At 39.5% G+C, this 111,146-nt stretch overlaps 2 protein-coding genes across 2 annotated transcripts; one reads left to right on the top strand and one right to left on the bottom strand.

Moving 5' to 3' along the window:
- Positions 1-393: 393 nt before the first annotated feature.
- DLD (dihydrolipoamide dehydrogenase) lies at positions 394-24,563 on the top strand. Its single transcript, XM_063099294.1, has 14 exons — positions 394-532; positions 2,119-2,197; positions 8,813-8,892; positions 9,432-9,500; positions 10,258-10,327; positions 11,806-11,906; positions 12,211-12,354; positions 12,792-12,893; positions 20,902-21,092; positions 21,825-21,995; positions 22,321-22,510; positions 22,952-23,089; positions 23,804-23,893; positions 23,987-24,563. Exons 1-14 carry the CDS (start codon positions 494-496, stop codon positions 24,050-24,052), a joined length of 1,530 nt encoding a protein of 509 aa, XP_062955364.1. The 5' UTR covers positions 394-493; the 3' UTR covers positions 24,053-24,563.
- A 4,939-nt stretch (positions 24,564-29,502) lies between these two features.
- Positions 29,503-98,790, bottom strand: LAMB1 (laminin subunit beta 1). Its single transcript, XM_063098978.1, has 34 exons — positions 98,735-98,790; positions 98,485-98,606; positions 97,227-97,402; positions 94,595-94,730; positions 91,492-91,565; positions 85,321-85,509; positions 85,172-85,235; positions 81,297-81,499; positions 79,151-79,271; positions 77,216-77,404; positions 76,754-76,933; positions 76,387-76,499; positions 74,308-74,387; positions 66,696-66,831; positions 65,275-65,433; positions 64,245-64,372; positions 63,900-64,023; positions 63,267-63,471; positions 62,494-62,637; positions 62,094-62,325; positions 59,194-59,357; positions 57,714-57,938; positions 56,478-56,692; positions 55,702-55,798; positions 46,005-46,374; positions 42,846-43,030; positions 41,627-41,868; positions 38,619-38,822; positions 37,805-37,949; positions 35,692-35,899; positions 35,337-35,478; positions 31,818-31,994; positions 29,959-30,118; positions 29,503-29,760 (listed from the first exon to the last, which is right to left on the bottom strand). The coding sequence occupies exons 2-34, from the start codon at positions 98,519-98,521 to the stop codon at positions 29,624-29,626; spliced, it is 5,361 nt and encodes a 1,786-aa protein (XP_062955048.1). The 5' UTR covers positions 98,522-98,606; positions 98,735-98,790; the 3' UTR covers positions 29,503-29,623.
- Positions 98,791-111,146: the final 12,356 nt, after the last annotated feature.

Below are 111,146 nucleotides of genomic sequence, written 5' to 3'. Positions count from 1 at the left end.
GACGTTGGAGGTATTGTTTAACCTCTCTCGGTCTCATCCAAGAAGTGGAAGTACTAGTAATACTAGTTGTTGTAATATATAGTTGTTGTAAGGCTGAAGTGAGATAATGCCTGTGGAAAGTGTCGAGGAACGCCTAGCACAGCCAAGAGTTTACCGAGCTTGTCAAGCCTTTCTTCTGTGGCGTGCATTAAGCAAACGATAGTTTTATTTATCTTCAGAAGGTTACATTTCAACTGTGGACACTTTCACTGCACTCCCCAAGACAGTTCCTCAACCCCCGCTGCCACAAACCTCTGCACTCTTTACGACAGTGTACGACGCCGAGCCTGACAGGAACGCCTCATCCTGTGGGACGGCGCGGGCCAATCGCGCTGCTCCCGGGAGGTGACGTAAGCCGCGCTTGTGCATGCGCAGGGCGGGGAGACCTTGGCGTAGCGGCGGAGGCGCTTAGCGTAGGTGAAAGCATTGGCCGAAAGGAAAGCACCGGGGGAAAATGCAGAGTTGGAGTCGGGTATACAGCTCCTTGGCCAAGGTGAGAGCCGACTGGGTGAGGGCGTGCTGAGCCAGAGGTACGGAGAGACCAGCTCAGCGGGTCCGGGACGCGGCCTAACTCTGGTGGTGGCAGAGGCCGGCGGCCTCGGTGGGACCACTCCTGGCCCTGCCTCTGCACCGGCTCAGCCCAGGCCGCTGCTCCGAGATAACAGCTTGTTCTCCGGCAGCGGCAGCCGACCGGCGGGCCTGGGCTGTGGAGCGTCCCCACTCATTGTGTGACAGCCAGCAGTCACATACACCACACCCCTAAACGTGGGCCGAGGGGATATGCAGGTCACACACAGGCTTTTACCTTGGCGGAGAAAGTACAAGCCAACCCTTGTCTCGTATGGCCTGGCCCTTCATACCTTCTACTTTTCCCAATCCCGACCCCTGAGTGGCCTAATTTTTGCAGTTCGTAAGTAACCTTGGGACCACTGCTTCAATGGCCCAGACCTAGTCAACTGCAACAGATAGCCGTAGGACTTTCTATAAGGTCCCATCAGTGTTCGCAGCTTTAAACTAGTGTCCGTTGCTATCCCTCAGGTCCTCCTAGAGTCTTGTATTTTTCTTTGCAGCGGGTTATCGTTAAGACAAGTTTACCTTTTCATCTACCTACAAGTACAAGTTGTATATATGTAGGATCGTGGCTAGGTACTATGTTGATGGAGACCTCAAAGATAATATAGCGATCAAACCCCTTTGTTTCAAAGATGAGGAGCCTGTTTTCCCAAAAGTTAATGTAACATGTTAAAAGTCATGCTTTGAGGGAGAGGCATTGATGGGACTAAAACTCAGGATTGACAGTCTGCTGCTCTTTGCTGTCCTGACCTCAAGTGCAAGAGTTGCCTTGGAATGAAGAACATTACTGCATCAGTGTAGGTTTTGTCACTGCCTCCTACTTGCCTTCTGTGATAGGAGCAGGAGCTATTTTCTTTCTTTGTGCCACATTGTTCTTAGGAAATGTTAGCCATCCATATTTAGAGATTGTGGAGATTATGATGCAATTTGTAAAACTGTAGTAGTTCCAGAATATATTTCTTAGTGTATTTTCCTAAGTTAGCTTGTCTAATTTTCTGTTCCTAGTTGATAGCTCAGGAACATCTTTAGAGATTGTTCCATGTAAATATGGACTATCCATACATGGTAGTTTAGAGTTAGGAAACAGTAATACAAGTCAAAGGATTGTCATGTAGGTTATTCAAGTACTTCTGTTAGAACTTTCAGAGCTTTAATTATGACATTAAAAAGATTCCTGGCACTAAAAATTAGCCATGCTTTCTGAAAATTTAATAAAACTCAGTATCATGAATACATTTTTATTAGGTTAAATATGAGATAGTTTGTTGACTGTTCATAATAAAAAAGATAAATGTGGCAAGCTGAGACTGTGAAAAGTTTACATGATTGTTATTGTCACAGAGGAGAAATTGATATGTAACCTCTGTGTGGCAATGGAAGATACATTAATAATTAGTGCTTGATACATTTGCCTTAAATTGTTATGTTTGCATCAGCCTTCAGTAGTTCTGTGTTTTGAATTTATATTTTACATAATAGGAACATTTTCTTTCTCTCGTTTTCTAGAGAGGCCATTTTAGTCGAATATCTCATGGCCTACAGGGAGTTTCTGCAGTGCCTCTGAGGACTTACGCAGATCAGTCCAGTAAGTACTTAGTAAAACAGTTTTTCCTCAGTTAAGCTGGCAGTTCCTTTGTGCTTCAGTGTGCAAGTAACTGAATATTAGAATACCATAATAATAAGTAATGTGTCATAGAATTTGTTTGTTCATATATTGGCAGTGAACTAGGCAAAGCCCTGTCCTTTTGAAACTTATAGTCCGGTGATAAAAGACAAACAATACATAAGTATCAGATTAATATTTTGGGAAGTAATTGAAAATTAAAGCAGGTAACCAGGAGGAAGAGAGACTGTTTTAGATAGGGTGTCAGGGAAGCCCTTTCTGAAGAGATGATGTCTGAACAGGGGACTGAGTGAAGTGAGAGAGTGAGAACAGTATTTCAGGTGGAGGGAAACAGCAGTGAGAAAAATCTGTGGTAGGAATTAGTTTGTGCGGTTTAAGGAATAGCAAGAAGGCGCTGTGGCTGGAGCAGAGACCCATAGAATGTAAAATCAGAGAGGTAAGCAGGAGACAGATTGTGGAGTGCTTTGTAAGCCAGGCCAAATAGTTTGGATTTTATTTCAAGTATTATGGGAAACCACTGAAGGATTTTGAGCAGGGGAGCAATTTCATATGTTTACATTTTCAAAAGTTAGTTTGTCCACTGGGTAAAATTGTGTTGGTTGTTTTAACACCATTTAGAATGGTGAGATGATTTTTTTGATATCCTAATGAAAATCTTGATGGGTTTATCAAGAGCATGTTTTTTTTTTTTTTTTTTTTTTTTTTAAAGATGACTGGTAAGGGGATCTTAACCCTTGACTTGGTGTTGTCAGCACCACGCTCACCCAGTGAGCAAACCGGCCATCCCTATATGGGATCCGAACCCGTGGCCTTGGTGTTATCAGCACCACACTCTCCTGAGTGAGCCACAGGCCGGCCCTATCAAGAGCATGTTTTAAAGATTAGTGGGATTACCCTAAAAGGAAGCTACAGATCATGGAATTTTCTTCTTTATACTTTTTTATATTTTTGAAGTTTCTATAAGGGATATAAATTTTATATTTAAAGTATTTAAAACAGGATGTTAATGGACTTATATTGAGGTATTTTTACCTCCCAGTACCAAGAATATTGATTATTTGAAATTTTTTGACATTTATTAGACTCATCCATATGGATTATAAACAAAATTGCATGTCTTAAAGCTTTATTGTAGAAACCATTAGCTGGGGGAGCATCCGTCTCGCTGCATTCTGTTAAATAATTTTATTCTGTATCCTTAACTTTTGTCAAACTGTTATCATTTTGGATATTTTGGGGTGAGGATTTTGGATAAGGGTGGGGGGAGGATTCTGGTCACCAGTGATCAACAGTGAGTAATTTATCCTTAGCTTTGAACAAGTCAAGACGTTCTTTAAAGAAATACTAATTTGATGGTGGCGGAGGGGGTGGGGCGGGAGTTGGACCTGTTATGCCCTTTGTCTCTGTTGTTAAATAGGGCTATTACTTACTCATCTCAACTCACACAACAGGGGAAATATTAGATTTTCATTTCCAAAGCATACCCTTGATGTGTAACTCTATACTGTTGGAATCATTCAACAGAGATTTATTCAGTGCCTTCTATTTGCCAGGCAGTGCCTGACCAGAAACTTAGAATTTAATGGATTTAGGCTGAGCATTCCTTAATCAGTTTAGTGATCCCTTGACATTGAGTAAATCGTAAATCCCTTAGTACCCATGTATACAAAATGTGTAAAGTCTTCGTGTGATGAAGTAACAAGCATTTTACATACATATTTGTATTCATCTGAGGTATTTGTGTAATGACTATCTTTTCCTCAAGAATGTAGACTTCATCAGGGAAGGACTGTGACGGTGTAGAATCTAAAATGATATAGTAGGTATTCAATGTATATTTATTGAATAAATGAATCCCAGGGCCGTGTCTGTTTTAGTTACTGCTCTATCCCAGTGTCCAGTAAAGAATTGTTGTACAAAGTAAGTGCCCAGCTATAATGACAGTAATATTAACTGATGCATTGAGGGCTTAATCCTTTCTCAGGCAGTTTTAATCCTTGTGGTCATTCTACATATGTGCTGCTTTTCCCCCCATTTTAAAGATGGAGGAACTGAGGCTTAGGTTTCCCAGCTTGGAAATGACAGAGGTAGGAGAATCCTGTTTGACCCTAGAGTCTACAGTCTTAATCACTGTCCTGTTCAATCTGTTTCCTCATATGAAGGTTGACCAGTTTGAGGAGTTCAAAGCTTATTATGATACAGTCACTGTTAAATCACGTGGGAGATGTTTGAATATCTTTATGAACCAAGTTCATCAAGGTTTGCAAAGTTTTGTCTATTATTGTTGATATGACCTTCCATTTTGTGACAGGATCAAACTTGTAGCACTTAATCACTCTCATTCACTAATTAATTCATTCACTTATTCTTTTTTTTTTTTTTAATTCATTCATTATTTCAACAAATTTTGACCATCTACCATGTGCTAGTTATCTGGGTTAGCTCCTGGGATACAGCAGTGAACAAGACAGACAAGAACCCACTTTTATTGAGCTTATAGTCCAGATGGGGAAGACAGACATCCAACAGATAATTATAATTGTGATAAGGGGTCCACAGGCTAAATGTATATATGGATTGGGAATCGTCACAGAATTCTTTCCTAAGGAATTACGTTGATATCTGAAAAGGGTCAGGGTGTGAATGGGTGATGGGAGGAGGCGTTCAGGTAGAAGGAACAACATGGAATATTTTGATGTGGGAAGGAACAATAGTGCTTTTGAGGAGCTGAAAAAGGACCATTGTGACTGCAGTGTGTTAAAGACTGAGAGTTGAATTCCTCCTGAGTGATAGACCTTTACTCTTCATTCGAAGAGCAGTTGGAAATTATTGAAGTGTTTTAAGCAGGGACATGATACAGTCAGATTTGTTTTTAAAGATCAGTCTGGTTACAGATTGGACTTTTTTTTTTTTTTGGCAGCTGGCTGGTAAGGGATATGAAACCTTGACCTTGGTGTTATAACACTGCAGTCTAGCCAACCAAGCTAACTGGCTAGCCCAGATTGGACTTTTTATTGTAATTCTTTTTCTTTCTCTAATTAGACTACAAGAACCAAGGTTATGTCGTTTATGTAAATCTCAAGAGTACAGAGTAGTGTTTGTAATGTGAAATGCATTATTTATATAAATCTCAAGAGTGTAGAGTAGTGTTTGTAATGTGAAGTGCATGCTGTCAGTATTTATTTCTAGGTAGATTGATTTATCTCACACCTTTATTTCAGTGGTAGCCTTGATAATGTGGTGTCTTGTTTGCCCCATAATTATATAATAAGTAACATTTGCAGAGCACTTCTTGCTTATTCTCTTTCAGTTAATTTTAATGGCGTTAATTGCCATGTTGGTTTAAGTCGGTTGCCTCTCATTGTGCCCCAATATTTTTATAGTATTAACCTGATAGCTTCTATACTGATATTTCACTGCCACCTGAAATACTGATTGTGATTCTGCTCTCTGCCATTTTTTGCTAACGTGGTCATCTTTCTCCCATGTTATCAGTTTTTATATCTTTTTCAATTTTTCTTTTTCACTTTTAAATGCTTATGCTAATTTTGTAAAATTTTGCATCAGTATTCTTTACGTAAATGTATTTCATTTAACTACTTTTCTATGTCCTGATTTTTAAACTTTATGTATGGTAACCACCCTGTGAAATGCTTCTTCAGACTTATGTGTTGTAAGCTTTCACTTGCAGGCATCCTTTGATACAGGTGAGAGTTAGATGGTTTGTTTTTCTGTCATTTATTATGAAAAATTGCAAACATTTAGAAAAGTTGTAAGAATTTTATAGTGAACTCCTGTAGGTTCTATCATTAGCATTTTACTGTAATTACATTATCACCTGTGAGTATCTGTCCATCCATTTTATCTATCCATCAATCCATCCTGTTTTTTGATCCATTTCAACATAAATTGCAGACATCCATATTCTTCTCCTAAATACCAGCTTGTTTTTGAAGGTTTGTCACTGGTTTGCACCTTCCTGTACTCAGCTGACAAATCTTTAAATAAAGATCTGCTTTTTCCCTTTATTTTTGTGCTTCCTAGCATTTTAGTGGTATTAGTGATGGAGTGATGGAATGTTACATCTAGTATCTTCAGTGAGAGGTGAACTGCTTTGAGTTTTTGGTATTTCCTATAGTTAAAAAAAACCCAACAAACTAAAGTGACATAGTAAATTGGGAAATAAAACCCAAGTTTTTTTGCTATTATCTTTTATCTCTTGTTTAATTCTTCTGGCTTTGCTTACTGAAACAAGTTCTTTTCCAAACCAAATGTATTTCTCATTTTTGTACCATGGATTTACTATATGTGTTGTTACATATCAATGATTAAAAATAAAATGTATACTCACAAGCTCAAAATTTAAAATATGTAATTCAGTTATGTAGTCATTAAAAAGTTTTTTGAAGAACTAGAGCAATAATATATAAATTAGGTGCTCATATAAAAATGAGAAAAATATAAAATTTTATAAGGCAATATCTGAATTTTATAAAAACTTTCATGGAAGAAGGATTGTGAGGAGCCTATAAACATGGTTTTCTTTGGGTTGTATGGCAGTGTGAATGGGTTTCTTTCCCCCTTTTTTTTCTTTTCTGTGTTTAAATTTATTCAATAAACCTATATTTTAATTTAGAAAGATATTAAAAATTCAACAAAGAAACCCATTTTGTAGCTTGTATTTATATTACTATGAAATTAAAAATGACGACCCACTTAAGGGATATTGTGTAGATCTTCATTTGATTCAAGATTTGAAAATAGAAAAATACATGTTATTATGTACTTAAATTCTGAACACAAATCAGTGAACCAAGCAGGGTGGCCAGAAAGCACAAATGGATCAGTACAAAAAAAAAAAAAAAAAATCAAAGCAATCTTTTTATTTACTGGCTCTATATTTTTTCATGTATTGAGTAATCCTAATTATTATCTGATATAACCAAGGAGAATCAGTACTTTCATTTATTAAGTAGAAAGTATTCTTAGATTTTGTGGATAAGTTGTGTTGGATAATGTCTTATTTATCCACCAACGCAAAGGATCTATAGTTCTGTTCGGGCCAGCAAAAGTTTTTAAAATTATACTAGCATTCCCATCCCCCAAGGATATGTGCTTTTGCAGGAAGAGGACAGTGCAAATTAAAATTGCCATCTTTATAGGTCAGAATATAGCAACTATATATCTAATACTTACAATGTATTTTACAGGTACTATGCTAAACTATTTATATACATTATTTTATTCTGTTGTTACGACCCAATCAGGTAGATATTTTTGTAGTCTTCGTTTTGCAGATGAGGAAATGAAGATGAAGCAGGTTAAATTGCTCACCTGAGGTCACATAACTAGTAATTATAAAGCTTGATTATTGCTCTCTGGGATTCTAGTTTATTATGATGGTTGAAATTGAGGAATGGAATAGTACTGAATAATGGAAAGACCACTAGAAGTAGAATTGGAAAGCTTAGTTTTATCTCGCCATTCGTTTACTAGATGACCTTGGACAAGTTAATTGACCTCTCTGAGTTTCTTGTTTCTTCGGTGAAATGCCATATGTATGCCATCCTTACCTTTCTTATAGGAAATTCTGATGATCAAACAATATAATACATGTGAATGTGTTATAAACTGCTAAATGCTAGACTAATTAGTGTTGTAAGGACAGTGAAAGAGGAGGAGAAGGGATACTGTCTCCTAACTCTTGAAAACTCATTGTTGCTTTAATTGAAGTTGGATTGAGGAGAATGAGAGTAATTGGACTTATTTGTACATTTGTGTTACAGTTATATTCCTAAGGCTGCTGATCAAAGTTAATTTTCAATTTTTTATCTTTATATGATAAATATCCAGAATGGTTAATTGAATGTTCTCATTAACCTATTATCTTAAGCTATATAAAATTTATCAATATACAAATAAAGTTCAGAACATATTTGCCATGTATTATAAGGAAGCTGATTTTTTCCCTGATATTTCAGAAGTGAAAGACCTGAAAGGGGTAATTGGTCTTAAATTGATTGGAAGTACTAAGGCATTATGCAAAATTATCTTATTTAATCCTAACAGCAATCATGGAAGGCAGTGTTATCATTCCCATATTACAGAAAGGTTAAGTCAGTTGGCCAAGGTCACATAACCAGTAAGTGAGAGAGCTAAGATTTGAAGCCTGGTTTGTCAGATTCCAAAGCTTAGGCTCTTACCTTCGTACGGACTTGTCTTCCAGTGTACTAAATTCTTGTCTGTTATCATTAAATAAAACTACAGAATTTAGCAAGATCAGTGGATACAAGGTTAATATTACAGAACCCAGTTGTATATCCATGTGCCATAATGAATAGGAAATGAAAATGGAATTTAAAATAATAGAAAATGAAATTTAAAAATTTGTGCCATTTTTGGTAGCATTAAAGAACATTGAGTACCTAGGAATAAAATAGTATTATTAGAAAATGCTGGTTATTTGCACTTTCTTGGAGTTTTAAATATTGGGGTTTTTTGTTTGTTTTTCTAAAGAGCTGTTTTTGGTAAATATCAAGCAATTCATTATTTTATATCAATTTGCTTTTATTGTAGTTGATGCTGATGTAACCGTGATAGGTTCTGGTCCTGGAGGATATGTTGCTGCTATTAAAGCTGCCCAGTTAGGCTTCAAGGTAAGGTTTAACCTCGAATTAGATGTTGATTCATTTTTATTTGGGAAGAGTTGATCTTATTTGCAAATTACTTTGCAGGTAAAAACATGGTAAATAATTTTTTAACTCTATAAATTATTTGTGAACCTGAGACTGATGAAGATTGGGTTCATTTGGTATTAGTATGCTCGGGAAATGGAAAGTTTGTTATTTTTCCCCTCAGTACTTTTTATTTTGGCTTCTAATCACACTTCGGAAGATACAGTGATAGAACTAAGAGCTTTTATTTGGTAAGGTTAAACAAAAATATCATTTAGAATAATTCATTTTTGGGTTAGCCTGAATGACTATTATTCAAGTGATAAATTATACAGGACTCTATATTTTAGTTTCTGTTAAACACAGTTTGAGTAGCTTGTTTTGTAGAATTAAGACAGATATATTTGGAATTTTAGTGAACTGAAACATTGCAGGTTATGTGCTGTTAAATATGTTTTCTTTGGTTGTAGACATGCATTGCAGGCTATGTGCTGTTAAGTAACAGTTTTTTTTGGTTGTAGACAGTCTGCGTTGAGAAAAATGAAACACTTGGTGGAACATGCTTGAATGTTGGTTGTATTCCTTCTAAGGTGAGCATATGTTTCGTACAATGCAGAGATTTTTTTCATAGCCACCAACTAGAAGGATGTATTGAGACTAGATTAGACTAATACAGTTGTTAAAAAATAACCCAAGGATGATTTTTTAAAAACCCACTTTTTCCATTGTAAAACCACACATTCCCAGAATAGCATCTTTGTCTCAGAATGCCTAACCTTTCCATTCAAACAGACTGATATTCCTTTTTTTCTCTTTTGCTTTCCTTTACCAGTGAAACGGATAATAGCAAATTCTTCTTTTAGATCCTTTGTGTATGTAAACATGACCGCCTTTTTCACCTGCCACTCTGAAGTGTGTACTTATACCTTTGCTTTAAAGAAAGTGAAGATGCTTTTGATTTTCATTCATGTTAGTTTTTTATGTCATTATGGTCTTAGATTAAATACATAGGGAGAGAAACTGAATTGATGTAGTCCTATGTACTATTCCATGTAGAGAATGTTATTTCTTTTTCTTTTTTCTTTTTTTACTTCTTTTTAAAATTTTCATTTTTATTGTAAATTGAAAAATTACAGGTGTATATATTTATGGTATACAAAGTAATATTATGATTTATGAAGACAATGTGGAATAATTAAATCAAGCTAATTAACATATCCATTACCTCAAATACTTATCTTTTTTTTGGTGAAAACATTGAAAGAGAATGTCATTTCATAAGTGCTTTTTGATTATATGTAGTCTGTTGATGAATATTTGATTATTTCATCTTTGTATTTCCTTTAGGCTTTATTGAATAACTCTCATTATTACCATATGGCCCATGGAAAAGATTTTGCATCTAGGGGAATTGAAAGTAAGTATACTTTTCATACTTAGCAGTATTACCAGACATGCTTGACTTGACTCTTCTTGCTAAAGACTTATGTGTATCTAATGTGTGAGTAATAGATGTTTAGTGAAGAAGAGTAAGATAAAGAATCTTGAAAGTGTAGAGAGACTTACTTAAGAAAGAAAGCTTAGTGCTGGCGGGTTTGCTCAGGTGACTAGAGTGTGGTCAAAGGTTTGGATCCCTGTACTGGCCAGCCACCAAAAAAGAAAGCAAGTTAGCTTAAATCGAGATTTCTACCATGATATCTTCTGTTCCTTTGCCAACTTTTGCCTGGAGTCTACTTTGTGAGTATGTTTGAAGAGTCAGTTTTCATTTCTCTGAAACTGGAAGATCAGTGGGGAGGCTAGATTCCTGAGTGCTATGGGCAGTTAAAGATAGAGGAAAGACTTACCTAAGTTGTTGGTAGCAGAAAGAGGGAGAGAAGTGTGATGCATAGTGGAAAAGAAGGAGAACATTTCATAACATTTGGATTTAGTATGTCTTGTCTCCTGCCGTACTTTTTTTGGGATTGTTTTCATCTTTTCTCTCCAATTATTGTTATTGACAGATACTTGCAGGGGGTTAGTCTGTTCTAGGAAGGGCCTAAACATACCTTGGGATATGACTTTTCCTTCATTTGTTTCTTTACAGCAGCAGACACTGCTGTATGTAGGCAATTCAGTGGGTATAGAGGTGATGTATATACACTAAAGCAAATAGCATACTAAACTAAATAAAAGCAGAATGATACAAAGAAAGAAGAGATGGGGAAGTGAAGCCACCTGCAGTGTAGGAAAGGCTTTAAGTTGTAGCTCAGTGACCTTGGGTGAATTAGCAATCCCTCAGGGTCTTTTGTTTACTTATCTCTAAGGTAAGTGTGTTGTTCGTATGAGCTGATTTCTATGATCCTTCTTATCTCTGAAGTTTTATTGAATTGAGCTTATTTATCTTGTATTGTTGCTTCAGAGTTTTCTTTTGAGTAAAATGAGTGATTAAAATCTAGATGATAAAGCTAAACTTTTATATTAAGTTTTTGTATTTGAGGTTTTCAAATGTGTATTTTTAATTAGTTTTTGTTTCATGATATTTAGCATTTTCCTTTATTTAAAACTTCAGATGATGTTTTACTTTGCTATTCCAATACTTAAGTATCTTCCAGACTTATAACCACCGTAAGGTATTTGGAGACTGTGTTGTCACAGTGGGATACAATATTTTATTTTGGACTGCATTTTTACCCAAGGTGGACATTTTATGGTGTTTGATGGATTGCATTATTGTAATATGATGTTGTTGACCTTTTGTCAGGTATGATTATTATGTTATTAAACTTTAAAATTTTAATACTGTCTTTTATACAGTTCTATAAACATTAGGCTGAAATTTTCTAGACCTTGGTTAGTGAAAAATACATTGCTTTAAGAATTTAGTTAAGGACTAAAGATTTCTTTAATAAATTACAGTGTCTGAAGTTCGCTTGAATTTAGAGAAGATGATGGAGCAGAAGAGTACTGCAGTAAAAGCTTTAACAGGTGGCATTGCCCACTTATTCAAACAGAATAAGGTTGGTGTTTAATGTTCAGATTTCTGCTTTATTTTGTACATTCATTAAACATTGCTTTATCCTAATAGAGTGATGCTATTTGACGTGGCTACTGGGGGATATTTATTTAATTGAAAACAGTTTGCTAACCTGAAATAGATTTCCCTGATATATAACAAATTTTTTTCTGCTCCGTGCATAGCATTACTGAGGAAGCATTTTATATTATATAAATTATTTACAGGGTATTTTTTCTTATTAATCTGTTTGTTTATCAAAAAAATTATTTTAAACTTTGTGAATTTCTAAACATTATTTTATAAAGGTTGTTCATGTCAATGGATATGGAAAGATAACTGGCAAAAATCAGGTTACTGCTACAAAAGCCGATGGCAGCATTCAGGTTATTGATACAAAGAACATTCTTATAGCTACGGGTTCAGAAGTTACTCCTTTTCCTGGAATCACGGTATTTATGCTTTAAAATTTACAACTGTTAGAACCTTTCTTTAGAAATATGTTTTGTAAATTACTTTATTTATGCTATTTATGTACTTTGAGAGATTTCTGACTGAAGTACTATGTTTTGATAGTCTTCAGCTTTGGGAAATTACCTGTCTTTATTCTGCAGTGATTTTGTCCAGATATAGAACACTATATTAAGATATATTTGAATTCAGTCTGAAGTTAAAGATGACCATTTTGTTTTGGAAGGGTGAATAATAATATTTCAAGTTAGTATTTTGAATGGGATTTGATAAAATTGGTTATCCAGATAGATGAAAATACCTGAAACAAATAAATGACTTAGTATTTATTGTGATTTTACTGTGTCATATCACAGTTTATAAATTACTAGGTTTTTCCAAATAATTTTTATTGTATCTTTCATTTTGCTTACGATAGATTGATGAAGATACAATAGTGTCATCTACAGGTGCTTTATCGTTAAAAAAAGTTCCAGAAAAGATGGTTGTTATTGGTGCAGGAGTAATAGGCGTAGAATTGGTAAGTGATGTCTTCCTTCTCTTATTACCTCTATGGAGTTGGTAGGGACTTAGGTCCCCTGTTTGATTCTTTATATAACACTGTAGGCTGGTCAGTATTGAGTTTTGCTTAAACACTTCTAGTAATAAAGAGTTCACTTTTTTTTTTTTAAGACAACCTATTTATGTAATCACTAATCGTTAGAACATTCTCCTTTATTTTACAATCTGCTTCCCTGTATCTTCCATAATTCTTGTTCCCTGAAACTGGCCGAATTCTTTTTTAATGTGACAACCCTTCAGATATTTGAAGACAGTTCTCATTTTGAGGAAATTGCATTCCAGATAAAAACCATACTCTTTACCATGATGTATATGACCTGGCTCTTCCCTTCCTCTTCATCCTCATCTCAATCCCTCTTAACTTTGGTTTTAGAAATGTCAAACTAGCACGGTGTTGAAGCACTGTGCTATTTCATACCTTCTGCCTTGTTCTCCCTTCTTGTCCATCCCGCAATTTTCCACATATTCAAAAGTTCTTTACCCTGCACTTTAGGTATCCTTTCCTACTATACCTTGTAATCACCAATGACTGTTCTACTTCTGAAATCATAAATTCAGACATTTTATTCTCTGTCTACAACCCCCTTTCCTCTCTTACTCAGTTATTTCTAGTATACTTTTATACTCTTTAACTTTACTAGGTTTTTCTAGTCCGTAGATTCCTCTTTTTTGCTATCTGCCCTTTCCTGTCTTTACTGCTTTCCTGATCAACTTAGATTTCACAGTCTACCACTTTAACTACTCTCTTACAGGTGTCCTTGAGTTGCTTGCCTCAGTGTTCTGTTGTATGTGCCTGGCAAAACTCTAGTCTTGGTTGAATACAGCTGTCTGCCTTTTTAATGCTATTTCCAGGCTATTGAGAAAAACGCATATGGCAGATTGGTGCCTATATAAATTCTAAGTTACATATCTCAACAGGAACCTCAGCCTTGCTGATGGTCCATTATTTCCCTAGCTGGTACACTGTCCTGGTCTCTGCAATGGCTGTTTTATTTCCCACTCTTCTGAAACATCTGCCAATACACTGTCTTTCCCTGCCTGCAGATGACTTTGTCTCCTAAATATCACATAAAAGAGAATCTATGAGATGAGAATTCCCTCAACTTGATGCCCCAGATTTGAGAATGCTTTTACCTGCTGTCACACCTATCCCTTTGATATTCCCTCCTGTTACTGTGGAAATGCTGTTTTTCCCTAAGACTAATACCTTTATCTGTGCTTGGTAGCACATCATCTTCTGCCTTCTCAGGGACTTGCTTTTGTGATTTTTATTCTTGTATTTTTCAGTCTTCAAACTCTTCCCTAGTTCTCATTTACAGTTAAACGTGCCTCTTTGTGTATACTATGTGCTGTACACACATGCTCAGATGCATTTGCACTCATAGACACAGACTTGTGTACACATAAGTAATCCTTCTCTTGATCCCATGTACTTCACTTTCTAATTTCCCTCTCTGTATTTGTACTTTTCTGTTGCTTATAACAAAATACTGGAAACTGGGTGATTTAAAAAGACAATGAGATTTATTGAATAGCTTACAATTTCTGAACCTGGAAAGTCCAAAGTCCAGGAAACAGAGCTGGTAAAGGCCTTGTTCATGACAACAGTGACATCAGAGTATCACATTGCGAAAATGGTGAAGCAGGGAGAGAGATTAACCTCCTCATTCACTCTCCTTTTAAAGCCCTCAGAACCATGCCCCTGGCCACCATTATTAATCCATTCACCATGGCATGGTCCTAGAATCTAATCACTACTTCAGGACCCCACCTTTTAATTACTATAATAGGATTTCCCACCCTCTTGACAGTCATAGTTAGTGGGGGCCATGTTTCCAATACATAATACTTGGACGACACTATTCTAGCTTTAATGAGTTTGGGGGGACATTCAGTCCACTACACTCTCACCACCTCTGTACAACTGTATTAGTCCATTTCTGTTGCTTATAATAGAATACCTGAAACTGAATTTATTTCTTACAGTTTCAGAGACTGGGAAGTCCACAGTCTAGGGGGCACATCTGGAGAGGGCCTTCTTGGTGGTGGCTCTACAGTGACAGAAGGCATCACATGGCAAGAATGGCAGGAGCAAGAGAGACTAACTTCCTCACTCACTCTCCTTTTAAAGCCATCAGAACCATTTCTGTTATTCTATGAATGCAGCAGTCCATTCATAAGGGTACCGTCCTCACAAACTAAACACATCTTAAAGGCCCCACCTTTTAATTACCATAATAAGATTTCCTATCCTCTTAACACTGTTACAGTGGAGATTAATACATGAACCTTTGGAGGACACAATTCAACCCATAGTAACTACCAAACTTCTTGAAAGAGTTGTCCATACTCTGTTTCATCAACTTCCACTCTCTCCTCAGTCCATGGCTCCTTGTGCCAATAAATTGCTCTTAACAAGGACATGAATGGATTTATTTCTCAATCAAGTGGACTGTTTTCTTTGCTACTTAATTTGGTAGCAGTCAGATTCATGCTGATTTTCTTGCCTTTGAAACTTTCCCTAATTCTCTGATTCCATACTCTGCTGGTTTTACATCTACCCTTTTGGTTGACTTCTCCATCTTCTATTCAAGTTCTCCTTTCTTAGCCTTCCCTTTGTTAGTATAAGTCTAGGTTCTATCTCAGAGTTCCTAGACCCATTTTGTCTTTTTCACAGAATATTCTCTTTATTCCCACCTCGGTTACTCAAGGACTTACAAGTATCTGCAGCCTCATCTTTATTCCTTGCCTCTGGACTTTTATATCTGGATGTCTGCTGGTATCTCTACTTGTGTATCTCACAGGCACTTTATTCAGTAAATGTATAGCCTAACCTTTCTATACCCATCCTCCCTCTTGTGCCACCAAACAAACCAAACCAAACCTGTTTCTCTTCTATCATTTTCCACCTCATACAGAGGCTTAAGCAAGAAGTGTAGGATTTATATGTGATTTCTCCCGTGCCCTCATGCCCTATATTTAATTAGCCACTTAGTCCTAATGTGATTCTACCTGATGTATATCTCTGGAATATATTCACTCCATTCATCTACTTAGATCCTAGTTCAGCCAGCATCATGTCTTGTCCTACATCTTCCTGGCTTCTTTCATTTTTTCCTATCTATTCTTCTCAGAGTGGCTAGAGCAATCTTTCCATAATACATATTTAATCATGTCCCCTTTCTGCTTAAAACCTTTCAATGGCTTACTATTGCTGTTAGTATAAATTCAAGCTCTTTAATGTTGTTTAAAGACCAGCATGTCATGTGATGCTGGTTTGTATCTCTAGCCTCATTTCCAGCCCCTCTCCCTCTCAACGTGTATTCTAGATATATCATAATATCAGTCCCTGAACAAGCCTTGCTCCTTCTCATATATCTGGATGTCTACTGGCATCTCTACTTGTGTATCTCAAAGGCCTTGTGTATCTCACTGGCATCTCTACTTGTGTATCTGCAGACCTTCCTCCTGTTTGGTGCATTTTTTCCTTTTACCAGTCCTTTCACTCTTGCGAGCCCTTCCCCAACTACCCTAGGTGTCCTTAGGTGTTCTTGCTGCGTGTTTTATTATACTCTGTACTTCTGTTTCTTACAGTATTTATTTCTCTTTCTTGATATTATTTGTTCTTTTGTCTCTCTTTCATTAAATCATAAACACCATGAGGGCAGAGATCATAGCTATTTCATTTAGTCTGTCTTTAGCGTCTAGCACAGTGGTTGATATATATAATCAGTATTCACATATTAGCTTTTATTATTATTATTATTATTGCTCAATAAACATTTTTTGATACAATAAACACCTTTCAAAAGTCAGCCAAGAAGTTACCTTTTTAATGAAGACTTCTTTCTTCTAAGAAAGATCAAGTCTTCTCTTCCTTAAGTCCTTAGTGTAATGTATCTACATCTTTTAGCACCTACTAGTAACAGTCATTGCATTTATTTGTTTAAGTCTGACTTTCCTACAAGGCCATGAGCTCCTTAAAGGCAGGCACTGAGTTTTATTCATATTTGAATCTCTGTTGCTTTTCTTAATGCATAGTACTTAGGTCTCATAGATACCAGATTCATTATTTTGTCACCATTCTTTTGATCCAGTACAGTCTATCAAGAACACTTGTAATGCTGTTCAGATCTAAACATAATATTCTAGACTGTGGAGAGTATTTCTTTGGATATGCATAATGTACTTCTTTTAATGTAACCCCTTAAAATCAGTTTAGTATTTTTTTTTTCTTTTCTTTTTTTAAGCAGACACATCGAGCTTGTGGTTAGTTAAAAACTTCATGCCTTTTGCATGTGGAATCTAATTTTTTAAAATCTAAATAAGGGAGTTTGAACCTTTATTCTTGCTTTAGTTTAATCTTGTTCTCTTGTACCTGTTATTCCCATCTATTTTGTGGTTTTGATTCGGTCATTTTTACACTTAACTGTTTTTTCTTGCTTTGTGTAATTCACAACTTGGAATAACCAAGGCATGTGGTCCCATCATCTGATCTCATCTAATCTTGGTTAAGCAAGCCTTCACTGGTGTTATTAAATGTTGCAGTACACATTTTGACTAGGATAAAGTATTGAAAGCCATCTGACACCACAGCCTTTAAACATCTTTGCATCTCCATTGATCCATCTCCATTTCTCTACCACATCTACAAGAATATTATGAGATTTTCTTTTCTTTTTTTTAAACGCCTTGCTAATATCAAAATATACTACATTCACCCATCCAGAAAGCCTTCAGAAAATAATAGTAGTTTACATTACCTCTTTGGAATACTTGTGGTAGTGTCTAATGATTGCTGAGCCATCTGTTTAATAATTTCTTCTATTAGGAGGGATTGGCCTCTCTTCCATATTCCAGAATCTATTCTTTCCCATTTTTGAAGATTTAGGCAATATTTGTCTATTTGCCACCTTTTGGCAGTTCTCGTATGCTAATTAAATTCCCAGAGTTCACTGACAGTGTCTCTATTATTAAACTCTGTGATCTAATTGGTTTGATTGGAGAGTTAACTCAATAAAAATGACTAGTAGGTTCTTATCTTGGACTTCACTTCTTGGTTGATGATATTTCTTCTGTTCATTCCACTTTGAAAATTGTTCTTATAAGTGGATACAACAAGCAAGAAAAAAGGAATATAAATTTACTTTCTTTTGTTGGTCATTATAATTATATCCCCAAGCAGTAATTCTCTTTCTTCCATCTCAACACTTTTGCTTTAGGTTTTTTACAAGTCTTGGATCATCACAAGTATTTTGGCACAATGATTTTTGGCACAAGGTGTCCTTTACTATTTTGAATTAGTTTTTACATGTCTTTTTAAAAATTTAAACTTTTTAGAGAACTTACTGTGAAGTCATACTTATCTCTTTACTTTCCTATAAAGATTATTCACATGACTTATTTTTATTTTTCATAGTTTGCCTTCTTCCTTCCATTCTGGTTTAGTGTAGTGGTAAAGAACATATGTTTTGGAATTGGACGGATTTAAATTTGAATTTCAGCTCTGCTTCTTACTGACTTTATGTCCTTGTTAAATTATTGAGCCTCTCTGAACTAGGTGATTTGTCATAAAGAAGGGATAAGAATAACTAACTTATAGGGTTATTGTTGGGATTTAATAAAATAATACATTTAATACACTTAACTCAGTGCCTGGAATCTAATAAGCTCTAAATAAGTGGTAGATATTACTGGAGTTTTCCTATCTCTAAGGATTTTGAAATCAGATTTCTTAAAGAGTAAGGTACATGTCTAGCTATGATTATCATTCCCTACTTTGAATTATAGGCTCCAAGACAATGATTCTTATTATTTTCACACTCTTGTTATTTCTTACTATTTCAAGTTTGGTTCAGAAAAGTGGTTCTTTTTTTAAACAGCTCTGTTGAGATATAATTCACATATACAGTTCACCCATTTAAAGTATGCAATTCAGTGGTTTTTAGTACATTCAGAGAGTTAAACAGCTGTCACCACTAATTCTAGAACATTTTTATCAGCCCAAAAAGAAACCCAGTATCTATTAGCATACATATCCATTTCTCCCTAGCCCGTGGAAACCACTAATCTGCATGCTGTGTCTGTGGATTTGTCTTTTCTGGACATTTCGTATAAATGGAATCATACAATATGTATTATTTTGTGTCTGGCTTCTTGCATTTAGCATGGTGTTCTTAACATTCATCCAAATCAAAGCATGTATCTATACTTATTTCTTTTTAGGGCCAAATAATATCCAATTCTTTGGATATAGCACATTTTGTTTATATACTCATCAGCTGGACATTTGGCTTGTTTCTACTTTGGGACTATTATGGATAACACTGCTATGAATATTTGTACAAGTTTTTGCATGGATATCTGTTTTCATTTCTCTTGGGTATATATCTAGGAATGTAATTGTTAGGTCATATGATAATTCTGTTTCACTTTTTGAGGAACACTGTTTTCCAAAGTGACTGCACTATTTTTACAATCTCACCAGCAATATAAGTTTCAGTTGCTCCACTTCCTCACCAGTATTTACCAGTATTTAGTATTGTCAGGTGTTTTTTTATTTGAGCCATTCTAATGGGTGTGTAGTGGTATCTCATTGTGGTTTTAATTTGTTTCTCCAGTGACTTACAGTGTTGAACATGTTTTTATGTACTTATTTGCCATCTCTGTATCTTTATTGAAGTGTCCAAATATTTTGTCTGCTTTTTGCTGGGTTTGGAGAGTTCTTTATATATTCTGGATATAAATCCTTTATAGATAGTTGTTTTGCAAATATTTTTCCTAGTCCATGGCTTCTATTTTCATGTCCTTAATGTTATCTCTAAGAGTTTTTAATTTTGATGAAGTCCAATTTACCATTTTTGTTTTGTTTTATGGATTGTACTTTTGGTGTTGTATCTAAGAAATTTTTGCCTAACTCAAAGTCATAAAGATACTCTTCTGTGTTTTCTTCTAGAAGCTTTGTGGTCTTGGGTTTTACATTTAGGTTCATGATTCATTTTGAGTTAATTTTTGTATGTGCTTATTATTGGAGTTTTAATGTCACTATATTGCTTCTAGTTAGCTCTCTTCTCAAAAATTCATGAAATTTTAAAAATGAATTCATAAACCTAATTTAATTGGAAAGGTAAATTCATGTAGTTAATTTTAAATCACTAGATGATATAATTTTTGCAAAGGATATGTTCATAGTTTTTAGTGTTTAATTCAGTGCTATAAAATTATGTTCATCTTGCCTGTTATGTGGTTTCATATATATTTGTTCAGAAATTATAATTGTTAATATATTGTTAAAATAAATCAGTATTCAGTTTAAATTGTAATTTGAACGAAAAAGTAAACATTTCTCTTTTGTTGAGAAGGTAGAATATGAAGCCAGTTTAATGTTTTGCAAACATCAGTGATAAGTAGCAATAAGAGCCTACTTCCTTTCCCTCAGGACCTTTGCACTTGCTGTTTTCCTCTGCCTGGAACACTCTTCCCACAGTTACCTCTATAGTTTATTCCCTCACTCCTTCAAGTCTTTGTACAAATGTCACTCCCAGTGAGACCTTCCCCAATCACACTATTTAAAATCGCAATCCCTTTAATAGCCCTGGTTCTACTTCCTGCTTTTCTTTTAGAACTTTCCTATCCTCTGACATGAATTCTACTTGTCTGTTTCCCCTACCAGAATATAGGGTCCCTGAAGGTAGGGATTTTTGTTTTGTTCACTAATGTATGCCTACCCGCTAAAATAGTGCCTAGCATGTAGGAGGTGCTCAGTAAATGTTGAATGAATAAATTTATGAAGTTATACATGTTTGCCAAAGGATTAATTTTAAACCTTAGAGTTTCTAATAGAAATATATTAGCAGCAGAAGAAAATATCTTACAATAAATTATTTAAGATGATTTAGTAAACATTTGCTATACAAACTTTTATTTTTATGATTATTGGTTTTTTAAAAAATTATTGTTATTTGCAGGGTTCAGTTTGGCAAAGACTTGGTGCAGATGTGACAGCAGTTGAATTTTTGGGTCATGTAGGTGGAGTTGGAATTGATATGGAGATATCTAAAAGCTTTCAACGCATCCTTCAAAAACAGGGGTTTAAATTTAAATTGAATACAAAGGTTACTGGTGCTACCAAGAAGCCAGATGGAAAAATTGATGTTTCGTAAGTATGCTACATTTGTTTTTGATATGATATTATCCTTGTCTGTATGTGTGTTTCTTTAAGAAAAACATTCAAGTTTCAAAATCAGATTAGCAAACACAGGGTTTTTTGTACCTTAAGACCATTTTATTGCTTAATATAACAATATTGCTTATCAAATTAGTGCATTGAAATTCATGATTAAGTTGATGCTAGAAAAATTAATCCAGTGTTCTCATTATTGTATTGTACTTTTTCATAGTATATATTCAGAAAATTTTAAACTCCTTACATTCAGTAAAATTAATTCAATATTTTTAAACATATGAGAAACCAATAATAATAATAATAATAATAATAATAATAATAACAATAATAATAATTAGATTGGCTTATGATGTGTCTGGCACTCTACTTATTAAATACTTATGTAATTAAATGAAATAACTTGCCTAAGATCACACAGCTAGTGTGGCAGAGCCAATCCTTGAACTTGCATCTTTCTGACTATAAGATCTAAAACTGCTGTATTATACTGCCTGTTTTTGGGAGATTTTAATGATAGACCTCTGAAGGATGTGTGCATTTTTTCATTGCCTGATCCTTATGTTTATGTTTGTAATCAAATAAGCTTACATTGTTAGAAAGGTCATCAACATTTGAGAAATCTCTGGTCTTAAATTTCTCAGTCTATTGGCTATCTATTTATGTAGATGTGTGTTTTTTAACAGTTATACACTGTTCATTGTCTAGTATTGAAGCTGCTTCTGGTGGTAAAGCCGAAGTCATCACTTGTGATGTACTCTTGGTTTGCATTGGCCGAAGACCGTTTACTCAGAATTTGGGACTAGAAGAGCTTGGAATTGAACTAGATCCCAAAGGTAGAATTCCAGTCAATACCAGATTCCAAACTAAAATTCCAAAGTAAGTTAGATAATTATCTGCATTTTCAATAATTTTAAAATTTATTTCAAACACTATTTTGACTTAAGATTTTTGTCATGCTTAAGAAATATATTGACTTTAGAGAGGAATAATAAACTTTATAAGATGTAAAATCAAAAATAACTAATTGAATTTTTTTATTAATCAAAGATTAAAACCCAAACTTATAGATTTTTGAAGAACTACATTTGATATATGTTTTGGTGACTTATTAACTAGAAACATTTTTTTATTACTGTGGTGTAACTGAATATGAGTATCTGTGATTTCAGTAGTTCACTGTTTCTTTTGATCTCTGTGGTAGTATTTATGCTATTGGTGATGTTGTTGCTGGTCCAATGCTGGCTCATAAAGCAGAGGATGAAGGCATTATCTGTGTTGAAGGAATGGCCGGTGGTGCTGTGCACATTGACTACAATTGTGTGCCGTCAGTGATTTACACACACCCTGAAGTTGCTTGGGTTGGCAAATCAGAAGAACAGTTGAAGGAAGAGGTAATCCTGATGTGGGCGGTTTTAATCCAGTGTGTCAGTTGAGCTAATGGCACTGGTGCCTGAGAAAAAGCATTTTATCACTGCATTAATTTTAATAACTATGTACATTAAACTTTAGTTTATATATTTTTCCCTTTGTTAGCATCGTAGACAGATCGTTTACTCCTTAGATTTATTAGCAGTAATAGAGAAGGTGCTTCTGTTAAAAAACTAGTAATATTGTAGCTATTACATTTGGCTTTAAAATATAACCAAATGGACAGACATTTCTATTTGTTTGAATTTGTACCCCAAATATATTTCATTAACCAGCCTTTTGTTCTTTCTGTATGCTATGTGAATAATTGCTGCCTTAGGATTTATTTTCTGAACAGATGATTTCACTAATGAGAATGAACTTTTTTTCAGTGTTTATGTAAGTTCTCATTTTCTGTTTCACAGGGTGTTGAGTACAAAGTTGGGAAATTCCCATTTGCTGCTAACAGCAGAGCTAAGACAAATGCTGACACAGATGGCATGGTGAAAATTATTGGGCAGAAATCAACAGATAGAGTACTGGGAGCACATATTCTAGGACCAGTGAGTATTGTAAAACCGGAGAAATCATATTAAAATGTCTGGAAAGTGTTGCTATTTAGTAGATTAATTAATTATAAACCACCCGATGTTTACATTCTGAGGTTACTCATTTCCAGCAAAAGCTTGAATATGGCCTTTCAGTGCATCATTTCTAGCAGAGTTCCAATAGCATTTTCACTGTTTTGCCCACCATAGCATCTTTTCTGTGCTGTGGCTAAGGTTATTCCTTTAGGACGTACACCAGGCCATGTCTCTGCTTAAAACCCTGCAGTGGTGCTTTCCAACTTCAGACTGTTATGGACAAGGTCTTAATTAATCTGGTCCTGCTTACCTTTCTCACCTCATCTCTCTCTGCTCTCATCCTTTGCTCATTAATTCCCTGCCTTGTGGGCCTTCTCACATTTTCATAACAGGACAAGCTTGTTTGAATTGTAGTGTCTTTGTACGTGTAGTACCCTCTGCCTACAGATCTTTTCATGGCTGGCTCCTTATTTTTCAAGTCTAAAGTGGCACCCACCTGGTGCCCAAGCCTAAGCTCTTCTGTTTCACCTTTTCTGTTAAGCTTTTCCTGACTGGAGGACTTTTTCCTTACTTTTCCTCAACTGCTATAGTAACAAAGATTTAAGACAACCATTGCTGTCCTATTAGTGTGTAATTTTTTTTTTTTTTTTTTGTCATGGAAGCAAAATTACTTCTTGGCTTATTATTTTAAAGGGTGCTGGAGAAATGGTAAATGAAGCTGCTCTTGCTTTGGAATATGGAGCATCCTGTGAAGATATAGCTAGAGTCTGTCATGCACATCCGGTAATTATTTACAACATACAAAATTAGTGGCTGCTTAAATTTTCTTCTGACTTACAAATACTTAGTTTTTAATTTAAAATTTTTCCCTTGCAGACCCTATCAGAAGCTTTTAGAGAAGCAAATCTGGCTGCATCATTTGGCAAATCAATCAACTTTTAAATAAGAAGATTATATATATTTTTTGTGAAATTTCCTGGAAGCTTTTGTAGAAGTCACATTTCTGAACAGGATATGCTCATGGCTCCCAAGAATTTCTAGGACTGAATTATGAAACTTTTGGAAGGTATTTAATAGATTTGGACAGAGCGAATTAATCTTGTATCTATATTTTAAATAAATTTAATATTTTGTTTCAGTACATTAATATGCAAGACAAAAAGCTCCTTATAGTAACACCTTGGAAAATTTCATCCACCCATGTTTTCATGCTGTTTGGGAAAGGTTCAACTTCATTGAATTTATATTTAGTAGCTTTTATCCCTGATGTAGTGAAGTCGAATTTACTTTTACATGGATGGAACTGGAGTATGGTATGTGAACAGTTGTGTTTGAAACAAGGTGGTCAAGTTATTTTAAATTTGGTTTTCATATTGGAAACAAGTGAGTCATTAGAACAATATTCAAATATGTATAAACAAAACTGGTGTAAATAAAAAATGGTAGTCTCTCAGTTGTTTTATTTAACCCCTGAGTTTTTGCAGTTTAGAGGTAGAATTTATGTGTTTAAGAAGTTTTTAAGATTCCATTGAGATCTACAAATCTTAAGGGTAGTTATATAGTTACCTCAATTAAAAGTGTCTATCTACAAAATTCAAATATTAAATAGAGACTCTAATGTATTACAGGAGTGAATGAAGATATTGAAATAAACGTGTCTTAAATATTCATTTACTGGTTATTTAGAGTGCATGTTGAGATTGTCCCAGTTCTTTTATGACTACCTCTAGTGTGTATTCTTATTTTTTGTTATTGCTTTTATAGGCCTGAAGGTATCTTTTTTACCATGTTGTAAAACAATGTTAAGGCATTTAAAAGGTTATTATCTGTTTCAGAGATATCTACTAAAAGTTTAGCATATACTTTTGAAGAAATACAACATAAGGGAATCTTTTTTTTTTTTTTTTTTGTCTTTTTCGTGACCGGCACTCAGCCAGTGAGTGCACCGAGCGTCGCCGTGCTCCCAGCGCCGCACTCTCCCGAGTGTGCCACGGGCTCGGCCCATAAGGGAATCTTTAATCTGTCTTTTCCTATATGGATTTCCTTGGCTGGGTAAAGACCCTTTCTTTAAAGAGTGCTATAAAATTTCATTTATTGATAAATGTTTAAAATAGCCACTTCTTGAGACACCTAGATAATAAAATACTAAATGCTAAATAGACTTTCGCATATTATAACTAAATTTAAGAAACATTTTAGATTCATTAGGTAGTTTTCAAATTTGGTATAGATAGCATGAGTTTCTAAAAAGGAAAATTAAGTACTTTAAAATTTAAAGTACTAGAAATATGCATCTTCACTTGGTTACAGTTTAAAAGTTATAGTCTTAAGGAAAGGTTGGAGATTGTAATCTGTATGAGTAAGATATCATCGGTTGATCATAGCTAAAAGAAAAAATGTTTAGTAGTCTTCAGGTTTTAATTGCATTGTATATGTGTCACATTTTCCTTTTTCTTTGTATGTCCAGTGGTCTTATATATTGTATCATGGTCATTATGAGTGATACATTGTAAAGACTGGATGCTGTTACATACTGTGAAGAAAACTGAATTTTAGTTTTAGCCGTTAACTTGGCTGAAATCCAGCTCCAAACTATCTTCTTTGTGTGGGGTAGAAGCTGAAATCTCTTTGTGTTACCTTTACCTGTGCTGTCTGAAGTCTGCCCTGTGTATGTATAGTTCAAGGGTCAACCAGAGATTGGGCAGAGTATCTGCAGAATGTGGGGGCTCCTCTCTTCTGTGCCTCCCTCCTTTCTGGAATTTTCCCCTTCACATTCCAACTGTTGTGCTTGTTTCCATCTCTGTCCTTTGATTCCTTAACCAATTGATTTAACTAATTCCTTAACCTCCCTGCAATTGAAAACCTGTTAAAATTGGGACCTTCAGTCAGTGCTGTTCCATTCTTAAGTGTCTACTCCCCTCCACTTTCTCCCTGCTTGTGGTTGCTCTCCAGTGCCTTAAAATGTATTTTAGAAGTATATTTTATTCAGATAGGAGGGTTGGTCTGATATATGCTACTTTGCCATTATTGGAAGTGAACTCTGCATCTTTTTAAAATCTGAAATCCCAATATTATGTGAACTACTAGATTCTTTTCCTTTTTTCCTTTTTTAATTGAATCATAATTGATTATATTTTTGGGGTTCGATGTTGACATATGTTGATCAAATCAATATTATTAGCATATATATTATTACAAATCGTACTTATTCTTTATGCCCTTTATCCAATCTCTCCTCATCCCCCTCTCCCTCCCCACTCTGATAACCCTAGATTTCTTCTCTCCTTCTGAAAGAGTAATGGCTACTCTGTTGATTTGTTGCCTAGATGATCTGTCCAGTTCTGAGAGAGATGTGTTCAGGTCCCCCACTATTATTGTGGAGTATGTGCTGCTTCTGTCACTCTGGAATGGGGTTTGTGGAGAGAGACATCCTCTTTTTATCTTTGGTGTCCGCTAGTGACTCTTCTTGTGTTAGTGCTCTAGAGTGGCTGGCGGGCCATCTGCACAGTGGTTGTGGAGTCTAGCCGCTTTTGTGGCAGCCATGACTATTGTGGTGGCTGTTGTCAGCCATCCACATGGAAGTGGTGTTTTTGGCATGCTCCTTGCCTGGTTGCAGGAGGAGGGGTTGGTCCCTGCTGCTGTGCCTCAGGACCCCAGGTGGGCCCTGTGGCAGTGATGGCAGCAGCAACATGCCTGGTTGCAAGAGGAGGGGCTGGCCCCATGGCAGTGGCAGTGTGCCTGGTTGTGGGAGCAGGGGTCAGTCCCCAGCTCCATCTCCTTTTAAATTCTAAGATGGGTGGGATGGGTGGGAGGGGGAGAGGGGAAGGGGGAAGGAAATGGGGGGAAGGAGGAGGAAGGAGGGGCACAATTGAGGCCCATGGCACCCCCCTCATTCCTGCAGGGGAGACCAAGGGGCTTCCAGTGGTGGCTTGGTCATTGTTGGGCTGAATGCAGATGATGGGGGTGTGACCAAGGCCCTCAGTCCCTTACCGTCCCAGTTTGGGGGCCTGGTGGTTGTTGCTGGGCTGTTTGTGGGTATCGGGGGGCATGGCTGAGGCCCTCCCCCTTCCCTGGCTTGGGGGCCCAGGGGGCTTCTGGTCCTTCTAGGTTTTATAAGTATTCTTTGGTGAAGTGAGACCATTACTAGTTAATCAAACTTTGTCTCTGGTCTGTGGGTATTTTGTTTTTCCAGTTCTGTGTTGGATCATTTGCTGTTTCTACTGCTTAAACTCTTCACTGGAACTAATTTCTTGTCCTTTGGTTACTTCTAAAATGGGGGAACTTCCTGAGGTGACCAGCACTTGAGCCCTGTAGTTGAGCTAAATTGCTGCTTTGTTGCTCATTCCCTGGGGAAGGCTTTTTGTGCAGCTCAGATTTTAATGGTTGACTTTGTAGGTACTTCCCGGCTTGTGAGGTTGTAGAAACTGGTCAGGATCTGAGTCTTTTCAGCAAACTGCTTGTCCTGCGGTTCTATATTCCTGATGTCTACACAGAGTGGGCCTGTGCTGACTGGGGGGCAGATCAACTGTCCTTGCTGTACCCCAGTGTTCCCCTGGTGGGCCCATCTCCACCACCCCCTGCACTCCAAACACTTCCCATGGGATGGGCTGTGCACTAGTCCCTTATGATGACTCACCAGCCTCTGAGTGGCTCCTTTCTTCAGTTGTGGCTCCTCACTCCTATGAGGGTCCACAGGAACCCTGTTAGTGGTCTAGCTGGTTTGAGGACCACCAAGGCCCTCTTCTCTGCTGCCTCCAAGCAAATTCATACGAAGGGCACAGCTGCGGCTTTTGCCAGCTCCTGCTCCCTGCACTCACCCACTCCAGCCTTGAAGTGGTTGGGATTTGAAATGGTAGGAACAATCCTTTCTTTCTCTCATCGTGGCCTCCTGCCTTCATGCACTTTGTAGGTCTCTCCTCCTCTTCCCCTGAGCTCTAGCAGCCCCAGCTTGGCTATTGTTGCTTTTTTAATAGTTGTAAATTGGTTGATTTGTGGGATGCTGGAGACTGTCTAATCCGCCATCTTGACCGGAAGTCAGCTGCTAGAATATTTAAACCTCAAGCATGTCCCCTACTCTCAGGAAAAAAGTTTCTAGTTAGGGAATAGTGAAAGATAATATGAAACCCTAGCTATAGAGACATAGAATAATAGTTAAATCTACCTTTAAGGGTTCCTATTCAGTATGAGAATGCAAATATATCTGTGTGGAGAATAAAGTCCTAGTTATAAAATAAGTTTTAAATGTTCACTAACTGTTATCTACTAAATTCTCAATGTTTTTATGGCTTGTGAAGATGGGGTTGAGTTAATCATCCAATTCACTGAGCTGATTAAAATTCGCAATTGCCAAGTGAGCTCTTTCTTTAGTTGCTTAATTGAAAAGGCATAGAGTGCAGAGAGGGTTTCTGCTATTTTAAGTAAAATACTTATGAAAAAATAGTTGATTTAGTAGATGATGTGGTATGGCCATTTTGGTACTTATTAGTATTCTTACCTAAATAGAAGTGACAAATAATTGGCTTGGACCAGAGAGAAGTTGCCTTATTGTTTAAATTACAGCTGTTTACATAACTTTTATCCAGACCCTGCTTCAAACGCAGCTGTGTTGGATGTGTGGGTGGTTGTTAAGTGGCCCACAGAATAGTCTTGCTCTAAGAAGAATGTGTGAAAAAAACACTTCGGGGCTGGGCTGTTATTCAGCTAGTTCAGCTAGTTCAGCTATAAAGTTGACATAGGCTTGGTAGTTACATTCCAGCAATTTTCTTTATCCCATGGACTGATTGATTGTTACATGATTGTTTTGTCTCACCTACAGATTGTAGCAGAGACTCTTTAGTTGTGAAATCACACAAAATACAGTATAAAAGCTGAGAAATTAGAGCATCCTTCTGTACTTTTAATAGCATTGCTCAATTGGCAGGAGCAGTGTCCATAAACTCTGGCCTGATTTAATTGAAACCTTCTCCACAGCAACCCTGACCCTATTCTAGATGATACAAGCCACCATTTACCCTCTTGATTTTCTAGAAATTTTTGCCTTTGTTCTCTTTCCTAGAACAAGGAATTACTTACTCACAGGAGTTTTGGAGATTAGAGTAACTAAGTTCCTTAACCCTCAACCTGGGAATCTTAGTGGGAGGTGATGTTGTGGGGGTGGATTTTTGGAGGATGCTGACCTCTCAAACTGATGAGTAATGCCTTGTTTGTTTATAGATATAACGAATATTAGGGTCTTCATGGAGGCAGTAAACTTGTTTATAAAGCCATATTTACAGTAAAAATAACATTCTTTGTTGAAGAGATTCATGAACATTAAATCAGGAAAAGTAACAATTTAAAAATTATACTAAATATATATTTATACAAAAGCAATGTACTTTATTTAACTCCATACAAAATTTGGTGATTAAAAACATTAAATAGGTAATGAGTTTTATTTTGAAGATCATTAAGTCAGTTTTTAAAATGTAGCTTTTACTTTGGTCACCTCAGCCATCTTATAGCTCTCCTTTGTTACAAGCAGGTGCTATAAACGGCAACTTTCTGGCTTATATCCTTCAGGAGTGAACGGACCTCTCCTTCCAATCTCACTAATTCTTGAGCTTTATCTTCTAAATATTTTTGATTGTCCTCATATTTTCTTTCTAAATCTGTGGAAGATGAAAAGAAAAAGTCAGCCAGCAATTTATGATGAACTCAAAACCTAATCTAATATTTGCCTGTAAGGCTCTATATAAATACTTAATGCAAAGTGAGTAGATTTTCCCCTTTTAAGTAAAAACAAACTCTATGGGTGCTTTAGCTTTAAATTATTTTATAAAAACATAAGCCTACATGAAAAGACCCACCTTTCAGCAGTTGCAGCTTGCTGTTTGCTTGAGCCAAAAGTGTTTTTGCTTCATTTTGTAGCATTTCAGCTTTCCTTCTGGCATCAGCTGACTCTTCGGTTTTTTTGGCAATTAAATTTTCTACTTTCTTATACTTTTCATCAAGTTCACCATCCAAAGTCTGCAGTTCCACATTCAGACACAAAGAAGTGGTAATATTAGTATTAGTAATTACATTTAAGGACAGTAGTGTAACCGTGGGAATCTTGGATCACAAAGATATCAACTTGCACAGCAAGCATTCTGGATTAAAGGCCACCAAGGGTACAAAGGCTTCATCGAGTTATTTACTGGTAAGTTGTCATGTGCCGCATAATGATTTGTAGGTCAATGACAGACTGCATATATAACCAGACAGCATATACGATGGTGGTTCCATAAGATTATAATGGCTACTATACCCCATAGCTTAGATTTGAAGTAAGCTATACCATCTCGGTTTGTGTAAGTACACCCTAGGATGTTCTCAGAATGTATCCCCAGTATAAGGAAGTATGAGACATTATTATCTTGAGACAATAATGCAAAACTGACATGATTTTTAAAACCATTTCAAAGAAATTTTGGAGTTACAGTAAGTCCTTAGGACTAAGCCCTCATTCTCTTTTGATTAGAACTTTTTTATTGATAAGTTGTAGCATAATTGTATGGAGAGTTGTGTAGAGAAGTAAAGTAGATTAGACATCAAAGAAAGCCCAGTTTGGAGAAATGGACCATCTGTATCTTGAACTAATTTAGGGTTAATGAAGACTTGAAATCCGAGGGAGGGAAAAGGCATATTTAACAAGATTTAAGAAGGGAGGGTGAGATTGTAGCATCTACAAAAAGGAGAGACGAAATGGGATGTGTTTGGAAAGATAGTTGCAATGATTCACTCCGGATATATTTTTATGGAAAATTTCAAGGGATTTTGTTATTTATTGTAATAAAGTGTCATTTATTTTAAAAATGCTCTGTAAATAGACTGGTTGGAAGACTTACATCCTCAGAACTGCATGGAACTACACAATCTACACCAGAAGAGATAGCTGTCTCATAATATGGCAGTGAACTTTTCTCATTTTTTTCTCTTCCCCAATGCACAGGTGTAGGGAAGTTACTTTTATGTAATGCCTAAAAAGCTACAGTGGCTTCCAGGAAAATTTTTGAATAGTAGAGAGTTATAAACTAAATTAAGTCATTTTCAACACCCGCCCCCCACCAACTTAAAGGTCTTTTTTGAGATAAACATTTGTCCACACAAATTTAGAAACTGGATGTACATTTCAATTATTACTTGGCTTCTAGCTAAAAATTTGGGTGGAGTGAGCTTTTCTTTGCAAAATATAGTACCTTCCAATGAGAAGTGAGGGGTGGTTAATTCAAAATGACTCTGAAGCAGGTGAGATTTGGCTTTCTATTAGCTAATCTCTGTAATACACTATTTAAGCTTTTTCCACTCTGCTTTTAAAGTAATTCTCAAATGGCCAGGTAATAACTAAATGCCATAAAGATCTTCCTAGCTGAAATAAAGTAAAGAAATACAAATTCAGTGGGCTTGTTTTAAGACTTCCACCCCTACGTTAAATTAACTTCATTCTTCTAAACTCTTATGCAAGTTTGGATTTGAGGCCCTAAGTCATACTTATTGGACAGTTCTATATCCACTCCCATTCTTTTCCATCTACATCTCTAAAGACTGCTATTTCAAAACATGTCATTTTGGATCATTCTGATGAGTAACCATGTTAGGTTCATGTCCCTTATTAATTCCAAGGAAGGCAAGGAGACTGGTTTGCTCCTTTGTCAACACAGCTGTGAAGTTACAAAGATTTACTTACCTTCTTAACATCTTCTGCACTTTGTTTCACAGTATATACTACTTTTTCAATATATTCTGCTTCCCCAGAGTTCTGGGCAGCCTTCCGCTTAAGTGCTTCCACATTCCTCTCTAGCTCGCTGATGCGCTGGGAGGCATTGAACAAAGTTTCTTCAGAAGCTGCTGTTTCAGACTCAATCTAGAAGTATAATGTCAATCATCCAGCAAACTGTTAGTTTAAGAAATGGTAGGAAGTACTAGGAGTACAAGTTTAGAGGAAGATTTAAGAGGCTTCTGTGCCATTTTGCTTTAAACCAAAAAAGTAATTACTAAAAATAATTTCAAGAAAGCTTATATGAAGTGCACAACTTTAGTCTTTGCTACATCACTTATATTCACTTTATTCTTTTGCTACTTCTGATGATCTAAGCTGATCACTGATCAATTCTACACTGATGTAGAATTTTTCCTTAATGAGAGTAAAAACCACCCCAGGCATCTCAATGTGTTGAGAAAGCATTTTAAGGACACCTGCAAACTTTAGCTAAATAATGTTCACAAATAAGCAGCTGTGAGAAGAGGGATTTCCACATAAATTTCCAAATTAATGTGACTGAAAATTATAACTTCCAGTCAACTTTTGAGTTTTTCTTGTCAACTCTAGTAGAGGAGATTTCAGCTAATTACTGAAGACATAGGAATGTTCTTTGAAACTATGAAAAGTTTCTATATGATTGTGAGATGGCATAAAGTGTGGAAAAGTTAGAGCTAGAAACTGTAAATATTCAAAGTTATTTAGGAAAAAATATCTGAGCAACAGATGAGGATCCACATTTGATCTCTTTTCAAAGTAGAATCAATAAACATTGATTTTTAAAAGCTAGCCAAAGTAAACAAGCAGTCTGGCTCATGACAGAAGAACCAATTTCCCTGAGCAATTTTTCTTAAAAATGATCTTCAAAAATGGGTCTATTCAATAGAATTAACTCTGAATAACAATACTGTCATAATGAAACTAATGGATCAGTATAAACGTATGCTAAAGTTTGTAAATATTTCAAGCCAAAGGATTCTTGACCTCAAAGTTTACCCATTAATTAATAAAAAATTCTTAGAGAATAATTGTAATTCTTAGAAAATAAGCTTTATAGTTTTATTCTTAAATCAGTGAATAGTTTCTCACAAGCTTTCATAAGCATGGTTTAGTTGGAGGTTTTCTGTGTATCTTATTGTTACTAACCTAAAATACTTCCTGCCCCCAAGGTCCCTGAAAAACAAAACCACCATATTAACTTGCATCATTAAGCCAAATATCTCACCTATAATTTAATATTTTCCAATATGCTTTTCAAAACAGTAATTTTTAAAAAGTTATTGAAATAAAGTTCACTAAACTGTCATAAGCACACTGAGAAATTTGAAAAAATTAGAGATAGAAAAAATATTTAAAGAGTTACAGGAGTCTAGTGGGAAAACATAATTTTTAAAAACTTAAATAGTAGCCTGTAAAAAGGGTATTATGCTCAAAATTTGAGAAGGAAAAATGGCTTTGGAACTGTTGGGCTTCATTTCACTGATAGCAACAGAGTAGGGGAAGACAGGTTTGTATCAATTAATGGTAGGAAAAGCATCTTGAGAAACCATATCCCAGGTTTTCAACATAAGGAGGATTGGCCTGATAGTGAGTACTGGGTGCATCTAATATCAAAGTATATTCTGAGAACATGCATAGGGATTGGATGTCATCAGTTGTCTTCATCCATTTTTAAAAATCAAACTTTACTGAAATTGGAAGGAAAAAAATTACTTAGAGAACTGGTTTTTGAAAAATGAAAGAATAACATTGAATTATGTTTGCATTGTAAGTACGAAGGTACTTCAAAAAGTTCATGGAAAAACAAAATTGAAAGATAATACGAATCTTTCTGTGAACTTTTTTGAAGTACCTGGTATTTTACTTAAGTTTTCCATGCTTCTGAACAGAACAGATTTGTTAGTTATAACATCTCTGTTAGGTTCCTCTAGAATTTGGCATTGGAAACAGACATTTTGAACTTTGTTGTTTAGTGGTGGTTTTCGAAAGTGTAGTAAAATTTTTGTGAATGACCACCAAAATCATGAGACCCTGGGCCTAAACATGTAGGTTGCTTTTGGGCTGCTTTATAACAGCAGAACAGTTTTCTAAAACTGGATTTTGAAATTAATACTATGCTTTATAATACTAAATGGAGTATAAGCTATTGGAGTATAAGCTATTTCGTGAAAGAACAGTTTTTATCTTTCTTAGACTTTTTGTGGGGGAAGTCTGAGGGATCTTCGAAAAGTTCATGGAGAATGCATATTATGAAAAAACTATTCATGGATTGCAAAATTTTTTTGCACCAAAATAACCTTGTACTAACTTGGTACAATATGTCTGAGCAGGATCTAGTTTGAGGCACTGAGAAGGATAAGACAGTTTGAGCAGAACCCCTATCAGAGCAACATGAATTCTGTTAGAATGGAAGCAAGAACAAACATCAAATTTATGGTGAAGCTGGGGTGGAAGATTGGTGAAATCACTGGTGCTTTACAAAAAGTTTATGGGGAAAATGCCTCAAAGAAATCAGTAGTTTACAAATGGATAATTTGTTTTAAGGGACAAGACAATGTTGAAGAGATGAAGCCTGCAGTGGTAGAGGACCAAGGATTAACAGCAGAAACAATAACGAACACCAAAGACATCTCAACTGGTTTAGATTACACAATTCTGACTGAAAAATTAAAGTTGAGCAAACTTTCTGCTGGATGGGTATCAAAACCATTGCACCCAGATCAGCTGCAGGCAACAGCAGAGCTATCAGTGGAAATTTCAAACAAATGGGATCGAGATTCTGAAGCATTTCTTTGAAGAACTGTAACAGGAGATGAAACATGATCCTTTAATAATATGATCCTGAAGTTGAAGCACAGTCAAAGCAATGGCTACCAAGAGGTGGAGGTGGTCCAGTCAAAGCAGAAGTGGACCAGTCATGGCAAAGGTCATGGCAACAGTTTTGGGGGGGATGCTCAAGGCATTTTGCTTATGGACTTTCTGGAGGGCCAAAGAATGGTAACATCTGCTTTTCAGGAGTGTTTTGAGAAAATTAGCCAAAGCTTTAGCAGAAAAATACCTGGGAAAGCTTCACCAGTAAGTCTTTCTCCACCATGACAATGCTTCTGCTCATTCCTCTAATCAAACAAGGACAATTTTGTAAGAGTTTTGATGAAACATCATTAAGTGTCCCACAACCCTCAGTTCCATTTTTCCATGAACTTTCTGATGTCCCCTCATAATGAAGGGGACTTAATGGTCCAACATCTTCATAATCCTTTTTTTTTCCCCTTGAAAACATATCTCCACTCATTTTTAGTATCCATGCTAAAAGAGTAGTTCAGATTTATTTAAAGAAATCCTCTAAGAATTTTTTTAAATATGTAACTATAAAATGAACTTAGTTTTCTAATAAACAGTATATGTGGGTGTTTTCTCCCATATATAATACTGATTATAGTGTCTTACCGAAGTTAGCAGATTCTGGGTTCCTTGGATGTCTTCATCTGCTTGTTTAATTGCCTTCTCTGCTGCAATCTGGGCCTTTTCTGCTTCTTCCAGAGCTTCCTTTACCATATCTGCAGTGACTTTAACATCTGTTGCACTTTTGCTGCGTAAAAAAATGAGACAATATATTGTTGGTGAACATGAAAAAAGTACTTCCTCTTAGAAAAGAACACTTCTTTTAAAGGATAGTCTTCCTGAAATGATCCAGAGACTCACACAGGTCATTTTAAGAAATTTCACTGATTAATAAATACTTTTCTACTCCATGCTAGATACACAAAATAAGCCCCTTGGAGGCCATCATGTCTTTAGATACCTGGCTCTTTTAGCTTCTTCTAACAACATCTCAGCTCTGGCAATGTCGGCAGCACTTTGCTGTAGAATGACCTCTACTTGAGAAAGGCTTTCAACTCGTTCACGTATGTCTTCTGTCAAGTTCTGTAACTGCTGTGGGGTGCTAGGCATTTCCATCTTCAATACCTCGTTAGCAACTGCTTCAATGCTGTCCAAATCAGCACTATCCTCTGTGAAAAGCAAAGATGGCCCCATACAGAGGTGAAAAATCATGGATGATTCACTGATTCAACCACTTATCTCCTATACGATTAGCACTGTGGGGTTACACCACGAGAAACACACTTCCTGTTTAAGAGTTTATAATCTAATTGGGTACAGAGATGAGACTCACCCACCCACACACAAAAGTAACTACAGACCGAGTACTACTAGAATTTGTTGTAGGCTGGGGTAGTGAGGGAAGACTTCATGGAGGATGAGGAACTGATTAGGTTTTGAAAGATAACAGGATTTGAAAAAAAGAAAAGACATTTCTGGAAGGAGAGGTGGTATGGGCAGAGAATGTTATGTGAAAGTCTAGCAGAGTGAATGGTTTAGATTGTGGAAAACCACAGAGGCCGGAGTTTAAAGCTGGGACTTGAAGACGATGAAATGTATTAATTGAGGTTGGAAGAATAGCTAGGAAACAATTGTTAATGCAGATACAGAGTTGATATCCCTTATAAATTATCTGGATTTAGGAAACTGTAGGAAGGGAGAAAATTATAGAAGCAAGAGAACCAGGATAGTGTATTATCAGCAAAGCCAAGGAGTTTCAAATGTCAAATGTGAAAGGTGGTTAAAAAACAAAACAAAAAAAAAATGACAGAGGTTAAGCCTCAGATATGTCAGATCCTCATTCAGTTTTAAGCTGTGTGTGTGTTTTAAACTGTTAAAGGACATAAAAATAGATCCCAAAGGATTTATTCACAGGAAAATATGTGCTTGAATGACAGTTTCCACAGGATATTCCCTAAGATATCCTTAGCAAATATTGTTGACTCCTTACTTATTAGCCATTCCCTTTTTCCTTGCTAACAGAATTCTGATTTTTTTCAGGCACCTACCTTTAAGGTCAGGTAAAATAATCAGCTTAGCGTTAAATCTTGATTAGTCTGCCAAGTACTGTAGTCACATTTCACTTTTCAGTGACACTTATGCACGGGCATGTGACTCACTTTTGGACAATGAGATTTATGGGCATGACTACATAAAGGTTTCGGGGGAAGGTTTCCTCCTTTTAAAAAAGATACAGCAAGAGAACAGGTGTGGTCTCTTCTTCTATTAGATACTATTGTATCTTTATGTTAAGTCCGGAACTTTGGCAGCCGCCTTGTAGCCATGAGGAGAGCTAGCTTGAGAACAAAGCCAATATGCTTAAACTAGTAGTGTAGAAAGATGAAAAGTGTGTGGGTCCCTGACCCATGAAGCTATCCTACTACTGGACTTATTTTGTGAGATAATAAACATCCTTTTTTGATTAAGTGTATTTCAGTTGAGAGTTTTCTGCAACTTAGAGCCAAAACCATCCTTATTGATAACACTTGAACTGTGCCAGTAACACTTGTGATCTGTACCACAAATTCTAGAGATTTTCTTGTTCTCACAGAACACTTAAGTTACAGAGCTGTTTAACTGTGGGCTTAATATCCTGTAAATAATAGAATTACAAAGCTTTGGGGGCAATGCCAAAATAAACTCCACTTTGTTAAGGTTCTAATGACATTATATGTATTCTCTAACAAATTCTGAATTCAATTCTCACAGTAAATGTTTGACTTCTAGGTAAATGTAGTAGTAGTTTGACTTCTAGTAGTAAATGTTTGATTTGCTACTAGGGTATCCCATCGGGTGTGTCTGCATCTACATAACACTGGAAAAGTTTATTTAAGATTATTTAATACACATATATAGGCTTAAGAAATGTTCCCATTTCTTAACATGGACATTTTTCTTATTTGGGAATGTCACCTGATATCCTGCCAGAAATGGATTTTATCTAAAATGCAGATTTGAGTTATGGACTCTCAAAACAGAGACTCTTATATAGGAACAAATGTCTAAAGTAAAATGAAAATGAAAAAATGCCTTACGGGTCAAAAAGTTTCTGATTTGCTTGATCAGATTTCTCAGATCCTCATTACTCTTGTCCACTTTTTCTTTGGTAGCATTTGTTTTCAACAGAACATCTTGAGCATTCTGTTTTGCCTCATCTGCCCTCAGTTTTGCTTCAGAGACCTAAATATGAAGAATAAATTACCCATGGAACAATTTTGCTCTTTCTGAAGGAGACCAGAATATTAGAAATGGCCAAAAAATGATGCTGAAAAACTAAACATTTAGAATCATGTCTCTAGGAAAAAGTATAATATTCCTAAACGAACTGAAATTATTCTTATATAGGTAGAGCTAGCATTTAAAATGTTTTCAAGTTGTTTTTAACTCCTCCAAATCATTTGGTGACCTATCAAATATTCCCTAGTTTTTTTCTCAGGTACCCACATAAATACTTCAGTTAAGAGTATGTGTCACTTTAGAAGACTAAATGCTCAATTACTAGTGTAGAATTTTTGTAGTACAGCTGGATGTACTCGTAATCCTGGACCCATGATAGTAACACGGTTGTCTCAAATTGTCATCAGTTTAAAATTTGCACCTCTTGCTCTAAAGCACGTGCTATTTCCCTGTTAGAAAGTAGAAAGGAAATTCTTTATCTTTGAATAAAATCTCCTCTCTTCTCTGACCTCACAGAAACATGAACTTTTCATACTTGATTGTTCATACAGACTGTGAAATGCTCTTTTCGTTTTAGTCAGTGTTTAGATTGATTTCTCCCTTTCAGATCCTCTTGTCCACAAGAAAAGCAAATAAACAAACAACAAAAACTCTGGCTGTCCACTCAATTACCATCTTGGAGAGCTGTTCCACTTCAGCCAGGGCACTCAGGACATCTCGATCAAAGTCCATGGCTTTCTGCCAGGCACTGTGTGCAACAGTGACCAGACCACCACAGCCAGGCCCCCCACACTTCTTCTGTCCTTCATCAGTTCTGCAGTTTGGGCCGCCACATTCGGTCTCAGAACAGGAGGCCCCTGGAGGTGTTCCACAGGTCTGCAAGAAGCCAAGGAGCAGGCACAAGGGTTCACATAGTGAGTCTGCTGCAACATAACAGCTGTGCAGGGCCTGGGTGGCCCCAGAGAACATGTAGGTGGTCCTCAGCAAGGGTGCTTGAAAACACAGTGTTCAGAAGACAGAATGGAGAGAGGAGCAATGAGTTTAGGAATAAGCTAACCTGTTTATTTCCAAGGAAACAACAGAAGTTTACAACTCATCAATACTTTCTGCCCGAATTAATTAGAATACCATATGGGCTCTGCCCAGGATGCAAACGTTATCTGCAGTATCAAGCTGAATTCTGCCAATGTGAAGGCCAAAGAATGCTTCCCTTTTTTTTCTATCCAGGTAGATTTTAAAAATAGGTATTGCAAATGTTCTTTGGGCCTAGTACCACATTAACTGCTCTGGTGAATACAGAGACCTAAAAGGCCTATTATCCACCCTTTTAGTAACCTGCCCTCTAGTTAGGAAGACAGGATCGTGCCACATAAAATAGCTAAGCAGAGGTCAGATGCAGCAAGTATAAAGGAAAGTAGACACAGGAGAGACTGCTGAGGATTGCAGTAGTTGTAGCTGGGGAAGGATTTGCTGGCTGGTGGGATTTGAGCAGAGGAAGTGGGAGAACATTCCAGGTATGAAAGGAAGAGAGAAAACAGTACAAAGGAAGAAAGGTGGATGTAGCTTTTACAGATTACCCCCCCCCACACACACACCCTTTTCTTATCTACCAGAAAGATCATCACTTGGTCATGGCATATAAATGCAAATTGTGATATTCTAAGTGTGCTATACGATGGAAAAGTCTGAGGAGGAAGAATACTGTATTTAGAGCTATTCTTTTGTGGAAAATGCTCATACTGAAAAGAGGCCAAAGATATACTGCAATGAAAAGCAGTTAACAGAATATTCCCAAACGAGAATAGTACTGTTTTTAAGAAGTTACAAAAAAAAAAAAAGTTTTTGAATAGATATGTAATCAGCTCTTTGGCCTAATAATTTTAAGATAATTAAGATAATTATAGTCAACATTGCATTCGAATTATAACTAAAATAATCATCTTTCATGTGTCTGGTTTACAGTACATAAAAAGCTTCAGAAAATAAAGTTTATTCTGTATGCTGTAGAAGAACACAAGTCTTAAGACAAGAAATGTAAAACTTTCAGGATGCTTTCTAAAAACAATCTGACAGCATACTAGAAGATCTGGTTTGTTTCAACAGAGGCAGACATGAAAAAAAAGCATGGTTCAAGCTAAATACCCATAAAGATAAAGGCCTGGAGATACTTGAAAAACACAAAGTGTAAATTTCTCTCTACAAAAGATAATGGCAGTATGAAATCTATAGAGTCCTCATAGGATAACTAACAGAGGCAAATAGACAGAGAACTGAAGAAGCTGGCTAATGCCCAGGTAGCTTACCAGGTGGAAAAGCAAGCACAGAGAAGGGCACACATTTGTGAGGCCAGAGGAAACCCCTCCCACCTGCCACCCATTCCCAAGATGCCTTGTTACAAAGCAGAAATCCTTTTAGCATGGTTAGCTGCTTCTCATTGTAGTTTGCTGAGATTTTGTGATGACTGCTTTTTTTTATTAGAATTTGTAAGGAAGGAATCAATACTGCAAGGAAAGATTGAGAGGATTGGCATTTCATGTATGTATAACAATGTTGTCTACTGTTAGGTGTAATTCACACATCGCCCTGGGATTTCATTTTTCCTTTTTTTTCCCCCCTCTCTCGGTAGGAGTTTATACTACTTCAAGTAATAAAACCTATGAAGGGCCTTCATTTCTCTTTTTTTCTTCTTAATTTTTCTTTCACTTTTCACTTAAAAAAAGGTGACAGGAGATCTCCTTACTTCCTATTTCCACTAGATGCTATAAAGTTTCACAAGATAATGAATATAAAACCTTGCAGGCATTGATTAAGTTGTTCACCATACAGTACAAACAATGTGTTCTGGTCTATTTCAGAGAAACTGAGGGTGGGAAAGGAGGGAATACTATTACTAAGACAAAGCTGTAATGAGGTTTGATCTCTTCACAGTCTTCTGTGTCCCTCCCCTCTATGTTTACTGTTCCTGTGTATTTCTAGGCTGAGAGAACACAAGCCTTAGTCTATAAAAAATACCCTCCAAATCCTCTCAGAAGGTATCTTTCCATGAAAAACAAGGAGGAAACAGGAGGAAGAATAAGGGTCAGTTTGGCTTTTTTTGGCTTTCTGCCTGATTTTCATTACACTCACTACTCAATTTCATTTGGCTCCGGAGTTACTTTTTAAAACGTTCTGGGAAATGAATCTACTTTCTAGTCTGGTTTCAGGGTTAATCTTCACCAGGTAAAGTTACTAGAACAAAGGAACATTTTACCTAACACCCATGGAAAAAATTCTTTTGCTCCCTTTACTTTTTTTAGGAAGTTCCTCCCAGAATGATTGTGAATACTTCCACTGAGATAGATTTTGCACTTTCAAATCTTAACAAAGTGAAAAAGAAATGTCCACAGTATAAAAAGAATCAAGTTTAAATAAGAAGTCCCTGAGTCAGTACAACAGTATGGGAAAGTAGTCACGATTTTTTGGTTGTACAACAGAGAAACAGAGGAGAAGGCTAGAAACCCACACGCTGTTTTTAATCTGGCTTGGTCACGGATACCCCATACTGTGGTCCGTCCACAGACTGGAGCCTGGGAGTTTCACTCCTGCTGATTCATTTGCAAACTGAACAGTATTAAAGACAAAGTAGGGTGTTTTTTTCTCCTAGAGCACCACAACAGTGAGGTCAAACCCCCAAACCTTACCATTTCAGCAGCAGCTGACAGGTCTAGACTTTGCAGTTTGCCTGCCAGTTCATCAAGAAGGCGAGACTGTTCCTCTTGTTTTTCCCTGAACTGGGACTCTCGCTCCAACATCAAGTCTTCTACTCTGTCTCGCGTGAGAGCCGACTGCTCCACAGTGCTGTTGGGATCTGTGGTGGAGGCATTTACCCTCTCTTCTGCCTCAAGAGACATCTGGAAATACTTGGTAATGCTATCCAAGGCGCCTAGGGCAGGAAATGGAATTGCCCACAGTTAATCTCATTGTACCCAATTTCCTCACCAAGCAATATCCATATTTGGTGTCCTCTGGCCCTAAATTTAATGTAAAGTTTTAAAATTCAAGAAAAAAAATCTCTATGAAGAAGTACAGTCTTCCCCTCATAACCAATGAATATGTTTTGTCCCATTAGCACCTAGTCTAGCTCTGGAGGATGCCAAAATTCTGGGTGAAAAAGGGAAAATTAAGTCAATCATGCAGATATTTCTAGACACAGGCAAACATCCAGTTTTTTCTAAATAGCTGGTGTCAGGCAGCCTGTAGATTATACGTCCTGATGATTTTTCCCTTTTCTCAGTCATTTAACTATTCAGATCCACTCAAACGACTAGTATTATGTGTATAAAAACTGAGATGTTCTGGCTTTAGTGACCTAGTCCAAAAAAAAAAAAGAAAAAGGCAATTATACATTAAATAGGATGGATAGTATAATCTAACATATTTCTACTTTCTTTCACTTTTGGGGGAGGGTCTTATATAGCGTAGGATATCAGTAAATGAAGAATTTGCAAAAATTATTTCCTTACCATTTTTGAATGTAAAAGGATTTACAGAAGTATCAACTTATTATTTCAATTATTCAAAAGATTCCCTTTCCAAGAACGGCCAGTGGGTTAAACCACTAACTGGAAAAATTAGGAAATGGACATCTAGAATGGTGTCCATTACACTGTATTAGAATATACAACTACTGTCACTCACTCTGTGGGACCTTTGCTATGTCTCTCAGGCTCTCTGTGCCCCAAGTCGTCCCATATTTGTAAAATGGGGATTTTAATCCTCATTTGTGCTGGAAGACTCAATGGGCAAAAGCTTTAAAATTATTAGAAAGCACTTTTTTTTTCTGAAAGGGCTATATTAAAAGATTAGACAGATGATTAAATCCACTGTCAAGAATTGAGTATTTGTACAACATCTGCTCACCCCGAATATCTGAGTTTTTGATAAATTCAAGTTGTTCAGCAAGTTCTTTTACAGTGTTGTCTAGGTTCTCTGCTTCTGTCTGTAGAGAATCCAGTTCTTTGGCTGTGCTGTTGCTTTGTGAAGCTGTATCAGATAATTTCCCTTCTACTTGAGCCATCTTTTCTGTAACATCTTTGGTTAGTTTCCTGTAAGGAGAAAGGTAAGCTTACCTATGTAAAATAAACCAAAGGGGATTTTTTCTTTTTCATTTCTTATTTTACCAATGTATAATACAGTTACTTTTCATGTCCCTTTATCAATTCCTCCTTTTCCACCCTCCCTCTCCCCACCAAAGGGGATTTTTAGTTTTATTTTTACATTTTTCTACTAATACTGTATCTATTACTCTGTAATTTCAAGCCAATTCAGTAATTTGTAACAATTTTTCCCTTTCTAAGTACTAGTGCTATTCTCCTTATCATAAAAGACTATATTAAGATTGTATTAAATCTAACAATTTGTCTTTCTTCAAAGACTTTGGAAAAAAACACAAGGTAACATGCAGCTATGTTGTCGAAGAGGGGCCACTTGTAGGATTCCAAATCTCTGCTGTAATATCAGCACAGGTGAGTGTGGAGTTGCAGCTTCATATGTAAGCAGCTTAAGTCCACATCAGCACAAAAACTCAAAAGACAGGCAACTCCAATGTAGAATAATGCCTCCCCACCCGCCAAAAAAACGTTCTTCTCTGAGCCTCAGGGGATCTCCTTCCAGTTGAAAAGGCAGAGAGGAAGCCCTACAGCCCACCACGAAGACAACAGGAGCCACCAAAATCAGCTTTTTATAAAGTCTCCCCTTCAAGCAAGGTTCCATCAAAGGACCTTCCCTTTTTCCACGAAGAAAAAACCCTTTTATTTTTCATAAGAAAGAAGTTAGTATCTCCTGGGAATGAAGTATTAAACATTTAGCTTTCACAATATTTCTTTGGAATCTAAACTCAACTCCATTTTGTTTTATATCTTCAAATCTCCAAAGCTATATTTTTGGCATCTATTTTATATTACTGTGTATATACAGTATGTGTGTGGGAGTGTGTGTGTATCACAAAGAAAGTAATATTTGAGAAGGCCTTTCCTCTGGGTATTACTGGTTCACTTAATTGAATACAATTGTCTTCCCTATAAAAAATTGGGAAAATGTGAAGATGTTGAAAGGTTGAGGGCCATAGAAAAATTATGCTTAAGGCTTGGATAACTAACTAAAAAACAAGCACTTAAAGGGATCATCTGATTTGGTAGATTAAATTACATTTTGTTAAACCCAGTGACATTTTCCTGAGGAAAATATAGTTTCTTTTTTCCATGCTTTCTTTTATTAATCTGTTGATTCACAATAGACTTTCATTTCCTCTCAGGTCTCATAAAAAGCTACAGTTAGAAAAATCAAATCTAACATTACATATTTTTAAATAAGGCCACTCTGAATCCTAAAACATGCATCCTTGGATATTATGTTGAAAAAGGATTAATGAAACTAGTTCTCCTAAAATGATTACAATCTATCTCATTAAATGAATAGTGAGAGTGTAGAAACAGCTTTTTCGGGAATGTAATCTCTCTTTTGGCAGGCTCTCAAAGGACACCAGACCTTTTCCTTCTCCCAGAGATTACAAGAGACTCAGGCCAAGAATCATTTCCTAAATGGGCTTGCACTCGATTGCAGCCTTCCAAAACTTGTGATCAGTGTATTTTAAGAGGCAAAGTCTTTTTAATAAAGTAAAATGCCTCATTAAATGCATTATCACCCCTCATCAGACATTTCCTAATACCCTGGTCAAGCACATGGTTTGGGCACAAAACCTGAGGCATTAAATCAAGGGACCAGTTACTTTAAATCTATAGGATCTTAGGAAGAACCCTCTACAAAGTACTTGAGCTAATAATGTCGGCTGTTCTCATACATAAGGGGAAATGAAAAGTCCATGCGGCTTCTTAGAGATGCTGATTAAAGTCCCATCATACACAAAAAATGTTACTGTAATTCTGTTATAATGTAAAATCACCTTCTCAATCTATAGGATCTAGCTGTGAAACAGTCCTCTCGCTCATGCCTAGATGGTGAGTCTGCAATAAAAAACCATAGCATCTGAGGAAACACAAATGCTTCATACCCTTTCCTGTTTTGTCCTTCAGCTGCTAGGGCTTACTGTACTGTTTTTTTGGGTGTCCTTTTTGGCAAAGGCAGTTGGAATATTTGAGGGCAGAGAAGAAGCTAGGAGAAAGGTAGAAAAGTCCTTGAGAAGAAGTTCAGCATCTCAGCTCAATTCTCAATTTATTTTGACAAAACGAACACTATTAAATTGGAGAGATAATTACCCAGAGAAGGGCTAGGAAGAGGATTTTTCATTGGAGAGAAGTTGTTATAACTGGATGAGTGAAGCACTAGTCTAGTGGACCAATAGCTGAGCTGCAGAAATAACTTGGAAATGAGTCTTATTTGTGGTAATAGAATAACAACAATTTATATTTACAGTTTTTTTTTTTTTTTTTTTTGTCTTTTTCGTGACCGGCACTCAGCCAGTGAGTGCACCGGCCATACCTATACAGGATCCGAACCCGCAGCGGGAGCGTCGCTGCGCTCCCAGCGCTGCACTCTCCCGAGTGCGCCACAGGCTCGGCCCTATATTTACAGTTTTTTGCAATTATATTTTCATTTCATAGATCAATCCTTTTGTTGCTCTGTAAGGTAAAGGCAAATAATTATTCTCCCCCTCCTCCACAAGAGAGAAAATAGAGGCTTAGAACTTAAGTGAATTATCCAGTTCATAAGCCTCGCACGTATCAGAGCTGCAACTCAATTACGGATCTTTTGTCTCCAAATCCAGTGTTCCTTCCATTCTACTGCCTTACTGCACTATTTGCAAAGAGGAGTGCTAAATATGATGAGCTCACATTCTGTACTGCAACCTGCAGAATTCTGGTCCCCAGTGATGTGTCAACATTCATTCACCCAAATGCCCAGAGTCATGACTGCTGAAAAATAATTGGCCTAGAATCTGTTTTCACTCACAGGACTAACCAGATCTTTTGATGGAAGCACTATGGCACAAAACCTTTGGTGTTTGTTCAAAAAGGTGGAAAAAACGTTGTGAATTGTTACTCTGGCTCATTAACGACTTACTCTGCTTCCTCAAAGAGATTCCCAATGTTTTTTAGCGGCTCTGCTGCTGGGCTGTGGGCCAGGATGTCTTTTATCTCATTGACTTTCTTCTCCACCGAGTCCACAGTCTCCCGGTAAGGCCCGATCACACCACTGATCTTCAAGGCCTTGGCTTTCTCCAGGAATTTGTGGGTCCTGTTGGTCAACTCAGCGATGATCACATCCCAGAGAGCAAAGCACTGGTGACAGGGTGTACAGTCAGGGAAGAGCCCCGAGTACCCTCGCGTGCACTTGTCACAACGTGGACCCTCGACGCCCTCCACGCAGACACACTGGCCCGTGGACTGGTCACACTGTGGCGTCTCAATACCCCTGGGGTCACAGTCACAGGCTAGAAGGGAAACAGCAATGCAAGCTGGTCTACTTGATCACAATCCTCAGTGACAAGATTTGGCATTTAGAATCCCCAGTCACTGTTAAAACGCAAAGGTGTCAACTACCAATAATAATTTATCAACAGCTCATGTAGAGACTGCAGCACCTTCCCCTAAAACATGCATGAGCCCAATCCATGCTGTCCCCTTCTAATAACAGTAATAATTAGAAATTAACAGCTAACACTGAACGCTTACTATGTGCCAGGCATTACAGAAATGTTTTACATGAATCATCTCATTTAACCCTGACAATAACCCTAGGAGAGTGGTGGTATAATAATCACTTTCTCATAGATGTGGAAACCGAGGTTATGTGACTTGCCCCAAGTCTCACAGCAAGCAAAAGGCTGCGCCAGGATTCTGGTTCACCACTCTGCAAGTCTGGAGTCTGTGCTTTTAACGTCTGTCCTGCCTCTGCCTCCCCACTAGAAGACCACGTCACTACAGGCAATTCAGGGTATACCCTGATTATGTGAGCCATCTAGCATGAGGTACATCACAAACGAGCAGCTCCTAACATAACTGACCCTTATCTGGTCACAAAGTGGAATAGTGAATACTTGGTGAATGCAATAAAGTCGATCAAAAGACAACTAAATCGGAAAGAAGTTATAGGAATTCTAAGTATCTAGTTTAAAGGCTGTCAAGTAAGTATACAGTCTAATTTGTGGGTGTCTGCCATTGTGATAAGCACACCCAGAGCTATAAGAACGGTGTCGTAAAATGTCAGAAGTGATAAAAGGGCTCTTGGGAACCATTTTGTCCCATCTGCTCACTGGCCCAATAGGGTTAGCAACTTATGCAGAGACAAATCGCACAGGGTAAAATCATGCATGGTACAGCGTAAAAATCAGTGTTCTTGGTCAGTGGCTGTGGCTGAGATTACTTATCACAATGCCTGTGCCATTGAACCCTGGCCTAGAGTCCCAAATCTCAGGTGACCAATTCATTTTTATATCAACACTTGATATTTCACAGTATACAGTGTTTGAATAACAGAAGGCCTGTACACACATCTCTAGCCTTAAATCTTTTCTGGGAAAAGGTGAAGATAAGTAAGTTAACAAAACAAAACAAAACAAACCCCACAATATACTATTTTATTTCCTTAACTAGGCTGTGGACTCCAAAGGAAGGGACACACCTTAAACCATTTTTCCATTCTCAGCATTGAGCACAGGGTTAACTTGGAATTAGAGTTCAACAGCCTTTGCTGAATAAGGACCTAACCTCATGTCAGTATAGAGATGCAAGAGACATTTACATACCTCTAAAAAAGAAAGCAATCCTCCTAAAAATTGCAAAGCACAACAGATTCATACTCTCAGATATCTTTATAAAATCTCCATGGGTCAATAGCTGTAATTTGCCTCTGAAAGACTTTCTAATGGAACATCTTCCAGACCAGTTCTACTGATGGTTCTGAGAGCTGCTCACTGAAAACCTCTATCCTCTCCACCCAGAGATGTGTTTGTGGTCTGTTCCATTCATTTGAGCCAGACCACATTCTGCCTTGTATTGCTAGTTCATATTTTTATTTCCTTTGTTCGCCAGCTACATTCCAAGTGCTCCAAGTGTCAAGTTTAAAGAGTAGAGCATTGTGGTGAAGAGCACCAGCTGTGGACTGAGGTTGTAAATCCTGCCTCCTCCCACCCCAGCCATGTGACCCTGAGCAGTTAGGAAACTGAGTCAAGGCTTCCACATCTGTAAAAAGGGGGAATGATCACACCTACCTCCTAGGACTGCTTTCAGGATAGAATAATTCTGAAGTGCTTAGAAGAACATCTGGTCTATAGTAAGCATTCAATTAATGTTAGTTTTTATTATCACCTTCTGTGTCCCTACAAGTATCTAGTTGTCTCTTCCCCAGTGTTGCTTATCACATTTCCATTGGGTAATGGAGAAAAAGTGGCCAGGGTCTTATGTTTGTTTTTGTACTTTGCCAATAATAAAATTTTTAATTATTCACATTTAAAGTTTATAGTATCCCTGTCCTCAACCTTTAGGATTTTAAAACATATAGTTTCCTTGGTGCCTTGGGGTTTCAAAACGAAAACCTGGATTTGTTTTTTTAAACAGATTATTTCTTTCTAGGCACTTCAGGCATGCTTCATTTTTCCTGTTTTTGAGGGCATTCTCATATGAATCAGGAAGCAGCTTAGACAAACTGTGGGTAATTTTAATTGTAATCCCTAAACCATTAGTTCTACAATATGTTCCTTTAAAAAAGATTCCACAATCAAGGTAAATTTGGGAGATTCTATATCCTTCTCTTGAAGATTAAAAACGAATATCAGCATATTAAAGATTTAGAAGAGTTCTACAGGAATAATCTTGTTTCATGTTGTTTTTACCCAGCTGCATCCCAAACATACTTGACAATGGGATCTTTTTTTTAGTGAAATACCTAGTGACACCCCAGAGGAATAATGGGAAAGGCTTGGGAAAACCACTACTCTCATCAATTTCTGAGATCAGGAAAATGGAAAGAACTTAGTTAATGCTGTACCTGAAGAGTTTATGTTGCTTAGATTTTAGGAATAGATTCTATTTCATTTGGTAAAAATACAGTCACCTTCCAGACAGCTGAAGTTTATCTGGGTCACCTACATCCTAGCCTCTCAAACTTGGGCGTGCTTTGGAATCACCTGCAGGGTTCATGAATACAGATTGCTGCCCCACTCCCAACCTCCACATTCTGATTCTGTAGATGCCTTGGGTTGAATGTCCACCCAAAACTTGATCCCCCTGTAACTGTTGAGGGTAGGAAATCTATTATCTTAATTGAAAGGTGGAGCCTTGAAGAGATGATTAGATTGTAGGACCATGCCATAGTGAATGGATTAAAAATGGTGGTCATGGGTGTGGTTTTGAGGGCTTTAAAATGAGAGTGAATGAGGTTAGTCTCTGCTCCACCATTTTTCTGCCATGTGAGACCCTTGCACTGCTGTAAAGCCATCAGAGAAGACTCACCAGATGTGTCCCCTGGTCTTTGGACTTCCTAGCTTCTGAAACTGTAAGCAATAAATTGTTTTCTCACAAAGTACCCAGTTCTGTGTATTTTATTAAAAGCAACAGAAATGGACTAATAAAGTCGGTCTGGGTGGGGCCCAGGAATCTACATTTCTAACTAGTTCAAGAGATGCTCACAGTCACTAGACTCCATTTTCCCAGCTGTTTCTACCTTCCTTTCGTATGCTAGTGTGTGTGCTTACACACTTCAAAGGGTAGAGCTGGAGCAGAAACATAACTTTGGAAGTTCACCAATGTAGACTGATGTACAAACCTAAGGACCTGTTTAAGTATGAGGAACAAATGCTGCCAAGGATAATAAACGAGGCTACTTTGTCCACACTTGCCTCGCAAGCCTCATAGTGGTGAGGGTGGGCAGCACTACAGGGCCTCTTAGAAGGTGGACCAATAAACTATCTTCTGGGGCCTACTTACCCCACATCTCCTTAGGCTGCAAACAACTGAGGCAGATGTTGCATATGCATTTAGTTTGCTTAGAAAATTACTTATTTTCCACAGATGATGCAAAGGTACACTTTAGTTCAGGCTGAAATAAGTTTTTACTGGATTCATGTAAAGGTATGTCTTACTCTCATTCTGTCAGAGGCATCTTTGAGGAGAAAACACTGGCCCAACACTAGGATTTAAAAGGCAGATAAGGCTTCCCTCCTTACTTGGCCGTGGGAGTTTAATCTGGGTGAGAATTCCAAAGGGCCGGCAGAGCTTTGGCTGACTCCAGAAGGCAAAAAACAGTTCATCTAACTGACCAATGTTCCTTTTCCCTGACTAAAAAGTAAACTGTCAGATTTCACAGGTGGCTAGATTGCAGTTTTATCATTGAAAAAACTGAATTCTCTCTGGAAGGGGACCAAATGACCATTCTAAAATGCATCAGGTTTTAATTTCAAACTGATGCTGGCAACTGCTAAAGCTTCTCTGGACATGTGATTCCTTCCCTGTTAAATTTCCAGAATTGCTTCTCTTGGGGTCACCTGGGAGGCAAGCACCAGAAAGCCCACATTTACGACCTTATAAAAAGGCACCCCCTACCCCCAAGAATATTTTCATGGAAATTACGGAAATTCCCACACTCGTGTGGCTGAAGCAGAAAGATCAGTAGACAATTTAATATCTCATGGAACTAACATTACGGGGGAGATTCTCCAGTCATCTCTCATACCTACCAGGATCTAAAAAACTATAAACCCACTGTGTAGGCAGGCTATAGCTGATGAGGCCAAATGCGTTTTCTCCCCTCTTAACAAGAAAGGAATCGGAGTCCAGGTAGCCTTGAGCACAACTGAGATCTGTCAACTATGAAATGGAAATTATATTTACCTCCACAGGTTGTTGCGAGGATAAAATGAAGAATATGTATATAATATGCCTAAAGGTGCTCCCCACTTAACAGATTCTCTGTAAATGGCCACTAGAACTGATCTTTTCCATGAAATCTTCCCTAATGACTCCAGTTGCTACTGATCTTGCCCTCTTCTGACAACTGAAAAGGTCTGCACTAATTGTTTCCTGCTTTCTGCTGTCCTGTTACTTTCTTTGTACCCCATTTCCCCAAATAGCCTGCAAGAGCCTGCCATTCGGTATCTGCTATCCTCCACTATGCCTACTCGCCACTATGCACCCACAGGCTCTCAAAGTTGGGTTGACTATCCACCTTTCTGTTGGAAACTGAATTTGCCTTGGGACAGAGAAAGTGCTGCACCGTAAGAATCAGGTTCTCTTCTGCCATGGACCTTGCCTCAAAGCAATATGGGACTCCAGGATTTGCTACAATGCCGAAAGGTTTGCTGTTACTATACCTAGACATTTCTGTTTTACCAAAAGCAAGGGAAATCTAAATACTTTTTATCTCTTACATGTGATGTTCTTTTATCTGACATTCTCACCTATCCTTTCTGGTTTTGGCCTCAGTAGTATAACTTCAATTTTGGAACGAAAGTTGGAGGATAGAAATGAACTTCCCATCTAGCCCAGGACTCAAACTTTTTATGCAAAGGTCCAAATAGTAAATATTTTAGGCTTTGCAATTCTGTCTCTGTCCTGACTACTAAACTCTGGTGCTGCAGCACAGAAGCAGCCACAGATAATACGTAGACAGAGGGTGTGAAACGTCCTTTACCAACATGGGCAGTGGGCTGGATCTGGCCCCATATATAGTTTGCTCACCTCTAGTCTAGCCCACCACTTCTGGGGACACACATTCTGTTATCAGGATTATATAAGAAAATACATCCCTCTACTGAAAACAGTAATAATGGTTCCCTAAAGAATCAAAGAAGTCTGATTTCCTGAGTCACAATGGAAATAAAGAATAAAGTGGGTGATTATGACAGAAATCCCAACCTGAGACAAGAATACAGGCAATCTAACGATTAATATCTGGGCAAGGGAACACACTGTGTTTTTCTACTAAAGAAATTTGAAATGGGAAACAAGCATGGTGAGAAAATGGCCCATCCCCAGAGCTTCTCACCTATGCCCCCACATTTCCAGTTTGCCTGAGTTTAGAGACAGTGACCTTTTCCAAGAGTCAGAGGCCCAAAGTGGAAACTTTACCCTCCCTTTGCTATCATTAATCAACAGAAAGATTCCTCAAGTGACCCTTTGACTCCAGAGGGGCATGATGCAGAGCTCCAGGCTGAGGTTTTCTCTAGCATGTTCAGTGGTGGGTGGATTAGATTCTCTCTCCATCGCAGCACAGTGGTGAGCTTGTTTAGACTTGGCATGATCGGCTGAAAGCCTCAATCTATTTGGACAATAGGAACATTCAACGATTTGAAAGTTGGAGGCTCAACTCAATTGTCTTTTACATAACTACATTTTTTTTTTTCCATAAAGAGAATACTTAGCCATAACCTAAATCTTTCTATAAGCACATTGTTAGCTAGGTGGCACCAGAAAGTCTGAATTTGTGCCCTCTAACAAACCATTTCAACTAAAAATATATTTAGCAATTAATTACATAATTTGAGAAAAGGATATTTCAGCTGACACCTCTTCTTGTTTTTGCTGGGCTTTGGCCCTGGTCCCTTCAAGTTCTGGTCTTTCCATCTCCATATGTGATGTACAAATAGAACCCTGAACTTAGTCTGCTTCTGCATTTCTGTCCCTGCCCTCACCAGACCACACCGGTCCTATTGCCATCCAGTGTGCACAAAGCCCTGTGGCTGGTGATGAATCCCCTACTGTTGACTCAAATCAATGCTCACTCTCTGTGGGTGCTCTGCAGGTTATGAGTTTTCTCCACAAGGTGTCCAAAACACCTGGGACCAACACAGTCTCTGTCTTAAGCACTGTGACTCCTGGACACCAAGTACATACAGCAACTGCCCCATCATGGTGATAACCCAGAATGCTGCCCCCTTCCCTCAAATTTCCAAATGCCCCCACCCCAGCTCAGCCAGTGTGAACACAAAGGAGAGACAGTGTAGATATTAATACTCCAGAAAATATGACAATATTTTAACTCTGAATTGCCAAAGTTAGAACTAGGTCAGATACCTCTATCCTAGATTTTAACACTTTGGGGAAAGGGGTTTTCTAGTCTCCATTTAAAAAAAGCCTAAAGATGAGCCTGGAGAGATGATACAATTTTGCAGGAAAGCAAGGGGAGAATGGAACCCCTAGATCTAAAACCTGACAATCTCTCGGGGTATTTTCACTGGAGCTCACATCCTTGGAGAAGCTTATAAACCCTCCAGAGGGCTTGAAACCAATATTTTACTTGCTGGGAGTGGGCTGAATGGATTTAAAGACTCAAATTATAATATCTGGGTCATGAATATAGAAAGATCTAAAAGAGATTAAAAAAACAAATTCTGCCTGTGCGTATTAAAAAAAATTTGTGTATAGAGTATGCATATAAATGCACAGAAAGAAAACTGGAAAGATTCATATCAAACCAAGAAAAGAGAGGAGTGTGCTGGGGTCGGGGGAGATGAGCAGCGACTTTGTCTCCTTCTAATACAGAAATATTACTTGAAGTGAACGCAGGCAGCCTGGCTCCAGGATCTCTTCCTTTGCCTACATCCCTGCTGCCCTCTAGATGTGGGGATCCAGCCAGCACAATGGGAAAACCATAAAGCCAGATGATCTTTGTAGTTTCTCCATTTGCTAAATAGAAAATGGAAATACCAAAAAGAGGAGCAGAAATGAACATACTTGTCTGTTTTCAATGTGTTCTCCTTATACAAACCGTTTGCTTAAAGAATACTTAGCTTTTGTTTTGTATTGCTTGTTTGTTTTTCTTGATTATCAGTTGCTGATGTAATAGGCTGACCTTTCTTCTGGACAAAATGAGCAAAGAACTTGGCAAACACTGATGCCATGCATCTCACTCTTTGCAGTTTCTAAAACAGGATCTCACTTTTGACCCAAACAAGCTGACACTGGCCCTATAAGGCACAATGTCTCTGGAAGATTCAGAGGTACATTTTAAAGAAAAGATAAAAGGGTGTGAGGGGTAAAGTTCTGAGTACTACATGAACAATTCTCTGATTGACTCTGGCTTCAGGTAGCAGGCTTTTCATGCTAACAAAACTAAGAGCAAAAGGTCAGAAAGCTTTGGCAGCCAAAGCTATTTTACTAGTGAGACATGCTGATAGATTCAGGGTTTGAGCAATGATAGAGCCATTGTCTGGAGAAAAATCAAGCCCTTGGGGTATGACAAGATTGAGGAATTTAACAGAATAGACATTACAGTCCTGGAGAAACCAGATTTCATGCAGAGTTTTACTTTCAGAAGACATCTTGGAGCAACTGATCCAGTAGATGTCAGCCCTTTCTAACGGAAGTGAAAAAGTCGGATCTTATCAAGAACCAGCACCTGGACTGTAGAATGATGAATGAAAAAGTACTTGTTTATTAACACAGCGAACATCATCCCTTCTGTGCAAGAAACCTGAATCTAATCTCAGATGCCCATATAAACTCTTCTGGCTAATCCACAACCTAAAAAACAAATCATATGCAACTTGTTCTGGTCTTGTCCACAGTTTGAACTTTTCCTGCTATTGAGGAAGAGATGGGTATATATTCTGAAGGAACATAAAGATTCTAGGTTTTTGACCTTTTGTAGGAGATAATGAATGAATTGCTAACTTGGAGATCTGTATTTCTTGCTATAGCTGTATCCAAAAGAGAAAAAGGTCATTTTAAAATCTAGAGTCCAATAGAGACCTATAATTTTAGATGTGCAAAGAAAATATACCAAAAAGCACAGAAGAAACTACTGAAAATACTTATTCATAGTTGTAAATTAAAAACATAGGAAAGAAAACCAAGTAGGAAAGAAAGAATAGGAAAACACAGTTAAAACAGCCTATTAAATCTTTTCCAGAAGTGCTTTTACTTTAAGACCTAACAGACAATTTGCCAGATCAAGAAAAATTGCAACAGCATAAAAATTAAGCAATCTTTATAATTCACATGATTTTAACAAGTTTTTTTTTTTTTTTTTTTTTTTGTCTTTTTCGTGACCGGCACTCAGCCAGTGAGTGCACCGGCCATTCCTATATAGGATCCGAATCCACGGCTGGAGCGTTGCTGCGCTCCCAGTGCCGCACTCTCCCGAGTGCAACACAGGCTCGGCCCAAGTATTTTGTTTTTAAGAAAACAACTTCCCCTCACAGTCCTTTTTTTTCTTTTTTATCGTAAGCCTAAGGTGACAATCTGGGTTTTATTTACATTTAACAGACTTGGAGCTCCTACCATATACACAACTGCTTTATGACGTCACCCTCCAATTCTCACTGGTGTGGACGTTATATTTACACAAATATACTAAGAGCTGTGACAGTCAGCAGAGTCTACTTGATCCACCAGAATCAAATGATCTTTCTAGAATACCCATTTATCTCTGCATGTGCAGTCAAGGAAGCTGGCCATAAAACACTGTTCAGACGGCGAAAAAATCAGTTTGCAGAAATATACGGTCATACAGTCCCATTTTGATTAAAACCATTTAAAAAGCGACTGTGTATGTATTTGTGGTGTATGTGCATGTGCGCATGTGGAAACAAACAAGGGTTACCCCTGGGAGTGTGGTCGGAGGAGGAACCACATCCACTTTTTACGACCTACGCTTACCTACAGAGCTAGATTTGTTAGATTATTTTTTCAACAATGAACATGAATTTCTTTTGTAATTAAATATAGGGTTTTTATAGACAATTTGTACTGCGCTTTAAAGTCTATGGAGAGCTCTTGTAGACCCTGGTTCCCCCTGCTCTGATCAAACGCCCATGCCTCACCTCGGCACTCCACGTCGGGGTCTCCCCAGAAGAGCTCCTGGCACTCGCTGCAGGTGCGGCCTCCGAACCCAGGCATGCACTGGCACTGCCCCGTGAACTGCAGCCAGAACACAGACCTTGCTCAAGCGGGCTGCAGGCAGAAGCCAGCTATCATTTTTTTTTCCCCCAGATGATAGGAGAAGTGGGACTGAACTTTTGGCCTGAGGACGTCTCCACAGGCTGGACTAGGAAAAGAGACTCTTACCTCGACCTTAGGTGCCAAGGGCCCCACGCCAGCATCTCCTAACTCCTCTTCCACAACTGGGCTTGGAAAGGTCCACATGGCACCTTACACTTCACTTATATGTTTCCTTACTTTTATCCTCACAGTGCAGTAACGATCCTAGGCCACCTTTGACTCACTTGCCTTAGGGAACATGTCATTCTTTTAACAATGCTGGCTATGGCTCTTTGCTTCCTTTCAAGCTGAGTAGCTAAGAAAAAAGTCTGATTCAGGGGCAGGTACTGAAGAGAAACAGCACAGCCTTATGCATTCTGATGTGAATCTGCGTCCGCAGCTGGGGCAGTGTATTGAAATGCTATAGATGAATCAGACGGGGGACTGGATGGTTATGTAGTCCCAGCCACAGTGGACAAGTGAGGGCTCATATCCAGCCTATGCTGTGTGTCTCAGGCTGTGTGTTCTGATGCCTTTCTCTAATTGGGGCAAAGCCACTGAATAGGCTAGCTGTCACCTGGGCTTATGTTGCCTCATTCCCCCGGCCACAGCTCCTCACCTCATTACAAGATGGCCCGAAGGAATGAGCAGCATTGCAGTTGCATGGGTCACACCCAGTCCCACTGGCCAGCTGCCAGCTATTGGGTGCACAGCGGTCACAGTTCTGCCCAATCACATTAGGAAGACATAAGCACTGACCAGTGGCTTTGTCACACTGGCAGTCAGTGCTGTTACAGTGCTCCTGCACTGTGCCCAGGTAATTGCACACACACTCTGAAAAAGAACAATGTCATTGGATTTACATTATTATCATATTCACAAATATATAGGGCATGCAGAAATTAGCTACATCTAATCAGCTAAGATTTCCCCTCTCCAGATCTTGACCTTAGAACACAAAGAAATAAGGACAAGAAAGGGGGGTGACTTAAAAAATTTTAAAATTCTTCTTTAGAAGTTCTTATGATGTACTACATAGTTCTGACATTTCCCAGGAAGATGACACATTTGCACAATGTACAATGATGCATTTTGCCTAGGAGTGTTTTCAAAATACACAGATTTAACAAGCTGCTAGTGAATCATTTTAACATTAAGGATTTAACTGGAAATAATAAAAAATATGCCAGTGGGAACTGAGATATCTAATGATTTCAAACTCTTAGCAGGAAACAGCAGTAATACATGTGTCAGACATAGCAGGTAGAGACCTTTAAGCTAGAGAGGCTTTAAGGAATCCAGTCCTGCTGGTCCCCAACATGCCATTCATGTTTGTATAAACAAAGCTGGGGGCCTGGGGGCTTCGTAGCAGCAGCAGCAGCAGGAAGTGCTGGCTGATCTCTTGATAGAGAGAAATCATGAGGTCAGAAAGAGATTCTAGAGATGTTACTTCCTTCTTTTTCTTAAGCTGGAAGGTTCTACTCCACCACCGAGGTTAGAATACCACTAGAGTGGGTATTTAGCATCTCTTAGTCCCATCCAAACAGCAAGTTCGTGGGCAGAACATAACATCAATACAATCTATTAATGGCATTTATCATGGTGACAGCTACGTAGCTTTCCCTTTTGGTTCTCTCTCCCTGACACTGAGACACAACTTGAGACTTCAGTGCTGCCGGAAAATGAGGATGTAAAGAAAAAAAGTTTAGTCTCATCTCTCTTTTGTGGAAGGTGAAAATCTACCTCTCTAAACAAGTGTTTTCCCAAGTGAAATGAATACACAAAGAATAAAACCCAGATAAAGGAGAAGGGGAATATCACTCTAACGAGGGGGCAAAATGAACGTGCATCGTACTTCTACAGTCCTGCTGGAGGGCATCTCCGTAGTACCCCAAGCGGCACAGCTGGCAATGCTCCCCTTCCGTGTGGTACAGGCACTTGAGGCATCTTCCGGTCTCTTTGTCACAGGCTTCTGGGTCTGTCGTGTCAATGTTGTGGTGACACTGGCAAGGCTGACATGACCCCCCCACGTCTGATGGATTGCCAAAGAATCCTGAGGCACAGTCATCACATCTGGAGCCTATTGTCCAATAAAACCAAGCAGAGGACTGTCAGCTTGCTGACTGAAAGGCTCACCGGTCCACCGCGTTCCTGCCCAGAGAGAGCCAACCATGGATATGCTATTTACAGAGCCCAGGACAATCGCAGCTAAGGGGAAAGAATGGGCTTCCAGCTGTGAGGGCGAAGAAGTAGTTTTAGTCTCTGAGACTGCTACAGCAGCCTTGGGGTCCACAGTGGGCCATGGACAGTTACGGGACTAAAGCTCCTAATGACAGAGATGAGCAGGTTAGGAGCTCAGTAATGATCCAACAATGTAAAGCGTAGCTTGATGTTAAAATCCTAATCCGAGAGCTACATAAACTGAAAAATCACTGCTCCTTAATGAGTGGCCAGAAAAACGGGATGTTTAATGATGACCAATTTCCCTAAGAGATCTTGAAATCAGATGCAAAAAATATTTATTGAGCTACGTGTAAAAATATCTAGTATTTGAAACAATGGCTTCAAAGATGAAATAAAAGGGGGGTTATTTTCACAACTAGTTAAATTCATTGAGTCTTGACAGATAACGTGAGTATAGCCCACAGTGAAGAATAGGAGGGGTCTTCAAAAAGTTCGTGGAAAAATTTGTCTTGTCTCCTAATTCTATTTTTCCACGAGCTTTTTGAAGTACACTCGTGTATTCAGCTTTGACCGATTCAGGCGTCTGATTCCCTGGTGATACTCTTTTCTTTCTTCTGCCCATTTGGCCACTTCACTGCTTTGAGACACTTCTGGTAATAGTCGGATAAGGAAAGGGAGAAGTAAAATGTAAATTAATATTTCTACTGTTTAATACGAAAAAGTGTTTCATGGGGTTTTGTTCACGAAGTTAAATGAGCTTACTATCCTTACTAATTACATTATCACAGACTTAAGAACTGACTCTACCCTACATGCCAAATAGAAAAAGAGCATCTTTTCTATTTCAGATTCTCTTAACTTTTAAGTTAGGATTGTAAAAGTAAACTTAATTGGCTCAACCTTCATCTTTTTTCTCAAACAATGAACTCATAAGAGGCTGGCCTGCTAACTTAGCTGGTTAAAGCGCAGCCTTCTAACACCAAGGTTTGGATTCCCATACTGGCCAGCCACCAAAATAAGCAAATAAATAATATAAAAATAAACAAATAAAAACCACTGAATTGTATGCTTTAAAACAAACAAAAACAACAAACTTATAAAGACACATCTTTCCCTCTCTTTTTGCCTCCCAAAGTCTGCACATGACTTACCAACGTATCCAGCATCACAAACACACACAAGTTGTAGGGTAACAGGATCTTGATAACAGCTTTTGGCAAACTGGCGTCCACTCTCGGGACCATCTGGGCAAGGGCAAGGGCGGCAGTGATCTCCTGACCCAATGATGGGGTCGCCATAGTAACCAGCCAAGCACCTGCATAGGTTGCAGGAGAGAGCAAGCCATGAACCACAGCTGTAAGAAGCCTATTCCAAGAAAAGTCTGAGGAACTGTGCTCTTTGTGGGAACAGTCTTCCCTGTTGCTCATGTTTCCATGTGGTGGATTTTCCAATGGAGCAGTGGTTCTCAAACTTTAGCTGCAATCAGAGGACTTGTGAAAACACAGATTGCTGGACTCATCCCCCTGAGTTTCTGATTTGGTAGGTCCCAGGTGATGATGCTGATGCTGCTGATCTGGGGATCACACCTAGAGGACCACTGCATTAGAGTGACACCCCTGGCCTAACCTGGCCCCTCATTCACTGCTCCCCAGAGGAAGAGCCATGTCTCACCCATGTGCACTCTACTGTCCCATCAGCTGCCTGCCTGCCCTGAGCATTCTGGGATCTGCTCCCTCCTGACATTAAGGAGTCTGTCCTTGTGGGGATGGCTTGCACTTGTCTGCCTCTGCCTGTGCCTATGATAGCCACAGGTCTAAAGCCATGCCCTGCAATCCAGCTTTTACCAGTCCTGAAGTTAACACGGATGCTCTCCAGCTGTGTGACTCCTGCGTCTCTCTCTCTCAGGTGGTTCCAAACTTGGGCAGGGATGAGGAAGGTTGTTTCTTAACTCCTAAGTCCAGCAGGTTCAATCCCTCCCCTTTACAGACCTGGGATCCACAGAAGTTACGTGGATTGCAAGTCTCACACAACTAGTTAAATAATAAGCCAGGATTTGAATTTAGCTTCCTGACTTCCAGCAAGGAATTCTTTTACTATGTCATGCTGCTCTCCTCAAGATGAATGGTAATTAGGTTAGTTTTTTATTTCCTATAACAAAAGAGCCTAAAGGAACTCTGGAGATCATCAATCCAACCCAGTCATTTTACTTACAAAAAGTTGGATATTCCAACTCATCCAAGGTTATAAAGCAAGTTAGGAACATATTTGAGCCTGGAATTCAGGTCTAAGGATTTCCAATCTAGTTTGTTTTTCATGGTTTTTTTTGAGGCAGAGTAATTTTTTTTTAATGTGGGGGAGGATATATAGAAGAGGAAAGCTGTTTAGAGGAAATTAACAATCTATTTAATTAGTCACAGAAATAATACAGGAACATATTCCTTAATTATGTGCGGAAGGATTCTATAGTGATGAAGCAATTTTGTACAATGGTTTCTGAGAAAGTTTCTGTGAGACTTTTCTAGGCAAAATAAACCCAAACACATCATGATAGAAACTGAGTGTTCATTTCCCGCCTTCCCCCATACTTCCTCCCCCTGGCAACAATCTGAGCATAGAGTTTCTTTCTAAATTCATGGTATTAAAACTCTGATTACATTGGAATGGGGAAAAGAATGATAAGAAATTGGCCAAAACTAGATAGTAGAATTCCAAATACTAAAATAAAGTGTTGCCATCCATCTAGGGCTAACGAAAAATCTTTCCTTCTCCCACACCCTTTCTCATTCTCCTGTAAAAAATCAAAATGCTTTACAAATAAAAATCCAGTCGCAAATATCAACCAAGACATTCTCACAGGATGTTCTGTAAACGCATTCCACAGTGTGCCTGATTCTGAATCAGCATCGCGGACAGCCATCTTTGTTGTTTACCTGGGTGTCCCCTCCCCTCCACTTCTTGTTAATCGGATTTTCTCATCTATCTCATACTTTTCTCCACTCTTTGAAAGAATAATGAAAAACATGGCATAAAAGATGACACCGATATATTAATTTCCTCCTTCCACTCTCATATGACTGGTTTCCTTGTACCTTTTCACAACACAATCTTGCAGTTGGAAGGGATAACTTTTTACTCAAAGGAGTAGTCGCTAGGGCCTCCAAATCCTTGAATCCCACTCTAGCACTGAGCCAAGAGCATGTGTTTGCTTACACGAACACTTTCCTGCCTGAGTTAAGCACACATTTAGTTTTCACTAACAATTTCTCTTTCATCTGATGAGCAACTTTGGCACTGACTAAAGTGCTCACTCAAATGTTTCAGAAGTGGCTTTTTAAAAAAAAATCCCATAGATATAGGAAGAGAAAATTTATTGGCATAGAAAAGCAGACTATTACCCCCCCCAAAAGCAAGTTCTAACAGTACGTCTGCACTCCTTAATTAGTAATGAAAGTGTAAGTCATCACGTAATTTTTTCATATGGACTATTTTTAATCTACTAAGCTAGACTATTAATGTTACTGGAGGCACACTCTGTGTCCTGTTCTTACTGTATACCTAGTGCAGTGCTTTGCATCCAATATAATTATTCAATTGCCATTTGCTAATCGGAGAACAGATCTACTTATGCGCATTTTATATAGTCTCCTGGAGACTCTAGTTGCATAAAGTATTTTGAAAAACAAAGCTACTCAAAATGACTCATCCAATTTCGATTTGGTTTCTCCTTTGACCTAAAATAGGCTTTAACATTTCACAACTCTCATCCTAGGCCAGAATCTCCTGAGACAGAGATAGGATTTCTACACAGAACAATGGTGAATTTAGGATGACTCTCCAAGAGGACAGATTCATGTTAGTCTTGTTCTTTGCTGTATCTCCAGTACTGTTACAGTGCCTGGCCCACAGAAGGTATAAACTAAATATTTACCAGATAAATGAACAAGTTCCTATAAATTAATGAGGTGGACAGAAATGAACAAGCCATCTGGAGGCTGGGACCAAGATGCCGTTTGCTCATTCTCTTTACTTTCAAGAGGTAGCATCCACGTACCTTTCACAGTTGTGACCTGTGGTATAGTCCTGGCAGCTCAAGCACTCCCCTGTCACTGAGTCACAGTCATCAGCATGGCCATTGCACTGGCAGGGCTGGCAACTCGGAAAGCCCCAGTACCCAGGTAAACACCGGTCACACTGCCGAGCATACACCCCCTGGAAACAGTGACACTGGCCAGTGATAGGATCGCAGAAGGCATTGACAGCTCCTTGCAGATTGCACTCACAAGCTGAAGAAACAGGCAACCAAGGAACCACCTTGAGAAAGTCATTAGATGGAAACACACCCCTTTTATAAGTCCCATTGTCCCCAGTTCAGAATGATCACAGGCTACAGAACCCCACCACTATCTCTGTTAATCTGAATGAACACACGCCAGTGCTTCTGATGAACCTACGTTTGCATCCACCGGGGCCAAAGCCGAAGGTTCCAGGTGCACACCTGTTGCAGGTTCTTCCAATCACGTTCGGCCGGCACTGGCACTGGCCTCCGTTGGGGTCACACACAGAACTTAACGAACCCTGAGGGTCACATTCACAAGCTGCAGGGTAAAGAGAGGCCAGAACCTGTGACACAGAGCAGCATATCACACCTGTCTCCGAAATGATCCATTTCCTTTCCTCTGATCCTTTCTCCTTTACTACTCTGGCTTATTCAGAATTCTGGCTTAAAACAATATCATCCCTGTGATGAGTGGGAGGGAAGGAGGAGGAGGCAGAGTTGGCAGATCAAAGCAGTTTTTCTAGTCAGGAGGTCATTAGGTTTTCTCCCTTTGCCTTCAAAGCTCAAATATCACAGGACATTAGACCAAAGCCCAGTGACCTTTGGGGGTTGGTCTAACCTTTCAAAAAGAAAAACATAAATTTCAGTTATTTGCTGCTCCTCTGATTCCATTCCATCTCCCCACCCTGCCTATGGAAATTCTATATCCTCATGGAATTTTTCTCTAGTCACCTGCTACTTATTTATTTCTTGAAAATCGATTCCATCTTCAGTGGTGCCTTATCACTAAAATAGTATTTAAAAAATAAAGACAAACTATAGTAGAGACATTATTTCCTTTTGGCTCACACAGAACTACCGGGCATGTACTCCCCTGCTCCTTGTGTGCCAAGCGTACTCTTGGCTCTCAAGAAAGACGAGCCACCGCAGCTGCTAGGCAATACCTACCCAGGCCTGTCTGGTGTAACAGGGCAGAAATGCTAAAGATTATATTTCTGCAAACATCTGTCATTGGCGTTTTCACAACGCTTCTGCTGTTCTCCAGACATCGGTATCTCTGAAAGGTTTCCCAGGCACTGTTGGTGACCACCCCATCTCCTGAGCCTCCCACGGTGAAGATGTCCAGTGATTTACAGTACGGCATGAGAACGAGCTGCAGAGAGACAGAACCAGCAACACGTCCTTGTGGTGGTGCCCATGTCATCAGTTAAAGCAAGTGAACACATAAAACTCCCAAAGGCTTCTTTGATTCTTGAACAGAAAGAACTAGACTCATTAAATAAAGCGAAAACCTTCCCATTCTGAAATACTTTTGCCAGAAAAAAGTTTAGATATACACTACATAGCTTAATGATTTCTGAAATGCTACTTTTTAAGGCACTTCATATGTTCAGAAGGAAGCAGCTTGAATAAATCCTTTTCACAAGGTGGAGTTTTACAAGCAAAGTAACCTCAGAGGCAAGAGAAGATGATTCTGCTTAACAGCTTGGCACCGGGACCCCTCAGCACAACACTGTGGGGAAGCAGGTAGCCACTCTGCCCAGTCTTTCCTGCACATGTCAGAAGTGATCTCGCCCTTACCGAGTCAATGAGCGTGTAGGGGTTCTCCACGTCACTATCAGAGGAGGTGTACTGGGGCAGCTCTAACCTCACCGTGTAGTTCATGCCCTTCTCAAAGCACACCGGGCGAGGAAGTACGACATACCTGCCCCCAAACAAAAGACAAAAACAACAACAAAAAATCAATCTTTAAGCATCCGTAAAATTAAAAATTAAAAATAAAACCTCTATAGAGATAATTCCAAAGGAAGAAAGTCAATAGTCAATGTCTGGCTTTGATATGGTAACTCAACAACTCTTGAGATACTAGAAAAAAATTAATTCGCCTATTAGTTCTGCTGAGCTGCAAACCACTGCCACACTGACCTCGAGCCTGGTGATAAGGACACCACCTGGTTGTCATCATCAGGAACAGTATTACCACATCGGCTGCTGGTTGGAATCTTTCCAGGTCGCTGCACCATGATGACAGCTTTTTCCCAGTGGTCAGGTAGCTGGAATAATAAACAGTCAAAAGGTCCATCTGCATTACCCACTGTCACCTGTTTGTTTACAAAGATCTCTCCAAATTGACCACGTGCCAAGTTCAAATGGGAAACACACAGCTGCTTTTCCTTTCCTCTTTACTGTTTCCTCTGCTAGTGTCCCAGTCCCAGCCCTCATCCCTTGTCCCCTGGACACTGAGACACCTCCCAGCTATTCTCCTGCCTGCCTCTGCCCAATGTCCCTCTCTGTCCACTTTTGAGCAGCTCAGATAATGACAATCCTCCGCTCAAAATCCTTCCATAGCATCCTATGAATATAGTCCAAACTCCTTTACTGGATCTTCACATTTTCACTAACAACATTTCCAACCATATCTCTTATCTAGCTATGTGGAATAATTCTCGAAAAAAACCTCCAAAACACCCATCTTCTCTGTTCACACTATTCCTCATCTCCTTTTGTGTCAGTTTATCAAAATTCCTTCGACGCTTTAAGGCCTAGGTCTGCTTCTTTGTGAAACACTCTGGGAGGCCCTAGCTCAGCTCTCCATCTTCTAGCTCCATGTCTATTCCTGCTGTGACACTGTCACCTTCGGCCTCTCACTGCACTTAGTGGTACGTGTCTGTCACTGGGCAGCCAGGCCGGCAGGGGAGGAGAGGCTTTGACACATTCTCATCACCACCTCGATCCTCAGCAAGGTTAAGTGCCTAACAAGAGATCATCACACGTTTGAGAAACAGATTCAAGAAGAATGTACATGTTAACTTCTACAGAGGTTAGAAAGTCATAGGCTGATCTGTTCCAATGAAACCTCTAAATTTCACAAAAACATACGGTACCCATCAGAAGTACTATTTTTCCACCAATACTCCCCTCCCTTCCCCAACAGTCCAGTGAGGGGTTTCTTTACCTGTGGCTCATAGCGAATTAGAATGTCGTACTCCATGGAATATGGTATGTTGTCAATGAAAAACTCCAAATAAGCCCCTTCGGGCACTCGGACAAACCCGGCTCCCGTCCAGGAGGGAATCCGGTCCTGGATGTACTGCCGCTCCACTATGCTGACCCCCTACGGACAAGGCAACAGCACTTACACTTGATTTGAAATGGCATTCAATCACATTTAACAGTCAAAGAAATCCAGAGTCACCCAAAGACCCAAAACTGTGGCTATCTCATATCTATTTTTTATAGTCACGTTTTCCCCAGTAGATTGTAAAAAGTTTTGATATATAAACAGGAAATTGGTTTCTTTTTAGTTTTGTGGTTGGGGTAGTCGGGGCATTGAAGATGGGACTCAAAGGCTTGGAATATACCTTATATGATATAACTGGGGGAATAAGCATAATGGAAGAAAACAGGACAACCCAAGGGCTCTCATAAGCCAGCCTAAGAGTGACGAGGCAATTCCCAGATGTTCTACAAGGTTACTGTATTTAATAAATCATAAACATTTAGTCTATTTATTTCTGTCTGGTTCTCTCATTGGCATTAGTTTCAGACTCTAAGTACAAGTGAAGAAACTTGACATGATAACAAATGTTCACTACTGATGAGCTAATTCTGATTAATTATTCATAAGATTATTATGTGATACCTATGGCTGGTCGCCTCCAAAGACAGCTGCCATCAGTTTCTTCATTCGCTGCATGGGTCTGTGTGTGGTTTTACTCATCAAGAGGTACAACCTACGTTTTCCCCCTGTGGATCTTGGCTGTCCCTGTGACTTATGACCAACAGAATTTGAGGAAATGATATTCTGGGACTTCTGAGCCCAAGCTTTAAGAGACCTGGCAGCTTCTGTTTCCTCCTTCTTAGAAGCCAGAAGCCATATAAGAAATCTCGCTATCCCAACTCCACCATGCTGTGAGGAAGCTCAAGAGAGCTGCTCAAAGAGGTCACGCAGAGAGAATTGCCAAGCCTGCCTCTAGCTGCTTCAGTCATCCTAGCTAATGTGCCATACATTTTTAAGTCACTAAATTTTAGGATAATTAGTGAAACAAGCCTGAGTATTTATGAAGTTAGATCAACAAGAACTAACAAGAGCACAAGTAGAGAGAAGAATGGAAGAAAACTTTTTCTCTTAGAGACCAATCTCTTAAACCAACTACAAACCTTATTAGTGAATGCTCCAAAGTCTATTAGTGAGTTATAGATTTTCTCAGCTTTAAATATGACTGTTCTCAAGAAGGCATGATTCTGATCCTTATTTTGTGCTCACTGACCAAAGCTACAAAAACACTTCTAAAATGGCCTCTTTACAAAGTATGTATATGCCATTACTACCCCCAAAATGCTGCTTTACCAACCTGCTAAGCATCCCCTACTTACAGGCCCCAAATTGGCTTCTTCTGCTTCATAGATGTAGTGATCCAGGGTGGTGAAGTAGTAACCAGACTCCACTTCATTGCACTGACGTCCGATCATGTGAGGCCGACACGAGCACTGGCCTGACTCTGCAGAGCAACTGCAGGGGAAGAGGTGCCAGGTCAGCAGCCATCACCGTCTAGTCATGTGTCACTTAACGATGGAGATGTGCTCTGAGAAATGCGGCGTTAGGCGATTGTGTCATCACATGAACATCACAGAGTGTACTTACACAAACCTAAATGGTGTAATCTGCTACACACCCAGGCTATGTAGCATAGCCACTGCTGTATATGCAGTCCACCGTTGACCGAAACAGCTTCATGCAGTGCATGACTGTACATAAATTAACTCACTGGAAGCAGTTCTACATTGGCTGTTAAACATTAAATGGGGCGAGATATTTATGTAGAATTTCCTTATTTCCTTCAGAAGATAAATATGTGGAGGAAATGGTGCCTGTGAATGAATCCCAGAATCCTAAGAATGACACTGAACCTCCCCGTGACTTGTCTTTTGAGTTTTACCTCTCCTGCCCTCTCTTCACTTATGCTCCACCCCCACTATGTGGAGGTTTTCCGTAGACATCACGAACTTTCTTGCTATGGTGTTTTACATCTGACTACAATTGCTGTCACCTCTTTGCCCCTTGTGCCTCTCTCCCCCCGTCTCACTCACAGGACAAGCAGTAACAGTCTTCTAACTGAGATCCTTGCTGACAGATGTGGAACTTCCCGACCCAAACTGTGACCCTCTACACAGCTGCCCAAGTGACCTTTCTAAGACGCATCAACCATGTCACTTCCTGGCAAAATGGCCTCAGAGAGGTGCACCTGGCCTTCCACACCTGGCCCTTCTCCACCTCTCCTGTCCATCTCCCTGGACCTCTCCAACCATACTGAACTGCTTGCAGTTTTTCAAACGCACTCGTGATTCTTGACTCTTTGCCTTTGCTTATGTTGTTCCTGCGGCCCTTCTCCTCCAGCAAAGATTCACCGTTCTTCTTTCAAGATTGAGCCCACACATGACCCCTGCTGTGGTGGCATTTCCTGACCACCACCCCCATCCCATAAAATGAACCACATTCTCCTTCATGCCACCACTTCCTTAAGGGAGAAATGTGGTCTCTTTTACTCTTGTATTCACAACATCTACAACAAAGCTTGTCATATACTAGGTCATTAAAGTTGAGGCACTGAGTCTTCAAATGCTACTTTGTTTTCAAAGCCTAGCTCAACTTCCAGCCCTGTTGTTTTCAAAGCCTAGCTCAAAGTCTTGTTTGGTTCCCTCCCTCTACCATCTGCAAGAGGCACTTTCTGAGGCCTCAACTGTTCCTCATCTGCATTGTTCTTAAAGACATCTATTGCTTTCTTCCTTGTAGCAAGATTATTGATAGACCTACCTAAGCCCTACTAGACTGCAATCTCCTTGAGGGCCTGGACTGTGCCTCACCCACCACAGCCACCCCACCCCACCCTGAGCCTAGTGCTCTGCCCACTGGGGACCCTCAGTCAACACTGGTTGAACAAATAAATGAAGGATATGCCTTAAGAACAAAAAATGGAAAAAATAAAAATAGATTTAATATAAATAATAAGCTCTTTTCTTAAAATTAGCCATTACTGTTTAAGGTAATAAAGACTTCTGGATAAACTATAATGCATTCATTTGTTCTCAGGCTATGTTTCTCTTTGTCTTTTTTCTTAGTATCATAATTTGTACACAAGGTAAAACCCAAATTATGTGCATCTATTTTTACTTTATTAAACACCAAGCTATGGTTTGGAACTGTTACTTTAAAACCATTCTCAAAATTCTTTTTTTTTTTCCCCTCATCCCAAAGTTCATCATAAACCAAGTACCTAAGACAAGTTGCATTTCACAGGAAGACAACACTCAGAGGTTTATTAACATGTCCCAAACAGCCCTGGCAGTTCAGCTGAAGTGCTCTTCCTGTACATCATGTTGTTATCCTACAGGAATATGAATTCTTAACATCCCGGAGCCAATTCCCAGGAGAGGAAAGCTTGTTCCAATTAGGACCTAGCCCTTTTTTGGCACAGTCCACCAACAAAAGCCATTTTCAGAAATTCGAGCACCAAAAATTACTTCATATGGACCAAAAAAAAAATCCTTCTTGCCTCCCCAGTAGACGTTTACTAAGAGAACAAATGCCCACTGAAGGAGAAAGCCAGATGCTTCACATGCCATCAGAGAACAGCAAGTAAAGGTGAGGATAGAAACATTGGGTAGACTCCTGATGCTGCCTTTTCCCTGCAGCCTGATTCCAAATGAGGAACAACCCCCTGAGAACCCAATCATGTGCAAGGAGTTCCCCTCACCTCAGCCCTGCCAGTCACAAGTCTTTGAGTCCACAGACTTGAACTGTCCTCACCGACGGGCATGGCCCGGACTCGCCCCTGACTCCTCGGTGCGCTCACTCCTGGGGCTCCACCTGCCCCTCTGCAGCTGGCTCGCCCCCAGCTCTCAGTGCTCATTATTCAGCTCCACTCTGGTTCTGTATTTCCAGCTACCAGTGGGACAACATTTCCATCACTTACCCAACTGTCGTTTCCGATTCATCTTGTCCTAAACTGCTTGTCACTTCTCACGCTGACTTCTTGCCCTCAGCTCGAGCTCTGCCAGTGGACTGAAAATTCTTCTCATGGTGTAGGTGAGATATAACCTTCTCTTTCCTTGATCCCAATATTTTAAGTCTTACTTCAGAAAGTTTCTTGACTTAGCTGCTTCCTCTCATTGTCATTGCCACTATCCTAGTCCAGGATGCCACCATCCCGTACCTGTTACTCTAGCAACTTCCTGCCCTGTCCTCTCAAACTCTTCTCCCTCCCCTGCCCAGTCAGTCCTGCCTACCACAGCCCAACCAGCCTTCCCACGACACTGCTTTCATTTCACAAACCCACGATTGTTTCTTCTCATCTTACTACACCAAGTCATGGTGCCTCTGCTGGCTTCCTGCAGCCTCCACGACTCATCCTCTGAAAGCAACTGTGCTCTTTCTGGTGCCCGCCACCCTCTGTGTTCATATGAGCCACGCTCCTCACACTCTTGAACAAATGTTTACTGAGCAAATACTGCCCTGGAAGCTGTGTTTCCTAGCACGTTATGCTATGGCACAGAGGAAATCACAGCTCCTCTGTTGAGGAGACTGAGGGAGGCTTCCTAAAACAGGTGGCCCTGATGCTTGGAGAGGATTTTGATGGGCAGAGAGGACAGGAATGACAGAAGCAAAAAGGGGGCTGGAGGAACGTGAGCAGAGATGGGCAAGATCAGACCAGATCTTGACCACGCCACATCCACTCCCGTCTCCGCACCTTTACCCATCCTGTCCCTCCACTGACCACTGGCCACGCCTTTCAAATCTCACTCAGCTTTCACAGATCAAGCTCAAGTCCCACCTCCGCCACAGTGAGATAAAAAATTTATTACACGTAATTACTCTTTTCTGTGTTCAAGTAAAAATCACACCTAATAGAAAAGGTACACTTCACAATTTCTATGTTCCCTCCACAAATTTCTCTGTAATCTAGATACAGATTCAATTCAGTGAATCAGTAAGGTAGAATAATGACATATGACAAAATAAATGTGGTCCTGTGGTAGGCAGAATAACCACCCCTGAAGATGTCCGTGTCCTTATCCATGGAATGTGTGGATACGTGGATACATAGGGACTTTGCAGATGTGTTTAAGGTTAAGGACCTTGAGATGGGGAGATTAGCCTACATTATCCAGGTGAGTCCAATCTAACCACGAGTTCTTAAAAGTGGGAGAGGCAAGCAGAGAAGTGAGCCAGAGAGCTGTGGCATGAGAGACTTTGACCTACCCTTGCTGGCTTTGAAGAGGGAGGGGCCATGTCTCAAGGAACGTGCGCAGCCTCTAGAGGCCAGGAACGGCCCTTAGATGACAGTCAGCAAGAAAATGGGCACATCATCCCACAAGCACAAGGAACTGAATTCTGCCAACAACCCAGACGAGCTGGAAACAGATTCTCTGCCAAAGCCTTCAGAAAGCAACACAGCCCTACCAATATCTTAATTTTAGTCCAGAGAGACTAAGTCTGACATCCAGAACTGTAAAATAATAAATTTATGTTGTTTTAAGCCACTAAATTATGGTAATTTGTTATGGCAGCAATAGAAAATGAATACAGGCCCTATGTTTTCTCAATGGGTAAAGGCCAAGATTATTTCTTAAAAACACAGATTTCTCATAAATATAGAAATTTGCAATGTTTAAAATTTACATTGGAAGAAAAATTCTATTTCATTTAAATAGTGATGAGCAGGGAAAATACCTTAGAGTTTCAACTTTTCTGTTTCTGAGGAATTAGGCAGAAAAAAACATTAAAGGATAAAAGGCATTATTCATCATAAGCGACCACTCTGTTCAACACTGACATCTCCTCCATAATTCTGATTACAAATAAGAGTTGATTCCACATTGGTTAGTAATCAGCACCATTCACTTCCTCCCACTATCAGATAAACCATAAGCATTCAATATGCTAATGAAAATTAACTTCTGCTCTGGTTTCAAAGTCTAATAAATTTCAGTGCTTCATTTATTGAGCACCTACAAGGCTCACTGGGCTGGATGTCAAGGGAGATACAAAAACAAATAAGACACAATCCCTGTCCAGAGAGACCTTTTTAATACAAACAACTGTCATACAAGGCAGAATAAAGAAAGTGCTAAAAGAGATGCAGAAGTAATGTGTTGTTGAAACATCAAGAGGGGGTTGGAGGGCTGGGCTTCAAGCCAGATATGAAAGCCCAAAATTTAATTGATGAAATAACTTTGAAGGATGCTGTTAAGATGTTTATATTTTTCAATGGTTTTAAACATTTACAAGTACCATTTACCTAGTAACCACTGCCACAAATTCTTATTTGTACATTAAAGCAGATAACCTATTAGGCAAAACCTTGTTAACTTGGCTTCAGTTACATTCATTAAATTAATTAGGTCTTACTTCTTTAGATATTCAAAAGTTCAGATTAGCTGTCAACATAATAAACACGAATTACTACGCTTTTGTTGTACTACCAAAAATCCACTCAGCTCATTATACAAAACATTTCAAACTTTTTCCACCTCAAGTGATTTTTACACTTAATTCTGTCCTTGGTCAAAGTAACTAAAGAGTGTCTGGGATCACATTTAGAGATTGCCCCTCCTAAGGAGTGCATATTCAGCTTTTAACATCTTAAAAATCTTTTGTTTCTCAAATTCTTTTACTCAATCAACATTTACTCAGTGGGCCCAAGGAGAATACTATCAGGTAAAAGATATTTATGAGCACTTGCAACAAATCAATCACCCAGCAAATATTTCCCGAGTGCCGTCTATACACCGAGCGTTCTCCTAGTAGAGTCAGTGCTTCAGGAGACCCAGCCCAATGGACTGCTAGAGAAATTCCTCTTGAGGGAAAACAACTTTGAAAAGTATCACTATAAAACACTGTAGAGTTGCAGGACTAGAAGGCATCATTAAAGATTCTTTTTTCCCCTAGCCAATGATTCCCAAAGACAGGGCATCTCATCAGTCATGCAGGAAAGATCAGATGATTACCTGCTACAAAATCTTTAAAAATTTTTGCTTTACTAACTCTCTTGATGAACACATTCTGGTTTTTATAAATTTTGCAGGAGAGATTAGAAGACAGGCCAGGGGTCGTGTGTGGGTGGAGAGGCAGGAAGTGTACGTGGAACAGAGAGAAAAAGAGGAAGGGAGTGTAAGAAACAGAAACCACTAGAGTAAAGGAACATATGACATTCCTGAATTTGTGACATAAGTCAGAGAATTATGTATGCTACTTTCATTTAATCAAGAAGGACTCTGGGAGTGATGACAGCTTTGAATTGAGGAATCAATTATTAAAGGACTCAACGTGTGTTCTGGGAGTCACAAAGGAAAGTCAGAAAAGTGATTCCATAAGCAGACAGCAGTTTCTCTTTCTTCCCTGCTTTTATGAAGTTATCCTAGCTTTCTCCCCTCTGGAGGTTTTCTAAGAACAGAAATTCACGCTGGAGTGTCAGAGGCTACATGCTGTACTGAATCTACTCCATGATCTGGAACAGAACAAACCCAGACCAAGAGGCCAAACAGAACATGTTCTTGCTGCTTAAAATCTCATTCTTTCCCAGGAGACTACTATGGTGTTGGGAAATAATCTTGTAAGAAAGTCAATTTTTGAGTACATGAAGCTTGCTCAATGAATTCAGCGTGTTCTTTCAGGGAAGATTCAGGGCCACAAGGAAACATCTGTCTATTCTCTCAGCAGTCACTTACACTATGTTTACCAGATGTTCTGACTCTGATCCAATAATAGACACCAAAATTCTTTGACTCAAAGGTGGTTAAACTCCCACAAATTTAACATCTTGCCAAATGCGTATTATGATAATTTATGGTAGACCTTCAAGCTTTAACTATTTAAGGAATATTGGCATATTTAAGCAACTAAAAATTATTTTATGTAACTTTCATTAATGGACTTAGAAGTTACAAAGAAAAAGGGAAATTTGAAAAGATTCTCTATGCATGCCAGAGTGCATCCATTTTCCATCGTTTAGATTGGCAAAAATTAAAATGTTTGATAATACCAACTGCTAGTGGGGAAAAGGTACTTTTGTAACCGCTTCGTAGGAAAATAAAGTGGCACAATCTATATGCCAATCTGACATTCTCTATTAAAATAAAAAATGTGCATGTACTTTGACTTAGCAATTCTATTATTGAGAACCTAGTCTACAGAGATATCTACAAACATTCATCAAGATCTATCTGCAAGGATATTCACTGCAACATCTTTAAAAAGCAAAAAAGAAGGAAATAATCAAATAAAATCATGGTACTTTCACATGACAGAATACCAAAAAGCTATTAAAAAGAAAGAGGTAGATGAATAGATACTGATATGATAAAAGTTCTCTAGGTGAATAAAAGCAAGTTTCAAGATATAATACAAACATTACTTTGATTTTTTTAAAAAAGCCAGTAAAGGTAGTAGAAAATCATGGGCTGTTTTTCCTTTGTACTTGTTTAAAAAAAAAAAAAAAGAAACAAAAACACCTAACATGTTATTTAAAAAGAAATGAGAAGAAATGCTCATTTTCAACAGGTATATCGAACACTATTACTAACTTCTAGAAAGATACACAAGAAACTAAGATTGGACAAAACACTTTTACTTTTCATTTTATACCTGTCTAAACTGTTTGAATTTTTTTAAAACTATGGGCACACATGGTTTCCATAATTTAAAAAATACTGAAAAATAAAAGTGCAAAAACAAGTAACAACACTATTAAAAACTAAAAAACATAAACATAAACCTTCTAGTCTCTACTAGAAGGTTTCAAACTTAACTCTTGGAATGAAAAAAAATCTTTGAAAACATCGCGACCTCAGGTAGAAGTGATTAATAGGCATCCTAACCAAAGATGAACATGTTTTGCGTATCTTAAGAGACAACAGAACATCGTATTTTTCCTAGAAGCCATGACCTTCCTTGGTGACTGAGTATAAGGGCACAGTGACCTCCACTTACCTATTGTTTAATGCTCCCCCAAGGTCACAGTCACAAGGTCGACATCCATCCAAATCATTGCTTAATCCCCAATGCTCTGGCTGCAGAACAAAAGATTAAACATCTAAAGGTGGGTTCCTATAATTACACAATAGACTCAGCAAGGAACAAGTTACAGCGTGTTTTAGTTGTTCTACCAAACGTTCATTTTCACCGTGAAAGCAGAAAGCCAACAAAAGGAAGGAGTGTTCGGAAATAAAGAAACCCAAGCTGTGGGTCACTGGAGCCAAAGGGTTATATATAACCACGTGATGACACCAGATCACAGACTAGTTTCTTTGTTCTGCAAATAACCTTCATCCAACAATTAATATCAACAAGCAGTAAAGCTACCAATTTTCTTCATTAGAATGACTCTGGCAGTAATGGTATTATAGCAAATATTTGGCAGGCCTTTAAATTTTCTCCCAGTTCAGTCTGTCATAATCCCATAAGGAAAGCCTTTGAGGATTTATCTACGTGGGAACACAGCATAAAGCCAGGACTATTCTCACAACTGAGAGGTGAGGAGATCACCGAGTGTTGGGAGCGTTAGAGATGGAAATAAAAAGAAATGGCACAGTATTTATGTAGGAAAGAAGATCTCTTTGCACCTCAAAACTGAGGGGATAAAAACCAAGTTCACCAATTTAAATCAGACTTCTAGAAATTTTAAAATATACATTTAGTGGTCATAAACATAATGTGGGACCAGTGAATTCCTCCCAAATTATAAAAGCAATACAAGTATGTTATAAAAGACAGAATAATTTTTTTAAAACTACACTTATAGGGCCAGCCCTGTGGCTCACTCGGGAGAGTGCAGCGCTGGTAGCGCTGAGGCCGTGGGTTCGGATCCTATATAGGGATGGCCGGTGCGCTCACTGGCTGAGCGTGGTACAGAGCACACCGTGCCGAGGGTTGCAATCCCCTTACCGGTCAAAAAAAAAACCAAAAACAAACAAAAAAAACTACCCTTATAATAACTCCACTCAGAATCATTACAGTGAATTTTGGTGTATTTCCTCCCAGATTTTGTTTTCCTTGATGTTTTTTTTCCCCCTATGTAATCAAGATACTATTCACATCCTGTGGTTCTTTTTAGTTAACAGCTTAAGCATTTCCTCATGTTATTATTATTTTCAATGGCAACCAAATATCACATTGTATAGAAGTCCCCAAATCTACTAAACTATTTTCCCACTGTTGCTTCAAAGTCGCTTGCTATGATTAACAGAAGATGCAATCGTAACCCCATTACCCTTCCAGGCAGTTTATGTGAAGGTCCAGTTCACACCCAGCACAAGGGCACATGTTTGCAAGGGAAACACAAACCCACCGCACGCTGGCTCAGACTGCACAGTGGCTGAGATTTTCTTAGGCTTCACTGATATAGTTGTCTTGTGTTTATTCATAACAACACAGCAGATTCTTAAATGCTGACTTTGAATTGTCTTAGAGTTTGCTGCTCTTCTCGTAATTAAGGACTTGAAAAATGTTTCAGTCTGTTAAGCATGTAAAGTTTATTTACAAACCTTTAAATGTCATTTTTTACTAAATTCATTGCCATAGAAATAAACAAACAAATAAATAAATGAAAGATGCAATGAGTCTTCTACTGAATACAGCTGTCCAATTTTCCGATTATTTCATTAGGACAGATTCCCAGAAGTGGGATTGCTGGGTCAAAGGGTATGCACATTTCTACAGGCTACTGATACTTACCTCCAAAATGCTTTTCACAAAGCATGAACCAGTTGTATTTCCATCAGCAGCAAACAAGTACCAGCATCTCATTATGTCCTCACTAACAATAAGCATTCCTGTTTTCAGAAAGCTGATAATTTTGTCTGCAAAAGTGGTGTTTCATATTTTATTTTACGATTCTAAGAGTGATGGTGACTATCATGTCAAATTATTCATTAGTAATTCCTATTCTTGTATCTTTTAACATTTACCCATAGAAGTGATGGTAGAATCTACAATGGCAAAAATCCTTCTCTATTAAAAAACATGTCATATGCACAAACTACCCATCCCATGTAATTAGGATTTACCTACCAGACACTGGTCACAATGCTGTCCTGTCACCAGACGCTTACAGTAGCAGTAACCAGTCTCAGAGTCACAAGGATTCCCACCGGGAATCGTTCCCAGAGGATTGCAAGCACAAGCTTTGTTAAAGACAAAATGAAGTAAAGAAACACAAACCAAGTGAGTCCAAAGTAGTAGTTTGGCTTTAGAATTGCAAAGTAAGTGTGTGTGTGTGTGTGGGGGGGGTGTATATATTGTGTGCGCGCGCACACACACACACACACACACACACACACACACACACACACACACACACACACACACACACACACACACACACACACACACACACACACACACGAGAACACCCAAACTTTTTAGCAAATGAACTTACATTTACAACCAAATGGATCTTCAGGACTTAAGTCATAGAAGCCTTCTTTGCAAATATCACAACGTTCTCCTTCCACATATAATTTACACCGACACTGACCAGCAATGAGACCAGCAGAAAAATCAGTATAACTGTCACAAATTCCCCCATTCTGAGAACCAGCTGGGTCACATGTACATTCTAAGAAGAATAAAAAACCCCATGTTATAAACACCAGGAAACACAATGTATACTTGTATAAGTACATATGTTCCCTTTATCCCTCCAAATCTCACAAAAGTAGACTAAACAAGGCTCAACTACCAAGTAAGTTCCACTCCCAGCATCCTAGACAGCACGTAAATAACAATACTGGGTCTGCTGTTCAAACTTTGAGCTCTGAGAGAAAGATGTTTACTATAGACCATTTAATGTGCAAGGTAGCCTGGAGGAGGTCCCACACGGTGACATTTCCCAACATACGTTCACAGAGATTAGGATCTCGGATGTCCCTCTCCGGGTGCTGGTAGTAAAATGGTTTGCACTGCTCACAGTTGCGGCCCATCGTGTTGTGTTGACAATCGTCACATACTCCTCCGCTGACATTCCCGGTGGCCAGGTAAACTGCCATGTCAAAGTGGCAGGAGCTGGAGTGTTCATTGCAGTTACACTCTGTGTGACAAGACCAATGTCAAGAGGAGTTTTTTAAGTCTATTGACCAATGGAGGATGGGGTTGGCGGGAAGGAAAGTCACTTAGGAAACTAGGGACTGAGTTTAGGAAAGACAGCAATCAACATGAAGGCACTCCTGGTGTAAAAGGACACACTACTGATGACATTAGCTTAAGTCCTAAGTCAGGTTAGAAATCTTAAAAATGTGAACTTTTTGAAATAAACAGTTATCTGCCCTCTTTGGAAGAGAATGGGTTATTTATTAAAAATGGAAAACAGCCTGGGCAGTTAGCTATGTTGGTTAGAGTGCAGTGTTGTTAACACCAAAATCAAGGGTTTGAATCCCCGTATTGGCCAGCCGCAAAAAAAAAAAAAAAAAAAAAAAAAAAAGGAACACCCTTGGGGAAAGCCCCCTTTGCAGCACATAATCAGGAGGAAGGCTGCCATTCCATGCAGGATGCCTCTGGGTGCTGCTCAGTGTGGAACTGATGGAAGTACATTACTCCAAAAGACATTCTTGGTGACACATTCCTAGGAAAGACCGCGGGCTTCCTGCTCTGACAGACATGGTGGGAAGCACTGGTTCCCCTCCTCGCCATTCCCACCTCCACCCCAGGCCAGGCTCTTTAGTAAGAAGCTCTGATTAGCAGCCATCCAGCCAGCCTTCTCTGGCATAGTCTTTCCCTCCTCTAGCCCTTTCAGCAGTCATGTTGGTCCAACCCAGCTTTAACCATGTCACTCTTGTGCTCAACAGCACATATCAATTCCTCTTGTCTTCTCACAATGAAGCTTAACTCAGCCTGGGCCTCATGGGGCTCTACACTCTAGCCTCCCCACCTGTCTGCCTCCCCCTGCAACAGAACAACCTGCAGAGAGTGGCTGCATCTCATCCACTGATGTATCCTCAGTGTCTAGCAGAGTATTGCTTTCAATACACTGGTTGAATTAAACCTTGGAATCATTTCAAGTAGACTATGTGGTGGTCACAAGAATGTCCTTGCAGCCTAGAGCTTCATGTTGTTCTACTGATCTCAATGCCTTCCCACCCCTCCCTCCCTCCCTCTCGCTCTCTCTCTCGCTCTCTCTCTCTCTCTCTCTCCTCTTTACCTAAGCAACCTTAAGTATTCACCAAGGGCCAGTTGGGTTCTACCTACTGACAAAGCCTTGACCATTCTTGTTGGTTTCTGAACTTCTACAACAATCCTTTTCAGTGGAGGCAGAGGCGGGCACACCCTTCAAGGGGAGAACAGTATATCAGAACCACTGTGTGGAGTGGACAGGGCTGGTGGTGTTTCTCACTACATCTTTGCCCAGAGAACTCCACTGGGGTGGGAGGGATGGAAGCGTGCCAGAGGCTGCGGCTGGGCTGGCATGGAAATAAGGCTGAAAACTTAACTCCATACCTCTTACACCTTAATGATCTACCCTGCCATATTTTTCTTTCATTTTCTCTCATGGTCGTCTTGTCTTAAAAGCAGGCACGATGTCAGGGACAACATCTCAGTCTTCTACTATAGTTGCCAAAGTACCTGTATCCATGCCAAACCCACTGGTGCTGCCCAGTAAATATTATTAATTTAACTGAATGGGTATTGTTGGTCTCCTAGGAGTATCAGGGTGAAGCTGGGAAAAAGGGTGGAAACTTTGCTTCCCTCTGCAACACAGTACACTGTAATAGTACCTCAAAGCCGCAAATGAATACTGCAGTCCTGATTGACTCAAAATGTCCCTTTGACTGAGACTTACTTTTACAGGCGTTGCTGTTTCGTCCTTCAGCAGGTCTCCAGGGTAAGTCATGGTAGAAATCCATGCACAGTTCACAGTTTAAGCCCTTGGTGTTGTGCCTGCACATGCAGTGTCCGTGCACCTTGAACATCACCAAAATAGGGAAGAGCAAAGTGAGAGATATGCTTAGGGCCAAATTTTCTCCACAACCTAGGGAAACTATAGAACCCCTTTTCATCCTAATCTTAAGCTCACCACAGAGAGGGTTTCTTTGTGAGTTTTTATTTTCTCCTTCCCCCCCAGTGAGTTCTGTCTGGTTGATGGCTGTACACCCCATCTCTGAATAGTTCCTATTACATAATAGATGCTCAATAAATATTTTATTGGGTATCTATGAAAAGAACCCAAATGAACAAAATTAGTTACTTATGGTTTACTTTTTTTAATTAAAAAAAACATACAACTAGGTTCTTAAGAGTTTTTTAAAAATCTATTGTTATAGAAATCTACAAAAGTTATAATTCAGAACTAAATGCAGACACACCACCTCCCATTAGTACAAGTTTTACCACTAGGTCAGATAACCATTTTTTTTTAAAAAGATTTTGTTTGCTTGCTTTTAAAAAAATTTTATTTTGTTTTTTACTCAGGCACAACCCTTTAAATTTTTTTTTAACAAAAAGAAAATTTTAAAAATTTAACACATTTACATTTTTTTTCCTTTTAAGTAAGGAAATATAAATGTCACAAAAAGATACAAATTAATTAGCTTCATGAAGGGTCCATGATGCACTACCTTGTGTTGTGTCACTGGAAGGCATGCTTAAGACCCTGCAGGCATATAACGGATAAATGGATTATTTAGGTCCACCAAATATGCAGGTACATGGGCACCTCACCTTAACACTAATTTCTACAGGATGGAATTCAGGAACAGGACAGACATATCAATGCTGGAGCCATCCTGACAGGAGCATAGTTAGCAGAAGACTAAAATCCACTCATTTTCCAGGTGGTTTTACATAAACAGAAAAATAGTTGAAAAGCACATACCACAAGACCCTGTAGTGTCTGAATAAACAGTACAGCATTGTGAGACCCATGATAGAACCCTGATGTTAGCTACACTGCAGACCTGTTACACTGCAAAGTGAATATAACCTACCTAGCACTCTCTGAAAGATGTAGCAATAAGATCAGAGAGACACTCCCTTCTGTTAAAATCCAACTTTGTTTATGCAGTAAAAATTCTAACTGGAGTAAAAGGAAGATATACATTTCAGAAAGGCTGAATACACCCAAGTCTGCACCTTCTCTGAAAAGAACAACAATCTCTGAAAAGGCCAACAGCAGGTAAGCAAGGCACACCTGCCATCAAGAAGGCAGGCCCACAGCTTAGGGGGAGGAGCCCTGGGGCAGAGTCAGGAGATCTGGGTTTGAGTTCCCACCTGCTTAGGGCCCTTTACTAAGGACCCTCTAGCAAATCACTTAATGCTTGATCTCTTCTATCAAGGATAGTTAGTCTAGGTGATCTCCTAAGTCCTAGCTGGCTTTAAAATCCTATAAGTTTGTAAGAATTCTCCTAGAAACTGGTTGAATATCCTAACCCTCTCTATCCATTTGGCAAATCACCCAAATCCCAAATTTCAAAACACATATAATTTGCAAACATGGCATAAAAGTTGGAAAGGAATGAAATTAGAAGGGAAAGATAGAAAGAAACTCTACTTGATCCCTACAGGATATCCCATTGGTCTGGGTTAAAATTTCCAGTTTCTTTGGGCTGGGATGAATTTATGCCTTCTAGCATAAAGACTGAAAGCTTGTGGTTTTTAATCTTCTCTCATGTAAAGGCAGATTCAATTGTTATTTAGACAACTTTTAATCCTTGTTGAGTAAAATATCTAATTTAGCAATAGCCTGCAGCAACAAGTTCCAAAAATTAATTCAGTGTTTATGAAATGAGCAGCCTGTACATTCTCATAGTCCAAGAAACTCTTCAAAGAGAAAATCAACAATCAACCACGAGTATGGTTCAAAGGGCTAAAAGTAAGTATGGAAAACTAAAACCCCTGGAAAAGGTGAAAGGCTTAAGGTAAGACTAGCTTTAATTTGCATTTGAGAATCACTCATATAATGGAGAAAGCCACAAGGAGAGCTTACTTACCATTCCTTCGACTTCTTCACTGAATCCATCCACAGGGGCACATTCGCTGGCATGGCCATAGCAGAAGCAGTTTCCTCGAACCACCATATCATAAACTGCGTAATAGTACTTTTCTCTGATTTCCATTCTCGAATCCAAAAGGTTATCTCCCAAAGTATGCAGTTTCACGAACTTGATTCTCAAGTTGGTGATTTTTAATAGATCTATGAAGGTCAAAAAGAAGATGAAAAGTCTGATCAAATAATCAAGAATCCTTTTTGTAATTGTATATCATTTCTCTTTAAGAAAAGCATGACAAATGAAAATAGGTTAAACAAAGTTTACCCCCCCCGCTATGATTTGGATGACCACAACAGTAAAGCTTAATATAATGTGACAGTCCCTGAAAGATGGGAAGATTACTACTTTCTCATCAGTTTCATAGGAATGTCTATTTTGTGATGGATTTGTTTGCAGACCAACATTTCAGGAAGAAGCGTGAAAGTGGAGAAATTATAAGAATGCAGTTGCATGACTGCAAAACCCACTGGCACATAGTAATCTAGGGTATTGCAGTACCGTTCCCACCATAATTAGCGTCAGTCTCAAAATCAGAAAATTCCATTCAGGTGGGAAAGGCTTTATCAAAGCATTCCAATTCTCATTATTATTATAAGATAGTTGGGGAGTTATTTTTGTGTCTATTTTTGGAGGGGAAAATACTATCTGAAATTTTCTACCACCTAAATAAAATCCAAGTTACCAAAATAGATTTAACACTATCAACTACAAGGCAGGGAGAAAATATCTCAACCAAGTTTTTAAGCAATATTTCCATCTACAGGGCACTGGCAAAAAAAGGAAAACATTTAAATCTATAACTTTTTTTGTCCTAGTTTTATAAAACATTTCCACATTTATCAATATAATACAGTGATGTAAGGATAAAGGGGCTTAGAACTAGGCATCACATATTGCTGGGGCCAATTATTTTTTCCTGAACACAAGTTACATATAAATCAATATCTCTTATTTTCTCTTGTTTCTTCCTAGGTCTGTACACCTATGCTTACTGCAGAAGCTGGGCCATCAGTTACATTCCATAGTAACTGGATAAACCAAGAGCTGTTCAACCTTCTCCACCTGTGTTTTCATTAATTAGTAAGTTGTTCTTGCTTAAGTGGATCCCAAGAGTTTGATTAGTCCATCTGCCCTCTCATTTAGCTGAAATTGCAGAATGAAATTGCCCCTAACTTTGCTTTCATTTATGTTGATACATTCTTATAATTTACAACACAAGATAACAGGGTAGTGGCCAGTGCATCAGAGACTTTCAAAGCCTAAATACAACTTTAAATACTTATATCTGCATAGCTTACAATGGAGACTATAGAAATGGCTGCGGGTGAAAAGGGAAAGTCCATATGTTAAACTTAGGCTCTTTGTAAAATCAAAAACTAAACAGAGAAACCGTGGTACTTCTTGGCTGAATGGCAGTTATGAATGCCAACATTTCCTCCTGCACAAATTCTCCTGCACACAATGAGCACAAGCGCCTATTGACGAGAGGCCAGGAAAGAAACAAACGTGAAGAGCAGCTGAAGTATTTAGAGACCCTTGAACTGATCTTTGTGGAAGCCCTCAGGAAGGCAAATATGGTCCCCCCACTCTCTCCTGCCATAGTTAACAACTAAGCCTCGTATTGACGGCTGTTCTAAGAGGCAAATCACTTTTGAAGTGAGTCTCAGAGATCTCTACAATAGGGACAACTAAAGGGATATTGTTCCTCTGATTACAAAGTAAATCAAAAGCGTGATCGGCTAACATGAATGCTTCCGTAATATAGAAATGGATGTTCTGATGCCATTTAACAACAAAAGACAAGAGAATTAAAACTGTAAGAGCAACACATTCTCCGAGTCCCACAAATTCCACCTAAAAGGAAGCAGATGGTGAGTCCCTTAGGGACTCAGAAGGCGTTTGACCTGGAGCCCACGTGAACATTTTTCACAACTGGGTTTTGGGACATGAAGGGAAGACCTCACAGCTCACTCAGAAACAGGCACAGGACTGGACAAGCCACTAAATATTTGTTTTACAATAGATTGAATGAGTAAATTACAGACCGGGGGCAGTCTGGGCCATATGTAAAGTTAATTTAAATGGGAAAGCAGCACTTTTCTGGGAATACTCTCTCGACTTTTCCACTCTGCTCATCCATGCGTTGAGCTTGGAAGTTCCGTGGGCCTTGGTTAGAAAGAGGGCCGTGCACAGCTGGGCAAGACCAGCAAGAATCAGCCCTGCCTCTACTCAACTGATTGCGTTTTAGTAGCAGGGGAGGCAGTCTCACCCTTTCACTCTGACAAACAGGACCAGTTCTCCACAAGACCCAATCCCCAGCGGACGGCAACAGCAGCAAAGCAATAATAGCAGCAACTTCAATTTATTGAACACTTTCTACGTCAGGCATTTTGGTTTGTTGTTTATATATAGCAACTCATTGTACCTTAAGGTTAACATTACTACTTCCATTTGTAGTAAAAAAAAAAAAAAAAAAAAAAAAAGGCTTAAAAAAAAGTTTTAGGTAAATTATTTGCCTCAGGTCACATAGCTACAATATAATGGAACTGGAATTTAAACCCAGGTCTGACTCCAAAGCCCATTCTTTTAATTACTGGCACATTCTGCCTTCCAAAATCAAAATGTAATTGTGTAATAACATAAGCATAGTTGTGGAATGTTGGAAACAACTCTGAACTGAACATCATAATATATGCGTTCAAGATCTGCCTGCCATTTAGTAGCCATATCACCTTATGCGTGTTATTCCAACTCACCGAGCCTCAGTTTACTCATCTATTAAGTGGAAATATAACCCTTGCCTTATTGAGTTCATTAACCATGGCCAAGACTTCTGATTTCCCCTCAGTATTCTTTCTTCACTTCTTCCTTTGACAGTAAGAGTCTAGACAAGAGTTTTAGCTGAGCATATGGCCAGCTAGCTAGAGGTGTTTCCCAGTGTCTCCTTTAGGGGAGTTACGTGACTAATTTTGGCCAATGGGATGTGAACGGAATTGACATGTACAACTTCCATGTCTCACCTTTAAACGGAATTTGCTTGCCCCCCACTTCCTCCTTTCCCACAGATTCAGACAAGGACACGGTAGTGGTGGTCTAAGTCTAATCATGTGGACAAAGTCTACAAGACAGAAGGAAGCTGGGAACCTGGGTGCTTTATGGCTAGGCTTACCAGATTTAGCAAAATAGAGGATACTCAAACTGAATTGCAAATCAGCAGTTCATCATTTTTTAGTATAAGTATGTCTCAAATATCACATGGGACAGTTATACTAACCACAAAAATTGCATGGGACATTCTTGTACTAGTCACAGATATTATGTGGGATACAGTTATACTAAAAAAATTTGTTGTTTATCTGCAATTCAAATTTAACTAGGCATCATCCTGTATTTTATCTGGTAAGCCTACTTGCAGTAATCAAGCTACATTTCTTCTCCTGGAAATCCCTCTGGTTGATTTCATAAAGGAGAAATAAACTTCCATTTTATTTGAACTGTATTTTTTGGGACATTTTGTGACAACAGCTTAATCTATACCCTAATTAATATACTGAGCAATAAAATAAGGTATTATGATCAGCATATATGAGTACTTATGACAAATTTTTGCTCTTATCAAAATGTGTTCCCCATCAGTGAAGACTTTGATTACAGCTAATTTCCACAGCCTCTCATAAGGTACTGCAGAGGAAGGAGGAAAACGAAGAAGGTGAATTTAGCACTGAATATTTAGATTCTGGGCAGCAGTGCTCTGGGTGAGACTTTTTCCTTGATTACTATTTCCCATCAAAGCTTTTTGTTGAAAACAAGCTTACTCTGTATCCTTGGGCTATAAGGATCTTCTATTCTGAAAGCAGGATCTAAAGCACGAAATATCACCTAAAAATAGATATAAGAGTAATTGGTATTTTTGCAATGATCAAAAAATAGATTTGCAAGTAGAATGTAAAACAAAGAAGCAAACCTCTCCTTCCGTTGAGGGTTCAATGTCAGAATATCGTGAATCACAAATTATATCATCAACTTTCTTCATGGGGCCAGTTGAAATGCCTGGAAATGAGCTCTCACAGTCATAGGCAAAGTATCTGTACACGCCCCAGGTCTTCCCAAAGTCTGATGATCGTTCTATCAGCATCGCAGCTGGACGGAATGTCTGAAGGCAGGGAGCAAAAGTCTCATTTGATGTTTTTTCATTGGTAATCTGTATTTTTTAAAAAATCTCAGATGAAAATGTCACTTAACTGTGTGCCGTAAGCCCTGACTGCATGTGGTTGGTATTTCAGATTGTGACTGGATTTCAAATACTTCAAGCTGTTCCATGGAGCCTCTTCTTGCAAGGAAAGCATCTAGTCTCTAAATTTTGCACTTCTTCTCCACCCTACTAGATTAGTAAGCTGTTTCTTTTTAGAAGTTGATTATCAACAAGCCTTAAAAGCAAACAAGCTTTGGTATATTTAGTCACCATGACCATAATATGATCGGTTGAGTGCTTGTTCTTTCATTTGTTCATTTAATCATTCAATAGATGTATGATGACTGTCTGTTCAGTACCAGACAGTGGCTTATCTGCTGCCTATATGCTATACATAGTCCAGTGAGGTACAGATATGGGTATAAATAATTTACAAGACAATATGTCAAACACCATGGTAGAGTCACATGCTTTGGGAAAACAAGGAGGAATTAACTCAAGAAGCTGGGGAATCCAGCAACTCCACTGCTAGATATATACCCAAAATAATTGAACACGGGATTCAAACAGATACTTGTACATGAATGTTCATAACAGCACTATTCACAATAGCCAAAAGGTAGGAACAATCCAAGTGTCCATCAGCTAAAGAATGGATAAATGAAATGTGGTATATACATACAACAAAATATTATTCAGCCATAAAAAGCAATGAAATTCTGATACTTGCCGAAACCTTGAAAGTATTATGCTAAGTGAAATAAGCCACACAAAAGGACAATATTGTATGATTACACTTATATGAAATATCTAGAATAGGAAAGTAGAGAGAGACAGAAAGTAGATCAGAGGGGGAGGGGGCTACGGGGAGTTGCTTAATGGCTATAGAGTATCTGTTTGGGGTGATAAAAAAGTTCTGGAAATAGATGGTGGTAACGGTTGCACGACATTATGAATATACCTAACACCACTGAATTATACTTAAAATGGTTCAAATAGCAAATTTTATGTTATTCATATTTTATCACACCAAAGAAAAAGCTAGGGGATGCTTCACAGAGAAGATGACATTAAACTGGACTTTAAAAGAGTAACAAGGTGTTTTCCAGGCAGGGGTTGGAGGTGGCTACAGGTGGCAGAAGAGGTTGGTTAGGGCAGGAAGGAAGGAATTTGTTTGCCATGCTAAGGGGTTCACTTTGTCTTCGTGCCATGAAAGGGGAACACTGAACGCGTGAAGAAGACAGAGTGAAAGGATCAGATTGCACTTCAGAAAAAGAATTCTTTCAGCAGTTATTAGACATGGAAAAAACAAGATACAGGGAAACCAAGTGATAGAAAAAAGATGAAGATCTTAACTCAAATAGAGAAAAAGGGATGGACTTGACCACTCTGAAAATTTAGTGAAGGTGGAGTATACTGAATTACACTTGGTGATTAATCAGGTTTCAGTGGAAAGGGAGGGAGAGGAAAGGAACAGAAGCAGCTGAGCTTGGGCAGCCAGGTAGATGTGTTGCCAATGACAAGGACATGGAAGAGAAGCGAAGGCTTTTGGTTTTGGGCTAGTTTACACGTGAGGTGTCCACAAGGAGACAAACACTGGACAAGTGGTCTGGCACTCAGCTGTGAGAAGGGGTCTGAAACATGGATTTGGGGAGTCACTTTATACACATAACATCTTAAACCTCCAAGTATATGACATCACAAAAAAAAAAAAAAAAAAAAAAGAACAAAGGGCAAGATAAAGAGAGCCAAGTTCAGTCCTCCAGGACAACGCATCAGCGAGGGGCCAGACAAAGGAAGGACAGAGGTGCCAGTAACACTAATCACATTATTTCATTTAAAGCTCTAAACCCTCTATTATGGGCTGATTCTTGTCCCCCCAGAATTCACATACTGAAGACCTAACTCCATATTTCATAAAGGGAGAATATGTGGAGACAGGGTCTTTAAAGGGGTAATGAAGGTACAATGAGGTCGTCAGGGTGTGCTCTAATCCAGTATGACTGGTGTCCTTATAAGAAGAAATTAGCACACACGTGTACAAAGGGAAGACCAAGTGAAGACGCAGGGAGAAGACGGCATCGATAAGCCAGGGAGAGGGACCTCAGAAGAAACCAACCCTGCCAACACCCTGATCTCAGATTTCTAGCCTCTAGAACTATTAAAAAAAAAATACATTTCTGTTGCTTAAGCTACCCAGTCTGTGGTACTTTGTCATGGCAGGCCTAGGAAACTAACACACCCCACAGGACATGTGCCTTAGAGATGAGGAGACGGAGGTTCAGTGACATTATTGACTTGCTGGTTACAGATTCAAATCCAGACTGAAGAACAAATCTCCCCTTCTCCCTCACTGGCTAGTGGCACACTAGAAGGCTGGGAAATTAGTGTCAGAAAAGAAAGGGAAAAAAGCATCCTCAAAACCAAGGCAGGATGGTGACTCAGGAGGACACAGTGGGCAGGGTCAACTGGAGACGAGAGAAGAAGCTGAACGAGCAGTAAAGACAGGCAAATGGGCAAATGCTTCAAGCCTGAAAAACACGGTGGGCGCGTTTTGGGAAGTGGAGTCAGACCACAACGGAGGAAGATCAAAGCAACGCGAAGCCGACCTGGAAAACAGAGCCTGAAGGAGGCGGCTCGCTCCTGAATTAAAACCAACACTTGATGGAAGTTTGGGTAATGGTGGAAACTGGCACCGGCCAGACTTCCCTTCTTCTTCCTTAGTTATGGCCTTTTTCTCTGATAGAAGGAGCCAAGGGTAAGAACATGAAAGATTGTATTTTGACAGGATCGTTCACTTATTTACAAGTTGCTCATGTTCTTATTTTTGACCTACCCAGGAATATAAGAAAATGATACTTTATTAAAAACACAAGAGGATTAAACTAGGAATTTTAAAGGGGGAAAAACCCCAATGACTAACGGAACCATGTGGGACAAGCAGGCACAGCAAACTCCCCTGGGACCAGGCTCCTGGCTGGTGAGACTTGGGGAGGGGCCGGGAGGGGCAAGCTAGTCTGATGTCTCTGTGTCAAAAGGGGGCGGAGAGGAAAAGCACAAAAGCCAGTTCTGGCTGTGCTTCCTTCTCCCTCCCTTCTGGAAACTTCTAAGTTCCCAAGGGCCACTGGCTAGTCATCCAACTTCCTGTGGAGCTAAGAAGCTGCTGGAAACCAGAACAACACATTTCACCTAAAGAACGGAAGCCTTTCCATGCTCTCTGCTTAGTCATCAACCTTCTCGGGCCTCATGTTGCTGCACAGTTGCCTCGAAATTATAATAAACAATAGAGCTATGAGTTCTGAAACATCTGGTTCTATGCAAAAGCATACTGTGTGTATGCTGAAGGAGTTTTGCTAGCCTAAGAAAACCCAATCCACTCAGCCATCAGCCATCTCCATGGCAAACTTGGGTAAGGATAAACACGTTCTTCATCTTCATCCCCAATCTCAGTTCTCTTCCTGTCTTCACTACTGTTAAGGGTATCACCATCTTCCTAGTTACTTAGCTTAGATGTCTAAGTAATTTTTGATTCATCCCTTTCCCTCCACTGTTCTGCTTCTAATCTTTCTCCATTCCATGGTTCAACCTTTGATCCTAAAGGACCCAAGTGACTGCCCTTAGAAAGCAGGGGCTCGTCCTCTTGGAGATAATTCTCAAAGGCAGTAGTAGCAAAGGGTAAAAGGGTAAGATAGAAAGTGGATACATGTGATTTGAAAGAGCTTTCCAAGTATGCTTAGAGGACTCAGGTTGCAGGAAGAGGCTCCCTCTCACTTGAGGAACACAGCCAGCCTTTGCACTAATGCCAGCCCTCAATAAGAACTTCCCAGCCTGCCCTCTCTTCTTGCTGTACTAGTCTGTCCTTTGTATTTCCTCCCAGCTACCTTCCTGAAATACAGGTCTCATTTTCTTGCCAATAGCTCCCTATTCAAGTTCACACTCCTCAGCAAGGAATCAGGATCCTTCTGAGTCTAATCTGCTTTTCCACTTTTTCTTCCCTTTCATTGTTTCACTATCCCAAGCTTGAGGCAAACCTACATAGGACCTACTGAACAAACCCTGCCTGACTGTTCCACCACCAGAGCTTTGTGCTCAGACCGTCTCCTCTGCCAAGAATTGCTTTCCTTCCATCTCCTCGCACTGAAATCCTGCTGACCCTTCTTGGGCCAGGTCAAGTGCAGTCCCAGTCCTTTTCTCGTGAAGCTTTTTCCTTTATCCCAGGCTAAAATTAATCTCACTCTCCTCCGTGCTTACATTGTCTGAACTTCTGCTATAGCAGTTAGTGCATTGTCACGTATGATAAGTTACTTGCAAGTATATCTTCCTCCCCTAGAAGATTGGAAGCTCCTGGACAGCAGTAATGATGCTGTCTTTAAAATCTTCCATAGGCTCTAGGGTAGTTTCTTACAAACAGATGGCTGAATTCGTTTATCCATGTATTCATTCAGTAAATATTTGTACAGCAACTACTACATGCCAAGCATCCTAATGGGCAGAACAGGGATTTGTACCCAAGTGTGCCCAGTCCCACAGATGTTGCTCTTCTCACAGGAGCTAGACCCCGAAGCATACGCTTTCTCCCCAAAATTCAAGTCTGACAACTTGTACCCAGTCCTCACATCTCAGTTTAATCACTGCCTCCTCTGTTTGACCTTCAGAGCTTATATGCAGAATTTCCTCTTTGGCCCATTGTATTCACTTGAATGAGTATTCAACTATGAAATATGTGCCCAAAGGACTTCTGGATATAAATGAACTCAGAACTCTCCATGCATGCAAATAAGTGCCCTCTCCAAAGTAAAAGATAGGATCAAAAACATTAATAAAGATGACTTTTGAGTATTTTTAGATGCCACATAGTATGAAGGCAACATCCTCATAGATGGCTGAGTTTCAGTCACCAGGTTGAGTATGTGGTTAATCAAGGGACAAGGAGGTGGGGACAAAAAGTAACTGATGAGTTATTTAGTGAAAGCCTTCCCTTGCCACTGTGTATATCAGGTGTCACAGTCACAGCGTAAAGCTTCCCGCTCCAGCAGAAACAGCAGGTTAACTGGGGAGCGGGCAAGGGGATAAAGAGTTCTGGCCCGGGAACTGCACAGCCCACTGTCCCTCCTAGTCGCATTCTGACTCCCACACCCACCCTTGCTCCTTGGCTCCCAGGCTTTGGAAGCAGACGCAAGTGAGATTTTCATGGCTTCTTGCCCACATGGTAAATCTATCTCTGGCACCTTTTCCTAACCTGAGAGGGAATAGGTAAGGCCCCCAACTCCAACTGAGAATTATTCAAAAGTGATTTTAATCTGAGGAGCAGTAAATAAATTATGGGCTTTATGTGCGCCAACATGTACTTTAAGCCATGTGAAGTCTGTCATTTCTAGGCAGCTGCTTAAGAAGAAACAAAGGGACTTTGTACAGAGACATTCCCTAGTCCTGGAGTCATTTTACATCTCTAAAAGCAAATGATGAGAAAATCCACATTTAAGAAGGCAGATGCATTTCTTAAGGAACTGTGAAACTGTTCCCACAAAATTTGCAAAACCTTGAAAACTAAAGATAATACACTCCCTTTTCAGTTACCTAACTCAGCATTAAAACATAAACACAAGGGATCAGGGATTTACTCTCCAGATGTTTTGTTGTGGTTTGGGAGAGAGTCAAGACTTCCTCTGTCTATGGGGAAATAAAAAGATATCTAATTAAAAGTTTACAGTTGAATTACCTTAGAGTAGAGGCTCTCTGTACTTATTTCCATGAAGATAAGAGTATTTGTTAAATGAAGTTATTCATGCCCTTGTTTAAAATGCTGCTCAATTATCCCAATTTATGGCAACAGTAATATTTAAGTTCCCATTTAGGCTAACTCACAACAGACATTCACTTTGAAAGGAAAAAATTACACAGTGCTCTCAGGTGTCATTTATGAGAAAGTTATGGATTTCTTACCTTGAAAGTCATTATGAGATGAGTAAAATGGAATTCTGCTTCCAAATCCAGTTGGATAGTTACGTTTTCCACACCTATAGGAGATTTTTTGTAAAAAGAAAAACAAAAACAGTGAAGTAAACAGGAACATCTGTGAACAGTTGAGACTGTTCTCTAAATTATATTTATGCTTCTCAAAGCAATTCTCTTTGCATTCTATATTAAGCTTAAGCCAAAGATACGATCATAATAATTCTTTGCACTTATTTAGGTGGTAAAGCACAAGTCAGAATGATTCTTCAGTTTTCCACAAATCACTCTGGAGTTCAACATATTGAATCTGCTTACCGGAACAAGACATCTGGCAGAATGCCTCTAGCTGCTGTCAAGAAAGACATCTTCTGCTTAGGAAGAAGGGAAACATCTTCCCAAACCTCTGAGCCAAGAGACTCTCAAAGGGGTAGAGGGGGGAGGGGGCACTTCCTGTGGACAGTAGGGGGTCAGCTTGCAGGGGACACTATTCTCCTCCAGGAGAAACACAAATATTCTTTTTTCTCTACACGGCAGCAGAGAAAATAAATAAGAGCCTACCACATATGTTAGTTATACTCCAGTTTAGAAAAACCTTATCCCTGATGGGGAGACCTTTGGACGCATTTTCACAATGGAAAAACAATGCCAAAGAGACAAAGAATCAGTCAAATAAATAAACCCATGGAGAACAAATACTAACATCTTCCCTTTCAGGGGAAAGCCTGAACAAACAAATGAGCCTTTGCATGCCCTGAGGGTCAATCAGTCCCACTTTAACTCTCTAAAAAGGCCACTGGAATTCCAGGGATAGAAGTATCTCCTCCCCAGTCCCTAGGGCCCTCAACCCTTCCTGTTTGGTAAAGGAGAACTTTCCACGTTTTCTGTGTTTGAGAAAGCTTTGGGGTCCATCTTCCAAAGCTAAAGAAGTCTTAAATGCAGGAAGACAGGAATGTGTCAAAATGAATCATGTCACAAGCTGGTGTATTTTCAGGAAATCAGTAGGACCTTTTGAAATAAACTCTCCTGCTGGAAAACTGCCAAGTCAATTGGGGGGAAAAAGTGGTCACTGGAACGGATATGAGTTAGTTGGAATGTTAAAGAAAAACATTTTAATCATACTAACTAACCTTACCTAACTTATTAAAAAGAACCATATTACAAAGCGGACATTTATTTTTGAGTGAAATGTTAGCTAAGCAACTATACATCTCTCCCCTTGCAAGCTTTTAAAAACCTACAATACTTGTTCAGAATTAGAGATAACAAAATAAAGTACCAAGCAAGACTAGTGCCATTTCTGTAACATAAGGACATATGCTGTAATATGTGCACCAAAGCACCTTCCATTTAGATTTATAACCTGATAAAGCAGTGTAGTTGTGGGTTGGTTTGTTTTATTTTTGTTTTTTTAATATGGGAATAAAAATCCATGGAGAAAAGAAACAAGATCATTCTTCTACAGTATATTTGATTTCTGTCAGACCTAGGACTAGGTCATCATGAAGGGCAGGCTAAAAGTAGCTGTGGATTCCAAGCCAGTTTCTGTGTCTGAACACTGATAATTTAACACCGCCATATGTAAGCACAACTTGTACACAACACAGAAAACAGATAAAATCACATTCATAAAGAAAGTCTTTAATTGTGAACTATCAGACAACAGAGAGATGGCAGGGTATAGTAACAATGGGTCTGACTTTCTAAAGACTAAGTTCCATCAGTCTAATCTCATCTAATCTCTTGTGACAGACTGACAGAGGAACCAAGCCCCTCTATTTGAAAATCCCTTCTTTCTGGCATTTGGACTCTCTTGTCCCACAAATTCAAAGTTGTAGAAATTGATTAACTCCTGACGTAACTAAGAAAATCTTCCTGTAGAACTAGAGCACACAAAGAACTGCTTTACTGTCTATCGACTAAAATGGAAGGGTCTTGATCCTAACGTTGAGGTATACTTCTTTTAGTTGTCATTTCTGTTCGTAATATGCTCTATGCTATTTCAGAAGTCCTCTCTTTCACACTGAACTATCAACCAAAATTCTCCCTTATGAGAAATAACACAGCTCTAAGTAATACAAGCTTTCTGAGCACCTATCTTAATCAAGTTTGTAATCAATAGATTCCCAAGCCTACCCAATAAGCAATCAACCCTCCCTAGAAACCAACAGTCTTCTAAAAAACATTTGTGATTTAATAGTCAATGACAAGGAAGTCTATTAAGGGAGTTCCTTTTTATAGAATGGTAAGTGATTAAAAAGCATCCAAAAGCTCCCCAGGTACAGGGCACATACTAAAAAGATCTAGTAGTATCCAGGCTTTTTATGGCCGGGCTCATGAAGACCCTATTTAATAATTTTCTTTTAAAAAGATCTAATAGTACACTGCTAATTAACAAACACATTAAGGCTACCTTTACTCCCCAAATGTCAGCATTCAAGTTTGAAATAAATGTGAAACTCACCTGGGCTCAGTTTCCCAGCAATAGTAACATCATATTTGGTGAATTAATTAAATCAGAACCCAAATGGTAAAGAAAGGAAAGGGGGTTGGATTCATATAATCACTGGGGAAACAGTATGACTTGGGGTCATATCCACATTGTCTTTCAAAAAATTATCGTGGTGCTTATTCGTAGTACTATTATTACTTATGAAATCTTCTGTAGATGGAAGAAGGGTAGGGGAGGCTGTGATTTGGCCCTTTCCTTTAGGGTTGATCAAAATGAAAGAAGCTATGTTCCATGGAAGAATAAGGGGCTGAGATAGTACAGGGTCTCCCATACCCTCCTCAGACTGCCTCTGGCACATACACACACTCCCCAAAGACCGCCCCCTCCCGCCTCCCCAGGATAAGGACTATGAAATACTTCTTTGGCCTAGCCAGAAAGACTGCTTTCTTATCAGAAGTGTATGCTTCAGGAGGAAGGATCAGATTTTACCAAGAGAAGTTATGCTCCAGGCAATAAATCTGTCAGAGGCCATAATTACAGGACAGAGAAGCCAGTCACAATTACAAACACCCAGGAGCCTGTAAACCCCATGCAAGTGACCAATCACACTCCATGAAACTTGTTCCCACGTCAACCACATACCATTTTCAGATTGCCACCAAATCTTAAGGCGGTTGGGAGCAAATGTAGTGACCACGTTTTCAATGAGATGGCTGTCAGGATTGAGGGTCTCATGATAAGGATCTTGGGAATTGCATATGAAGCACTTTTTGTCCTCCTGAAAACAAAGTTAGTTTCATGAGTCTAGGAAGTAATCTCATTTAAAAAGAAAATCAAGCCCCCAACACAAAAATCAAATCTACTTGCCTTAATAAAATTGAATGTGCGATAATTACTTAAATGACTTATAATACATCTTTCATGCTTAACTTTTTGAGTCTAAAATACTCATGAAAATAATTTCCTCCTTTCTTGCAAATTCAAGGTCAAAAGTACAAGAGGGCATTTTTCCCACAAGCTATTAATTTAATCAAAATCAAATTTCTAGGCTTAAACCTTAATCTCAATAAATACCTAGAGAGGCTTACTCTAAAGTAAAATGCAGAAGTATTAGAGAATTTTTGCTGACATAAAGCAAACTGAAAATGAAAGGAAAAAAGAACAATTCATTTGGCCTGATTTCCTAAAACCTAAATAAGGCAGAAAGCAAGTATTAAGCAGAAATATTTAGAGAAGCTTTGGAAACCACAAATTTCTTAGTTTCTACTCTGTTCAGGCAGTGAATCAGTCATCGGGCAAACCCACAAACTGCTCAGAATATCTGGGAAAAGGGATACCAGGCTATCCTGCCATGTTGGGACCACCATAAACAGAGGCCAATTCAAAGAACCCCCAAATGGACATGAACTGAAATAGACAGACTTTAGGTTTTAGAGTAGCTTTAATTTCTCTCATTTTCCTTCTCCCCCAAAACGGAACCATAGCTACCTGGGCAGTTGGGTTAGGAGAGTTCTCTACTCTCTTTGCACTCCACCATGGCAAATTATAAACAACATAGTTTAAGAGTTCCCTTTCCCACATGGAGCTTTGCTCTGTACCGACATTTTCTGAAATGCAGATTATTAAGTCTGAAAATGATGCTAAGACTGAAATACAGAGATCCATATATATCCTACAAAAAGCATTTGATCAAGGCAGATATTTCCGTAAGGACAAAGATCAACTGACTGTACTTTTACATCTGTATTTATTCAGGTAGTTACTACCTTACCGGAGACTGGCAAGATGTACTAACTAGAAAACAGAGACCAGAAATCAGGGATGCATTAGAACTCTGGACAAAACCAGCTTCCTACCTCAATTTTTACACCCAATAAATGTTTGAGAGAAGTTCATGCTCAGTCCCTTTCCTTAGGCCCTGATACCTGTGAAAAGCACTGTACCATTTCACACCTAATCATATAAGCCACAGAGTCAGGCCCTACTTGCTTTTAAGACAAGTAGTCCAATTTTCATTCTGGTCAAAGTTGATTTCAGAACCTGGTGATTCATTTACAGGATGTCCTGGCCTCTGAAGTAAATGTTAGTACAATATTTTAGGTAAAATTTAAATGCTAATATTAGAAAAAGTAACAACAACTGCCTTCATTAACTTGTAGTCAAGGAAACTAGTACTAGAGAACAATTACCAGAACTTTAAAAAAAGTTTAATTATAGCCTCCCTTCTAATAAGGAGGAAGCAGTCTAGACATCTCTGTATAAACCTGGAAGCAAATGAGTGGAATCCACTTTACCACATTCCTTCAGTTTAATTTATCAGGTCTCCAGTACAGGCTTTCTGCTTTGTAAGAGCGACTCCATTTTAAGGCATCTGCTGTGCAAACCGCGCAACATTCTGTCCTCCTTCTGAGGGGCAGTTATATGGGTGGCTAGAATGATCAAGTTCCACACAATTAGCTTGAAAACTGTCCTGCTTGTGAGACTAATACTCTCTGCTTTTGTTAAGAGGCCAGACACATTGGCCTCTTTTTTAAAAATCAAGGAAAAGGATTATGATTCTGGATAGTTTATACATTGTGTCTTCTCTTAAAATTAGTTTTGACTTCGTATAAATATGACCTTGGAAATCTTGGGTCCACTTTTAGAAACAGGTAACACCCTGAAATTTCATTTTGGTCTTCTATCAGGGTACCATGGCAACCAGGGTATTTTGAAAAAGAAAACATCTGATCCTGATATCTAATGGAAGCAGATGCGAACAGCACCAAGTGAGGAGAGAAAAAGCATTCAATGATTGGAGTCACCTTGCAAGGCACCTGTTAGTGCCGGAATACCCTTTACCCATGTAAAAGATATGGAAAAACCCAAGATCGCTGCTCAGTATATAAAGAAGATAAATCCCCTTTAATGCACACTTCCAAAGGGGAAAAGTTTTTTTGTTGTTTTTTTTGGGGGGCGGGGGGTGCTTTTAAATCAGGATTTTTGGAGTCCCTGGGTTGGGTCGGGCTGGCGCAGCACACCAGGCAGGAACCAGGTCTGTCTGCAGCCTTGCCTTTCCATAATGACCGTGCAGGCAGCGGTGGCGGCAGGAAACGTTTGGCAGATGTAACCATGCAAACTGAGAGGGGGGCGAAAGGGCGAGCTAGCAGCCTAATCCCGGGACTCCCCGGCTGAGTGCACTTCCTATCTGGATTGCTGGCAGGATGTGGAGTCCCCTGGGCCTGCCCCTTAGGTCTGGACCAGAGGACGCGCCAGCAGAGCTCTCCACCCTCACCTGCAGATGGCTGACGATACAGTAGGGCTCGGGCTTGTGCAGCCCGCACGTCGAGGTCACAGAGAGCTTCTGTGCCCGGCCGATGAGAAGGTCGCCCGTGGCGGGGTAGCAGCTGCCTTCAGCGCAGCCGTAGCTGAACTCGGGTTCTTGGGCGCGCACTTGGGCTCCGCACAGGGCTGCGGGAGGGGCAGGCGACAAGGTTGGCGGGTTGGGGGGGTGAGAGCAAAAGCAGGCAACAGGGCCACAGCAAAAGGAACAAGCAGGGGCGGGGACAGAATCAATTTAGAAGAAAGCAGAATACACACAGAAGACACAATGGAGAGATGAGTGAAGAGGCAGGGAATGCAGGGACGTGGAGAGGAGAAGGACGCGGGAAGAAATCCAGACATGTCATCAGGTTTGTCCAGCAGCCAAGAGCATCACTGCCGGAAACCCACCGACGCTCGCGCCCACCTTGATCTGCCCCGGGAGAGCAGCCCCACCACAAAAAGTGGATGTGCAAACCGGCCACTTCGACGTGCCCGGAGCTGGGCGTAGAAAGACTGGCCGCCAAGTGCCGCGCGCCCGCGCGTGCGTACCCGCGTGCACGCGGCAGCCCGCGCATCCTCGGTGTCAGAGCACAAGTGTGCGCGTGGAAATGTGCGCGCGTGGGGGCGCGAGAGTGAGGTGCGTGCACGTGCGAGCGTCCCCGGCGCTCGCGGTGGACGCCGCTTTTCCGAGCAAGGGGCGAGTGGACAGTCCCCGCGGCTCTGGAGTGGCTTCCACGCTTCGCCATTCCGGGAAGTGCCCGTTCCAGCTCTTTCTGGTGCCATCCGGAGACAAACAGCGATGGTTAATTGAAGCCACATGGCTCCAATCAACGAAGCCTGCGCTCGGTTCGGGCGCTTTCCCGGGCAAGGGGTTCTTAGGGACCCCTTCACCGCAAGCCCCGCCACTCCAGGAAGCCTGCCCTCGGCGGTGGGGGAACCCAGCGCGAACCGGCCGAGGGTGACAAGCCCCGAGCGGCGGCCGTGGGAGCCCGCAGGAGCCCGAACTCCGCGCGCAGAGCCCGGGGGATGCGGGTCCGCGGCGCTCCGCGTGCGCCGTCACCAGCCACCACCGAGGCGAGGGCGGTGGCGTTGGATCCCAGGGGCGTCACTGCCCACCGGTCCCTCTCCCGATCCCCCAGGCTCCCTGAAAGCTGGGCCAAGCGGCTTTTGAGTTTTCTTCCTTCACGCCCAAGCCCACCGCCCTTCCCGCATGGTCCCCTCGGAATTACCTAAGAAACTGAAAGCGAACACCTGGAGCAGCCCCATGTCCGGTCCCGGCAGCCGAGGGGACGCGGCAGAGGAAGGGAGAACACGCCGCCGAGCCGCCTGCCCTCTCTTCCCGTCTTCTTTTCTGGAGAGGTGGAGGAAAAAGGCAAATGTTCAGGGAGAGGAGAGGGGCCCTTCCATTTCCTGCCGCTCCCACGGAAGCGGGGGGTGGCTGCGGAGGGGGAAATCGCGCCGCCACTTTGTTCCCCTCACCCGGCGGTGCGAGCGCTCCCCCACTCCTGGCAGCCCCGAGCCCAAAGAAGGGAATTAGAAAGTTTCGCCTTGGGAGGAACCGAGGGAGGCGCCTCTGCTCATGCGCACACGCGGAGCAGGGGCTGAGGGGGCGGGCGGCGGGAGGCCACAGCCCGGCCGGGAGGGGGCGAGGCCCAGGGCCCACCCCCGGGGCGCCTCTTTTGTGTTCGGGCCGTGTCTGCCGTGGCTGCCGGGGTTGGGCTCTCCCGTTCCCAGCGTGGGGCTGCGCTCCGCGCCTGGGTGCGCGTCCCGAGCGCGGCGCGGAGGGGCCGTCCGGGCGGGGGGCGGGATGCGTCGGGGCTGGTCTCCGAGGTAGGTGTTCAGCTCGCCCGGCGAGGGGGCTGGTCGGACCTCCCGCGGACTTGTGCATTTACATTTGCAAGGAGTGAGTCACGAAAAGGTGCCCAAGGCTACAGACTCTCGCACCGAGCGCTCGGGGAAGGCGGGTTAACCCTTTAGAAAGAGGGTACCCATCGGGTTTGTTCTTTAGAAAGTAACCCCCAGAATCAAAGAGCTTGACGTTTAGGATGGGCGCGACATCTACAGGGTCTTCATCTGAAGCTAGGTAGCTGCTAGGCACTACACATTCTTTGCGAACAGATTTCTTTTCTTTTTTTTTAAACCGGCCTGTAGTCCCTGCTACCCAGGTGGTCACGGCATTTGAATTATCCATCTAATTCTGTTGTTCTTTTAAATCTACTTTTTACCTGAATCCAGACAATGGCTTTAATTTAGGTAATTTCTCGAACGACACTATTGTTAGTTACTCTTTTTCCCATCGCACCACAGAAAGGTGGCACAGTCACGAGGCTGGGGACCGCTCATGAGGAGCACTCCTGCACAGCCTCCATAAACACAATCACGACAGTTATGCACAGGATAACAAACGGTGGGGTGCGGCGAGGGCCTCTAATGAAGAGTCTTTAACAGCACTTTGTGACCTGGCTGGTTAACGAAGTCGGAGAGGGAAAAGAGGTTGGTGACAGGACCCCACCACCCTTTCTCTGAATCAGCCCAATTCTGCTGTCCTTAGCAATGGCTGGGGTCAAAGCTTGAGCTTTCTTTAGTCCTCCTCTGGGCACATGTGCCCGGAATGAGGGGAGTAGAGTTAGTTGTGAGTCAGGAGATTTTGCTTGTTTTCCAATCATGTCAGGGAGAAGGGTTTAACTTCTGGCTAGTTGGTCAGTTTTTAACTTAGCTGCAATAAAATAGGGCCCAGGGAAGTTTAATCATTAGACCGTAACGTAAGCTGCTTTAAGAGTTTATAAACATCCACTCATCTGAGGGCGGCAGGCAGGAGCCTCAGCTCTTGGTGAGGCATTAATTATTCACCAAATCAGCGCTTGCCCTGCTGCAGGCCGGGGAGATGTTGCTTATGCTGATGCTTAGGACCCTGGGTGCTGGCTGGGCAGCCTGGAGAGCACTGAGAAAGCCAGTGCTGTTGTGAGGGTCTGATATTTCAGTGGAGGGAGATCAAAGCTTAATTCAAAGAGAAATATTAAAATGCATATCTCTTTTCTCCTTGTTGAGCTTTTGAAATCCTCTGCCAAAGTTGTGTATTACACGTTTCACCCATACAAACTGCAAGCATCTTTCAGCCCTTTTTTTCTTTCCTGGAACTAGCCTCTGCCCTCACAGCAGCTGAGCCCTCCTTGCTACCTGTCCCTGGTCAGTGTCCTCTCCCCTTGCAAAGGGTTAATCACCTTTAGCACTATTCAAACGCTTGGCTACTCTCCTGACCACCTCACTCTGTTGTAAATTTAACACTACTGAGAAAATTAGGTTTTTAAAATTTTTTTTTACATGTGTCTGTGGAGAGGAGGAAGTGTGTATAACTCTGACTCACCTTCTGACCATTCCATCTATGGATCTGTCTACCTCCATTCCCACCTTTATCTTTTGTACTTCTCTCCTAGAAGTGTGTTCTCTCATCTGCTAAGATCAATGCTCTCACAGACCAACTTGCTGAATTTCCTCCCGTCTTAAGTGCAAACAAAACAACCCTGCCTTTGTCCTACACACCCTCTACAGTACTCTTTTCCTTCCTTTGACCTCATAGCTCAGGTTTTTGAAAGGACAGCCTCCACTTCCTCCAGGTTTCTCCTTCATCCCATTGCAGCATGCCTCTCATCTCCACCATTGTTCTTGGTAATTGCCCCCAACTCTCTAAATTGCTGAATGCAGTGGACATTTTCCCTCTGTGATCCAATTTGATCTCTTTGTGGCATATGCTTCAGATTATCACTCTCTCCTTGAGATTCCTTTTTCCTTGGCTTCTAGGACACAATTCCAAAATTTTCCACTAGGACATTGACTCCCCCTCTTCTATTTCTCTTGGCCTTCTCTGATCCCTTAAACATTGGTGTTCCCAAAGGTTCTGTGTCTGTCTTCTCTTCACTCTACACACATTCATACACGTCCAGGGGCTCCGCCACTTGGCCTTGGTGTTCTCCCACCTCACCCCCCACATCTATATCTCTATGCTGTACCTTGCTTGGAATTTACATCTGATTTCAGACAGGCTATTGAATTTCTCTACTTTGATGACCCACAGGTACATGAAATTCACGTGTTGCAAAACTGAACTCATCTCTCCACCCACCCTCATAGAGTAAAATGTGTTCTTTCTTCTGTTTCCTGTTTCGGTTATTGGCACCATGATCCACTCCTTAGCTCAAGATAGAAACCAGAGAGCAGGACTAGCTACATGATTAGTATGGCACAAATGCGGAGACTCTTTTTTATCATTATAATGTGAAAAAAGTGATAACAGAGCATCAAAACTAGCACAGGACTCTCCTGAGTAGGGGGGCTCTGTGCAACTGCACACATCACACACGCATGAAGCCAGCTCAGCCTGGGAATCTCGGACACTTCCCTCTCCTTCACCCACTCCCCTCATCATCAGGTGCTGCCATTTCTACTTTCCTAGCAACTGGCTGCCATATCCCCGTTGCTCCAATCCTATTTCCCTGCTTTAGTTCAGTCTTTCTTCGTGTCTGGTCTGAATGTCTGCGGGAGCCCCCTGGCTGGTATTCCTACTTCCAGACTCTACCCTCTCCAGTCTAAGCCTCCCTAATAATCCCAGAAGGATTTTTCAGAGGCTTGATCATGTCATTTCTTTGAACAAAAGCCTTCAGTGGCTTCCCTCTGGTCTTTCCCTATTACGTGACATACTTTTTATACCTTTGTGACTTTCTTTCTCCTTGTTGCATGGCCCCCATTGACCTCATCAACTTAATGAACTACCATGCATCTTTGAAGACTGCACTTAATCATGACTTTCTATGTGAGCCTTGCTTTCCTCCAGCACCTTGTAAAAGGCTGTTATAGCATATATGACATAATGCTGTAACTATTTATGCCCTTATCTCCCCCAATAGACAGTGAGACAAGGACAAGTATTGTGTAACATTCATTTTTGCTTCAACATAGCCTAACTTAACATGAGGCACATTACGGGGGCTCAATAAATGTTTCTTGGATGAAAGTAAATAGATTAGTCTCCATGTTTTGAAACTTCCTTAAATCTCAAATGTCCACTTTCTTTCTGTCTAATATGAATTTCTTTCTAGTCAAGGAGAAAAAGAAATATCACTGCCTTTCAAGTTCATTTCAGGAGTACTTCCAAATTTCACTCACGAACAAATTCTTCTTGCCAGTTATATTTCATACAACCTTCTCTGATTTCTGAAGATGTTACAAGTATAGGAGGAATGAATCTCTTTGTTAATAAACCTGTACAGGGCTTCACTTTGGCTGATGACACGACCTTCTTTTACCTGGCACTACCTGCTTCAGAATCAAGCAGTCTTTACTGGAGAGTTATGTAGCATCTTGAATGTCACATGGGATTGCAAAATTGCTGGCTGTTCCGTCTCAAAGAATGCGTGACAGTTATTATCTCCCTGAGGCATTTATTATTTTCATTTAAAAAAAAAAGCCCTTTTTAAGGTCACCTTTATTTTCACACATTTGTAAAATGCCATTTACGTGTCTCATTTTAAATCCTGATTGACAGTAAAACAACAAGGATATTACATCCTGCACTTTGATTTTTAGATCTTAAAACCTGGCTATTTACATAACATTGTTCTCATGAAAAATACTAGATTTTTGCTATTTTGAAAATTAGATTGAAGTGTACTTTGCGAGATTCAGAATTGATCAAGAAAAGTAAATCCAATGATGAGTAAAATTCAGGACAAATGTCAAATAGTACTTTGTACATACCTCTTTTACAGTATGTGAGACAGTAATTTGTAGTTTTGTATTAGATATACTTGTCCCCAGGAGCTCTTTGAGGGCAGAGACTGCCTTCGTAAAACTTTGTGTTCCCATCAGTTGGCAGAGTTTCTAGTGTATTATAGACATTCGAGATCTACTTGTTGAAGAAATAAAATTGAATAACCCTCCTTCGTAACTGTTAAGGAACACATAGGGAGTCATTATTGTTACCCTCTGTAATATTGAAACCATCAGGGTGGGAATCAGGCAGGGAGTCTCGGGCCCTATAATAGAAACTGTTGCTTGGGCTTGCATTAACATCCATCCCCGCTTCATTTGATAACATCACTTGCCCTTCCCGTGAAGTCTTAGTCCTCTTGCTGGTCCTTTAGTGAAACTAGTCCTCTCCAATTTTCAGGCGCATGATTGGGATGGGGCTGATTTCTCCGTGAGCTCCAGGCTGATTAGTGCATTTCCATCTCCCTCTTTCCAGTGATCAGTTCAGGGATAGGTATACAACTCAAATTTTCCAGTTAGGGTGACGAGGATTTTTGTGGGAATTTCTGGAGAGAAAACTTCTCTTTCCCTCTGGATTTGGAGTTATGTGGATATCAGTCTGTAACTGGTGGAGGCTGCTTGAGACTGGAGCCAACACAAAGGAAAGCAGAACTGAGGGGAGCAGAAGGGTGGATCCTTAAAGACCACCCTGTAGTATCTTGATCTAGCTATGCCTGAAACCAGATATATTACCTTAGCCAATAAAATTTTCTGGACATGTAGTGTGAGAAAAATTTAAACCTTTGTTGTTTTTAGCCTGAGATTTGGGAGGCTTTTTTTTTTTTTTTTAACTGCAACATAACCTAGTTTATAGTGACTGATACAGGCAGGTCTTTATCAACACTGTCTTAAAAATGGTCATCTGTCTATACTTAAATATCTTGAAAGATGTTGCAAATTAGAGTAACTAAATCTATATTTGAATGTTTTAAGATAGTCCCTAAAATAAGCATAAGAAGGCGTCATCCAAGCACTTTACAGGTTTTCTGCAAGACTCCATGCCCATTGCATTTCACCTCCCAAGAAGGCACGGGATCCAATGGGAGATAGGGTGGGATTTAAAATTTCCACCTGTCTATGTCCATGAATTCCAAACTTTTTTTTAAAAAAGTTCTAATCTATATTTAACAGGAATGCACTAGAAACACTCTAAATGGAATAAGTTTTTTCAGTTCACTATTTATTCTTTGTTTATGGATTTTGGCACCTGGTTGCTAACCTGGCTCTTTAAAAATGAGTAGGAGAGAGATTCATGTCTGAGGTAGGGCTAGAGAGCCCTAGGAAAGCTCTTTTAAAGAAAATATTATCTGATTCACAGCAGGATTAACTTAAATGCAGTCAATTAAACATCGTAAGACTTGAATACTAGTCATAAACCCAAACTTCATTTTCCTGGCATGTTATATCTTTGCCTTCAATCGTGAGTGAATCACCATGTTTACTGAAAAACACCAACATCAGATTGAGTAGGCAGCTAACAGTGGTTGATACTTACTAAATTTTAGAAAAACATTCTTAATTAAAACTCAGCTCATCTCTTACAGCAATACACCTAAAATTGTATTTTAAAGATTATTTGAAAAATTTTATTTCAGTGGATGGTGCCTACTTTCCCCAGCTTTGTAAGGATGCTGAAAGTCACTAAAAGCCAGAGGGAAAAAAAGGGACTATTTTTATTCCAATATTTTAATTTTTTAAGTCTTCCTTTACTCTGCTTTTTTACCCAACTTCTTTCTCTTTTTGAAAGGTCAAGTTCAGCTCTCAGGGAGCCACTGAAGTCCTCTCCACACCTTCGTGTTGAGTTCCTAGCCCTGTTCCTGGCATATAGTCAGTACTCAGAAAATGCTTATTGAATGAAAAGTGCTTCTCACTTAACCTATATTTTGAACCTAGTAAGGTTCAAGTGATATCTTTGTACTAGAGGCTCAGAGTGATAAGTTTATAGCAAGAGGGTAGATTAAATTATTTCATAGTTCTGGATTGTTAATTATTACCTAGGGTCATCCAGGAAACTGGATTTAATTAGTAAATTAAATACTCCACTTCTATTCATGGCTTGTACTGGGAGCAGATCCTAATTCCTATCCAGTATTTTTACCCCAGGAAGATGGGATCTTTGCTCCGAGCACATTTTGGAAGTGACGGAAATGCTAGTAAAAGCCATCTCCTCTCTCAAACAGCACTGGTCTTGCCTCCTTTCTCCCAACCGTAATGTTCTTACCCTTCTAGATGAATTAACTCTACAACTGCAGTTCCTCTAAAAGAAAAGGCCTGCTCTGCTGGAAAGAAAGCATTTATTTCATCATGGCTGCTGCACTTGCTGCTGCCAGGGCTGCTAATCAGATTTATGAAGGCCAGCCCACCCAGAGCCGAGGGGCTGCGTTCTTATCACATCAGAAACATGTCAGCACTAGGTCTCACTCCAGGACTAGATGCTGTTTCAAATATTGGGCTGTTTGCCAGACAATGATGTTATAGGGTGCATTTGCTCTTCAGCATGGCTAATGAAATGCTGCTATTAGACTCTGTTCTATTTAGGATGTAGGACTAAATGGTTTCCCAGTAATCCTACTTGGAAATCATGAAATATGGGACCGACAGTCCACTGATCTACCCAGAGGACTTTTTAACCAGGTGGTGATAGTCACCATTACATGGTTGACCTTTGATTTTGGCAGCCCTACCTATCTACCTAATTAGTACATTAAGCCATATCAGCAACATATTTATTTATATGTGTATATATATATATATTTGTCTCATTCTTTAACAAGCATTTCTTGAGCGCCTCTTATGTGCCAAGCAGTGCTCGTATATATTCTACATTTAGAGAACACCAGGGTTATGTTAAATATATATGCTATTAGTAAAATATAGAAGGGTTAAAGTCTGAGATGATGGAAGAACATAATTTTCTATTTCTGTAAACAAAATATAAACACATATTTATAGGGCCGACCCTGTGGTGCACTTGGGAGAGTGCGGCGCTGGGAGTGCAGCAGTGCTCCCGCCACGGGTTCGGATTCTATATAAGGACGGCCGGTGCGCTCACTGGCTGAGCGCAGTACGGCCGGTCACAAAAAGACAAAAAAAAAACAAAAAAAACCCCCCACATATTTATATAAACACATAAACAATATTAAAATTCTAAAGGAGGCATAGCAAATGATAACAGTAGGTACTTCAGGGGGAGATATAGGGATTGTGTTTGGAGTGGGGGTTAAAGGCGATTCTGACCCTACTGGTAATTTTTTTTTTTTTAGACAAGGAGAATGTATTTGTCTATAGCTGGTATAATTAAAAACAAACAAAAATTCTAACCAGAAGTCTGTTTTGAAGTACAGATGTTTGTTGTACTTTGAAGAAAGAAGGCTATAAATGTTGACTAAATCCTGGTTCTTTCTTTGAAATACAAATTGAAAGGCCCACGGAATTAAAATGTGTGATTTATTCATAGTCACTAATGGATTTACTGAATAACATGACAAGCTCTTAAACTGGGGCCATGGTAAGTAGTGTCACCTCTGCTTGCCTCTGTTTCCTTATTTGTGAAACAAGTACAAAGTTTAGATACCTTAGTACACAGGCTCTTCAAAATCTGGCCCTTATATAATCTCTCGTTTGTCTTTGCATTCTCAGCCTATCAGCCTCCCCTCTCAACCCCCACTCCCACCCAGCTCTAGCCTTGGTATCCTCACTATTCGCAAAACCCAAACCCTGTTTTTTGGCTCCTTCTGTTACAGCTATCTGAAATGCCACCATCTTCTCTGTCAAGCCATCTTTTCATTATGTTTAAAGCCCAGCTCTCATGGCGCTCACAACCCCACTGCCCACGCACAATACTTGAACATATGCCTATTGGAGAGGGTCTTTCTAGATTGTTCTAGAACAAATGTGCCACGAGTTGAGGCACCCTACCTCTTGCACTCACTGCTGTGTCCCCAGCACTAGCACAGTGTAGAATACATTGTTGGTATGCAATGAGTATTCATCAAATAAATGGTTAGTGTATAAACATAACTTTCTTATGTGCTAAATTGCAAGTGCCTTGAGACCATCTTAGTTTCCCCTGGCACAAAGCTGGCACCTGGCAGGTGTTTATCAGGTATTTGTTGAGCACATTCAAGAGGGAGGGAATAAATGACTGGGACTATGCCCATTGTGCTTTCTTGAGCGAAATCATTCACAAATAATTCTTTAGCCAGAATGAGCCATAGCCAATACACATTATTAATACTTTAAAAAGCACATAGCACATTTCACTTTATTCAATGGGAAATATAGAAAAGTGAGCAGTTTGAGTGATTGAGATACATGAAGTGTTAATACAACATCAACTTGTTCAGTGACTACTCTGTAATGAGTAGAGTGTAATCTACATGAGGATCACCAAGAAGTGACATGTTCACAATCATGATAGAAGCTCAAGGTGGTGATAATATAATGGTAAGCCAATGTCCCCAATGTCTTAGTCATCTCATCTGTAATGAGGTTCATGTGGACACTAGCAAACAATTACTGGGAAGGTATAATGGTGCCTTTCTTTCGGGCAATTTAAACTATGTATTAAAATTTTAAATATATATAACTTTGATTCTGATTGGGAAAACATGCCAAATTATGCAAAGATGTTTACAATATTGTTTATAACAACAGAAAAACTGGAAATAATCCAAATGACCATCAAGAGGGGATTAGTTAAAAATAACTATTCTAGACCGTGTAATGGAATATCAAACAGTTGCCTATAAAGATGGGGCCTATTTCTATAAGATGAAGGGGAGTAAGTTTTAATTTGAAAAAAAAATGTATGTATCTCATATACATATTAAATAACTCTTGAGGGATTAAAAGGGACCACCCATGAATTATCTATATAGCCCAATTAAATAATAGCTGTTTCTTCTTTTATGATTTTTTTTCTAAAACAAATGTGTATAGCCCTTGCTGTAATAAAATATTGTTTCAAAATTAAGGTAGTTTCCTGTGGATACATTTTCAAAAGTGACCTTTTATGTTTAGAAGCAAAGTTCACTTTAATAGGCTCTGCAACCTAGATGGAGATTTTGGGCAATGTTCACATTCCCGAGAAAAGAGTCTGTCTTCAAGCCAGCTAATACTGGGAAAAATAAATCAAGCTTGCTGATATCCCTTAAAATATGCAGGTACTTTATAGAAACTTGAATATGAATTGAGTAGGAAGTGATACAGTCTGTTTGGGTTTGAATGCAATATTATAGTAGTCATAGTTAATTTTTCTTAACCACTTCCTTTGTTCCTATGTTCCAATCAAAATATGGTAAGCTATGCTCAGAGTTGAGCAAGTTGGTTTTTTTTTTTCCTTACAGTGAAATTTGCTTATGTAAATGTTTAAATCTTTCAAATTCTCTGTATATTAGAGTTGCCCCCCAAAGTGGGTTGGAAGAAAATGGAGTTTGTTAAAGAGAAAATTTAGTATACACATTTCTATATATCTCCTGTATGGAATGTATAATGGCAGTCTAAAGAGTTGAAGAATAAAACTGGGATTTTAAAAAGGAAAAAATATTTAAAACCTCCTATCAATCATATGTAAATAGATTGGATTTTTATATTGATTTGTAAGAAATGTTAGACTTCCTGTTTCCATGTGAAAGCAATTGTTCTCTTAATCCTGAATAGCTGGTCTTTTCCATTCATATTTTGCCTTCCCCGGATGAGTCATGTGCAGTATGACCAACAAAAAAAGCTGAACCTAAATGTCATAAAGATCCTCAAATGTTTATCTTTAGATATGGAATGTTTATACAGCTTTCCCAAACTTTGAGCTTCTTCCCATGGTACGAATCTCTGGAATTCTCAAACACTAGTTTGGTTGTCAGATTTACAAGCTCCATTTAACTTTTATTTCTAATCCTTGATAGAAAGTTCACAGTAAGGTGATACCTTTAATTGGTTCAATAAACTGAGCATCAAGAGAAAGTTTTGAGTTAAATTAGATATTTAACAGAGGTAATAACCTGGGTTGCTGTTTGGGTTAGTAGTACAAAGTCCTGGAAATTGGTTGTATATCACATAGAACTACTGTTCCCAACCAAGTAGTTCTTTTAGTAGTTAGGTTTATTTTTCTTTTTTCCTACAAAATCAAATGAATTTTGTTGAATAAATATATTTTGTAACATAAAGCTTAATATCTAAAATTTGACCTATTTTGTTATTTATAAGTGTAGCCCTGTTTTTAAAAACAACATAGAAAGTTTTGAGGACTTAAAATAACTCTATTGGATGTGTTTAATAACTACAACTGTATGTTTGCTTAGTTGACTATTCTCAAAAGACATACTGGTTCCAAAAGATTATACATTTTTGTTCAATCATATTTCAAAGATAAAGTATTTCTATTTGTTTAGCTACTTTGTCCTTTGTTTTCTTTCAAGCAGAATTATTTCCTGTGAAATGTTTAGAAACAATGTTCAAAATATTTAACTTATAGCAGAGGTCATTTATCTAATGAAATTGGTTAGTCATTTTAAGAAAACATTTGCTGTATTTGATGGCCCATTTAATACAGCCTAAGGCCAGTTAAAAGAGCAAGTTGTCTTGAAAGAGAGTGTGCATATTGTCACAGGATATATCTCCAACCACACCCGCCTCACATTTCTGTCCACCAGCTGTGTGGCCCTGACTAAGTTAACCTCAGAATTTAGAAAATGAGGGACAGGTCTAGGGAATTCTTCAAATCTCTTGCATTTCGGAATTTCTTAAACCTCTTTCCTGAATGAAAGGCAACATCAGGGAGGAAATCACATAAGAGTTGATGTCTGCATCTGGTGGCTCTAAAAGTTTGCCCAACTGTGTCTTGCACTTTTCTGACACAGTCATTTTATATCTTTTCCCATCAGAGGTAATATCTTCAGCTGGTGGGTTTTAATTTTTGTTTTTCCGCTGTGAACATTTTGTGGGCTAACTTATTTCCAAGTCGTCACTGTAAGGAAGCAACAGCACTAAAGATTAGATTTTAATTCTTGGTGCCATATTGGGATGCCTGGAGAGAGCTTTGAAACACAGTGTACTTAATCTGTTGCCACCTAGTGAATATAAGATAAAATGCAGCCAACTTCCTATCTCCGAGCCTTTGGTGTTTGCTATCAAAGTGAACTGCAGTTGTGTGGAAACTATCTCAGATATACTGCTATGAATCCTAAACACTTGACTGTTAAAATCACAGAATGTATATGAATATGAAGAGACCATTTTATATGTCTTCAAAAACTCTACATTCTGATTAAATGTGTTTAATATATTGCAGTAAGCTTGCTTTATGTAACAGAAAGTTCATTCAGTTGGCAGGCTGAATCAGGGGCAGGATATTAGGGAAATAGAAGCCTTCTAGAGTGACCACTTTTAACATTTAATGAGTAAAGCTAAAGATTGTATGTACTTTCAAGTTAGTCTCCCGGAGAGAAAAGCTAGGTGCTGATGGACATGCAGGTGTTAAGAGAAATCCTGCTTAGGCTGCTTTATGTTGCAGAAAGAAAAGAAAAATGCTTTTTCTTTTGCTTCTTCCAAGGGGGAGAGAAAAAACAGAGGGCTGAGGGCAGGAGACATGAAAGAACAAATAAGACTGTCCTCTGCTAAATTGTGAGCAGGCAGCTCTGCTGCTAAAAGCCTTAAAGCTTATAATGGAAAAAGCCTGTGAGACCTTTGGTCACCAAAATCCTTAAATTCTTCACTGTTCTAAAGCACCAGAATTAGGGCTGGGAAAGAATTTTGGTTACAAGCATCAAGTGAATGAAAAAAGATAGTGTTTTATTCAAACTTGTTTTGGGGAGAGGGCAAGGGAGGAATGGCGGTGGTCATGTATGTGTGTGGTGTGCACACAGAAGGGTTTGATTAGACTAATTTGTTTAATGGCTAAGGACTATCAACAAACCTATATTTGCCTTTATGTAAATGTTGTATTAAATCTTATAAGTATATGTAAATATAAGCTCTTTTACATGTGTGTTTTCAAATGCATCCTTTTTTTTTTTTTTTTTGCTTAGCTACTTAATGCAATCAATTTTCTCGACAAAGTCTAATGGAATGGGAAGGAAAGGATATCCTTCCC

Source organism: Cynocephalus volans, chromosome 6, assembly GCF_027409185.1.
Source record: "Cynocephalus volans isolate mCynVol1 chromosome 6, mCynVol1.pri, whole genome shotgun sequence".
Lineage (NCBI taxonomy): Eukaryota > Metazoa > Chordata > Mammalia > Dermoptera > Cynocephalidae > Cynocephalus > Cynocephalus volans.
Note: the sequence above shows the minus strand (reverse complement) of the source record. Positions and strands in the feature narration are given on the sequence as shown.

Bases quoted from the DNA above. Each gene is read 5' to 3' on its own strand.
- DLD (XM_063099294.1), top strand. From the start codon at position 494: ATGCAGAGTTGGAGTCGGGTATACAGCTCCTTGGCCAAG. The intron at 8,893-9,431 runs GTAAGGTTTAAC...TTTTGGTTGTAG, and splicing joins CTGCCCAGTTAGGCTTCAAG to ACAGTCTGCGTTGAGAAAAA. The intron at 21,093-21,824 runs GTAAGTATGCTA...TTCATTGTCTAG, and splicing joins GATGGAAAAATTGATGTTTC to TATTGAAGCTGCTTCTGGTG.
- LAMB1 (XM_063098978.1), bottom strand. From the start codon at position 98,521: ATGGGGCTGCTCCAGGTGTTCGCTTTCAGTTTCTTAG. The intron at 62,638-63,266 runs GTAGGTATTGCC...TTTACCCTGCAG, and splicing joins GTTACACCAGACAGGCCTGG to CTTGTGAATGTGACCCTCAG. The intron at 46,375-55,701 runs GTGAGGCATGGG...TTTCCCTTCTAG, and splicing joins CCCCGACGTGGAGTGCCGAG to CCTGTGACTGTGACCCCAGG.